At 44.4% G+C, this 134,140-nt stretch overlaps 2 protein-coding genes and 1 long non-coding RNA gene across 5 annotated transcripts in view; 1 reads left to right on the top strand and 2 right to left on the bottom strand.

Annotated features, from left to right (window-relative positions):
* On the top strand, positions 2,525 to 21,838 carry LOC110408293. The gene is made up of 4 exons (XR_002444283.1): positions 2,525 to 2,589; positions 3,021 to 3,177; positions 6,886 to 6,980; positions 21,698 to 21,838. It is a non-coding gene; the product is annotated as an uncharacterized LOC110408293 (long non-coding RNA).
* NTSR1 (neurotensin receptor 1) lies at positions 45,890 to 96,587 on the bottom strand. The gene is made up of 4 exons (XM_021416876.1): positions 95,621 to 96,587; positions 63,412 to 63,613; positions 53,886 to 53,976; positions 45,890 to 51,533 (listed from the first exon to the last, which is right to left on the bottom strand). The coding sequence occupies exons 1-4, from the start codon at positions 96,560 to 96,562 to the stop codon at positions 51,284 to 51,286; spliced, it is 1,485 nt and encodes a 494-aa protein (XP_021272551.1). The 5' UTR covers positions 96,563 to 96,587; the 3' UTR covers positions 45,890 to 51,283.
* The window catches only part of SLCO4A1 (solute carrier organic anion transporter family member 4A1), a 26,156-nt gene continuing 11,902 nt past the window's right edge, over positions 119,887 to 134,140 (bottom strand). For all 3 annotated transcript variants that reach the window (XM_021416834.1, XM_021416833.1, XM_021416835.1), the window contains 11 exons: positions 132,640 to 133,512; positions 131,735 to 131,825; positions 130,808 to 130,929; positions 130,473 to 130,584; positions 126,065 to 126,219; positions 125,223 to 125,418; positions 124,506 to 124,671; positions 123,683 to 123,855; positions 123,302 to 123,366; positions 122,629 to 122,777; positions 119,887 to 121,786 (listed from right to left, as the gene is read on the bottom strand). In XM_021416834.1, the coding sequence (XP_021272509.1) occupies positions 121,637 to 121,786; positions 122,629 to 122,777; positions 123,302 to 123,366; positions 123,683 to 123,855; positions 124,506 to 124,671; positions 125,223 to 125,418; positions 126,065 to 126,219; positions 130,473 to 130,584; positions 130,808 to 130,929; positions 131,735 to 131,825; positions 132,640 to 133,402 (2,142 nt within the window). In that variant the 5' untranslated portion in view covers positions 133,403 to 133,512 and the 3' untranslated portion in view covers positions 119,887 to 121,636. The remainder of the gene's footprint in view (positions 121,787 to 122,628; positions 122,778 to 123,301; positions 123,367 to 123,682; positions 123,856 to 124,505; positions 124,672 to 125,222; positions 125,419 to 126,064; positions 126,220 to 130,472; positions 130,585 to 130,807; positions 130,930 to 131,734; positions 131,826 to 132,639; positions 133,513 to 134,140) is intronic.

Here is a 134,140-nt window from a genome sequence, read left to right as displayed (position 1 = left end):
CCCCCGCGCCGCCCCCCGCAGCGGCTCCTGGCGGCCGGAGGGGCGGGCTGGGCGCGGAGCGCCGCTACGGGCCCGGTGCTGAAGCAGAGGCAGTTCTGAGGGGGTTTAACTTCAGGTTTTCGCTCGAGCCGCTGCCAAAAGGGAGATTTCACGTGGGGAAGGCACTGCGCGCCTCAGTCCCCCCAACTGCTCGTCACCGTCGCGGCGCTGTCATTTTTTTTGGAGCCGCTGGTGCACAATAGGTAACTACACCTCATGTGTTGAAGAAGTGCAGAACTCACATCCTTCACTCGTCATTTAAGGCATGAAGGTGTTTCATTTGGGAAGAAAGAGAACACAGCAATTCCTCTGAGGTGTGGATTGTGTTTTTTTTTGGTTTGTTGGCCGTTATCACCACACAAGCACACATCAGGGCTTCTGCCACTCAGGGGATCAGATTTTCCAGTTGCTCACTTGAGATGTTAATCCTTCTGGTGACATAAAAATCAGTTCAATAACAAATGGCATATATGTAAAGGACAACCGCTCTGAGTCAGTAATAAAACAGTGTGGGCAGAAACTCACGAGCAAAAAGACATCTTCATGCAAATTGTCCGATTAATAATTAGGAAGGTGAAAATGCAACTTTCAGAAATGGGAATTTTCTGCACATTTGATACTCAATTAACAAACTCATGTATACCATGCTCGTACCTCAAGCAGATTAACGTTCAGGAAACATTTGAAATGAGTGAAACCCAAAACATGTGAGCCTTGGGAAGTTTGGAGGTAAGGATGGGGTTGGAAATGGGTGATTGTTGAGGCCCCTTCAACCCAAGCCATTCTCTGATTCCATGATTCTATGATGCTGGATATGAATGCCTCGATACCAATTCCGATTTCTACCTGGGTTCAGGTAGAAAATGGAGAGGAATCTCTCACTCAGTCTGGTTTAGATGCTGTTGAAATTTTCCAGGAATCACTGTTTCTGTGACAGCCTGAATCACAGTGACAGAGATCTTCTTAGGAATGGCTTTTCCACATCAAGACGCCAGGATTCTCCAGAAATACCTTTTCTGTCTGCTGTTGGCTCTGTACCCACATCCTGGCTGTGGCAAACCTGCTTTCACATGGTTTTGTCTTCACAATAGTTTCCTCATTTTGAGCCATAATTAATTATACATCAGCTAGAAGTTGCTGGTCGTCAGTAGAAATCCACATACTTTCCTGTTGAATCCAGCCCTAAATCCAATAAAGCTCTCAGACCTGTTTAATCTTCCAAAGTTTATTTGATCTATGCTGCTACCTAGTCTTAATCTGCTATCAAGAGAGGGTTATGATTTCCCGTGTTGACTGCACAGCAGGAGTAAATGAGTTCCTGAACAACTAAATTCCTGCTTTCATACACATGTTTCTAGGCACAGAAAAATGAAAGACGAAAGAAAAGAAAGTAAATTACAGAGTAGAAAAATTGTCCCCCAAAAGAGCAGTTTTCAAAGTTATACAGGAATAATTTTTTTTTTTTAAGTCTGCGTGAAATGCTTAGCTTCAACACTCTCATCTGTCAAATTATGCTTCTACTTAAATGCTATCATCAAGAGGGAATAACTGTATCAACTCAGATAGCAATTTTTATGTCATTGAATTCTCATGCTTAAAAAAAGTAGAATGTGAAAAACATATGGCTACCTCTGAAAGTACAATAGGACATGAAAATAATTTAATTCGGTAGAATAACGTTAATTCAACAGGAAGAGCATATACATAAATTGGTTGCTATTTTGTTTCAATCACAAATAATTACATTTCCCTGTGTCTAAATTTCCTTGTTTCTTCAAATGCTTCTAGGAAACATATGGGAGCATGTAATTATGCCACATACAGCAACTGCATGGATTAGGACCAGAGTTAATTTTTTCTCTTTTTATATTCTAGATGTTTATTTTTTCCCCTCACTGAACATGTTTTTCGGATTCTGACAGTTTTACCCTTTGCTTGTTCAGGTTTAAATCTTACTTGCAGTTTTAAGTAGGCCTCAGCAATATAATAAGACATGCGAAATTTAGATTTTCTCCTTCTCTTCCCACATTTTAGGCTATTCTCGTTCTTAGAAATACAGCTGACTATTATACCAACTGAGGGTGCTCAGCCCTTTGCTCTGCCCCAAGAGAGACATGGTATGTCATAAGGCATTGAAGTCTGAACAGCCGAGAATTGTGCATAGCGTTTGCCATTCTCTCTAAAAGAATCAGATTTCTGGGATAAGCAATATGGCTACAACTATTTCTGTCATTATTTTTGAACACCATGTGTTAGTGCTTGTAATAAAATAAAAACTTCACTCTGAATACCCGTTAACTTTATGTATGTCACATGGACATTTGTAAAAGGAATAACATTTGAATACTCTTGTATTAAAATTGGTTAGTTAACATTTTCTAATTGATTTTAGTGCATCTTTGGAATAGAATCTAAAATATTTTTTCTAATGTAAGTAAATGAAAACTCTTGAGAGCCTTAATGACCATCACCAGCTTTATTCTACAGATACTGAGAAGAAGCACTGCATTTTGTTCAAGACTCTGGACAGGTTTTACTGCCAAAGCTGAGGTGTGTGCTCAGAAATTGCTGCTTAATGTCGAACGGGTGTCAATGGCCATAGCTGTTCTTCAGTTTTGACAGAGTGGGTGATTATCTACAAAGTTATGACAATTTTCATTATATACATAGATTTTTACGTGCAGAAATGCATGCGTTTGGGGCCTAGTCCTGCACCAAATCACTCAGGGGCCAGTAAACCCTCAAACAAGAAGAGTAATCTCAGTGCCTTGACATCTTTCAATATTTCCCAATAAAATATTCTTTCTGATAAGGACCTCCTGAAGAGTTCTGATCTGATCTGATCTGTAAGCTTTTCCTGTACTTTCAAAATCTGTTATTTCAGTGTGAAATGTGTGGGAAGTTTTGCTTTAGCAGAGCTGGATAGGGAGTTGGAACTATCAGTGGTGGTAGTTTGAAATAGATCTGCTTTTCTCCCATAGGACCTGTCAAGAAGGAAGAATCAAAAAGATGAGAAGCCTATGTGTTGTTAGAGCCCTTTCACACAGAGCTCTTTAGAGAAGCACTGCTTCTTCCAGCCAAGAGGCAAGAAGATGCTCCCCAGGTTTCTTCCAATTACCCAAGTTCTCAGCAAAAAAGGTGTGTTTGATTGTTTCAAACTGGAATATTGAACAGGGAGTGCACTCTTAGGCTTGGCCTAGCGATCTTCTCACAGGGGAAAAAATACGGCAGTTGGTTCGAAATAAGGTGGTGGGGGGAAGCAGTATAAAGAAGAGAAGCAGCTGTCAAACAGAGGATACATTCTGTTTGATGAGACATATGTTCTTCAGTTGAACTTCTCCCTTGTGATCTGTTGTGCTCATTCTCCCAGCAGAGAGTGGCGACATATTAGATGGGCATCAGATGGCAAGCCTTAGAAAAATAGATTGAAAACAGCTCAAATAATTATCTCGAAGCACTCACAGAGGCATTCATTATTGCTGCTGTTATGCTTCGAAACATCACAGTGCAGAGTGAGGAGTGGGAAAAGAAAAGCCGTCTTACTCATTTTTCAGTTTAAAACATACATCATGTCCCAGGCTGACAAAGAAGCATAAAAAAAGAACCAGTGAATTTTGCATGAACCAATTCCAGGTGAGCACAAGAATCAGTTCATGAATGCCCGGATGTCCCAAGCCAACATCAGAAGACTTCACAGCACAATTTTCTGAAGGTGATTTTTACTGATAGTGCCTAAATTGCCTGCCAAGATAAACTCACACTGTCCAGTCTGGTCAGTATACATTTCAGGACATTTGTTTCCTTAACAGTTACAGTGTCACAATTGGGATTGTTCTAATAACCATTTTCTTCTTTGAGGCATTATTTCTTATCCACATTTCCAAATAAAATTACTACTTTAAAATAAATAAATAAATAAAAACCTTGCATAAACATAAAAAAATATCTTCAGAAATACAACAGACAAGTACTAAACCTGACCAGTGGACAATAAAACAACAACAGCACTTCATACTCAGCCTTACGCTGTGCTGAAGGGTGGCAGCAGTTTTTCACAAAGTAGATGTGCTCCTATAGGCACATGCAGGCCTTTATGGGAAGGGAAAGGGAAGTCAGGGATTTAGGGGATAATGTTAAGGCCTTTTTTTTTTTTTTTGCGTTTCAACTTTGAATACCTGAGGACATTCACAGCTGCCCTTCAGCAGCATCTGTTAGGAAACAACATCTGGATGATATACATTGCTAAGGTTGCTTCCTGAAATGGATCCTATGCATTGGCAAACTATGATGTGTTAGGAACAGGTTCCAGCTGCAGCAGGCCAGGCAATGCTGTTACAGAAATCTGTGGAAACTGCAGGAATTGAAAATTGAAATTTGGCTTGCACTGACGATGTCTGTAGCACCATGCAGGACTAACATGAGTGGATTTGTCTCAATTAATCCTCACATGTGAAGGACATAACTACTCACAGAAGTGAATACTTGATAAATCAGTATATTTGATAATGGGACTTGACCTGTTGAAGCAAATTCCTCACTGTGTATGAAGTAAAGTTTGTCACATGGAGAATGAATTGGATTCCAAGAAATCATCAATTTATCTATAGTGGCTCTGTTGGTAGGAGATGCTCTTAACATAGGTCAGAGGTTGCTTTCAAGCAGACAGATGCTATTGTCTTGGATCAGGACCAGCTTCAGTTGGAGTTGCCTAAAGTCTGTGAGTTTTGGCCTTCATTATTACCAATGAATCCACTGTCTTTAATGAATGCTAAAACCAACTGCAATAGATATGCTTAAATCTAAGGGGAACAAAAATCCACTGGTATCAATGGAGGTGGAATTTCATATAGGCTATGTTCTTGTCTCTACTTATTCAGCAGTTAAGGGGACATCAGTAAGGAGAGACAGGAGACAGTTGGTTATTATATTCCAGGCCTGCAGCTCTTACTTTTTTGTTGTTGTAATTTACAGCACATATTTCAAAGCCAGTTATTCCTTCTAAAACAGCACAGAAACACCAGAGAAATCATAGCAGTAATTTAAGTATTTGGATTAGATTTGAAGCATGGAAGTGTTTTCATTTTTTCAGCCAATGAAATGTCATTTTGCACCATGTGCATGCCTAGGGCATCTCAGGAAGGAAAAACCCTCGAATAAATAAACAGGTTTAAAGAAAAGCTGCAGTCAACACTGTCATGACTGATATCACTGTATGAAAATATTACTTAAATACAAGGAGTTCGTTCTTAAATCCCATCTTTCAAAGCAAAGATAGTCTGTCATCCAATGTGTTCTCCTGCTGTCATTCATAGAACAATTCAGAAGCTATTACAGGCAGTACCTGCCTGTGGCTCCTCAGGACCTTCTATGGCTAGAAGACCTTGGGTGAGCAGCACCCATGACACGGGGGATTTATTTGTATCAGGGAAGACTACAATGTTATTCCTGTTGGTTATAGCTGTACTTAGCAAGGTTACTAGATGGTAAAATGCAGACTTACTTCTGCCCTGTTTCTAGCCCTCTCTGCCAGTATGCATAAATTTTGGTAGAGGGAGAACTGGAAGATAACTTGTCTTTTGCAGTGCCCTCACTAAAAGATCATGACTTTTGTTTGTTTGTTTGTCTTCTGATTCAGCAGGCAGAACTTTATTCCAGTGTTTTGCTGCTTGTATATGAAATCAGTGATTTTATAAATTATACAGAGACGATACAAGCTGATGTAAAAGTCAATGGTGCCATAAGCTATTGCTTAAGAAGTCTGGCAAATTCTGTGTTACCTTTGTGAGAGACTTAATTGCATAAGCCTCTCACTGGATCAGTATCTTTTTACTTCCCTCCCAAAATTTCAATTATCACCTTCTGCACTGCAAGAAGTACTGCATAATTAAACCCTATCCTTGGTCTTGGAAGAACATATAGTGGATTGATACACACTGACTTGGTCATAGTGCTGTACTGCTTTCCTATGATCACTGTTTATCTTCAAATTACTGGTCCTGCTTTACCAATTATTAATTTTCTCAGCATTCCCTACCCCAAAATTACTATTTAAAGATAGCAGCAATTAGTATTAACTCCAACTTCCATCTCAGATTCCTACCAAATGCATTATTTGCAGGGCCAGGTCTGTAAGAAGTTTTACCTACATATCGTAATTCCCATGTGAACACATACGTTGAGTATTCAGAGACCAGCTGTAATTTACAGACCTCTTCTTTAGAGTAGCCTCAGTTTTCTTCTGGAATGAAAGTAACTGAAAACCTGCACATTTAAATACATTTTATCTTTTTGCATTTTTGGAATAATCTTACTCCCTTTGCATAATGGATAGCAGCTTTAACACATCCTGTTCCTTCAACTGCATCAGTTGCTTAGAATAAGGATCTCATTTTCACACAAATTCTATGGCAGGGCAACCTGACGGACCTAAATTCAATGAAAATTACATAAAATTGAAAGAGAGCAGATGCCATTGTAAGTGATGACAGGGTAGCACTCTTACTATCATCTACTTTGCATAATCACGTTAGCAACAAAGCCAGTTAGCACATTTGACAGCTTTTCCCAGCAAGCTGTGACTGTAAGCTTTTTGGAAGGAAACAGAACTTCTCCTATTTAGGATTTCTCAATAGCCTCAGCCATTCACACTGGTTTTGTGTTCCTTGACACAATATCAGAGGTAAAGTATCACATTTAAGCAATTTTCTAAATTATAGGAAGGCCCCAGTTTCCTTCATGATCTGTAACTTTATCATTTAGCTGTGTGGTAAATTTACAAAAAATATCTATTTGATTTTATCTTGTGAGTGTAGGGCATACGTCTAAAAGCTCGGTTATTCTTTGTAGATTGGAGCAATGATGTGAGACATGGAAGACTAAGCTTAGGCTGAATTAGATCCCACCTACACATCCTGGTGCTACTGACTCATCCTGCAGTTCAGGTAAGAGTAATCAAATACCTCTTTCTCTTACCTCATTCATAAAACTTACACTTTTCTTACATTCCAACTAGAAAAAGACCTCCTGTCCAAAAGAAACGCTGATACAGAATGTGCTGATGTCTGTGGGTGTCGTTCTCCTGGCTTCAGGAGACTTTAGATCAGCCCTTAGGAAGCCATTAGGAATGGGAGATAAAGAAGTAGTGTTTGCTACATATTGTCCTCTTACAGTTGGAGGAGAGAAGTAATTTAAGAATTTCCTAGGCAACATCAAGCTTTGTGATTCCCTCAGCCACTTTGTATTTATCTGTAAATCTTAGGCCCTGGAGGTCATTTAGCATACAAGAGAAAGTACTGCATGGGCAAAGAATTAGAGAGGATAAAGATCTCCTTTTTTTCTCATCTTCCTTCACTGGCTAGTTTTCTTATTGGCCAAGGTCCCTCTGTCTGTCTGGATGAGATAATGGCAAAGCTGGCCCTTCTTCCACACAACGCCAGTGCATTCATTAACTACTCACGTCATCCTGGTTGGGGGATGTTTTGTGAAGTCACATGCCTCACATCAGGTATCTGTGCATTTGTATTTTAAAGACTGTATATCTGTGAAGGAAAATGTGATGTCTTTAATATACATTCATGAAATTTACACCCAGAGCTAACTCCAAGTATTTCAGAACACAGCTCTTTTCTCAGCTCTCTTTGCTGCTAAGAGAGATTAAAACCGAAAAGAAACAGTTGTTTTCTGGGGTTGTTTTTTTTTTTTTCCAACAACTTCAGAGGAACTAAGTTAGGCCCTAGGTTTACTAGCGCTCCCAAAATGGGAATTATTTAATCAATTTCTGACTTCCAAAAATTTTCCTTTTCTTATTCACTATTAGAAGCAAATGAAAGTTCATTTGGAATCTCTACACATCTTGCGATATAATAGAGTACAGCATACTTTAAGAAAATAATAAGAATAAAAAATTTTGCTATAACAGTAGGGAATTTGGGGCTCAGGTGTACTATAATGGCTCCTATTAACACTGCACAACAGAATTCTGAATTTCTCCTGTACTGATGATAAATATTTTCAAGACGAAAAGAAAGGCTTTATTCCCAGTGTTTTATTTATCCTCTTTGGAAGCCATTACCTGAAGTGCTTTCTACTTTTGGTGGTGTTAAGCATAATCACTACAATTTTTCAATCCAATGACTAAGCCTTCACTAGAAAATATTTACAACTGTGGTAATTTTAGAACAGAACTTATATCTGCTAGCAATTTTTGATACTTTTAATAGCGTTTTTTGATACTGTGTGACCTTAGAAGAATCGCCTGACATTGGTCAGAGGGTGAAGTCATCCAGCTCTGCTGAGTACAAGAGCCTTCCACCAAACCTGCTTATCAGCTGAATTTCTCTGAAATTCCCTTTTTATGCTGTCATTTCTTCCCCTGTATCTGGCTCTGCAGTTGTTCGTTTTATTTCTTAATTTAAAGGCCAAATGCTCAACAGCCAAAAAGGAGAAAGATCTAAAATGAGGAGCTGAAAAAGTAAGGTTTGCGGCAAATTTAAAATGCTGGGTCATTTACTGCCTTTGTTAAAGGATCCCCTACAAACTGCTCTCATAATTGGCATTTTTTTATGGGAAGGATTTTCCTCAATGTTAGAACATGACTGTAGAGTTAGCTGTGGGACTAACATGACTGCTGTCCTTTTACAGCTGCCTTACTTTCATCCTCAGAGGATTTTGATGTTATTCTCATTTCAGAAGTTCTAGTCTTGTACGGAACATTTAATCTGCTGCTGCCTTTCTGACAGTGTCCAGCTGTGGTGATCTGTGGTGGCTTTCCAACAAGGGCACAGCACAGAAGTGGTAGTTTCTCCCCATTTTGTGTACAGGACTTTCTGAAATTGTTTTAAAGATTCTTTCTGCTGCATTCATTTAACTTATTTCCATTTAAAGGGAGTCTGATTCCATCTGAATATTCTCCATGATCAAAGGTGGGCTGGTAGGGGCATCTTTCCACCCTTCGTAAAAGGTGTTCAGGTGTTTCTGTACCTACGTATGGAAATGTCCTTCAACACGGGGAGTGCTGATGATCTTTCCTCTACATCTACAGTCAGAACCCAGGACCAGAATAAGGTGCATTCACCACTTCAAATTTTTTTAAGTTATTCTTCTGTGGGTCATCTTAGCAGAGTTGTTAAGAAAACTAATCCTCTTTTGTTTTCTGTTTTACCTTTTATTGCTGCTATTCACTTTAGTATATTAACTTATTTCTATGTCTTGATGGGATTATTTCTGAATTGTTCAAATTCGGAACAGTTTCTGTTTGCTCTCACCATGACCAAGGCAGACATATGCAAAATTGCGCTCTTCTAATCAGTTTTGTTGCATAGAATTGCTGATTAGTTGGCTTTGTCCCTGTTTTCCTGACTAATATATAAAACTAATTCTAACAACAGCTATATGAAACTTCTGACTCCAACACAAATAAAATTCAGGTTCGTAATAGAAATTTCAATGAAGTTTCAAACAACTTTCCAGAAAATAAATGTAAAAATCACAATCTTACTGGAACAATCAATACAATATATATGCCTCTCCGTTTATTCTTTTGTTAAAAACATACAGCACTTCAATCAACAGACAAATGAACATGATGATGATCTTTTGTTTTATGACACTGGACAAAATACAGTAAATTCAGTGACTGGAATTTCTCCTAATTCATGCTAGTGCAATCAGAAAGAGACACTTTGTCTATGTGGCAGTACAGTTCATACCATATAACTATTTATTTTATACAATGCTTTCTTTTGTCTTCAGTTTAGAATAAAAATTGCTATTTACATTGCAAAAAAACCACTGATCATTTAAGGTAATGTAATTGTAAAATGATGCGACCTATTATAACTAGAGGGCAGCTGAGGGAAAAAGCTTTTCATTATGACTTTTATTGCATTGTGAGTCTGAATTTTTTCCTCAATTTACTGTTGAATTGAGTCTTCTGCCAAGAGATACTATATTGTACTCATTTGTTTCTTCAGAACATTAATGGAAGTTTATAACTAAGGTAATTGAGATCAAGCATCAGATACCAAATGTATGTTGCTCGATGTAAGAGATGTCTTTTTGCTGCTTTATAAGCTCTCTTGATGTCAACAACTGAAAACCTAAATGTTCTTCAGAATAATCATTTCAAGCATTTTTGTGCATTTGCATTCAGCCTCGGAATGTAAACACTCTGTAATCCACATGGCTTGACCCAGTGTTTGCATGGATTTCAGAGTTCACATGGCTTACAAATTCAGGTCCTCTTAGGAAATGAGGGCAACGAAAGCTTAATGCAAACTGATTACTTGTCTTCTTTTTACTCCCTGACAATTTCTTCCTTCTTTCAAAATTCAAAATTTTGATTTTGTGAGTAATTAAACGTAGCTCTGACTTCATAATGTAACAGTGGCTTTCTTTTAAGAATGCTACAGCTGCTAAGATGATAATGGGTGCTGGATACCTGCACACCTGAAATTCAGTGCATTTTAAAGTTCTTGCAGCATCTCTTTCCTTCTCTGACACTATTTCTCCCTGGCTGAGGCATTAGCACTAGCAGCACCAACTGCATAGATTTACATTTATTTGTACTTGTTCTTTCTGTGGTTTTGTTGTATATGATAGAGCAGAGGAGTAATATTTTCTAGTCTGAATGTTTTAGTTCTCTAATCTTTTCACAGGTGACCACTGGCTCACTCTGAGGACATAAATTGTTAAATCAATCCATTTTTTTTTTAGTATACAGTTTTACACATCTTCAGTTTCCATCCACTCTGGCTTACACACACATATATGATTGTTAACTGATTTTAAGGGACGAGATTGAAGTGCAAAAGGTAATGGGGGTAGAAATCACCCTGGGGATATTGGGAGCTTAATTTACTGGAGTTATGCTCAGGTTTATATTCTTATTAGAATAGATTTTAGTAATGCGGGCTGAATTTGGACTCCAATTTCTTCAACATCAGGAAGTGCCATTATTGGCTATAATCATAACTGGAAAATATTTGGCTTCACAGTGTTTAATTGGAACTGCCTGCGACTGCTGTTTTACAAACAAAACACTTATTTTTAGTGTCCTTTATTGCATTAGCAATCATTTGGAAACAGCCTTAGAGGTGTAATTGCTTCCGTAGCAGCAGGCTTTGCAGTATTGAGTGTTACCTGCCTCTGAGCTGGCTCCTCACACTTTGTCCTGGCTGATGGATTCAGCTGGGACTTCTGCAAACTTGGAGGTGACAGCTGCTCCCTCCTTCTGCATACTGGATGTGATACCTTATAAAAAAGGGCGTTAGAGCTTTTTTTTGGAAGGAGCAGGATCTGGATTCTGGGTTGCGTTACTTCTTACAATCTTCTTTCAATTTCGTACTCTGCAACAGCAATGGATGGTATTCCTGGTCCTGCTGGACTGTTACTGGGAAGAAATCCCATCTAAGACAGCTTCGCCAGTTTTTACCACAAATAAGTTGTAGATGACAAAACTTCCTTACAGGATTTTAAAATAAATTGTAGTAATTAAAAATTCACAACAACAGAATAACAGAGGAGCTTCAAATGCTTCACAGATAAGAACATCTCAGTACTGTATAATTGTGCAATCAGAAGAAAACACTTAACTGCCTTTTTAGTACCACACCAAGTATTCAAGTGAGACAGGATTCAGGTATTCCCACAACCCCCATTTTCATTCTTGCATCTCCTCCAGTTCTTTGCTGAGAACACAGTGTTTCTGTTTCAGTTATAAATCCCTCACAGACACTGATCTTGCATTCTCTGTTCCTATGGCTAACAAACCATATACTGGAATCCGTGAGAGTCAGACAGACACATAGTGCTGAGTAACAAGTTCAGTATGCAGAAGGAAATGATAAAATGCAGTGTCTAGATGTGTTGTGAAAATAGCAGGCTTTAATGACAGCAACTTTTCGCCGGAAGCTCGGGAGGCAAATCTAAAACCCTGGTATGGCAACAGCCATCCTGCATTTGCCTTCCCACATCCGAATGGCTGGTACTGAGTGGAATCAGTGACAGCAGCTCTGTGGGTGATGGAGGGATCCTGGTGGGCAGCAGAAAGGTGAATGATAAAAGTGTTTCGAGTTCAGGTGCCTGGAGATGAACACCCAAAGGAAGCTTTGCTAAGGCCGGGCACCTGGGCTCTGACAACAGTTGCTGACTTTGCTTAAAATGATGGTTTTGGCAGGCAACTCCTAAAAATCATCCAATCCAAATCTGCTTTATTATTCCCTTAATGATGAGCAAGATAAGTGCTGCTCATCAGGCTAAGTAGGCAGTTAACATCACTTGTTTTTATTGTGTTGTCTGACACTGGTGATTTGTATCTACATTTGCACTGCCATCAGGGCTGGAACAGAAATGCTGGTGACGCTTTGTAATGTTAGGCAGCCAGCGCTGGTATGAGAACAACATGCCAAATTTCAGAAGGGGCCACATCACATCCAAGTTTGGGATCAAAACCTCAGTAAAACTTGATCAGGCTGTTTACAAGGAAGGTGTCTGAAGATTAGGTGGTACCAGCCAGATGGCAGGGGGCATTTCTGTGTATGTTTCTCAAAGCAGGCACAGTATGATACCTGCTAATTTGGGCACTTCCCTTCAGAAAGTCCTCTAATTCCAGTCCTAATAGTTCCTGTGATGGATTAGTGATGTGGCACTGAGCAGGAGGAACCCATGCTAATTTAGAGAGGAAAATTCGTTACTTGGTCATTTCCTTTTTTTGAGCCCTCTGGGTAGAGGAGAAAACAAGGCCTGAGAGGGCAAGATACTTTAAGCACTCAGGTCCCCTGAAGCCAAATAATTTGAAAGCAGTCTGAAGGTTACCTGGAACCTGGCTGGTACTTACCTGAGTGAGCCAGCAGCCTATGGAGAGACAACCATTGATGGAGAGATTTTCTGCTTTTCAAAAAAGAAATCAAAACCTGTAAACGAGGCAGTAGCCTCCCTAATATCTTCAGGAGTTACACTTATTAATTTAATCTTCAAGTTTGGATGTTTTGCAAAGCAAATGTTTATTAGGGCATTAGAGGCGTAGATGCAAATTTTTTGAGCTGTAAAACTTGGCAAGAACTATAATTTCAGAAGAAAAAAAGCAAGAAAACACTGCTAGTCATTGTTCCTGTTCTGCTTTTATATTTAGTCTGATCCTATGTTTCATTCCATATTCACATGGGTGCTTGAATCATTGTATTGAGTACAGGAATAAGAAATTAATCACACTGCCAATTAATTTGCAAAGAAACTTATTCAAAGTGTTGCTAAGTGCAATAAGTTTTTAAATCTAACACAGAAGCTCACCAGGTGTCCATTATTCAAATCTGAAGGACTCTTGTGAAATCTGGTAGGTTGATTCTGTAGTGAAGTTTCTGTGCTGAATTTCAAGGCCTGGGGCAATCAGGAAAGCTATAATATTTTGTTTCATTAGACTACTGAAGTAGGATATATTTGCAAAACTGAATTAAACAGACCAAAGAGCTCTAGTCAAATGCCCTGTCAGGAACTAGAAAACTGGCTATTATTATACATGTGTATGTATCTATAATTCTGCTTTTCCAACAGCAGCATGACTCACTGCATCTGCCTGTGATACGTAGGAGACAGAGCTTCCTGTGTGCATTGAATACTGTCTCTGTCAGCTCTCCTACAGCTTTCCTTATTCTTTTTTGTCCTGGGTCCTTCTAACTGTGCTCATCTGCCTTACAAACTGGGGTTCTGGGGTGGTGCTCTGGATTACTTGCATCTTTTTCCCATCTGCATAACATAACCCTGGAAATATCCTTGTTCTGTCTGTTAGTGATGAGATTTATCCTGCCCTCAGTCCCTGCAGATGCAATCAGCTTTACAAAACAATATTTCTACTCAATAAATCCCTTTTAATCAGGCAATATTAAATAAAGAAACAGAAACATCTAGAAATAAAATTAAAATTGAACTTTTTCCTTCTCCACCCCCTGCCCCCAGCAAAGGAGTGAAACAACTCTTAGGAAAGCTGTCTCACAGCCCTGGAAAACCCAGCCATTTTTATTAGGGCAGAAAACCCACAGGAAGGATAGGAACATTCAGATAATAAGGCAGATGGCATTTTCCCAGATCGGAGGGTCTCTGCCCAGCCTGCCGTACTCAAGGCATTTCAAGGCATTTTTTTCACTTTCTTCCAAAGCAGCTGGTACTGCCACTGCTGGTGAAAGGGAGTGGAGTAAATGGACCTTGGGGGTGATCCAACCTGGCAGTTTTCACGTTTTTGAGAGATACGATTACAAAACCAGAGCACAGGTGTCAGAGAGAGGGCTGTGTGGCTCTACCTACATCTTTAAAATATACACAGTCTTGGCAGGGTTTCCTGCATCCAGAGGGCCAGACAGGGGTGGGTACTACACATGGCCAACAAAAGAGCAGATGATGTGTGGTGTGAACTCCATGGAAACCCATCATTCTTGGAAAAAGCATACAGCTGCATCCTCTATGTCACTGTCATCTCCAGATTTTGAGGCTTTAGAATATGTCCCTCTACTTCCCCCTCCTCTGCAAGAGACAGAAAAAATGCTTCTTTGCATTTATTTCTCACTGTGCCAAGATCCTAAAGTGTCTGGTGTGCTAAAAACACTTAATAGCGCAGAGCAGAGCCGGCTGCCTTCCATTCTTTCAATGTGCTGACAGCTCACTTCTGAAAGTTTTAACTGTAGAAATGAAGCAGTTTGTCTGCAGCCTGTGATTATTATTTTTATTATTTAGCTTTAGAGAGGGATTCAGAGTAAAAAGTGGTTCAGAGCTTGAGGCTTGGGAGAAAACAGGTATTTTCTGTGAACTTAGAAAAGCGTATGTGTCTTTTGTTGAGTTAATGTCATTGCTCCGCTGACCCTGCTTGGATGGCTGATCTCAGGGCGCAGCACAATAGCAACCTGCTTGCACTCTGTGCCAGAGAATCAGCAACGAAGTTACAGGTATTTTTGGACTATTTGAGATAGCTTCCTCTCCCATTCCCACCCACGTGCCTACACTGTTTTCGAGCAGTTGGTTGTACAGAGGGAAGTTCTTTTCATGCAGTTCAGTTTGTCATAAAAGTCGTGTCAGAAGGAGGTTGGCTTTTTATTTTTTTAACCAGGCATACTTCAAGGGTAACTTTCAAGGGGTCAATCCAAGGAATGGTATCTGCCAATGAACCGAGGATGTTCAGCTGACTGCCAACCCTTCTGAGGGGGGAGTAACATTTCTGAGTGAATGTACTGCTCCTAATCAGAGACTGTCAGCTACCAGGATACTTGATACAAATTTGGGTGAAGTTTTTAAGTGAACTGGCTCACGCCCCTGCCTGTCTGGAAACTGACCCATCTTTGGCTTTTTTTTTTTTTTTTTTTAAATTATTATTTAACATTATTTTCAGTCTAGCAATAATCTACCCCTCTCTTTTCTGTGTATCACAGCGAAACCAAGGGGCAGTCTGCATTGCAACGGTAGTGCAGAGTAACACCTGAACGGAGTGGCAGTTGTGAGAATGTGGCTGTACTTCATCTGTCAGGCCTGACTGCTGCCCCATCCTAAGGAATAAGAATAATCCTCTAGAATAAGCTGAAATAACCTGGCACACCCCTCTCTGGGACTGAGCACTCCTTCCTGGGTTTCAAGCTATTATAAACTACAGATTATACATTTTTTCTACTTCTACAGAGTTTCACTTTTTCAGCAAAAGTTTCGTATTTATCTCAGTATCTGATTCCTGTGCTTGTGAGAGACTTTCTATGTTGTGTGACAAATTCAATCATTGTGATGCTTTTTTTCCAGCAACTGCACTTCTTTGTCTCTGTCTTCTGCTGTAGCACTCTTGATATTTGGGGTAGATTTTACAGAAGGCTAAAATGCCCTCTTCTCCATTTATTTTTCATCTTTCTGCTTTTGCCAGCTCCACAAAATACCCTGATGATGTTTCTGCCTTCTTTTTTACCATTAACAGCTATATTTTGTGACAGGAGCTATAGCTGAACTCAGCATGCAAAATTTTGCTGTTATTTTAAATAACCATCTGCTCTCCCCACAGTCTGCTACCTCATCCTTAATTTCTTTATTTTTTGGATGTTTATTTTGATTAGCCTTGTCACATGGTGCTATAAGGAAATCTTGCTTCGCTTCACACGCTGCTGCCATCTTGCTACAGAAATCTGGCTTACGATCAAAATCGTGTTATTTTGTTCCATCTTTCTCTCTCCCTCCTCTTTAAAACAAACAAAAAAAAGTTTTACATAACAAAGTGTTGTGTAAGGAGGAGAACAGCAGGGAGTGCATCAGGACTTATGGATTTTCTTTTCATCTGTGTCACAAATCCACTGTGACACACTGGGCAAGTCAGTACAGTCCAGATCTTCTTACTAAGGTCAATGTGATAGTTACTGAAGTTGCCTAAGTAGATCCATAGTCACACCTGCGTATTCAAGATTGAAGTCTAAATTAGATAAAAAATAAAATCTTGCAAGAACCATCTATTATCAGGGAAGAGGACATGCACTAAAGTAGGTTGCCTTTGTTTTCATTAAAATTACTGGTACAGGCAGATTCTGAATTTCATACCAACCTGCATACTTGTATGTAAGTTTACATGTTTAAGATATTATACATGTTTAAGGTAATATATATGCTATACATACTGTGATACACCTTTCTGAATGAATAATTTGTGTATCAGATGGAAATGTGACACACCATGAGAAATTTGTCTTGGAAGAGCAAAAAATAGTGACTAAATGGGCACTCATTTTGCAAATACCAATTCAACTAGTCTGGGTTAAATGAAGAAATATGATTTGGCTTCCTGTGAGATACATTTTCTGGCTAAATATGGTCCCACTGAGTGCTTTGCCCGTATACTTTACAGTTTCTGTGCATCTGTGGGGAACACACTGAACATAGCTGTACTAATACTACCCTTGCGCTTCTCAGTTGTACTGTACGTTTCCTTTGGACTCATCTTGAAGTTGGCGCTGGTGGTATATAGCAAACGTAGCTCTGCTGCCCTTGGCTATGCTGGTCTAGATGCAGAGAGAAGTGAGATTGGGATCAGGCCTCTATTAACAAACCACCCTCAACTCAGTAAGGCCTGGTCAATGTTAGCGTGTCACCTGGGATGGTTGATTCTCATATCTTTCGTCAGTATAAATTGAGAGTATTTTACTAGTAAAGGTGGAAGGAGAACAAGGTCTTTTGGTTTCATCAGGGATTTCAGAAGTTCGCTTAAGTTGTAATTTTTATGCTATGAAACACAAAGTATTCCTTCAGAAGCTTTAAAAAGATAACTTATACAGTTTTAACACCACACAGTGCTTTCACTGGTGTATGTCAAGAGCAACTCTACTGAAATTAAAACGGTTCTTAAAGTCCTTGCTGAATTAATGATATCCTGATCTCATTACAAAGTATTTTTTTGAGATAAATTTGAATACATTTATCTTGCTTTCTCCTGGGCTAGGCTAACTCATATTATTACAAAATTTCTGCAAAATGAACACCGGCAGAGGTAGTTAACAAGAATATTCCCTGTATATCTGAGCCTAGGACTGTGATATTAACATGTTTCTTCAGGAGCTGGAGTGTCCTTAGGATGTATGTTTGTTTTTTCATCCCTTCACTTATCCTAAACTCCATTCTGTGTGGGTTTTAGACAGTGTTTATTCTGCCTGCCCTTTCTGATGGGTCTTTCTGGAAAAAAAGCCAAAAAACCCCAGCGGTTCTTCAGTGATGTACTGGCACTTACTAACACACTGGCCTGGAGAAAGGAAAATCTTCATTCCTTTTGACAGCTAAATAAGAGATACTTACATTATCTACACAGTGCAGCCATGGATTCAACACGAGAATTGTCCCTTTCTATACAGTAGCCCCTTTTCTAGGCTGCTGTTGACTATCCATGAATCCCTATGGGAATTCATTGAGTTTATCTAGTGAATTAACACACGAAGGACTAGAAAGCACATTATTTCTTACAGCACTAGGATACGCACTTGCTGCTGCTCATATTACTCAGTGAAAAGCAGTGATGAATGATCAAAAGAGGCTTACCTGTCCAAGGCAAGTGAAAGCCACATAAATCTTGTTACTGCAGAGCCACAGAAGGTGAGGCTGAAAACTCTGGTTTGCAAAGGGTGGGTTGAGAGGTGTCCTGGGGAAAGTCATTTGCAGAATGCTCTATTCTGATTATTTCTGACCTGAGGTAATATCAGGCAATTCTCAAGCAACTAGAAAAAGAGAAGCTTTACAGAATCTTTAAGTGATTTTATTATTTTAAAGCAGTGGTGGTGGTGAAGGAAGCCATAACTGCCCTGCGGGACATGCAATCCTTCTGAGTTCCAGAGTCAGAAAGAATGGGTGTCTTTCAGTGGATCTGAGATAGTTTGTTTCCCCAACAGTCAGTTTTGGTTACACTTGAGATGACAGGAAAAGTTCCTGAAGAAGTGAGCCTGACAAATCTCACAGCAGAAGGTAGCTAGCAAAGAGGATGGACTTTATTAGCGCTCTTAATAAAGGGACAGCAGTGGTATGAGCACAGCTGACAATGGAGAAGATTCACAAGGGTGATGATAAATATTGAAATCTTTGTGGAAGTCTTCAAATTGAAAATATATCTTAATAAATGTAGAGAATTCAGCATGAAACACCAGTTTGTAGGGATTCATTTCTCACAGAGCAATGTGTTTATGAGTATCCTAGGAGCATCCAGTTTTCTCCTCCCTAGCTGTCATCACACACCTTGACCCATTAGAGGCTTGATTTTGTAAGTGAGCTCCTCATGGCAGAGGTGTTAGGTGGGGGAAGAGGAGAGCAGGCTGAGTCAAACAACTTTCCTGCCTGAATGCAGGCTTCCCAGCTGAGCCTGGAAGGCAAAACCTTCTGCATCTTTATAGACTGCTATAAAATCCACAGTGCAATATTACTTGCTGTGAAAGTCTTTAATTATGAAGCATGTATCTTACTGAACATGGGAACACGGCATAGCTTTGTCATCTTCAGCTTGCTGGCTGTGATTATTCTGCCCAGTGAACAGCAATAGAAACTTTCACTTTTTCCCCGCTCCTCCAGGATCTCCCACAAGGCTCTGTAACCTGGGAATCTCCCCCCAGCTGTACTCCATGGCCCCAGTTTCTGACTTTTTCCCAGAATTCATGTCTTACAGGCTTGGGATGGCTGGTCCAAGCCAAATTCCAAACCTCTCAGCATCACTCCTGAGTCAGACAAGTGGAAGGCTGTTAAGTGATGTGAGTTAACCCCTCTAGCCATTTTGGATAGTGCTGGGCACGTATCTTGGCATCTTCAGCCCCAGAGAGAAGAGCACAAGAGTCATCAATCAAGGCAAAGCTGCTTGCAGAGCAGTGCAGGCAACTGTCCAAAGGCAGAGCACTGCAATGGCAGGAAGGCTGCAGCAAATAGAAAAGCCTGGGGCAGTGCAATTTATTTCAGTACTTCATCTCCTTTTCTATCTTTAGATGGCATCTACCAACCAGGATTCCTCTCCAGAACAGAAATATATAAAGATAGCCTTAAGAACCTATGAATTTAGTTAGCTATAGCAGAACTGGCAAGACTCAAAAGGTAAACACGGGATGAACTGGAGTGTGAAATTTCAATGCACTGCAGAGATGAATGCATGATGGAGAGAAAACAGTTAATTGTGAAGGAGAGATTAAAGGACTGACTGACATTAACTGCCCTCCTCTTGTTCAAAATGGTTTTAACTGATACCTATGTTTAAATCATATCTACCAGCTGTCATCTTTTCCTAATTATGCCTAATTATATTTAGACTATGAAAATTCTTGGGTTATACAGTTCTAACCAGATTACTTTTTAACTAGCTAAATCAGGAGTAATTGGAGGCATTGCCCAAATATATAATTTACTTGACAGCTCAAATACTTACTTAACGTCCACAGGGAGATTTTCCAGCCCTCAGTGAGCTCCATAGTACTCATGGTACTTGAGTGTTTTAATGACAATCAAGCCTTTAGACAGCACCAATGGTATTGACCCTCAGTGCCACCGCTCCCCTATGTCCATCTGTCTGTCTGCAGATGGATCTACCTCTTTATCCCCTGTGTTTGAAGGTTCAGAGTATTGCTTGGAATCAAGGAATTCTGATTCTGATCAAGCAGTTCTGTAATTCTGATTATGAGAATACCTACAGATGACTGTGTGCTTCTTGGGGCTGCAACTGAAGTGGTAGCACTCAGGCTTTTCACTTACATTTTAATCAAACTCCTACCAAGTTCACAACTGCCCAAATCTTGGCAGAGCAAAGGAGACACCTATTTTTTTTGTCAGAAGAACAGCATGAAACTCCTATCTAATCAATGATCACATTTGCTTATTCATGAGATTGAAATGTAGGCACCTGCAATATAAGAGAATTTGTAAGGGAAAAATGGCAGCTCTCTTCATTGGAATTCTCACACGCAGTAGTAAAGAGTGGCCCAACTTTCTGGCTGTAGTGGTCATACTGCAAAAACTGCATGGGACTGGGAGTCAAAAAGCCCATAGGACATGACACATTCAAACAGAGAGCATCAATCTCAGTTTGCAGTCACAGCAGCTCTGAAGAGCCCTGTTCCTCTAAGTTTGGCATCTAGTCAATTATTTTTTATTCGCATCTCCAGCTTTTAGTTGTTGCTCTCCTATCACATTCAGAGATCTTTTAATTCTGGATAGAGAATATTTAAAATAAAGGCATATATGTTGTAGCTGGAAAAGCCCTCTTACCCTAACAGCTTGCTACTTTATTTGCTGTCGTCATTTCTGATTACATAATTGTAACATTTCATAATCTTAATCCTAAACTGGGGGCTGAACTTGATCACAGTGTAAGAAGTTTAAAAACACTCTGATTTGAGGCAGACCTCGAATCTACACTGCTTTCCAGCCCAGTGACAAAAAGTTTCACACAGCACACAATTTGTTGCCAGGTTTAGAAGACTTCTTTGTTTCTGCTGAAACAGATCCCAGCACTGATCTTTTGTACAAGGTAAAGGATGAGGTTGTAAACTGCAACAGAATATAAGTATTTCCAAATCCAGCTCTCTTTCTTTTTTAATATATTTACTTCCTGCAGTATGCAGCTTTGATGACTTCAGTATTTATGATTTTATTCTGCTTCTGTATTCAGGAAGACTGAAGATCCATGTGTCTGTGTGCTTGGTCATCCTAAATGGCCAGAGTTTTTTATGATAAAGTTTGGAACAATAGCTTCAAGTAATTAAATGCAAGAGTGAAAATGAGTAACCAGTGTCTGCAGGAACCAACTCCTGATGATTCTAATTTTTTTTCCTATTATTTTATCCTAATTTCTCCAAACAATAATTTCTCAACATCATTCAGAAAAAAAAAAACAGCAGTGTATTAATAATTTAATGAGGCAGTGCCTCCCTAATAGCAACATTATGTCTCTTCATCTCCTTGTCAGTCCCCAATACTCTAACTGTTGAAGGAGATCTGAGCCTGAGACAGCACAGGCAGGATGACTGCTTTGTACCTTTTGCCAAATGGGGAGGCTTTAGGACATGTTTGTTCTCTTTATGTACCTATAAACAGCGTTTCAGTCAGAAGATCAACCCTAAATCCCCCATATACTCAGCTGAGAGAGTAATTTGAGCTAGTGCAATTTGGGTTAAACCTAACAGTTAGACTTTCCCTACAGCTTGCCCTCTGGAGACATTTAGCTCTTCCCACCGACCGAGAGCCCTGCAGAAGGGAGCCAATTGCTGGAGGTGCTTGAGACAAGCAGTCAGGTCTGCCCCATCTATGTATTTTCTTGGTGAGTAGTACACGGCAGTGATGAAGTCTCTGCAGAGTTGATACAGGACATTGCACTCAAGAAATATAACTTACAGTACTTCGGGGATAATATTGATAGTGAAATTTTAAGCTCATTTTTGTGATGGTCTTTAATAACCTATTTAAATGATGCAACAATTTTCCTGTTCTAGCAAGCTGAATGTACGTGGCAAAATTAAAGAACACTCAGAGATCTTGCCCTGCATTACCACTGGTTAACTGTTTTGTTGTTGATATTTCATTTGTTTTGTGCTATTTATTGGGTTGCTGACCAAGCTGCGCAGGGAAATTGTCATTAATTATTAAGAAATTGTGTCTAACCCACCAGGACATCAGTACTGCTATAATGTTTCCACTGAGGAGACAAAAAGAGCCTTGAGTAAGGAGCTGGAGGTGTTCCAGTGAGAACATGCAGCACCAAAAAAAACAGTCTTTCTTCTCAAGTTTGTTAATTGAAATTTCCATATGTTTCCTTCCTTCTCTTCACTGGATGCCAGAAATGTACAGCAGTTACTTTTCAGAAGATGAAATTTATTTTCTGGGAAAGAAAAGTTCCTGAACAGGAGCTCACAGGGAACGTCCCTGGAACCAAATTCCTCTCTCAAAGCAAATGCACCATGTCCTTTGGGCACTGCCATGGTATTACATTAGAAGCTCTGGCCCAGGACTACTTTATATCATAGGACAACAGTGCGGTTCTACTGAGTTTAAAGCCAAAGACTGGAGTAGTTGGGGCATTTTTGGGTGCTCTGCATCTGATTGACTAATAGAGCTGCGGAGCTTTTTCTCTTGCGTGGCCATTATTGTGGGTATTCTGGCTTCTCTAAACATGTTTAGGACATGTTTGTGAGTACAGCTGATCAGAATTTGTTTTGTTGGAAAATGCAGGGGTTTTTTTGGTAAAAGAATGCAGGAAAACAAACAAGCAAACTTTTAAACTTTTCTTGAATGAAACTTTTACCAGAGATTTTTTCTAGGGCTCTAAAAAATTAATTTTTTTGTTAAAATGAAAGAGCATCTGTCCCTTCATGACTTTCAGAGCAGGGATGGTATTTGTCACCTTCAGGGTTTAATGTATACCCCTGACTTTCAGAAAAGTATTGCTTCTGTTCATCATGGCATCAGCATTTGGTGAATACATTTTCAGATCTTACAGTAATCCTTGTCTGTGTTAGAGACTCTACTAAACTAGGGTGAGGAGTTTGAACATGGCAAATAATATTACCCTGGCAGAGGAAAAGAGCTTTCCAGGGAAGATGATTTCTGAAGGGGTTTTGACTGTTCTGTGCTACAGTATCTGGCAAGTTTACCAATAATTAAATACACTGCAATTTAGCTACTTGTTTGATTAAGGGCAACTCTCTAGACATTATGATATGTCAGTTTTTCAGTGACACAGCTGACAGATAAGACTCAATTCTCTTTTCTAATGCTATAAATCAGGGAGTATGAATTGCTAGGAGATCTGAAGTATGGAAATGAGATACAATGAAATGCATAACCACACAGAGGCTTTGGTGTTTACATTTTATTCTAAGCAATAAAGCAAAAGAAAACAACTAAGACACAAAGAGCCTTTTTGTGCAAATTGATCTCTTACAAGCAGAAGCAAGCCTGGCACAATTTTGGCACAATTATATAAAGGCGCAGTTATGTATTACCTTATTTTTTTGAATGCGTTCAGTGAAGATACACTTTGCTTTATCAGGAGTTCATAATAAGGAAGTGATGGCAAAGGAAGGGAAGGTAAAAGAGGTTGTATGTGCAGGTGAAGGAAATGGCTGTGAACAAAACAGCAACAGCATATCAGAAGGAACAGGCCTGCATTTCATCTGTTTCTGTTGTGAGAATGTTAGCACGGATCTCTCATGCAGAAAAGTGATTCATACAAACAGAAATGACTGCTACCATTTTATTAAGTCATTTATTCTGAAGGCATAAACCATGTCAGTGGAAGCTGATTATCATTGTGTTATTTTGCAAAGTACCATTCAGATTTCATGAGTCTGAGACCAGCCTGGGAATTGTCCCTTTGTGAAGAGGTCACTCAGTGGGAAGGGACTATGTTCCCTCTGTCGGGTATTTCATTATATCTCTGCTTTTCTGAGTACAGATACATAGTCCATGTTTTATTTTTATTTTTTTAAATAAAAACAGTAAAACAACTGCTTTCAAGAACTGTTCCCATTTTCTACAGGAAGTTTGACACTGCCTTTGTTTAAAACCTTGGTCTTGTTGTGTTTCCCCCAAGCTGTCCCCTTTCTCCACTAAAGCCTGCCCAGTAGCTCTGATCCACTTCTTTTCATGGATGTCAATGCCTTTGCCAGTGCCTCGATGGCTTTCAGTTCTTGGAATTTCACTGTTTCTATTGTCCAACATCTGAAGTAGTTTAGATGCAGATCTGCTCTTTAGAGAGAACTGGAGCATCAGTCAAGTGGATTACAGCGAGGCTGGCAGGTTCCAAAAGCTCTGTGAAAAAGGCACTCCTCTTTGGTAGGCAAATAGCCCCTTGAAAAGAGAGTTCCATCAAAGCCAAACTTGTCTGGATCTGAGTTAGTGGAAACCATGAGTACTTCTTTTTCCCCACAACATAGACACATGTGATGAGACGAAATTATTTCTCTTTGCCATTATTTAGTGTACCATAAACTAGGAAAGAGCTCAAAATAAAATGAGAGTCCATTATCACTTATTATTCCAAAACCTTTCCATTCAGACACAGCCTTTGAAAAACTAATTAAGGAACTAGTGGTGGCTAATGCATGCACTTCAAATAGTGCGCATTCATAGCCCACTTTCAGCAAGAGCAGCCAAGGTTCATTAACATTACACGCAAACAAATGAATTCAGTTTGGGTTAATGCCACCCGATTAAACTTTCCACAGCCCACTTAACTGGAGCTTTGGTGTGTGTTTGACAGACACTTTAAACTCTCTGGAGATCCCGTGTTTTCCTGTTTTAATTCCATCTCCTTCTAAAGGCCAGATTTTGTCTCTGCTCTCTAGTTGATTAGTGACTTGCTCTTTGCATAGAGCTCTCTGAGTCTGAATGAGATGGTATACAGAGTTAAATTATATCCTGTATCAGGAAAGTTAATAGAACAGGATCCAAAATGATGAAGTTAACAAAACAGTAGTGCTGCAACTGCCAGCAAGTGTTTAGAAATATAACCAGCTTTAGGGGCTGCCATACACCAATGCTGTGCAGGATAGATGTCCCTCAGTACATTGTGTGGGTTTCATTGATTCAAAAATTCAGAGATTCAAATGAGGGCTTTGTATCTTGTATATGGCAGATCTACACAAACTTAAAAAAGGAAGTCTCAATAAATGCACACCCAAGGATTGCCTTTATCATGCGTTTTGATTTTATCATAGTGTTTTGCAGTGTTTCTTCAAAAGTGAAGAAACTAATACTATGATAATAATGGGTTAGCTAATAGAGTTGCTGCCAATTTCACTTGTGTGACCAGCTAATAATCACAGCTTTTTAGAGTTCTTTCCATTAAGATGGGAAGTGTTTGATGCCTGACTGGTGTGTACTTTAACATTGATTTAGTAACAATGAACACAAAATTCCAGTGAATATAACAGAAACACCGAGTGGACAGTTCCCTTGATGAGAAACACCGTTTCTGCTCTTTCTGCGTGTGCTCTCTCCAGTGAGATCTGCCTTTCTGTGTACTATTTAGAAACCACAGAAAACCAAGCAGTTGGAGAAAGCCCTGCTTTGTACAGTAGCCCTGTACAATGTGAGAACTATGTGTGAAGTGGAAGCAGCAAGAGGTTCTTCAAGACACAGTCTTGCTAAGAGCAAGCACAAGGTGCTACTTCTGTCAAAACATTATTATCACATTTTAAATTGGAGAAGCCCCTCGAGCCCCTTAGACCATCTCCAATTCACCATGTGCCCTGGGGAATCTGCTCATTGCTTGAAGCCATTGAGTACCTGAATGGCCTTCATTGCAGCACTCATGAAGCCTCACGGTGCAGGAGCACAGGGCCTATCCATTCTCTTCATGCTCATACAGAAAACAATCAGCAATCATCAACAATTCCAAATATAGCATGAAAAATTACCATAAGAATAGAAAAAGGCGTGTGGGGAAGCAGGGTCTGTTGAGTGAATGCCTTCTATTATTCCACTTTTTCTTAAAATTTCAAACGTGTACTTTTTAATCCAATCACTTTGATATAGTACTCAGTTTTCTCTTCAGGCTGATTTTGTTTGGATGTGCACCAACACACAAACACACACACAAACCCAAACATCTGCATATGTGTATGTCAGTGTTCATATCTAACTTTACATGCACGTGCATGTGTATAAGCAAAAACGAATAAAATTGCTTTTTCAGTGCCCACAGCTGGAGCCACACTTTCACTTTGGAGGTGTGTGATGGGGTTACCTGGGTTTTGAGATGCCCTCTTTTACCTGCCAGTTAAGCACATTTCCCAACATGGAGGTAATGTGCCCAGTGTCGTCAGCTGAGCGTGTATGTATGTGACAGTGAATTAATTTGGACTGAGACAGCTCAGATGGCAAAAATCCTTGACTTATCTGCCAGGAAAACTGAAAATGTGCTTCAGATGAGATCTGTCACCATGAGAGGAGCAGAGGGTTGCCCAGTCAGGCAGAAGATGAATTTATGCTTGTTCTGTCAACTGTTGGAGATTGGAATATCAATATAGAACCTGATTAACTTCTACTTTCTAAAGAATTAGCTGCTCTGAGATCACGTTTAATAGCAATTTGGTTTACCTGAGGTCATGCAGTCATCTGCAGCATTGTCTCCAGGCTGGTAGTGTTGCCAACACACTGGCTTATCAGGTCTATTTAGGTGCATGATCCACTCAAATTAAATTTTCAGCCTCTGGTGGTTTCTCTTCTCATGTGAAGTACAAAATAAAGGAGATAAATAAAGACAAAAGCTAAGGACTAGAGACTGAGAAATTAATATGTTTCACTGGATTGCTTCAGAGAAACTGAAGCAGGGGGTGGGTACTGAGATCCCACAAACAAATGTCCTCAGCAGAAGGGTAAGGCAAACTTGAGGGAGTCCTGCCAAAGGGTTGATAAGATATTGGTAAATATTCAGACTCTTAAATGACTAGAATCTGAAAGCTTGAGATCGGTGAAAGGGCATGAATACATCCTGTATAGTGCAGAAAACTGTTTCCCATGTCAGTCACTCAGCTGGTGGAACATGTGGGGCTTGCAAAACTGTTCGAGGAGTAGGCAAGGAAGTGCAGATGAATGTCTGGGTAGCAAAATGCATCTCAATGCTCTCGTCTCCAAAGTTTCACAAAGTTCGGTGGGATACACAATGTTCAAAGAAAATATTGAATGCAGTAATGTCTTTGCTTTCTTTTTGTCTCAACCGGATTAATTAAAGATGTCATTGATCCTGATAGGTGCCTTGGGGTAGCATGGCTGATGCTGAGCTTGCGACAAATGTATGGTGATGGGAGCAGATGCAGTGATCTTTTTGTGCTGTATTATTCCATTTGAGTCTGCTTGAGTTCCTTTTAAACAATGTTTCTGTCTACACTATTATGTTCTTCCATTTATTGACAATGTATGGCAACTTACTCCATTCCACTGGAAATGAAATTGGTTGTTGGATTTTCATTTGAATATTCTTTAGATGCAAAGCAGTAATTTAGATAGAATTACAGAGAAGACAAGAGACACTTCCCACCCTGCTACACTGATAACTGAGCACTGCTGAATTAGAATAGTGCTCTTCTTGCAGCTATTACAGACCAGTTTCTTATATATGTATTATCAAAACTGAGATTCAGTTGTCAAATGCTGGCAGTTTGGGGCTTGAAAAGATGAGGAAGGATATTAAATATAAAATAAATGTATTTGTGGAGAGTCTGGGTGATAGAGGTGAAAGCACATGACAAATCCATATCTCCCACAGCCTCACCATTTATTGTGCAGCTGTCACTTTCATCTATAGGGTAGAAATTAACTTGGTGCCCTGTAGGTGAGTGGTGGGCTGAAGCATGAAGCATCTGTCTTCGTTTTAATATGGCTGCAGTCATGGCATTAGTTCAGCGCCTTAGAGGCAGGAAGGCATTTATTATTATAGTACCCTTTGCAGATCAGGAAATAATATTAAGGTTTTTCTTATTTTATTTATTCTGGAGACAACAGAAGAATAAATGAGATGTTAAAGGTCAAAAGGAGCATTTGTTGCAGAGCGAGGATCTAGCTCATAGACAAATATCTTGACCTCAAGACTCACTTGTCAGGTAGCATACTAAAAGCCTGTTCTATTCTCTCCATTCCTTCAGGTTTTTCTGAATATATGCAAGCCAAAAATTTATCTGCAGAAAATGTAGATCAACAGGTTTTTCACTGCTTCTCTGAGTGAGATCACTTTAAAATCAGCTGTGCCCTGTTTTCAGAATTATAAATTATCTTGAAAAAAATTCAGTTGTACATTCGCTATTACTCCATGTCCATTTATACTTGATATCTCTCTAAATCAGCATTTGCTAAATTACAGGTGACTCATAGTCAGTGATTGAACATTAAATCAAGTTCTGTTCATCTGATGAGAAACCTAAAAGACACAGGAGAAATAAGATGGTTGAAATTTAAGAACTTTACCAAGAAACACCATGTTCTTCCTATAAACCCAGTAAATGCTTTTTTTGTTAGCAGGGACAGAGCTTCTCAATGAGACAGTTTCCAAAAAGCATCTCGATGAATAGTTATTTACTTGATGGCATGTGATTTCAGGAAAACAAAGTAGGACCCTTCCTAACTTAAAAAGAAGAAAACCTGTCTCAAATTCTGTAGCAATTCCTTCATTCCACCATTCTAAATTCCAAAAATTGATCCTTTCTTGCTGTGATCAGTCTGTACATGCCACTCTCTAAGCCCCGGACGACCTATGACAAGAGCTAAGAATTGTAATTATTCCCTCTCTCTCTGTTTTCATTATGTCTGCATTAATAGCCTTCCGCTTTCAAACAACCTTTGCTAACAGCAAACCATTACCATATGATGCACTAAGTACAAACTCAAGTTAATACACAGTCATGCTGTGTAATACACTGTCCTGCAGCTGAGCTTAATCTAATACAATGTGATGTAGGAGGCACCGTGACACAACTCAGTATTTAATACCAGGATAAATTATCCTGGAAAATTTTGCAAAGGGCTTATTTAAAAGCTCTCGTTCTCCACCAAAATATCTTAGGGTGATATCTAGAGGCTGTCTATTGCCTGCAGGACAAATTTAGGTGCCTGATGGTATCAGCTGGGTAACTGCTTTCTTCTGTGCCACCATCTTGACCATCTATCAGGAGAGCACAAAGGGAAGAAGGGCTATCCGAAGAGATTGCCTCAGATGCCACCATCCCAGCCCCTTGCCAGTGAGGTCAGTAAACTTCTCTGTTTGCTTCTTTTCAATGGAAATGGATTACTTGGGTAGGAGGTCGTGGAGGATGCCAGGGAGAAAGGGGAGATTCTCTGGCTGAATGGAGCCGAACAAACAAGATTAAATTAGAGGTGTGAGCACAGAGTCTGCATGGATCCTGCCAAGAAGTTTAATTAAAGCCACTTGCTATTGCAGAGTGACCCAGTTTCATTCCTAGCTATCACATCAGATGTAATGTTTTATGAGATGATCTACAACAGCAGAACAGCATTTCTATCTTTTTTTTTTCTCTTGTTCTCCTCTTGCAGTGGAAATAACAAACTTGTATTGCAGGCAACGATGTGCTTTTTGTGTTGGAGGCCTGGTAGAAAACACTGACATACCATGCGGTTCCTCTGGATTTCAAGCTCTGTCGGTAGCTCCTTTAATTCCATATTCTCTTTTCCTTAAAACATAAAGTTTAAGTGAGGCACAACTGTACCTGGAAAATTTGGTTCCTCTATCTTCCATTATGACATGCTCCGTTGTATTTAGAATTACAGGGTCTTGATTACTCATTAATTCACAGTCCCCATATCGTATCTCTATCTGGGACAGAACTGCATTACCCCTGGCTCTTCAGGGTGGTCATAGTAAAAGATCTCTTGATTTTGGTGGCTTTCTGCAGACCTCTGCAAGTCATTTTCATCTATGGCACCATTATACCCTTCTCCAGTGGGGGATTTTTTCCCCTTTTGCTTTGTTGTTCCAACAGAGGAGGCAATGAAATGTGATTCACTACATTTGTTTAACTGTTCCAAGCAACCTCCTAGAGCCATACAGACCATCATCTTTCATCCTGTTCTTCCTCACAAGAATAAGGAGAGAAAAAGAGTCATAAGAAATAGCAAGGTGGAAATAGTTTGGCTGGTAATTTTTGGATTGTAACAGGGGATTTTTTTTTGGCTTACAATAAGTTTGTATCCTCTTGCCAGTGCAGTTACAGTTGTTTAATTCATTGGACATCAGCGTAGCTCCATTTCGCATAGTGGTCTGAGACTCAGATCTACCATCTGCAAATCAGCAGCAAACCTCTCTCTGCTTTTCACAGAAATACAGATTTATGACAGATGCTGCAATCTCTTCATTTTTATAGCAAACTGTTAATTTAGATTTTTCATTCAATTCAAATCCAGAGAAGATGCCAGTGTGCACAGCAGCACTGACAATCATTCCTTTTCTAGAAACAACAACTGAACAATAGAATCTGTACTGTGAAGTCTCAGTAAAAGTTACGCTGACTCTTGAGATGAAAATTGACTTTTCTTCAGACCATGGAAGAAAACTGGTCTGCCTGTCACAGTGACAAGCACAAAACGAAACTTTTAATCTGATGCTCCTGTGTCTCTAGGTCTCGGGGACAAGGAAATCCAGATGTTCCAAATGTAGGCAAGGGACTGTCCATCTTAGAACAACAACAAACCCAGAGGCACTCTGGCTTTGCAGTTATCTCCAGATGCTATTGTAATCTAAATAATATTGGCATGGAATAACTCCTACCAGCAGATAGGTGTCCATAGCACGAGAGTTCTTTCAGTTCTTCTTATTAACTAGGTGTGGCAGGAAGGATGCATCAAATTTCCACAGCTTATATGCATTCCAAAGATAACAGCAGTGCTTTCATGTATGATTGAGATGCCAGTTTTACACAGAACGGAGCCAATACAAAACCCGTGAAACAGGCTACTACCAGAAAAACACCCTCATCAAGAGTGGGGAAGGAGAAACAGTGCCAGAAGACCCAGCCATTTAGCCAAAAAACTCAAGCACAGATGCTGAAAGAAGATACAAACACCCAGAGAGATTTCATTCCCTCTAAAGGAGAAAAAATAAAAAGAAAAAATAAAATACTACTTCCAGCTACCTCTACACAACTGCTTAAGTTTAAATGGCTTCATCATTGTATTATGAAATTGATCGTTAATTGCTTCTCTGTCCTGAACCTTCCGCCAGGTTTGTCTGATGCAACCAATTCATATCAGAAGAAGAAAGTGAATGGCAGAAAGCTCAAGGGTTCTGCAGCTCTTGCTGCGGATGTCACTATAAATCTGGCAGAGGCAAGAGCAGAGGAAGACAGGTCTAATAGATGATAGAAATTGCAAAGGGCAGCCCATTGCCCTAATGCAATCTGGCCACTACAGATCAACCTGTATCTTTATAATTACATACAACTATCTTTGTGAAATGGAGGAAGTCTTTCATTGTATTCAGCAATTAATTCTTTTTGCTTTGTGCCTGTACTGTTTAATCAATATAATTAGAGCTGAAGATGTTGCAGGTGTGATTGATGTAATAATAGTTGATAACTACATAGCTAGCATTAGTATATATAATTTGCTGTAAATATCTATGCATATTAACATGAACTTGACATTTTGCTCTCATGTTTGAAACCTGGTCTATGGGACCAGATTCAAGAGGAGAACTGCTTTCACAGGCTCTTGAAACAGGCTTTGGTATGTCTGTGAGCTCTGCTTGCATTGTTCCACATGAGAGATTAATAACAGTAAGAGGGGTTTTATCACAGCCAGATTATCAACAAGACATGACAGAAACTATTTGTGTCACTGAGAATGAAAAGGTTGTGAAAGCTGAAGATAGTCATGAAACAGAGTAAATAGTAGGGACAGCCTTTTCTAGCTAATATCCTGAAGTTTTAATGCATCAAGTTTGTTGTGCCATATTGACCCAAACTGGACACATGGGAACGACACAAAGCTTCACCAAGGAATGTTCAGGCTAGATGTCAGGAATAATTTCTGTATCAGTGATGGTAGTTAAACACTGGAACAGGCTTCCTTGAGATTGTTGATGCCCTATGCCTGCCAGTGTTCAAGAGGCATTAGGATAATGCCCTTAATAATATGCTTTAACTTTTGGTTAGCACTGAAGTTGTCAGGCGACAGGACTTGATGATCTTTGTAGGCCTCTTCCAATCAAACAATTCCTTTGTATGCCCCTTCCAATTGAACTAATTCTTATTATTTAAGTGCCAGATGCCTGATTTAAGGCAAATTGGGCCTGATCCCAAAGCCTGCTGGCGATGATAGGAAATCATTCTTGAGTTCAGCTGGCTCAGTCTCAAAATTGCAAGCTGGTCTCTCACAATGTTTATACTACATTCAGTGTCACTGACCAACAGTTGTTATTTATTACTAGTCCTCTCCTTATATTTTGGATTCAAAACTTAGGCTATGCTTCCTAACACTTACGGAAACTTGTAAAGACTCCTTGTGCATTTGGCCTCAGTTTTCAGTATGAACTTGTGGCAGTAGTGCTATTTTGAGGCTTCCACTTCTGAATGAACATGCTTGAAATGAAATGGTGTGGGGAAAGAAGCTCATTATGTAATTGTGTGTTACAAAATCATGTTGTCACTCACATTTGGTTCCAGCCCATGATGAGAACTTCAAAAAGTGGATTGTAAGGCCACAGAGAAAGAGAGTGGAAAAATCACAAAACAGTTGAATAGGCAGCAAAACATGGAAGCTTAGGAAATACGTAATGGAGCTGACTTTGATAAATAGGCAAAGATATAGAAAATCTGTAGACAATAGTGGGTACACAAAACAGGTGATCATTTCCTCAGAATGACTTCTCAGAAGAAAATTCTTCTCACATTTCTTTAAATCCTTATTGTACTACATCCTGATGTTAGACCATGTTCTTGCAACCGCAACATCTTATTTAATATAGCTACAACATAGTATTTTTTAACTGGATGTATGTTTTTTGTCCAGCTTCACTTAAGCAGCCTGCTGGCATCTCAGCAACCATTGATGCTTCCCTGAAAACTGGTGCTTTCTAAAGAATAGCCAAAATAGCAGGGGAAGGGTGATGTGTATTCTTATGTGTGCATCTGGGGTCTGATGAGGAGAATGAACAGAGACGGTAAAAGGCGTTTGCAGTTAAATCCAGGACACCTGATAAAATCACGTGAAACATAGGTCTTTCCCCTGAAGCTTTAAGTCTTATTAGCAAAGAAAAGAGAGCATTAATACAGTTCCACATCTCTTTCACTGTGGTTTACTATTGCCAAATATGCAGAATGATGTCACAAGGAGAAAACATCAAGCTCATCTGAGAACAAGGTGAAATTCCAACGTCTCAAGCAAAGAATGTCAAACTGGGCAGCGCAAATAGGCCAAAGTTTTGGCATGGGCTGTGAGTCAGAAAGCCAATTTGCCATCTGCATTTCCAATCCTCCATGCGCATTTATTGAACAATGCATGAAACCTGTACCATGATGTCACAAAATGCCTGCCTGTATGCATAGACAGTGTGTGCATATGTACAAGTGTCGAATGGTCTCCTTAGAGCTTAGAGTACCACAGGCTGCAGGAATGATTTCTGTGTTCCCTTTACAATTGTAATTCTTCATTCAAGGCATTTTGGCTGCACTAAGCCAGGGAATTGAATCTGAGGACTGGCTATAAGCCCATTAGCCATTTCTTGCTTCCAAATGACAGCAGCACACTCCCTATATCAGTTTCCAAGAATGTATTCAGAATGTGCAGCAAATTAAAGGATAATAGCATAAAATTCATTACTGTTGGGTGAAAAAAATATGACTGGAGCAAACTGAGAGTCACTGGAGAATGGTGAGGATGAAAAGAAGAAATGAAGTACGTGAGCATTCTTTTAGGATACTGATAGCTCCACACCAATGGTTTTATGTAAGAGGGAGAGCTCATGAGTGATATTGCTTCCTGGTCTGGCTTTAATTGTCACCAAACTACCTGACTTTCTTTCTTATAACAAATTTTGCAGCAGTTTATTGTGTGCTTGTAGCATGAATTGCAGATATTCCCAGGAGCTGCTGTGTAGCTAAGTGTCTGATCAACACACACAACTGTGGTAACTGGAACACAGCTCAAGTGCAAATGGAACCAGCTCCTCATTTCTCAAGCTTTCCAAGTTCCAACCTGCTACATCTCCTGCCCTTTTGATACCCTGCTGGTGAGTGATGCTCATCTCAGGGAGGCAGATGTTGTAGGCAGAAGACTTCTCTTCAGCTTTGGATGACTTTTCAGCAACTGATTTCTTGGAGTCTCAAGAATGAAGGCAGGCTTTTGGAAAATTTTGGCCATGGAGAGAAAATCCCTTGTTGGTATTATCCATTAGTTAATAGCCCATTCCCAGGAGTAAATTAGAATAAAAAGGTAAAGCAAGCCATTTTCCTCATTCTCCATCTTTGCAGGATGTTCCCCAGGAAGGATATGCACTCCAGTGTTTTTTTGCTGCTATCCTATTTTCTCCTTTGTTGCCCATAAGGGGACTAATTGAATCATAAGATAATTTGGATGTCTCTGCTAACCTCCTGAGCCATCCATTTTGTGTGGGACATAGTGAGTGTCAGTAGACTTGCTGACATTATAGCTGTGACTCAGGAGGACATCTCTTTGCTCATCAGTGAGCTTGAGATTGCTGCATTATATAGTTTTCATGATGGAAAAGAATAAGCAATTATTATAAGGTGCTGTTATCTTCTGTCACGTTTAATAAAGTCAGTTTAGCATTCTGAAAGCCCTGTGAGGAAGGCGACAGTATAAAAATTCATGAGTGCAGATGAAGAGACATTAGTGAATAAGACCTTCTGTCCGTCATTACTCTGCAGATTGTTTTTAGGGATGGAATGAGTAAGCTGGGGCTAGGGGACCTTGCTGTGTGATTTGCCAGGCATTTCAAAATGTCAACCCTACATGTAATGGCCAGAGATGAATGCAAGTTGTATTAATGAGCTTTGTACTGCGGCAAGGTGGGAGTATAACAACGAAGTAGCTCTGCCCAAGATGATGGATGTTGATCACCAGGCCACAGTGGCTCCTTGCAGAGAAGTGGCTCTCATTAAGGGGGAAATCTTTCAAAAGGTTTCACGGCATGAGGTTTCTCATCGAGCCTTGTGTGAGCAAGGACGAGTGAGCAGCAGCCTCAGAGGCCCTGTTGAGCGTCCCTGAACAAACACTAAGTAAAAAGAGCTGGCAGTTCTATAGGAGGGAGATAAAACGCCTCCTGTACTTGAATCTGGACTACATCACTGAGGTAAGATCTCTTTGGGCTGAGGAAAGTCAGTGACTTCTTTCCGTTGTTGCTATTGACAGTGATAACATTTTCTTGAGGAGGAGCAACTCATAGTATCATTCCTGCTGAAATGGCTTATATTCTTCTCAGACACTTCATTAGCATCCCATGGGAAAATGGGAACAAGAGACTGCAACCAAACTTTGTGCTACCTTATTCCAGCAACTGGACAGCAGCATTATTGATATGTGTCCCCTCAAGCTGTGGTAGCAGAGGGACTCTGGCCATGCTACCCATGAGCTGACAACTACCTCAGCACAATCCTCGTTTAAGCAAGAAGCCTGTGACACCAGGGAGCAAAGCTGCTTAACTCACTTGCCGTGTGTGAGCACCCAGCTGTTACTACAAACGGGTGGAGAGAACTGCTGAACTTCACTGAAGAAGCTGGCACCTGCAAGCAGAAGAGTTTTTTTTAATTGGTTTCCATCTGTCAGACTTGTCAGTGGTGAAACTGAATGTTTGCACAGAGAAAAAAAATCCTTCCCCCTCATCCACCCCCAACACCTCCTCCCTTCCTGCTGGTTTGTCTCCAGACTCCAATGTGGTACGTGAGCAAGTTTATTTCAGCATCCGCTGTCAGCAGGAGTGGAGGAGTTGTAAGAAGAGGCATCCCACAGCCCTGATTACTAGCGGATATTTTGTGCCTGATCTGTGCTTGGGTATCATTTCCTTTGGATGCTGTTGAGAGTCTGTAATGATGCTCTAAGCCTTTAGGTTCAAGTAGCTTCTGGGATGTGCAGGTGCTTTAATGACTTTGTACATCTAAGAAGATAGGATGGGACGATCAGGATGATCTGTCCTTCTTCAGAAAGTCCTAGGTACCACAGTATTAGTTTGTGCATGATAGTTGCCAGACTGAAAAGAGAACAAACCGAAGTGCTTACTACAATAATGGATAAAAGGGAAGCTGAGAGACTTCATATAATAATGATGCTGTTCTCAGAAGTGAAGATCATGAGGCAGCAGTTGTAACACAGAGAGTTTATGTCTCTTCTCCCTTGTACTCCAAAAACAAGTGTATGCTCATCTGTACGGGTAAGTGGGATTAACAAGAAAAGGTGTCAATAGAGAGGTCTGAAAATGAAGAGGATTCTCTTTTCTCTACATGTTTTTCTTTTAATGAGGGAAGATGCATTTAACTGAAGCTCCACAGTTAGTCCATGAAGATAAACAAGATGCTGAGATGGATCCGTATAGATGGATAAGGCAAAGGAGTTGTTTGCTGAAGATACACAGTAGCCAGTAACACCCAACATCTGTAATTTCTAGCTTTCCTTCAGAGGGACCCATCTCAAGAGCTTCAAGTGTTTGAACATGGACCCTACAGCAATGCTTCATTTCTTGGGGAGTTTGAAGATAGCAGTATGTAAACCTCAATGAGTTCAGCACTGCAACCCACAGCATCAGTGTTAACAACCATCTCTTTTAACTGTGTCTCTCTCTCTAGAGGAAGAACATAGCACAGACAAGTGGGAAAAATTTCAAAGCAGGTAAAGTCAAATCAAATGAGAGGAAGACACAGGGGAGGAAGAGTTGAGCCTCCCTGTCCCTGAGGGGTCCTGTCTTTGAGGTCATGCAGCTTTGGAGGCTTGCTCAGGCTCTTGAGAGTTCTTGTATGTACTTTTTGGACCCCAAAAGCATGGAGCGCAGGTAGCTGTGGCTGGACTACAGCTTATGTCCAAAGGGACCACCTGGCAGGATCTGTCTGAGAACATCCAGAAATTTAGACTGTGACTTCCTGCAAAGGAAAGCATGTTATTGGTACAGACTCTGTTTCTTCTCATGGGAAGAGGCAGATGGAATCCAAGCACCAATGGGCATGTTCCCAGCTGAGAGTCAGGTATAATTAAGGAAGAAAGGAAACAATTTTTTTTCAGTTAGCAGTAGAAGACAGAAGCAGATGAGTGACCAGCTCAACCACAGCCTATTAGCTCTACTCCTACGTCCTCTCTGCAGATGACTTCCCCTCTCATACCTTTTCCTTTACAGTAGCTGTAATAGAAGAAAGACTTGAAAAAAGTTGAAAGAAATAGAGTTGAAACTAAAATAAATGGGAATCATAACTTCAAGTTATGGGGAAAGTGCCACTTCCTTATTTTATAACAAAAAGCAAAAAAAAAAAAAGGAAAGAAATTCCCCTTGTATACTATTGTCACCTGATAGAGACCTGCTTCCATGGAATTGCCTCAAGTAGTGAGACAGAATGTATTGGTCCAGCTTTGTGCCAACAGACGACAGAGATGACAACATTATTAGTGTTCTCAGGTAAAACCTGTCATGTTGAATTAACAGTTTGTAAGGGACAAGAGGGACTGTTCCCTCATGTAAACCAGAACTGAGACATCACCTACAGAAATAATTGTATTAGCTTTGAATCAACAATGAAAATAAAGGATAGTAGGATAAGGATATTATCTACTTAAGATCTTCATTGTTTTTGGTAACATCATTGTGCAGACTAACTGAATTACCTTTGTCTTCCCATTTGTCAGAAGGTTTATGAGACACTCGTTCTTCCTTTTCCCCTCCTCTTGTAGTTGTGAACACGAACACAACAAATAGCCTCTGTCTCTAGATCTAAAGTGTGAGCATTGGTTGAAGGTATCTTTGTCCCAAGCTACTTTATTCCTGGGGATGGTAAGCTTCTGGCTAAGGGAATGGGAGCAGAGAGGGGAAAACATAAGGTTTGTGCACCGATATCCTAAATCACCTCTTGGATTTTGATGAGACTGTCCTACAGAGCTAGACCAGGCCTTTTCTAGTTGTTTTTCCATCACTCAGGCTTCACACAGACAGTAGCTGGCTTGGCACACCTGCTTGGCATAACACCTCCAATCCTCAGCCTCTGTGTCAGCAAGCCAGCAGGATGGAGCAAGGATGCTGCAGCAATGTGTTAGCTTGTGCTGCCTTTGGCCTTAGACAGCTCAGGCAGTAAGAGTTCGTGGTTTCCACTTGTAGCAGTCTGGTGCAGTCTTTGGTGCATTGCCAAAAACCTGGCTGTTTGCACTTCATCCCTATTTCTGCAAAGAAGCTACTAATGGTTACATGCAAAACTGGCCCTTGAAGAGATGTAAGTTCATTGGCAGCAGTGAAACTCTTCTGTCACAATACATCTGGACTGCTTACATATGGTGCCTGCCACAGTCAGCTCTTGCATGAAACTGGGACTGGAGGCTAGCTGGGATGTTAGAGAAGGCAACATTTTCTCCCGAAGTGTGAGCTCCTTTTCCAAAATCATCCTTAAAGGGAAGCTGAACCCTGCTTACCATACTGCTGTCCTTTGGATGAAATGCAAAAGTTAGATCCACACTTCGCTGCTCATGATCCCCAAGATTGGGCTAGACTATCTGGCTGCAAATCTGTGTCTTCACCTAATCCTGACTGTATATTCCCAGTTTTGCTTGCCTTGGATTTGCTTTCTATGTACCCATGCAAATTTCATGCATTAACTCATAGTATATAGCATTGCTTCCTCCACAGTTCATGATTTATTTGAAATGAAATCCACTTTTCTGCATCACAGTTTTTCTGTGTACATCTAGTTATGATGAGCTCTCATTTGCTAGCAGCACAGAACAGTTTAAGGGAAAATAAGGACTTTTAGCTATGAATATTTATGGTTAGAGTTGAATTGTATTTCAGACTGCTGTTCATTACTGCTGGTAGAATAGTGGATAGAAACTAATATTTAATTTAATTGATATATTTTCTCTTTTGCACCTCGATCAGTGAACAAATTTATCTGAAATCCATTTACTGTTTGTCTCAGTATTTAAGTCTTTTTAAAGCAACAATCTTATTAAAGGAAATGAAGGTAGGAATAAATCTATAAGGCCAATAAGCCAGAAGTATTTCTGCTCACAAAGAAAAAACATAGAGAATTGACTCAAGCCATTTTATAGAACAGATACTTTACTATGAAGAGGAAAACAAATTATCAACAGTATAAATGTCCGTGGCATGTAACAACAGCTGCTCAAGTGAAACTTCTACTTGATCACCCAAAATAGAAGGAGCTGGCTGGAAAGAAGTGAATATTTGCAAGGGGGGTGAAATAAACCAAAATAAGCACACTGATTTTAAGTGCCTGAGGCACACAGTTTTTTTCCAAATGTTACATAGGGATGACTGAAAATACCTGTGATTGAAAAGTTAGATGTGAAGAGGAGGGCACTGGACTGAGCTAGACAAGCTCTGGAGCTTTCTTTGGCAGCACGTTAACAGGATTGTACCCACGTCCTGCCTTCATCCCAGTGCACTGGGTGCAGCTTAGCCCTCTTTCCCTCCAGTTCATTTTGATTATTCTCCTCTTCTTCTTTCTTTGTCTTTGCACAAATAAATGGCCTCCTGAGAAATTCCATTTTATCCCTCACAAGAAATAGGCTCCATATCAAACAAACATGCAGTGTCCTCAGGTTTATCATTTGTCACCCCAACAAAACATCTTTCCCATCCTATCTGATTCCGTATTTCATTTAAGTCCTGTAGCTCCTAATTCTCCATTACCGTGGTGCCAGCTGCTAAGAAAGTTTATTGGGCTCATCAGAGTCTTGCTGTGACTCACAGCCCCTTCTTACATAAAACAGCCTTTTCATGTTGATCAAGACAACCGATCTTCAAACCCTACGGTGCCTCCTGGAGAGATGGATATAAAAAATGGACAGACCCTGAGCCCTGAGGCAATCCGTGAGGAAAATGAACAGCACAGAGGGATGAATTGTCATAAACAAGAGGAAGTGAAACCGTGGTTGAAGAAATAGCTTTTGACTGATTTGTGAATATGTGAAAATCAGACATGAGAAGAATGCGGGTTTTGTTTTCTTTCTTTTTCTTTTCCAGTGTTTTTCACTACACGATGGTGTTGCTAACACAACTGTCTTCTCTCTGGAAAATGTCTGCAAATCCTTTTGATGACATGATGCATATCGGGACACTGAAAGCAAATAGAATTATCACTGTACATTTGTTTCTCCCACGCTTCCTGGTGACAGTTGGAATTCATTGAACCTTTTATCCTACACATTAAGTTGATAGAGCACAACATTCCTTAAAGCTGAGCACTGAAAAGTCGTCAGCTTTGGAGCTGGCATGCATTTCAGCAGGGGCCAAATCAATATCTCCCTGCAGAGAACTTTTGTGGCTCTGTCTCCATGTACAGAGGTTCATTAATTTTGCATCTGCCTTTCAGAATGATGGGTGGAGCAAAGATAGTGTTCCATAATTTCAGTTTTGGTGTTCATCTGTGGGCAGCTTTGCCTTTCCTGCTCACCACAGCTGTGAAGTTCCCACTAACAGTAAGCCAAAATCTTTCTCAAGCTGGCTGATGAAATGTTTTCCCAGCAGAAGCCAGCACTACTTCTACAGGAATTGGATTATAACAAAGGAAATCAGAGAGGGCTGATGTCCGAAAGTCATACTGGCACTGGAACAAGAGGTAAAATCACTGCTCGTAAAATGAGATGCTGACCCAGAGATCAGCAGAGAGACCATGGAGAACGAAGTGCAGGACTGACCTTCAGTGCAACACAGTGTATTTGCTAGGCTGGATCTGCATAGTGCTGTAGCAGTCACAGCAGCCACTGGAAGAATTGATGGTGCACCATTACATGCGGTTTTCTTTCAGAGAACTGACTCTTGCCTGTTCAGCCGAGGACATTGCTCTCACTTTGATGAAGAGCTGGTTTTGACTGCACATGAATGCAGCGAGAGTGGCAGCACAGGAACAAGAAGTATTTTTCTCCGTCTCCCAAAGTCCATAAAAATTTATTAAGATACAAAGTGAAATCTGCAAGGGTGCTCTGTGAATGCCAGTGAGCTCCTTATGATAAACAGTATATTAAAAAGCACTGAAGCATGCTGTGATAAATGATCTCCTTCCTTGCAGTTGTAATATATACAATAAGCAAGAGATATCATCCTGTATTCAATCAAAATGAGGACCAGAGTCTTTGTTCCTTCCACACGTCAGCTACAAAATGTGATTTTTGTTTTAATCTGATCAGCGCCTCCGGCGTTTAAGATTGGCTGTGGAGCTGCTAACATAATGAACTGCTTTATTTTTCCCCTGCTAAATGTTATTTTAAAAAAAGAAAGCTGCAGGAATGAGAAACAAAGATAGACTGGGTCACTTATGAACAGAAACTGCTTTTCTTTTCAGGTCCAAGCTGATTTATACCACTTGTGCACATGGGCCTTCATCTGGGTTTACAAATGCTCCCCAAATTTGTATTTGATTTTGTATCAAAAGTGTGTAGGTTTGTGTTTACATGTCTTGCTAGATCGCCATCCCCAGGAAGGACAGCCATTGTCTGGACAAGAATATTGGCTACCTCGCTGTGGTGTCATCAGTGACCAACTTCAATATCCTTCTACCTTTGCTTGTCCCAATCCAGATCAAGCTCAGACGAAGCAGAAGGGTAAAAAGTTCTGAGTCAGGAAACACCACTGGCTACCTAAGATGTTTTTCTGGAATGGTCCTGAAAAATCTAATTTCATGCTTGTGACAATGGTAAAGAATGCATAAATCTTATCCCAATTGCTGATCTGAAGGAAGACCAAAAAATGATCTGTTGCAGTAGTGTGGAACATTGTAAGAATGCATAATCTGTGTGAGAGCAGTACTGAGAATGCTGCTGGCAACTGTAGATGCTTTTCAAGTGGAGGGAAGAGGTAGAACTCTGGAAATGTCAGATGTCACAGATTCTTTTATAGTTCTTCATGGCACTGCTGAGGCCATTCCCATTTAACAGAGTTCGTTCCTGTCTGGATATTTTTGTGATTTAGAATACTGTGCTTCACCTGTTGCAGGGTGTATATTTTCTGTAAGGAAGCAGACATCAAGCATAGCAGCAGTATTCCGGCAAGAGTACTTTGAAAGCTGTCAAGTGCTATGCCAAAGTTGTTGCTGTTGATGACAGCCACAGGAGTTGCTTTTAAATGGTTGAACGTTGGCATGTTCGGCTGACATACCTCTAGAATGGAGGCTAAATATGGCTCTAAGACTACGTTTGTGCTGAATGAAGGAAAAGATGAATCAGAGCTGACTGGGACGGAAACACTGGGGTTTGAATCCCAAGCCTGCAGGAAGATCTCATTAGAGACCTTGAGTGAATCTATTTTGTTCTCTGTTCCTGAAATCCATATCTATAACATAAGAGCACCCTTGCAGCAGCGAAGAGATGGAGTTTGCTAGGGTGTTAGCATTGTGCTAACACCGTTAAAACTTGCTAATGGCTGCCATTACATCTCAGTTATGTTCCTGAATTGTTAGGGTGTTGGCAAGCCCACAAGTGACTGTGGACTGCACGCAGGTACAGGATAGCAAAATCCATGGAGTGTTTGCTCTCAGCTGAGCCCAGCAGTCTATTCCTCTGCAACAATGGTTATGAGGGGCTAGTCTTACACTGCGCAGTCTGTACTCCAGTTATTAAGAGTACCTATGATAACACCAACTTGGCTGTGTAGTATCTTTCCCTTCACACAGTTATTGAAAAAAAAAATAGCTTCACAAACCTCCCTTGTAGCTCTGACTCTGGGACTCTTCCTTTGGATATTTTTCTTTGGCAAGGAGACAAACCATGGGCCTGAGTGACCTAGTGCAAATACCTACTCAGTCCTGAGACTTTTATAGGAAGAAAATGGTATGTGGATGCTTTCACTGGAATTTATGTAGTTAAGTAACAGTGATGAGTTGCAGTGGGCTCAGACCTGATTAATTATGATGTGTTTGAGTGCCTGAGGCTGAAAGCTGCATTGTATACATGTTGAACATACCCTTCCTAACAAATAGCTTCCAAAGACAGAGGAAAGAACAAGGAGAAGAAAGGAACAAATACATTCTGGTCCAACTGGTTCAGCCTTTTATGTGACTGAAGCTGATGCAATGGCAAAATATAGAGTGTCCGTCCTTTCAACATCATGCTGCATTTTACTGGGACTAAGGAGGATGAAACAGTGTATCCAAGATAATGATGTCATTCACAAGTGAGGAGTTGATTATTTTTTCTGTGCCTTTGGAGATCGTGAAACAGATCATCTGTGCCATGTGTTTGTAATCATTCCTTTTTGTACTTCAGTTTACAGTGAAGCTGAGATTCTACACTACCCATGTCAGCTGTGTACAGCAGAACAGCAGCAGTGTGAAAGGAGAAAAAGTGGACTATTCCTGCTTTACAAGATGGTTTTACATTTTTGTGTTAAAAGAGTGGAAGATATTGCTTCTTGTTTCTTCAAGATTTTGTAAAGAAGCAGCCAAGTGTAATGAAATGTCATGTCACTGGTAACACAAACCAGTTGAGCCATGCAGTGCTTTCAAGTAAGATGAAGAGGTCTGCAATGGAAAGACTGAAAATTGGTGAGTGTATGCTTGGACAAGTGGTATTCACACCTGTGATGGTATTCTGGCCATCTCCGAGACAAATGTCAGTTTTTTGGACTCTCTCCTTCTCTCTTTTCCAACCACAGCCCCCAGTGGGCTTAGATGTCCCATCCTAAGCTTGCTGACTCCAACTTTTCTCCGCAGCATGGAACTGAGTGAGCCCAGCACCAGGCTGCCCAGCAGCGACCAGTGAGTGCTCACCCTGCAGGGCTGCCCCCACACTGAACCCCAGCATTTTGCTGGGTGCAGCCACCATCAGCACTCGGGGCTGTATCTGTGCTCATGCATTGCAGGAAGGATTTTGCATGTGAGTGCCCACAGTCTCTTCACACTTTGCTTCAGACTTCACAACCGACATGGGACTTACAATGATAACCAGGATGCTCTGCCTTACTGCTTAAATACCCTCATGAATATACTCCAACCTGATCTACAGTTCAAATGAATTCAATAAGGCAGAGGAGGATTTAAAGACATTTTAAATAAATTAACTTCTGGATGGATGTTTATTAAGTTTTATGAAGCCATTTACTCAACTGCAATGTTTGTTTCAAAAAGCATCTGAAATTTTCCCCCTGTGAACTATGGAAATTACCTTTATAATTGAAATGAGAAATATGGGCCAAACTGAAAGCATTCCTCCTTGCTTGAAGCACAGCCCTTTTCCCTTTCTAAAACAGGAGGAAATCACTGACTATCCACAGTGTTTTGCTCTCCTTTGCATTGGCGGGGCATGCTGTGATGCCTGATTGCATGAGACTGGGAGGGAAGGTTTCACTGGTAGAGCACAGCTCACTGGCTTCTGGGAGTTTTGCTTTTTCAAGGAATTGGTTCTGAACGAGGGAATTCATGAGTAGAGGGCAACATTTTTCACCTCAGTTTGAACCAGGCCTGAGTATTCTGCATGAGCAATGGAGACTCCGCTGGGAGCATCCTGCTCTGCACGAAAATCTCATGCAGAAAAAAGGACATTGCTGCACAGCGTGGATTTTCACTGCTGAAGAGTTTAACTCCAGCTCTGTGGGCAGCTGACTGAAAAGACACCTTTTAGCAGAGCAGGGCTGAAGACCAAATAAAAGGATCCATCAAATAAATGACTGGATTCTTCAATAATTGATGATGTAAGGACAATAGAAATCCTGCTTTTCTCATGTGGGAGCAGCACCAAAATGCTTTTGGAGAGGCAGCCCATCTCAAAGAGGTTTTAAAAGATGAATTTTGTATCCACGGATGACTTCAAGTACTTAAATGTTATTCTGATGTTGCTTTCCAAGCAACCTTTTTTGCTGCAAGAAATCAGAACAATCATGTGAAATGGCTAAAAAGTGTGAAGACGTTGTGGGTTTTCCTGTTACTCAGCTGAGCTACTTTATGACAGAGCTTTAATGGGGAGCTGCAGGGAGAATGGAGGTGCCTCATTTTTGCTCATGAAGTGTGAAGATGCTTTAATACAGTGGGCAATACCTAAGCATCCTGTTCCTACAAAGTTACACTTGTGTTAGAAAAATCAGTGCCAGGAGGAAGTGGGTCACACAAATGAAGGAAGATAACAGGAGGGGAGATTTCAGAGTCGAGGCCCAGGAACCTGCTTTGTCTTTCAGCAGCACGTTCTCTGGGGTGAAAGCCGTCTCCTTCACTGTGTACACTCACCTCCTCGTGCAACAAAGCCCCGATCTGTTCAGTGTTCTAGGCAGAGCTGCTGTAGAAATAATGGCTGAGATGCAATGTTTTTAGTGCTTTTCCTAGCAGGGGAAAACAAGCAGGAAAGAGAAACAGAGGAGTTCAGAAAACAGCAGGACTCTTGCAGTGCCAGCGGGATCTCAGCACAGCAGCTGTCTCGCTGCAGCGCAGGTCTGTCTTGAAGGCTGGAAGATCTCCACTCCCATCCCTCAGGCTTGTCACACTCTCAGAGACCTGGGGTTCAGCTGGAGGGAGCTGGCTGTTCTCTGTTGCTGCTCCTAACACCGCAGCAGGGTGAGCTGTGAACCGGCATAGACTCTCTTTGCTTTTACCAGATCTCAGGAGATTTCACAGGGCTGGAGCACAGCCAGCAGCCTGTTCTGGTGAGCAGGGTGTGTGACCCAGGCACGGCCACCACCAGATGGAAGAAAATCAACCCAAGCCTTAAATTTGGATATTTATTTCTTAGGTTCAATTAATGACAAAATAAAATAAAATAAAATACCATACAGTACAAAGGCTAATATCAGGAAGTAACCACTTCATTACAGTTTGATCAGTAAACACAGTTATCAATAATAGCATGTTGCATCAAAAGAGTGTTTCCCATTGCTGTACAAAAGGATTTCACACCCTTTTCCTTCCCTTTGTCACAGAAAATCTTACAAAGGAGACGCTGACACACTTTGAACATTCATTTTTTTTTCCCATTGCACAACAGGCCACAGAAAATAAAGCACATCAACATTTTGTAGTTCAGAAAAAAAAAAAAGGTGCACTTTAAGAAATGTTTGCCATAAATACAGTATGTGCAGGACTACCAGGTGGCACAGCTGGGGAAGGACTCTTGATCACAAAGCCAGGACACAGCACCATGAATTTTGGCAACTTCTGTTTCCCTACTCATTGAGTACGAACCGAAAGCAGAAGTCATTCATCTGCAATTTAAAGAATCAGACAGAGCTCCAGCAGATAAAGCTTTGTTTAAACAGCTACCGAACAACACAACCAGGAAGATATCAGACTAACACTCAACGCGTTGCACAGGAAAACTCCAGCACTTCAGCCCCCACTGAGGGCATGCACAAATGGTAGCTGCACAGATGCTCAGCTCAAGTCCACAACACAAGCTGTCCGCAGCAATAGCAGACTTTTATTTCACTGAATGTTTGATGCTGTAAATGCAAAGATCCTGTGATTGTTGTGTTTCTAGCACGTGTCCTGCTAACCCTCCTCACCAGTTTTTCCATTTTAGTTTTCTTCTTTACGGGCGCAATCACTGAAGCGAGATTTCATGCGCTTTACAAAAAGACAAGCTCAGCAGAGCGTTCAGACACCGCTGCGTGTGGGGCCTGCGGTGAGAAAGTCCTGTCTGGGGGAAATTTCTGAACAGCATAATGACTTTGGAAATCTCATTTCACACACTGCCAAATAGACGGCCCTGACATGAAGACTGTGAAGGTAAACGAAACCTCAACAGTATATTTGAAGAGGTCACTTGATGAACTCTCCTCAGATGGGGATCACTCTGAATCCATCTGGCAGCGCTTCACATCTGTGGGTTCAACAGATTTTTTTTTAGTCGAAACAAACAGTTTGAAACACTTACAGGAAATTTGCATAGATTAACAGCACGCTGCATGAATGCTCACCCCTCTGCCCCAACAGAGAATTCAGACAAGACGGGAATAAAAAGACGTGAGGAAGCATTTTGTTTAATGGCAAAAGCCAATTATGCTCCACTAGGTTTAAAGCTAAACCCTGCTGGGTTAGCAGTTCAATCATTGTTGAGAGGCATGAAAGAAAACCATGCCCTAGGTAAATACTTGGCATTTAGTACCTTTTTCTTCACAAGAATACCATGCTTTTCTTTACAAAACCACAGGGTCTTATAGGGACTTATCCTCACTTCTTTGAGCTCAGGGAAACTAAAACTCTATTTTGAGTACGGCAAAACTAGGCGAAGAGGGGAAAGAGGATGAAATCAGCTGTAACTTCCACTTCTCAACTCAGGTAATCAGATTTGCCCAATGGAAGAGGTAGCTTTGAGCTGCAATCCCAAGTTAAGGCCATAGACTCTGGCCTGCTCCCACTCTGTTCTGCAGGAACAGAGCTTTAGAAGCTGGCAAACTGCTCGGATAAATCTCCCATTGCAGGCAGCTCTTCAGGACTTGAGCAGTCCAACAAACGCTGCAGAAAAACTTTATGATAATTCATTTTCGCTCTAGCTTGTTACCATTTTCATGTCAAATCAAAAATAAACCCACCACCTTCACAGAGCCGTGATCAAAAGTTCCGTGAGCTGCCCGTGTATCTCAGCGATAAAAATCAAAGCCAAACATCTTATGTGAGACTATTTTTGTACAGTGTTTCCTAAGATAACCAAGCACATTTCAGCAGGTTGGTGTTAATAACATTAAACATTTCAAAAGTGAATATTGAAAAGCAACTGAGATACATAGGATGTTAAATCCTAATGAAAGTCAAAGCAACACACAGTTACAGCTTCCATGGGAGGTTTCAGAAACCACCTCAGAGCTGTAGACTCTATTTAGAAGTGCAGTTAAAAGTTGGGTCCTCTCCGGAACTATTTAAAGGTTGTCTTGCCTGGAACGCCAACACTAAGTGTGTGGCATTAAGAGTCTCTGCCTCTGCTCATCATACCTGGACTTTGCTAGTGCAGGAGGAGTGAGAGCAGTGGAGATGATTGGCTTCATAAGGTCTGCTATGGACGTTGTCCATGAGTTATTTATTTTGTTTGCAGCTCACCTTCTTCAGTCAGCTGGAAGCTGTCAGGCTGCCACAAGTGCTGCGTCCCTGCTGTGCCTGTGCAAATCTGCATCTCCTTAGGACTGCTGCTCTCAGCTACAGTCCCCTACAAACGTCATAAAAGTTTGACTGAGCTGTAATGGACAGGTGTTAGATGAAGGTAGCAATGGTGAATAAACCAAGAATATACAGGTTTCTACATGGTTCTGCTATTCTTATGTGTTTTACATAGCCCATGATGCAGGATGTACTGATCCTCTATAGCTTCTTCTTCCAATCTGCTTCTTCTTCCCATCTCCAAGTTATTTCTAACACACACACAGTGATAACATTTGCTGGTTCCTCACAAATTTCCTTGCAAAGAGAAGCCAGTCTCCTCTGTCCTCTTCCTTTTTCTGTGTGTGTGTCCCTTTACCATTTTTCCTTGTCAAAGAGGAATCAACTGCACATGAGCAACAAAAGTGCTTTGTCAGTTGTAAACTCTGCCCTCAGTTTTCTACAACCAGGGCGAGAAATCAAGAGAAGGCATGACAGGACAGAGCCTGTAGTTTGGCGGAATCAGAAGGAACTACAGCCCAACCGATTTCTGTTTTGAGCCCTTTCCTTTGGAGTAGTTCTGTAGTAGGCATTGAAATAGTCTCCTATCCCTGCTAGGTGTGGTTGGAGGCCATGGCTGGCGGCAGGCAGATGTACTGTGCAGCTAGCTCTATACAACTGCCAGTTATAAATGCCTCAGGAGCAGAGAGCTGTCACTCACAACGAACAGCAAAAGCCCCAGAGGTGTTTTCTCTATATGTCCTGAGCCCAGCAGGGCCTAACTCATGAGATGCTGCTGGTACTGGACATATCAGGAACTGATCTGCATTGCTGAGGACACTGTGGAGATCTGCAGGCTCACACAGCTGCCCATGGCAGCAGAACCACATGTCCAGCATTGAGACTAGTCCTATGTTCTGTGAGTGCTCAGTAGTTGCAGAGTGGCAGGGGATAGGCAAAGCTGGAAAGCTGAATGGAGCCAAGGGTCACTTCTAGTTTGTCATCATAAAGAAGCAAGCCCCCTCTGCTAATGACACATGCAAGTGTGCAGGGATTTGCAAAGAGCCTCCTTTCACCAGAGCTCCCCCTAGAACTCTCTTTACACAGAATCTCTTCGTTTCTGTGCTTTTGAACAGGAACCATCCGCCTTTCCTTTCCCACAGCCATTCTGAGCAGCAGACATGAACAGCAATGTCTGTCACCAACAGAGAATAACCCTTCTCACAGCAACTGTGGATAAGACTAAAACCTAACCTTATCACCAACGCTCTCCAGTCTGCCCCTTGCCCCGACGTGCCTCGCCTCTATTTTACAGTATGTTTGAATTCCTGCTAATGGTTTGTGACTGCATCACTTTGTAAAGGCCAGACCTTTAACAAAATGCATGGTTTCCCTGATAGGATGTGTTTGGCTCACCTTTGTGTGAGCATAATTGGCTGTTGAGGAATGCCTCTGGCAAGGAGAATGTGAGCAGGGACAGCTTTGATTTACTTTCTGCCTTGGTGTGAAGGGGGACATAAGGTCACTAACAGCAAAATCACAGCACAGGTTGCACAAGATGATGGGTTGGTTCCCAGGTTCATGCAGGTCACCATCTGGTGCTGTGACAGCAGGGAAAGCCCTTTAGCTTGTCCCAGAGGCCCTTGATTTCTGGTGCCAAAGGCTCTTGGGCAATTTGTTACATCTCATAGCTGGCTGTTAGAGGTGGAACAATATAAGAAAAATCATCATGCTACTTATCCCGGCCATCTGAGAAATTTCAAATTCAAAGCAATAATCAAGGGGAAAAATAGGGGGAAAAGAACATACATGTTATGTCCTCTTACTTTGATCCTGATTTTTGTTCAGAACACGCTCATAGTCAGGATTCAGCATAACCTTGACTGAGCCAAACTGTCTGATTTGCTGTAAATATGTCTCAGCCCTGTTCCTCTGACTTGTTAAAAGAAAGTTGTTTTAGAGCTAAGACTCCCCAGCTTAGACCTTGTGTTCTTCATTTGCATTATCTATTTGAAGATTTGTATGTACAGATCAGTTGCCAACAGTTTTGGTATCAAAAATAAATGAAAGCTAGAAAAAGAGGCCCCACTGCCTACAGCCAGTAGCCTATGAGATGTCAGCTCGTGAAAATAATGGGAAAAATCTGAAAGTCCTACAGAACTGGGCTGGTTGCTCTTGTATCAGCAGGCTGGAGCCCTCAGCAGCCTGCTGTTTTCTCACCTCTTTAATGCAGGCCAGCTAACTGCTTTCCCTGGCAAAAGAAACAGAATTCGGCTGTGTGGCGTAAGTAAGATTTTCCATTTCTGTTCTTTTTCAACACTCCAGCTGGGCACAGTTTCTACATTCTTGACTTTGCCAGAGACTCTGTTACTTACAGGTGTTGCAATACCAATACCAGAGAGTGGGGCTCCCTGTGCCAGGCACTACGCATGTCCTAAAGTGAAAGATGATCCCAGTTCCCCCAGGCTATCCTCACCCTATTCTAAGTAAGGCATCATCTGTTGGTATTTAAGTTCAAGGAGCCATCATGGCTCTCTTGAGCACCCAGGTCATATTCGTAAGAATTCAGAAGTAATTTTAAAACAACCATCTGACTCCCTGAGTTTTCACTCCTTGCTCAGTGAGTATCCCATAGATGAGCATGTCCATTTGCCAAAAACAACCCTTTCATTTTGAAACTGCTTTCTCCTCCTTAGACTCTGCTCAGTGCCACCAATAGGCATGATCTCAAACCTTCGGATGTGAACATGGCGTCTCTGCATTGAGAGAAGGATGAAATACAGTATGAAGTAGCCTAAATTTAACATATATTGGCATCCCAGTTAACACTGTACCTGGATTTACGCCAGACTGAACTTACAAATCGTGTAGACATCACTCACAGGAGGCAAGGCCAATGCTTTAAAATAACCTCAAAGTTACTGGCAGAATGAAGCCTATTTCTCCAACAAAAATGACTTTGCTAAACACGCTTTGTGTTACATGAATTCGGAGACCATGCATGAAAGTCACAGAGGCCTCTCTCAAGTTTAGACTCCACGAAATGCATTTCTCTTCCTCCTTTGGCTTCAGTATGTAGTTTCCCTTGTGACCTGGCTGGAAAAAGTGTGGTTGCTGGAGATGCTGTTGGATTTCCTGGTGAAGGCAAGTCGTCTTTTCTTCTTCCTCCATGGCAGGCACACAAGCGTGAGCGTAGAAAGGAAGATCTGTCGGAAATTTGCTGACACCAGGTTGTATAGGATGGGGTTGATTGCCGAACTGACGTAGAAGAGCACATTTGTCAGCATGTAGAAGTAGTGGTAGAAGTTGAAAAGGAAACTGGAAGAACAGATGAAAGATAGAATTCTAAGTAGAGTGTGGAGAATTGAAATAATTCAAAGTCACAAGTGTGAGGAACACATGAGTTTTTCTTGTTGCTAACCTTTCTCTGTTAAGGATGTGATCTTGCCAGTGAGAGTCAGTGCAGGCACCCTTTGGAATCAGCTGAGACCGGGCAAGTGTAGGTCAAATGCCTTTACAAAGGTCTTGCCCCAGTCACTACCCGTTAGAAACTCATTTATGCTCTGGGACTGGATGGGATTTTTGCCTTGTGTTCATTTTTTCTTCGAAAATAGACTTGCTTGAAATTGAGAAACCAGATGGAAATTTGCTTCTGTGTAATGCATATACATTAGTTTGACTTTTCTGGCTGCAGTTCTGGTATACAGAGCCTGCAGGAGAGCCAAGATCATGTAACAGATGCAGATATCTCCTCCCCTGGGTAGTGAGAGCTGCATCAACTCATTCAGTGGGTCCCTGGGTTGGGATTTGCCTGTACTCTGGGATGGTGTTTTCAACTCTGGGGGCAAGCTGGTAATAGTATGCTTTTGGAACGTATCCTTGCCATCACAAGATGATGTTTTCAACTAGAATGTTTAGCTTTATTTTTTTTTCCTTTTGGAAATATCTTTCCTTGGGAAAACTGAGATCATCAGCTCTGGGCTGGTAAAGGGTTTATAAACAACGTAGATCTCATTTTCAGGAAGATGTTCCCCAGGTTCATTAATCTCAGTGGAAACCGCAGACCTTTTTGTTAGTCTGAGCACTGTCTAACAAAAGATAAATAGACGAGTGCTGGAGTACATCACTAGCTCCCCACGGCCCCCTCAGTGATGCCAAGTACCGTGTGGCCCATCCAGCTCTTACAAGCTGAGTTTCTCAATGTAGTTGTGAAAAAATTAGCTTAGCAAAGATTTCTTCAGGGGCAGACACATGCATTTATAAACAATTATGTTGAGCTGCTGCAAGCTCTTGATTAGCTTCCATATAGATCGTTCACCATTCATAATATGCCTGTGAATTCAACATTTTCCTAAAGTCACTCACAGCTTTTAAAAGAACAAGAAGAACAAAAAAAGTGAATGCAACCAGAATGCATAAATTCACACTAACTGCTAGCAGAATTCTCTACCTCTTTGGCTCAAAGCAAAAACAGTCACTACATAATTGATTGCTGCTTTAAGTGCTTTACATATAGGAAAGCAAATAAGAAACAACAGTTTGCCCCATCGTGTGCCTAGAGCTCTGTTTTCATGACCAAAGATTTTGGCTGTCACTATGGATGGATGTACAATTCCATTCAGCAAACTGCTGTATGATAAATTACTATTATTTATGCTTGGAGTTTATGAAATTTTCTTGTCTCGTTGTTGCTCTGCCTTTTTGGTATCGTAGATTTTTTTCTTTTCCTGTTCATTGCAGTAAGCAGACCAAGACCCAGAGAGAACGGGGGCATAATGCTGTGGGAGGAGAGAGACATCGTACACCAAGAGCCTCTTACATTATCGCGCTCTCTCAGGTTACCTGGGTTTAGATCCCTAGGCAGTGTTAGCTCTATGCATATTTAAAATGAATAATCAGTTCTGTAGCTGCCTTGCCAAGGAACCGGGCCTGACGCAGCAGAGAAGCTGCAAGTAGCTGTTTGTGAGCCTTTGCCCATCTGTGAATACCAGAGCTGTGCTCAGCGTAGGTGTGCAACTGCGTGTAGGTATGCATCCCTACACTGTCTGTGAGTCTGGACATCTTCTAATCAGTGAAAACTGCTACTGGTTAATTTTGTTGCACTCCTTGTAAAACCCAGTGAATATTCTACCCCAGACTCTGAGCATCCCAGTTATTTTCCTGTTTGCGAAATCTCTCCTGTCACTAAGGAAATGTGGCACTGTGCAACTAAATTGGGTGTTGACAGGAGCTGCTCCATCTCAGGGCTGGTGATCGATATCTCCACCATAGAGACAGCAATCCCCTTTGGATGCATGAACCCCTCTGCCAAATATCGTTTCATCAAGAGCTGTCAGAGGTGAATATCCACTGCCGTTGTCAACAGAGATGATGCTGTGGCTGTAGCCACAGACAGAAGGGCTGCTGATGCATTCTGGTTCAAACTAAGGCTTCCTTCAGCTACACCTGGGGGAGTTAGATCACAAAGCAACGGCTCTTAATTTGGCTGATAATCACGATAAGAAATCCAGAAGGAAAAACAACACAACAATTAGGAGGTGGAGGCCTTACCTCCTTTTCTCTCCACTCCCCACCTCTATCCCCAGTCTGCTGGTGCCCAGCGCTGAGCTCCAGCCTGGCCCTGTGCCCCATCCCAGCATAGGGAGATCTGCTCCCCAGATCACGACTCACTCTGTCCAGTGGTTGGAGGGGACGTAGCAAAACATGAGGCGCCGGATGTGGTAAGGGAGCCAACAGACCACGAAGGCAATCACCACCGCACCTGCAAGGCATGAAAGAAGCCCGTTACTTTTTGTGAGAAGTTCTTCCTCAAGGTGAAAAGGGACCTGTCTATGTGGGTGTTTATCACTGTAAACTTCTTTCTTAAAGGCCCACTTTGTTCACATCTTGCTGCCGTGGAAGATATTAATAGCCCTGAGGGACAAACAGCCAGAAAATTTCTATAAAAACAAGAATAACAGAAATAATAGAAAAAATAGCTATAAGCTAGGGACAGAGAAATTAGGAACAAAAGAAGATGTAACAGTGATAAGGGACAGCTGATGCCTGCATCAGATGGAAAAATGAAATCAGACTGTATTTGCACCTACCCTTGCATTTTATGCCCTTATGGCACTGGGAGTTCTGTCTACAATACTCACAGAGGTAGTTAGTGTGCATTTTTCATCCAGGTAGACAGGGAAGCAGGGACAAAGTAATCTCATTAGTTTGTTACGTGGAGCCACTGGCCGCAGTCCCCACAGTGCTGGGGATCATTAAACGGCCTCGGGAGCTGTTTTCTGGTGGCAGAGCTTGTCCTTTTATTCTACATTTCTGCAATACCTGAGACCATGATTACAAGATGTGTGGGTCTGGACATTTCCATAATAAAAATCATAAGTTAAAAAGAGGAGGACGATGTATATATTTTCCTTTCAAGATTCTAGCCAAGGAATGTCAAACAATGAAAAACAATGTGAAAAAGAGAATGTAACAACTCTGAAGGATAAAAGCTCTGCTGGTGCTGAGCAATCATCAGTCGAAATTAAAGAGCAGATATATCAGGCAATCAAGAGAAAGATTTGTTTCCTTTTGTAATATGTATTTCAACCTCTGTATGAAATGACAACGTTCTGGCAGAATCCCAGCAGGAAATAAAGAAATCTCAGTTAAAACATAACATAATAAAAGCCAAGAAGAAAATTAAGACTAAATAAAATAATTATGTTAATTTTTTTTTATCCCAAATTTGCTCTACAGACAGTAAGGGCCTCATCACTCTTGTCCTTTACGTGACCTGTAAGGACTAGGAAGCAGCAATGCTCTCTCGCCAAGCTATGTACCACCAGTGCAATGTGGATTTGGAGGCTGCTTTTCCTTCAGCCTTCAGATTGAAAATATTTAGACAGCTATGCCCCAAATTCAACTGCTCTCATCCCACAGGGTGAGAGGAGAGATGCAGATGACGAGCATCTCTCGAAAAACAGAGTCCATGGGGAGCAAGGCCGGCTGCAGCTGCACCTCCCCATCACTGTCATGCAGCTCAGAGGCACAGTGGAGGCTCTGGTAAATTGACCCCCTCAATGGGGCAAGAAATTTGGTAATTCCTGGTGTCCAGATCTGTACTCACAGCTTTATTTCAATCGCATGGGTTATCTCATTTATTACGCACATCGTTATCAACGGAGATGGCTAAATTATTTTGGAATCGGTCTGTGTGATGTACGAAAGCAGGAACGCAGCAGAAGTCATTTATTCAGTAAAATTTTAAACATCTGAAAGAATATGTTTTGGAAAGGAGGCAAGAGGGGCTGGTTTTATTCTCTCATCTAACTGAATTCATTATTTCATTCTGAGTATTTTTTGGCTGCTATATGGTCATTGTGATCCCAGATGAAATTCAACTCTATGGGGTCTGCAACTCTTCAGCAGTCTAAAAGACACCACCAAGTGGATGAAATTGACCTGCATCATATCCAAATATTTTGCAGAAACCTACATGCATTGACAGGTCCCAGGTGTTGCCTCAGCGTGCAGCTCCTCAGGCCCTGCAGGGCCTGGATTCTTTCTAAAGCCAACTGTAATGGTCCTGCACATCTGCCCATTAAATCTCCCAACATGTTAATTGAAAGTGTTTTCCTCCTTGTAAAGGAGCTCTGTTTCTGTGGCTCAGACAGTGCTGTGCCACATAGCACAGAGGCAGGGGTCTATACCAACAAAAACACACGCTCAGAGAAATAACCACCTGACCTTAGCAAACAGTTAGTCAATTAAATAATCTGTGGTAATTCTGTAATATCTCAAGCAGTCATTCTGCAATTAGAACTGTATTAAACACATGGCTAAGTGCAACGGAGGCACTTAAGGGCTGATTTTGAAATCCTGTCTGGGCAGTGTGCTGTGAGGCTCTGTGCAGCACGGGTTAGGAGGCCCTGACCTGCATTTGTCACCCTTAACCCTGATGTATCAAGGGCAGTGTTGCTGCCAAAACGATTTTTTATTACTGGTATAGGCTCCTAGAGCCTATTCTCCATCATCTGAGGCTTCACACGGATTTCTTTGGTGTTGGAAAATGGGGCAGGACAGCTTGGTGAAGCTGATAACCACATGGGGAAGGATTCAAAACAAGCCACAGTGAGCCTTCCTTTACCTTCTAAATCAAACTCGTAATTTAAAAATGTAAACCTGAATTGCTGCATCCTGTGATTTTCTATTTTGTCTTGTGGCTCAATTCCCTGCCTGTTTAAACAGCATCCCAAGAAGGGCAGGAGGAGCAAGCCCATGTATCACACAGCAAGTCCTCAGAGGGAAACAAAAATCATGAGCGACATCTTCTTCATGGTGCAAGAGAAGATTAAACTGTGCCAATCTTGATTTTCAGACTAAACTGGATGTGGAAGCAAGCCAGGAAGCTCAATTTTATTAGATTGCACTGAGTATTTTATTCCACCATGTGTATATTCTGTGGTTGTGGCTGGGAGGTGGCTATCTTCCAGGGCCAATGTCTCAATAATTTGCCAATGTGCATGTAGTACATTACCTGCACATGGGCCCTGGCAGTGCCAGGTGGACAGAGAGAAGAGAGACTCTGCTCAGAGAAGCTTAAATCCAGCTTTCCTCAATAGCTTTGTTCAGACAATTTTGGCCAATTTGTTTCTTTTTCTTTGTGTTCAAAAGGGAGCTGAAAAACAGACAGCATGTCATGAGTTTGGAGCAAAGACAGGAGCTGTCTGGGTCTGGGCGGACTAAGCAGAGCAAAACCTCTCATCCTTTTCTGAGTTTCAGCATATCAACAGCTGTTCATCTCCAGTGCTGCTCACGGAATGCACGCTCCGGCCGGTATTGAATAAAGTATAAAGCAGGGTAATGGAGCTCATTAATTTGCATTAATGTTGGTTTCTAGAGAAGCAGTCCCTGCGTATTCAAAGCCCTGGGGGCATTATATGCTTATTTAGCTGATGTCATTACAACAGAATCTATCACAACGGGGAACAAGTGTCACCGTGCACTTTGATATGAGAGATGGAGGAAGTTGGGCCAAGTGTAGATGCAGCTGGCAGTGCCTGGCTAAACCTCGAGGCACTGTTTATGCAAAATGATGCAGTACCTGACAGGTTGTCGGCAATATTTACACCAGAAGGCCCCAAACTAGGGGTTGTGGCACTTACAATGTGAGTAGGAGCCTAGTAAAAGTAAAACTGCGTGTGCTGGTATTTGGGTCACAAGGCTGTAGAAGAAAGCATTTCCATAAAAGTCGATGACTATCAGCAGAGTGTGGAGACCACCAGTATGCACCAGTAGTTCCCAGGAGAGTAAAACATGGAGAAACTGGAAACAGAAGGGGCCTGGGGAGCCCTCAGCTCCTTCAGAAACTGCTGAAGACACATAGCATTTGCTGGGTGCAATCCTCCTGTTCTCTTGTACATGTTACAGAGCAGCGTAGTCATAAGTTTTGACTACTTAATTTCCATTCTCAGAAGCCAGAGATCTGCTTTTATTTTCCTGTATTATTTGCAGACAGCAGAGTGAATAGAAAAACCTTTTCAGCACAAAAAACCCCCAAAGTGTTGCACTCTGCCTGTATTCTCCAGACTTGATTTTCAGCGGATTCAGCTGACAGATTTGAAAATGAATGTGAATTCCCGGCCCTGCTCACACTGGGCAGCATGATTAAAACATCCGCTGGCACCAGCGAGACCTGGTTTCATCCAAAAGGAGCAAGGCAGAATATGAAGGTTAAAAGCCAACCAAAGAACGGGGCTCAGCAAGCAGCACATCCCTGCCAACACACTGCAAACCAGGGGCTCTTCCCAAGTTCCCTTTTAAGATAATTAGTCTTTGTGAAATGAAAGATGTTGCTAGATTCAATCTAAGCTTCATTTGTGTCATTCCCCCCAGGGATGTCAGGGTGTTTGGAGGAGAAGCAAGAAGAAAAAGAAATTCTCCCCTTTGACGGATAGATGAGGTCTCTAGTCTTCTCCTCGCCTCATTTAATACTCTTTCTACTCACTACAATCAGGTATAACCCAAGGTGACATCCTTTGCAGCCCCCTTCTTCACTGTCTGTCCTCCTGAGTCTTACATGTCCTTTATTCCTCCCTGAGCAGTTTCTGCTTGCTGGGGGATCCTGGCACTGCATTTGCTGCATGCTTCTGAAGTCACAGAGGCCTGGCCAGATTTCATGTCTAATAAATGCATCAGTTAGCTTTTTAAACACTCATACAGAGAGGACCCAATACCTGGAAAATCTGCTTGCCGAGCTTGGCCAGAGCTAGGGTTGTTTTCAGAGATGCAGCCGTGGGAGCCTGAATTCCCATAGCCCAGGAGCCCAAATCCCTGCAGACATGCCCAGCAGCTGCAGAACTGGCTGACAGATCTTCCTCTCCCAACAGGCGCAGCTGGGCTGCATCTCTGCCCCTCAGAGGCTGTTTACAGAGTGCTCTGTACAACTCTCTTTATGTCACTTGGCAGGCTCTAAAGTAAACCTCGACGTACAAACACCTCCAAGAAACATATACAGCTGTTACGTGGCTCATCTATCCTCCTGAATTTCAGTGTGACACTTCAGCTGTTAAGCACAACTTCTATCCGTGCTTAACGTCAATGGAGTCTTGCTGAACTCCACTTGCAGCCACTCTGATTTTTGTTAGGGATACAAACTGTCATGAACTTAGTTCCTTTCTTGCAAGCGAAGCGATTCATGGACAAATCTGATTTCCTTAGAGCAAGGGAATTAGGAAAGACAAGTCTTAAAGGAGCAGACTTTCAGACTGTGGTTCTTCTGTAGACCTCTGTGGCTGAAAAGTATTTGCGATTTGTTCCTCCTGTTTGTGGGACAGTTACACTACATCTCATAGCATTATTCTCCTCACACTGGTAGCTCAAACTTGGAACATCTGAAAAGAGAAATGGACAAACTCTTCAGCACTTTTATTCCAGAGGGAGATTATTCACACACAAAGTAATGAAAGACGTAGGATGCAAGGATGCTTCATTAATACTTGGCATTTGCCTGGCATTACTTGAAGAAATGTAGAGGCTCCAGAACCATAATTTTAGCATTCTCAGACTTTCAGTAAAAAAATATGGTGTGACTTCATCTCCTAAAAACTATCATACTGAGGCATCAACCAGCCAAATGTGGGAGGCCGAAGGATATTCTTTCAGTTCTTTAAACCTCTCTAAATTCTTCATAATTGCTTCAGTTAAGCAGCTTCTGTAACAGAGCAAATGCTACCTGTTCACGTTTTAATGAGCTTAGAGCCAGCATCCGCCCAGGGATGCACGATGCCTGCCCTTGATGTCCATCACTTTGCTTTGGCGTTGTTGTCATTACTTGGCTGTGCCCTTCACTAACTCCTCCTTCCCATTCCCTGGATGTGGCAGTTGTGGAGGCAGGGAGGGCTGCTCCGAGAACAGGGACTGCTCTCTGCAGTTACTGGTTGGGCTGCAGGCTGTTGCTTTGATGGAGGGAATCAGTCCGTGTCACAGAACTGTCCCCTTTCAAGAAGAGATGTTGGCCAAAAAGTGCTTCCAGACTGAGCCAAGTTCAAATATATCACTAGAAAGACTTATATTGGATGCGGTATGCAATAGTCTGGGCAGCATGTACAAGGTCTTATCTGCTGAAAGCTGCTTATAATGAAGGGTGTGTATCTGCATGTGTTTTTGAGAATTAGTGTATAGTTCAGGTTTATTTAGGCAGCTTCCTTCCTTATCAAATGACTGGTGTGTCGGGATATGTAAGTGGCAGGCTCACCCTTCCATGCAGCACCACGTAGTGCCTAAGGGACTTGGCTGCACAGCACTGCTACAGTGCAAGCGAGGAATAACAATAACCACACAAGTAAAAAACAAAAAAACCAACAAAGAAATCATACAAAAAATGGAGGTGGCTTATTTTGGAGGCACGGAAGAAATACTGGATAGCTAAAGGAGGGCAAAAAATCTCTTTATGGAGGTATTTTTAGCAGCAGCACTGGTCAGACGTGACCCAGTTATCCTCACAAAGGACCTGGAAAGCCACCAGTTCCTGCAGCTCTCGGAGTGTGGATCCTCACACCTACAGAAAGCTGACAGCAGAGAGGGAATTACAATCAGAAATCAGATGCTTAATGAATTAATGAACTGGCTCACAGGAAGCAGGGCTGACATGTTCCTCGATCCTGATCTCCCTAATTGTTTTGTACATGACCGGAGTCAGACAGAGCCAAGAAAAAACATGCAACTAGCAAAGAGGAGGAAAGTGATGCTGTGGACTTTGAATGAAGCTGCTGGCCTGACAATTTCAGATCCTATTTTAATGTAAATAAGTACAAACTTGGTAGACCTGGAAGAAGGAAGGAAAGTGTTTGCTACTCTGATCTCATCAAACTCTGCACACCATTAACTGCAAAAATGTGTTTTCATAAGCACTAGTTTTATGTGTTCTGAAACATTTCACCCTTAAAACATAACCAGGCTTTCCGTATTTCATGCCAAAGTTTACCTTTGGAAATGGAAAATACTTTGATCCTCATAAAGTCTGATTTTGTGCCAACAGCTTTATTAGTGTGGACAAGTGCCATTTTTCTTTTCCCACTGTCTTCCATCAGGCTGGGTAGATGATTCTGGCTGCCATGGGGCCCAGCACAAATCATACGTATCCTTGTAGAAAGAAGGGCTGCCATCAGTGCCTAGGAGTTAACCCGGACCCATTGGTGAGGGATGCTCTTCCACTGTAGGGAGTGGGATTTATGGTGGGTTCTCTAGGGCCTGGATTTCCTTCCCTGTGCAAAAGGTGGCCTTGGCCAAAGCACTGCAGCCACCAAGAGCCTTGCCATGAAAAGCAGCAGCTGGAAGGCTTCCAGCTAACCAGCTCTCACCACCTCATGTGCATGAGGGTCCTCACAGTGTAAGACCAGAACTGACATATTTTAATGGATTTTTTTTTAGGGCGCTCTTTTCTGAACTGCTTTTGCTTTATCATCTGTCAGTTTAAGCTACCAGATTCTTCGGTTTTTCCTCAGATTGCTTAATTAAGGCATCCAGAATTTCACAGCACCGCTCGGTTCCTGGGTGCAGGATCTTTTATTTTACCTTTGTCTGAACCAAAGCTCTGAGAAAAAAAAAAAAGGAAGGGAATAAAGCCACATATTTGAGGCTTAAGTTGCTGCTGATGGAGTCATTAAAATGCTGAGCCAGTTTTGCTTTTGAACTCATTCAAAAGCTCTTCCTCAGAGAGCCTGTGTGTGAGAGCAGGTCTATTCTTTAGCTTTACATATCGGCAAGCAAAGGCAAAAGAAAAGGATTATTTGTTACCAGTCTAATTGTGGTTGTTTGGAAGAAGAATAAAATATTGAGTCTCTTTCTGTCTTCATCCAGGGAGATCACAATTCTGCCTCATTTCTCTGTGATGTTAATTCTCATCCATCAGTTGATAAACGGCCATTTGTGCTCGCAGCTATAAATGTTGTTTGAGAGACCGCAGTAATTATGAGTACAAAGGTGAACCCCTTATTGCATGTGAAATACGGATAGAGGCATTTTCAATAACTGGGCTTAGGAATTCATCCAAAACATGTTTGCAGCCACTTTGAGGCCCGCAAAATTTAATAAAAATCCTCTGTGAAGCTTTTTTTTTTTTTAATTTCTACTGCACTCTAATACTCTAATTTGGCTGGGGACAGACTGCAATGTCTTTGGTGTGATACCATGAATAGCTCGGCCAAAGTTTGCAAAACACGAGATGCAAAATCTGGCAGGAAGCAGACAAAATGCAACTCATGGAGAGGTGCACACGTGTCCCTTGGGAACCCTGCTGAGGTGACAGTGGGACCTTGGCCCCCAGGAAAGCATATAAATGAGACTCACCTTCCCCCAGAGCTGCACATTTGACTCTGGGAGATGCAGGGACCTCTCCCAGAAGAACCAGCAGTCAATGGGGCTTCATATTTAGCCCTGTTTGATATAATTTTCAGAATAGTGTGTTCATATAGCACTCTATATGTTGGTTCAGGGGAAAGATGATGCGTCATCTGCTGCTGTAATAAGCAGAGCACCAGGGAAGATTTGCCTGACCCTGGCTGTGTGCAGCACAGGAACGAGGAATGCTCTCTCCACAGACGATACAGTGGTTGCCCATCACTGCCTCACTGCCTTGCTTCAGGCTTGGATTAAGTGAAAAATGTTTGGCCATCTCATCAACAGAAATAGTGACATTTTAACACTGCTTCGTAATTGAAATTGGAAGTCAGAGTTTTGAAGAGGAAAAACAGTCTGATTTGATTGTCTTTTTTTTTTTTTTTAAATCTCAGCTACTTGATTTTTTCTTCTGTGAAAAAAAGGGAAAATTGGAATCTGAATCAAAGCTGTGACTGTCTGCAAGAAACTAATTTCTGTGTGCCATTGGGGGAAAACCAGTTTTCCACGCTGCTATGGTGAAGCAGAGATCACCAGAGCAGCCCCTACTTTTGCCTGCAGAGAAGGAGTAGGAGACCAGTGCCTTGCTTCTAGCAGCAGGGAGGGATCTGCACGCCTACGTGGCCGTGAGCAGTGTGCCCAGAAGTGACCTGTGCAAGGTGCCCACTCGGGATGATCTCTTCAAACCCAACCCCACCAAATACCTTTGGTTTTAAAACCACATCAGTTCCCTCATCACACACAGAGCCCAAAGCCAGCACCAGCTGGAAGAGAGCTGTTTGAGTTGGAGGTGGCCAGGGTCAGAAAACGGAGCAGAAGAGCTTCATATTAGCAAGTTCTTTCTGTCTCAGAGAATATATCTTTTTTCCTTAAATTTGGGATTTTCATTTCTCAAATTCTCCTCCACTGAGAACAATGAATTAAATAATGCTTGAATCTCTCTCTAGCTTCCTTTCTCTATAATGAATTTGTTTTTATCCTTTAAGGGAAGATTAAGAAAAGTGTCTCTGGGAGAAAAAGAAAATAAATGATAAAATTCCCTAGGAAACTCTTGTTGTCTCAGCAAGAAAAAGAAGAAGGAAAGCGACGAAGAGAAGAAACAAATTCATCTTCCAAAATGTGGGGCTTTGAGTTGAGAACTGGACAACAACGGCAAATTTCAAAGCATTTCTCAGGGGTAATCTGGATTTTAAAAAAGTGTTACTTATCATTTCAGATGTTTTGAATGAAAACATTCACCAATTTCAACCTAGCCCTTCAAATCCTATTTACGTAGACACTTCCAGCCTGTTCCATGTCAAAACATGTCACTACTCACGCAGGACCCTGACGCCGTGCTTCAGGGCTTGCACGCGGCCGGGCTCCATGGACATGCTGAGCATCGTCTGCTGCCCACCGATGGTGCAGACCTGGTTTTCCTGGGCAGCCTGCTTGAACATGATCATGAGCTGGTTGGCGATGATGGTGTTGAGCACAGAAATGACGACCATGGGGAACACGAAGGAGATGAACGTGTTGACCTGTAGAGGAGAAATGCGGCATGGTCAAGGCAGGGGAATGGTCGGCGAGGCAGTCCATTTCTCACAGCAAGAGTAGCAGCCTGCAGTGGAAACATTTTCCCTTCTCTTGCTCTTTGCCTTTGGTTTTGAAGGCTTACTGCACAGAGAGAAAGCTCAGACACCACTGACATGCATTCATTTAGTGGTGTCAACACTCAAAAAAGGCAAATTCACTCACACCCAATTACGATGTCTTTCCCTTTTCAGGACAGCTCATTGCCAGAAGTGTCACGGCCAAAAGATATCGTTATCTTTTTATCCTGCCAGTGGCAGGATGCTTCGTAGCTTTCATTGTGCAGAGCATGACTTCTAAATAATGGCATGTTATTATATTTTTTCTTTATTATGAGCTCTACTCGGGATATTTCAGCTCTGGCCTTCCCTTGTAGATTTAATGACAGCTTTTTGTTAGCCGGTAATCAAATTGTCCAATAAACCTAGTGGCTTAAAGGATTAAAATCGATCGGAATAAACAAGTGGAAGTTATAATGGTTTTAGTACAAATTATTTGATTACTACAGTTTTGATAAAATTAAATGGAGGATCAAATTAAGCAGTGATTGAGTCCAGTGGAAGTCACTGTTCGTGTCAACTGAAAGCACGAAGCCTTCGTGAGGGCCTCCCTCTCTGCCTTGAAACTCGCTGGAGCTGAGTTTAGCAACGCAGCCTGGGAAGATTAGCTGGGTGTTCCTGGGGCTCATCCTCCCTGCTGGGTGGCTCGGGAGGAGGCTCGGCACATCACTGACATCAGTGGGTGAAAAAGCAAAAGTCCCTTAAAGCCTTGAGCTTTTAAAATTTCAGAATATTAACAGGAATTGAACCGCGCGCTGCAAATCACTGTGGAAGCAATTTCATTAAAAGCAATAGGACAGCCACAACAGCAAAAGGATAAAACACAAAAAGCAATAGGGACCCTGTCCTACTGTCAGTGCCTATCAGACAGTGTCTACTAAGGCACTGTGTCTTGCAAGTCAGTGCCTTAAAATGCAGAAGTGACCCCACACCCTGAGCCAAACACACGTTCCTCTGCAGACCAAAGGCCAGGAAACCTCATCTACCAATGAGTGCTTCATCTGCCTGGATGGAGACATCCCTTCTCCAACGCAGCAAGATCACCGTGCTGTCCAGGTTTCTGTTCTATCCCCAACATCTAGCTCAGATATATGTTCTTCTTGCTCTGGAAGGATTCAGAAATACAGAGATAAATGGAAAAATGAAGAAAGAATCCCCAGACCCCCATAATGCAACACGGGATGCATAAAACAAAGAATTAAGAAGAACATAAGCGTATGGGTAGCAGGTGCACTGACAATCAGAAGCACTTACGTTTCTATGCTGATAAATTTAAGCAAGATGCAACTCCTCTTTTGGTGAAGACAGGCAGTACTGTTGTTGCCAAAGTTTTCTTTTCAGATCAAGTCTCTGTAACAGCTTTGTCCTCCAGAGCTTGATGCATTTAGCAAAAGTACCAGCTGGGTTTCATCTCCAGCAGTCCACATTGTGACAGCATTGTCTCTCGGTTTATGCTTGTAATAATAATAGAGCTACACCATGGACAATTTCCGGAGGAAATTCCTGGATATACTCCCCCACTGCAAGCTGTTAATGGTCTCTGTTGTTAAATATGTAGAAGTTTTCTAAGCTCCCCTTGTCTTCTAAAAGATAGCACATCTCACAGCCTTCTGCATATAAAGAAGAGTTATCTTTCGGAGTTGCTTCAAGGTGTTAAGAAGGATCATTAAGTGGCAGGCAGCACGTTCTCAGCTGGCACAAAATAACACATTTTCACAGTGAGAGCAATCTGTGCTTGTAAAGAACCTGCTTTATTTAACCTTCACAATGCAGCTGCACTGAGCTAGCACACACAGAGGTGAAAAGCCTTCCTCAGGCTTACCCAGCCCGATGGAAACAAGTCCTGCAGTCCCACACGGCTATTTGTGCTGCTTTAGCTGCTGAATGTCCTCTGCCACTGAGCAGCGTTTGCAAACGAGCAAAAGGAAGCGCTTCACTCTGCCACCTAAGATTCAGAGTTTATTGAATTTCACTCAATAGCTTTGCCCAAGCTAAAAATTAGTCTTGCCTAATAGAATTACACAGAAACCAAAAAGCCTATTCTGAGCTTTCTTTAAAGTTTTGATTCATTCCCTAACAGTACTGTGAAGTTTTTAAAGAGCTTGAGAAACTGTCAAGAATAGCATTGACTTTTATGAATTGCTACGGTAGAAGTGCAAAAAATTGCATACATTCTATGAAAGGCTCCATTTAAAGATTTCTATCTGGTCCTGATTTGCACCAGAACCCTGCAATAGTTAACAAAACTCAAAGAGATGGAAAGTTCTAATCTGTGGAAAAAATTATTTTCAAACACAAACACTTGAAGACAATAAAAGCCAGAGAAGCAGATCTGCCCCCAGCAGAGCCCCTGTGCTCAGTGCTCTCCTTGGGCATGGCAGCACTGCTGGTTTTCCTCCATCAGCGCTTTGAAGCCAGCAGAAGTTACCCTTCTGCATCAGGAGGAGCCAATCTGGGATCCCAGGACCATATACGGAACAGTCTTCAGGAGAAGAAGGACTTGTATGGGTGTTTAACAAGATTTTCATTCGTGCTGACACTCTTCATATCAGTGGAACTACAGCTCAGGGAACACATACAGCTGTTCATTCCTTTGGCTTCTTGCATACCTTTACAGACCAGGCTACCCCTGGGAAGGACGATTTAGATGGTATCCAGCTTCATTTTTGATCTAAAAATCTTAGGCTGTATGCTGGCTTACCGTGGAAATGACAGCTTGTATAATACCACATCCAAAGTGCTGTATTCAGAGTTGGTGGAACGCAAAAGCAGAGTGCTCTGGCCTCATCTCAGCTGCCACCAAGAGTGCAGGCTGTTTCTCCTCCCCATTAAAACTCATATATATATTTTTTTTTTAAAAAAGAAAATCCAATACTACAATGTTTGCCACTGGCAGAGTTGAATGAGACAGAGAGCCACTTCCATGTTGCTGCCTCCCCTGAGACCAGTGAGGGCCTAAAAGCCACTCAAGCACCAGGCTGGCAGCACTTCTGGGATGGGATCATTCCTCGGGACCGAGTCATCATACAAAGCCTTCATCTCATACAGAGCCATGGACCTTCCTCCCAGCAGCACTGAGCAGCACTGCTCGGGATCAGCTGGATGTGTTTCTCCAGGGCGCCCGGAGCACGAAGCATTACAACCAGGCAGCATTTTGCAGGACTCTGAAGACAGAACAGTTCTGAGGATGCGGCTCCATGGGCTCATGAGAAGACAAACAGAAATTTATGGAAATTAAATCACACATCCGGAGGAGAAAAATGCAGTTATCGGTCCAGTTATCCAGCCAGCTCAACTAAAATCGGACTTCGTGTTGTTAACTGAGCAGGACACTGGGGAATTCAGCAGGGTGTGAGTTTTCTTGTCCCTTCCAACCAAGAGGTGGGAGAGACACAGGGGAAGGGATCAGCAACATCAAGTGAAAGAGAAGAAGAACGCAGTGCTGGGGTTTGTGGCTCTTTCTAAATCTGTTGTATGGAACAGGGCTCCCCTGGCTCTGCGGAGCTTCACGCTGACATGGTTTGCTTCTGCCGAGCCGTCCCTCGCATCGCGGCTGCCATGGTTTCCCCGGGTTACCGCAGGAAGCAGGCATGGCTCGCTGCGCTGATGGGGAAGGTGGGCACAGAATTTGGCCTCGCAGGTTCCCAGAGGGCTGAAAGGAGGGATGTGAATCAGACGTTTTGTGAGCGTTGTGCTGCAAGGGTGACTGCTGGAAGAACACGGACCCCAAGGCCCCTTTGGAAGGAGTTTTTGCCTCCTACTTATCAAGCCAAAGAAACCCAAAAGGAAGGCTCTGTTCCAGCTGCAGCAGATCACCTCTGCTGCCAGCAAAATCCAATTGTCCGAGCCCTGCAATACCAGCTATTGGCTGCTTCTGTGGTCCAGCACTGCTTTGATGCTGTTAACAAGTATTAGAAGATGTTTGACGAGGTCTTGGACCACTCAAGTGATTACATGTTAAAAATCATGGTAGTGAATAAAACACCTCCACTGCAAATATTTTGACAAAAGAAAGCCAGGAACCAGAACGGTTCATCATATTTCCATTGAAAGAGTTTTTATCTGAAAAAGCACCTTCAAAGAGACTAAAAGACAGATGTTTTTTGAACTTGCCTTTCATTTTTTTGCACAGGTGGGCTTTTTCTCTAAAAAAAACACAAAGCAAACAAAGCTTGAAATGCAGGCAGCAGTGAGGGGTCCCAAGGAACAGAGCCAGGGCCTGCACCAGCACAAACCAGACCCCAGCGCAGAGCAGATGAAGGGGCAGCTGAGATTTAGGGCAGCTTTTGCCGTTGGAGATGACAACTGTTTCATGGCAGAGAGCTGAGATGCTCCCTTGCTGCCTGGATTTCTCAATGCAGAGACCTTCACCTGCCCCAGAGACCCCTGGAACCCTGCGGACACACCAGGAAAATGGCTGTGAGATCCCAGAGGAGCTGGCAAGCATTTCAGATTTGCCTTGCTGGTTTCCTGGCAGTGACAATGGAGAGGCTGAGGATGCGGGGTGTCATGCTTTGGAGCACATCAATTAAACATCGCTGGGATTTAACAATCTACTACATTCTGGTTCACCTCATTTCTAATGGAAATGAAGAGTAAATTCTCCTCCTCCTGGCTGTGGAGGCTGTATTGTTAGCATATGTCAATCAGAAAAGCACATCCTTCAACATTCCGCTGCCAAACAATCCTATGTGACTACATGCACTTGAAAAATTACTAGTTTTCTCACTTGGTGGCTGGAATTAGCATTTTTTAACCACTCAGTGGATAACTTCAGCCACTAATAAGCACACTGCCCCATTTATGGGTGCAGAAACCTGTGGAATACAAAGCAGGACCAGGAGGTGTGCATGATGCTGGCACACCAAAAGAAGCATTTGGCTTTGGCAATCGTGTTGTGTTTGATGTTCACAGCACATACCTGATCAAATAATCCCATATTTTTCTCCCCTCATAAGTAAGTTCCTTTCTTGTTAAACCCTGTCTTTGCACAGCTCTCCAAACATCCACACCAAGTGTTCAGCAGTTAGCAGCTCCGTGCCATTCCTTAGATACAATGGGGCAGGAGAGACTGTGCCTGTGAGTGGTGACAGAGAGCAACAACTGTTTTCACAGCCACTACCTGCGACAAGAAGGAATGTGAAAGCTGGAAAACAGCCTAGAAAGGGAGTTCAGCTCTTCCGAAAAATTTGGAGGCATTTTAGTAATTTCAGCGTGGCTTGGTTCAGAGCCTACTATTTAGCATTAGATTTTAGTACCAAGTATGTCCAGTCTCTCTTCTCTTGGATCACTGATTCAACAAATATCTAAATTAAATCTGCGGACTAAAGGCGAAGCCTAAAAGAGTATGAAATTGAGAGAACAAAAGAAGGATCCGGAGCTGCTGGAGCAGGTACCTAACACTCAGGAATGTTCAGTGCAGCACGGGGCTGCCAGTCCTTATCCCACGTAGAGCATCCTGGCACGGAAACACAAATGACAGGTAAATGGAGCAGGGCTAGGTGCTGAATGCTGTGTAGGTTTGGAGCTCTAACAGGGCACTAAAGCAGGAGCTTGATCTTTGCACATTTCTCTTTTAACTCACGCAGGCTTGCCTGTCACGTTTTATTTCTGGTGCCGCAATGTGAAACAGCCCTGACAGCGTGATGCAGCGTGACACCATCGTCACCTGCCGGGACCTCATCAGCCATGTGAAATGAGCCCCCCCCGATGCCTCGTGACCAGAATGAACATGTAAAAATCTGATGTCGACCTGGGTGGTGGGACATTTTATCCCATCATCACCATAGCAGACGGCCAAAGACAAGACGCTAGATTCCTGCTGCTATTTTCTCCCTAAAACATTCTGAGAAATGGCCACAGAAACCTCTGGTTAATATCACACCTTAAGCTCTGTACTTCTATTCAGCTATAGGGGGGTATGGACTCCACATCTCCTACCCAAGGTGACTGTGTGATTGTGTGATTTGCTCTAATCTCATCTCAAACTGCTCGACTGTTCACTTTTGGGGACCGTAGGTGTGGAAGCCTTCAAATGTGCCCTTCGGGGGAAGAGACAACAGAGAAAAACCTCAAATACAGATGCGTCCTGCTCAATCCACTTCTCATTAAATAACTCAGTGGGTTTTGCTGAGCTCGGCTGGCATCAGCTGCAGGAGCTCAAATTGGCCAAACCTCTCTTTTTTAGAGCTCTGCAGGAGTCTCTTTCTTCTTGTCTGCTTTCTTCTTGTTTTGGATAGGGTCTGGAAATAGGAGGCTGCAGGTACTGGTGCTTAGGTGAAGAAAAAGTGCACGCAAGCCTGAATACAGACTGTCAGATGGATCTGATTGATCTGATTGATGCTCCCAAGTGACCAGACCGGGTCTTGTCCCCATGATGCTACTGCTCTGCACTCATTCATGTCAATGAGACTGAATTAATCGTGTGGCAAGCACATATGAACTTCAGTTACTGATACATCCACTCACTGGCCTTATTCTATCCACAAAAGTAAAACCACTCCAGGGCAGCTCAGAGGGTGATACAAAAGACCTGTGCGTGAGCTGTGTCTGCTTGCTCCTAGTAAGAAATTTTAGCTTTTGTATGGGTAGATATTTGGATCAGAATAAAATGCACATTACCACATGGCTAACAGTGATAGCATGCACTGTTTTCAGTCTATGCTGTATCTCAATACACCTAAAATCTGTTATCATTAGCATTTTGTGCTTGCTCCAGAGCAGTGGTAAGGTAACATGCCTTCTCTCTTTGGATCCAGGGACACCACAAGATAATGACTGGTCAGTGTGGAACAGAACATTAAAAATAATCAGCGTGTAAGATTTTCAAGCCTGTGTGGGATCCTGCACTGATGAACTATAACGGGAATGCAGAGCAGCTAATGATCTTGAGAAGTGAACTTAATCACACACTCTGCAGGAGTTAATCAGATACAGAACAGATGGAAATAAATTGCACACTGACAAAAAATCCATCATATCTCTATGGCAAAAACATTGCTTTCCCATTCATAAATCTCCCTCCATGGAGAAATCACTTGTTCATAAAGAACAACATCTGATGCAGAACAACTTAAATGTGTCTCTTGCTTATGATGAGGTGGCAAAGATGTCACAGCACTGAGTAATGGTGGCATTCCTGAGCTTGACTGGATACCTGATAAGATCATTTAACCTCATTTCTATGCATAGCTATAATCCTGTGACCTAAGGTATTTTCAGACTTATCATAAGTAATAGCTGAAAAGTATGATTCACACATAAGTGTTTGATATAAGGCTTATTATTCCTAATTGTACACGAGGGTAATATCCAAGTATGAAAGCCCCTGGGGACCTCAGAGCTCCTCATTACCTTGCTAGATGTCAGAAAACCTTCACTATAAATATTCATAAGAGCAAATTTCCTCCTCTCCTAATCTTTAGGACACCACTCTCAAATCTGAATGGCTCTTGTGGTTCTGGCTCCCAAAGGTAGCGAAAAGCTGTGAAATTCAGGAAATCCTAGAAATAATGTGCCAAGCGTGATGCAGGGTGCCTTGCTGTACTGTTCACCTCTCCATAAAACTGAAGGACAGAAGAACATTTCTTTAGGACAACGAAAAAATAAAACAATTACCAAAAAAAAAAAAACCAAAAAAACCCAAAAAAAACCCTCAACCAACGAAAACGACCTTCCTAGGGTGACACTTGATGAAGATGGTGAGGATAGGTTTGGGGCCTCATTCAATCTAGAGACTTACTGCCACTGACTTGAGGGGTGTGTGCAAGGTAAAATGTCGAGGTTTTGGCCCAGGATGGCTGCTCCTCCCTGTTCCTGCTGAGGAGGAAAGAAGTGAAATGGCAGCACTGCCAGTCCTCCGTCATGCCATCATTAACCTGAAAGATTCAAATCTTGTGCCCTTCCTCCTTCAGGCCTTCTTATTTTCCTGCCATTGCGTGCACTGAGCTACAAGGTAAATTAATTAAATTTACTCAGTTTGCTTGCAACAATAATAAAGTCAATTTGTCTGCTGTCAGAATGCTTACTGGCCTCAGCTTTGCTTCTTGGATCTAGTTACCCATTACACTATTTAGGGCAATATTTTTGGTTGAACAAAAGCTCAGTGGATAATGTTCACGATTTTCCCTTTGAATGTGCAGGTCGCTGTTTCTCCTTCCCTCTCACCCCCCTCACCAGCTTTATCCTACTGAAGGGGAAGTAATACTTCAGCTTCAAATGACAGGTTGCAAATATGCTTTAAATAATTTACCAGTGCATTTGGATTTTGGTTCTCGCTATCTGCTGGTATTTGGGTTCCTACTTGCTTTCACCAAAGGGATATTGCCCTATAGCACCTATCACAAGATAGCTCTTTTCCTCCAGCCCTGCTGCTTGTCAGCCCTCTAAATATTTCAATAAATGTTCGTGTAGTGCCTCATGCTTCTGACATCTGAGTCACAGTAATCCAGATTTTGGCGTTATTTTCTGTCCATCTTCTTGCATAACTTTTCTACAGAGCAGTGCACACCAGTGGTGCTCACGTGGTGGATGTTCATCCACAGGAAGTGGCTTCCCAGCATGGTGCTCCCTGTTGGGGATGTCTAATGAAGACCTTGTCAAAACCAAGAAAATCGTCCCCTTTCCCATGCTGTTAGCCATGAGTGCAAGCACTCAGTATATCCAGTGCTCCTGCTCCTGTGGTGTAGGTTTTGCAGCTGGGACAGGAGCAGGAACAGCTGCTGCAGACTTAATGAGGGTGCAGGCTACGCCTATGTCTTGCTGGTGCATCGCCATGTAAGTAAATCACAGCAGCTGTTTTTGCAAGCCTTGCTTCCCTAATGTCTGCTTGCTATTCTGTACTTCTTCAGTTCACGCTTGGGATAGTCATTGTAATGAATGAGACTATTATGCTTGGATACTGTCTCACACAGAGCATGTCAAAAAATAATCAAACCATGGCGACAGTCAATTATTCCCCAACTTTTCTTGTTCTGTCATTTGGTAATATTGAGTCATTCCAGGCCTGATAATCAAAATGGATGGCTTTAGCCTCTGTGTATAGTGAATCAATTAAAGGGACCGGGCCAGCTTGGGAATTTCTAGCCAGAGTTTTGGAAGTAAGCAAAAGGCACGAGCATGGCAGCATGTGTAAGAGGCAAAGATTTCTAGCTGTAAAATCAGTGAGGAGTTCGATCAAGTGGTGGTTTCTTTCTCTCTTCCCGCACTCTCGTGGCAATGTAAGGCAGATGGATTATGCTAGGGAAACATGTGGGACTGTTCTGCTCCCACAGTGGCCCAGCACATGGTGTGGGTGCTGAACAGCAGGGTCTCGCTCTGTGCAGGAGGGGTGGGGGCACCTCTGCTGCTGGAGGCAAGGTGGGGAAGTGGGGATGCAGCCCACAGCAAATGGATGCAGCCCAAGGTGAAACAAGGCAGGCGACAGGCAGGCACGAGCTCAGAGTGAGAGTGCAGGGCAATTAATAAATCAGCTCCAGCCTGGAGATGATCCTGAACATTTGAGGCAGAGGCTTTGCTATAAACCACGCCAACCACTGTGCCCTTCTGCCTGATGCATGAGGCACACAGGCCGCAGAGGGATTCGAAGGAGAGTTAATTTAGAATCAAATGGAAAGAACAAACCATTCTCCTCCTGAAACACATGGGACCTGATCCTGCTTTTACAATCTCCGCCAGGTGAGATGGAGGTAGAAGGGGGTAAGAGATATTATAGATGTCTGAGAGACAAGTGAGGTCACGGCAAAGAATGCTTTGTCTGTTGATTTATGTTTCGTGAACAAAATTTCTGAAGCTGTTTGTAATATTTCATATGTGCTGAAAAGTCACATTTAATATAGCTGGGAAAATAACAGCTTGTCTTCTTAAAATAATTAGTAGTTGACAAATGGGTTGAATTTTAAATCCACGAGGAGCTTTGGTTAGCACTAATAAATGTTGATTAAGGTAGCAATTAAAATCTAACAATCTCTCTGGGGGTCTGAACTTTAAAAGTTTGGAACATTCCTCAGTTTACTAAGAAAATGTGGCAGTTCCTCCCCACATTGCAATATTAAGCTGTGGCAGCAAAGACAATTTCTTTTTTCCAGCTTACACAAATTAATTGCAGTCGGAAGCAGTGCCAACTGACAGGGGCACAAACCAACGCCTGATCCACACAAAACCAGACCTTGGTAGGGTGATGACATTTGGCAGTGTGGGTTTTTAGCATTATTGTAATGGCAGGACTTTGCTATGAGGCCTTTCCAGAAGGCTGGGTCTCTGCTCTGAAGAAATTAAATCTTTTCTGGAATACGGATGGGAAAAGGTGATTGGGAAAGGCTGTGATTTGAATCATTACATCCCGCAAAGCACTGGGCTCTCTCTTGAGTAAGTCAGTGCTGTTAACACCCACTCAAAGTCCCTATTTCCATGGCAGTCCTTCCCAGGAGGCAGTACTCCTCCCTCTTCTCATCAGGCTTTGAAGTGGGATGGAGAGATCTCCACCTCTCCTTTAAGATGTGCTGCTGCCTCAGAAATGTGGCTGACCTCTCCAAACTAAGCAAGGTCAAGAAGCACTGAGTGTGCGCAGCTCTCCCGCATCTCCCTGCTGCTCCGAGAGACACAGCCATGCAGCTCTTAATCAGGGTGATTGGATGAGCTACCAGGAAAATGTGTCGACCAGGTAGTATCTTGAGGAAGACTGAAATTATCTCCCTCTGCTGTGCTTGAACTGCACGACCAAGGCAAATCAAGGAGCACATTTTTTTGGTAGGCTTAATTCCCTGATTTGTGATCACAGGACTATTCAAGAAGCTCTCGGGGCTTTTATGATCTTGCTAGACCTGAGAAAGTTTCAGTTGTTTCTCTGCAGTTTCTATTTCTGAAGGAGGAAAGCGCATTTGTATTTCGTGGAACACCACTTTCGTGCTGGCCAAATACTTTTTTTTCCCCACTCTTATTATTGGGAAAAGCCTAAATAGAATACACAACAGGATTTGTCTTCCTTTGCCACACACTGTGTCCTCCATTAATTACATTTCCTCCCCCAGATCACAAGCTGAATGCCAACGGGACAAGAATAGGAATATAGCGTCAATTGGGAGCGACTTTGTCCTCCCATGTTCCCAGTGTGAACAGGAGTGCATTGGCACATCTGCCTTTGTCAGGCAGCCTGAATGACCAGCTATGTCACTTTGTTGTTATATTATAGCCAATTTTTGGTAGGTCTGTTCCTGCTAGTTTGGGAGCAGCTGAGATAAGGTGTCCTTCCTCCAGAGTACACACAGTGGCCACTGTTGAACAAACAGACCAGCATGGAATTTGTGTGCATTGCAGTCACAGCGCTCAAATCCAGGGGCTGTTCCTGGGGAAGCAAGGGACCAGGACCTTGTCTCCTTCATTCAGTGGGGCTGGTGGCCCTGGCTCATTCCTCCTGCCCTAGCAGAGGAGACCATGTCTGAATGGGGAAAAGCAGCCTCAATCCTGGACAGCTTCTCATTCTTTAATGACCTGCATAATTTGCAGGTATTTTCTCAGCCCAGCTTGTGCGATCTGAACACAGATGTCATTTTTTTCTACAGCACTGTGTGTTCCTCAGCACATTTGCAGGGTCCATCCACTGCTAAATACAATTTACAGCAAGAGAGAGCTGAGGATGTGAAGTGCTGGAGGAGAAAGGAAAAGAAATCTGTCCAGAAAGAGAAAAATCCCATTCACTCTCTATCAATGTGTGTATCACCTTCTTTTTTTTTCTTTGCTTGTGTGAGGATAACACACAAACAGCTCAGATAAAGGCAGAAAGGGACAAAAATGAAAGAAAGATAAACAGAGATGCTCAGAGCTGTTTTTCTCAAGGGAACTTTGAGAACTGGGAACAACTGTGCATTCACATTTGAGTGAGCAGGTTCCATGCCTGGAGGTTTGAGCCAGGTCACTCCCTGTGTAAGACAGACACAAGGGCTGACCTGGCCGGGAACTGCAGCCACAGCCAGGCACAAGAGATCACTGGGCACTGCAAATGGAGGGATTTTCTGGAAAAGAGCAGCTGCAAGAGGTTCCCAGGTGGACTTGGTCATCTTGGATGACTCCACCCCAAGCCAATCCCTCCAGGAGCATTAAATCCAGCTGAGAGGGATGCTTGTGCTGCAGTGAGGGCATGGGGCTACTGTAGCATTGTCACTTTAGGTTTTGAAAAGTGGGAAACTATGAACTTCCCAAAGAAAGGTGGGGTGACTATTCATGCACAGGCTTACAGGCTACTTGAAAGGGGCCTATTTGAAATTTTTACAGTAATACTGTGTGCTCTGCTGCTCTTACTGTAGAATTACATGCCTCGTGCTGAGGAGGGAGGGGCACATTTTGCCATTTTGTGGGAGAGATTAAGCAAATGGAGGAGCTGTAGGAAACCTGACATCTCCACGGATCTCAGGGGATCTGCCACCTCAGAAACAGTGGAGATAAATAAGCATAGGGAATGAAAGCACATGATGGCTTGAGGGGATCAAGGGAAGGTGGGAGCAAAGAGGGCAACTGCAAACCTAACGTGGCTGGAGAGGAGAGCAGATGCAGGAGCCTTCCATTTCTGGTACCAGTGTCTCTGTTGGCAAATTAAAATCCCCGGTACTAAGCAGGTCAGGCCCTGGTGTGCTCCAGCTGGCTTCAGAGCTGCAGGTCCCAAGCCTCAGTGGGGATCTGCAAGGCCGCCAGAACTCCCAAATCCACACAGCTCTTCAGGAAATGATCCCAGAACAACGTGTACCAAGAAGGCCATGGCGCTCTGCTGCAAACCATAGCAAAGCCAACTCCCAATTGCGCATCCATTTCTCAGAATTGATTTTTTTTTTTTTAAATATTATTTAAAGTGCAGAATGAACATGTGGAACTAAATGCTACAGGATAAGACTGCAAATGAGACTAATAGGGCAAATGTCAGATTCGTTTCTGGTGCAGCTGCTGAGGAGTCATTACTGAATACAGACTTTACGTAACCTCTGCTTTGAGGCTTAATCCAGCCACCAGATGAGCGGTGGGAGGCAGATATTCTGCCAGTGGGTTGGTTTCTTTGCTGTTCTTAATTTCTTTGAACCTTATCCCAAAGCAGCTGGCTGTAGCCAGCTTTGGAGATTGGCTGCAAGTCTGATGGATGAGGCCAGCGTGAGTTGCTGGGTCATTTAACTCCTTGGGGTCTGTATGGGGCTCGGCTGCCTGCAAAGATATAAACTGCTCTTCCTTACATTCAGATTCTGATTGCAGGTTCAGAAAAACCTCCATTTCCATGTGGCAGCTCAGCCTCCTGAATAGCAATCTGCAGCCTGCTAACGGCTGGGGTGTTTTTCAGATTTGCCTTTCTCAAAACCAAAAGGGTCTGTGGAGAGATGGAAAAATATGCTGACCTAGAAGCTGGAGCAGAAACCAGCTCCTGACACTCCGACTTCTTCAGTGCAGGAATCAGGAGTGGAATCCCTGCAGATGCCCAGCAGCTCCTGGTCCTGCTCAGGGAGTGTGGCTGCGGAGGATGACAGCAGCCACTTTCTCTGCTTGCAGGGACACTACCATGGACACTGCTTGTGCTGGTCTTTCCTATGCACTGACTAAAATAATTTCCTTTTTCAATATAAATAATTAGTTGCAAAAATCACTGTATTTATCCCTAAGGTAAGTTTCTCAGATACAAGGAGACTCAGTCTCAAATAGAAACCTTTCTTCCTCAAACAGCTATGGAGGCAGAGCCTTTGCAGGAGAGGAGCTGATTTAGCTAGATGGAATAATTACGGTGTCATGAATGCAACCAGGATTTCCCTGTTAATTACCTAACAGTTTAATTAAAGGGTGATTTTTTTATTAAAATTAATTCTCATCTTTGTGAAGTACATGTCTCATAAAGGGGATAGCACAGAAGTGTTTATCGCTGCTGCCCTAAGATGCTAATTTCCTTATGTTATGACTTGTAATCAAGATAAATTTTCTCTGACTTATCCACCAAAGGTAAGACTTTACACTGGTTTTGACATTTAAATTACCTTAAATTTGCAAGTCCAACATTCTCATAAATATTCATGGCCAACAATTGAGTATTTAGTCCTTAATTTTTTTCTAATTTTTAATTCACTCCTTAGAAACTGGTTTCAGAACAAGCATGAAGAAATGGAGCACCTGGCTCTGCTGCCATCAAGCAGGTTGACACACCGCGTTTCTGTCTGACGCTGCTATGTAACAGCCCACATGACAAAGGTTTGATGGTGAAAACACCCTTTGATTCTTTTCCTTACGTTTATTTGCAAAAAGCTACTTATACTCAGAAGTTTTTGGACAGCACTTCCATAATCCTAGCGTGTGCCATGTCCATCACTGCAGGAGGTGATGAAAGGTGGGTGCCAGCTGCACTATGGACCACCTCCACTTCACCCCCACCCCAAGGTCTCTGTGAGCCTCTCCTGCTGCCAAGGGCCCACAGTGTAAGCACCCCTCCCTTCCTGAGTCAGCACTTTGCACCACAGGGGCCATGCTGACTCGCGCTTGCTGACCTGTTAACGGGCAAGTTACATTCACGCTGCTCTCCTGATGTGGAACTGAGGTGTCTGCTCTACATGAAATAGAAGAACAACCTGCTAGCCCAGATTTGTGTTTGCTTGCTTGTTGTTCAGTTCGCTGTTCTCACAAAAGGTGTTTTCTCTGCATCCAAAATCCTGCCTTAAAATAGATTACAGAAGATTACTTCTAATATTATTTTCCCCTTCCAGCTGGAAGGAAATTGTGTCTTCAAGTTTTGAAGATGGGAGAAGGGGCATAAAAGATCTGAGATTTCAATTTCAAAAATACAGAGAAATGTAATTATCTGGTAGGACTGCATTCCCTGTGGTCAGCACCTGGGACCAAATTCAATGTCAGGGGAATAATTGAGTCTTCCCGGGTTCACCCTCTGTGAAGGACCCTCCAGTTGGTCATGGGAAGGATGAGCACAGAACATGTGAGGATGAATCTCCAGAGCTCTGAGCTGTTTTGAGAGGCTCCACCTGAGCCACAGTGGATAAAGAAGATGCCAGAAATTCTACACTCTGTTTTCTCAAACAATTCATTGCAGTATAGGAAGAGATGCTTCTGTGTCAAGCCGGTAGGAAAAAAAAAATGACAACAGCCTCAAACTTCTTGATTTCTGATTCAGTAAAAACCGAGAGTCTTTTAAGTGACAAGTTCTCATAAATAATTCCATCTAATGGAAGGCAGTTTGGTAATTGCGATACTTTAATTTATCTCTTTAAGTGCAGAGAATTCTCATTAGCTCTCAGAATTCGGGTACTGCGATGAATTTTCATGGAGGGAATAGAATAGCATATATAGTGCTGAACTGGTGGAAATAAGTTGAATTTATTCAGCATTTTATGGACAAAACCATTATGCTGTTCATTAATTAAAACTGTCCATTCCCTTTTGGGTCCAAGAAAGATTTTACTATTCCTGTTTTTCAAGTTAATAAACTGAGGCAGAAAACAATGAGATCTGACCTAAACCTCCTCTTCACAAGCGTTCTCACAATGAATTTCTCTGTTTTGTAGCAAAGTTTATTTTAAAATAAAGCCTTAAATTGACCTGAGAAGTCTGACTTTCCGTTCTTCACTCTAGCTCCTATGTAATATTGCTTTGACAAAAGGCAATAAAAATATGCACAGGGGAGCTAAAATGCCAGAGTAGCAGACTGAATACATGGATATTATAAATGAATAAAGCAATATATAGGCTTCAGGAAAAGAAACACACCACTTCACCAAGACAGGGAGAAATTGGCCTGCCTGCAATGCCTGTTGTTTAAATGAATTCTTGGAAACTTGGAAGAGTGACTCTCCTACTTGTCTTATGTTACGTGCTCTGAAACCAAGTTGTGGGAATTTAACATCTGCATCCTTGATTATTCCACTGGCACTGAAGGTGCTGATGGAGGAGCAGGGATGTTGGAGCAGAGTGTGCAAGGAGGAAGGCGGATGTTTGTTGCACACCAAAGTCTGATCTCATGCAGTAATGAGCTGTAGCATAACAGCCAAGCAAGGTTCAGCCAAGGGCATCGTGAGCAAAGGAACAAGAGTGAAAGCACACTGCCCTTCTGGTACTCTTTTGCTGTCTACATGGCTTCAAAAAAAGGTGTAACCAAGGATGTGAATGTTGCATCCTTCACGTTTGATGCACTTAAATGGAGCTGGCAAAGATAAAGCTCTGCAGGTAAAACTTGTGGCGATGGGAAACACTCTTATGAGTCATCCCTTCTGTTTGGCTTGTATGGAATTTCCAGCTCAGGGAAGCATTACTTGATTTTGAGATAGAAATTAAACGTTTGCAAGGCTCAACTCCCTGCTGGGAGATGTTTGCAATCAACATGTGAGCGATCGCCAGCAAGGAGGACAATCGCCAAAGCAGAGCCAGACTTCAGCCAGCCCAGGGAATTTGCCCAGCATTACTTTATCACAGCTGCAAGTGTTTTTCTTTGGAGATTTCTCAGGCACGCTGCTGCCTCCTTGCTTGCACAGACAAAACATTGCAGCTGGGCACCTGCTCAGCTCCCCACCATGGCATGCTTCTCCTGCCTTCTATCGCTGTCTTCCTTGATTATCTGCATCTTACAGTGTTGGCTGTTGGTTACCTTAATTTCACTCTAATCAGCTCTACTTAATGGTATTTCTTTAATTTGTTGTTTATTTGTCGAATAGCCACCTTCCTTCAGCAGCACTCAGCCTATTTTTGAAAACACCTCTTCTCCTGTACTTACAGCTCTCATTCATCTGAACTTCTACTTCCTGCGCTGCTTAATTTGGAAAAGCATAGCCCCAGTGACAGCGTTATGCCACCCAACTGGTGCCTCAAAGCATTTCACAGGTGAGGACCTGTCTGGAGCTGGTTGTAAAGCGTGCCAAGTTGTGCCCTGCTGCACAGCTGCTGGTGAGGCAGGGATTGCACCGATGGAAAAGGGGATTTCTGGTGTTTAATGGTACAGAGTCCTGGCACAACCTTGGAACAAGAAGAAAAAGCCCAAAACAAATGTAAAATGGGAGAGGTACCACCATTTGGTTGCTATTTGGTTTATTATCTTTAGAGCCTATTAGAAAGCTGATTAAATACTCTTCCTCCAGCATCTCCCTGGTATATACCTGGCACAAACAAGGGAACACATCTGATCTTTAGCAAGCTAAAACACGAGCATGCTAGAGGAGAGATACTTGAAACAAAATGCGTCAGGAGAGAATGCCAAGAAGACAGCATCTAACTTTTAGGGGACAATCTACGCCTTTGTTTACATATCTATTATGCATTAATGGAAATGCTTAAAAGAAGTGGAACCTGGCACAGTGTCAGATGAAGCCAGACCAGAAATGCTTCGACTCAGCACAGTGAGACCGTGAAAGCTGTACGAAAAATATAACCAGGAAGATCTGTTTGTATAATTTGAAAGCTTCGTGCATTGGAGGGTATATATTGTCTTAAGGCAATGAATGGACCAAGAAAATGGGGGAAATGTTGAACTGGGCCAGTGTTTTTTAAACATAAACTTTTTTTTTGGAAAAGCTAACAGATTTCTTTTCAACATATTAAATAAAAAAGCCACGCTGACCTTCTGTCTGCTTTCAGAATTGTCCTGAGCTAAAAAAAAAAAAGAAGATGGTTATAAGCTGAAAGGGAAACAAAGGGTTTCACCTCACTCAAGCTCAATGCTGTAAATAAAGGTTCACAGAGTGCTGCAGGTCAACCCAAAACTAATTGCTTTGTTTATCTCATCCCTAATAAATTCCTCACCTCTTTTTTTCTCATTTTGGCCCAAACACATTTTTTTTTTCCTTTGAAAGTGAACTATTTCACTACGAAACCACAAACCCCATTGTTCTGCCGAGTGGAGAAGGAACATCTCCAGTGGAAAAGAGAGGACGGAGGAGAAGTCATGACTGTGGCCACCGGGAGCAGACGCATCTCAGCAGCCTCTGACTGCAGCTTGCCTGTGACAAGCTCTAAGGAATGAGCAAGAGCAATGCTGAGGATTGGGCTCTGCCGCCGCAGCCCCAAGACACCAGAGCAGCATCTGGGGAGCACCGGGATGGAGCTGTTCTACCCTTGCTGCACCCCAGGGCGATTTCTGTATTCTGCAGCAACGCTCTGCTGGGTCATCTCATTGGAATTAGGCAGAGACATTTCCAGAAGCACATCTTTGCAAATGACAGCTGACTCCTTGGTAATGACAGCTTCGGAGACAATTATGACAGACAATTGTTTAATAAGAACTGGCATTTTTCATGAAAATAATTACATCGACGAAGCACGAGGACATTTCAGCTTGGGATCCCCGTTGTTTCGCTCAAGCCCTTCTTGCTGGTCGTCAGCCCCATCTGCATTACCCTGAGTAACTCATTCTGGACTGTTCATACTCGGGGCAGGCGTCGTTTGATGCACCGCCAATATCTAATCCATGAGATCGATCTGGCATCCCCAGAAACACAAATCCCCAAATCTCCACTTCAGGCAGAAAATTCGCATCAGAGTTCAGAATGACACTGGACATTGCAGGTGGGCACTGCAAACCTTCACGGCCTTCTACATTTGCTTCCCCGCAGCTCTTCATGTCTTCTTTCTATGCAGTGTGCCACTGAGAGGCATCCACCTGCTCTTCTGCTGCAGGGAGCATTAAATATCTTCATTCTCCAGGTATGAGATTAGTCGTTCTCAATGTGGGCATTTTCCAGCTAACAGATTAAGCCTCTCCTACTGGGCACAAAGCATCGGGATGTTGTCTTTCGAGATTTAATGAACAGTTTGATGTTTGCTGTGCACTCAGGCTCCTCTCCTCCTGCCAGGAAGTGCAGCTAAGGGGGATGGAAGGGAAGGGGAGATGCTGCCCTCCCACCAGCCCTCCTTCTGAGATGGAAGGTGGAGCAACATCCACACCAGGAGGAAATCAGTGAAAGCCAGCACTGCGTGAACACCCAAAGGCTTGTGTAGCCACTGGGAACTGTCGCAGCCACTGGTTTATCCAGCAGGCTTCACGCTTTGAAAAATAATTTCCTCTCCCTCCTTTTGGCCAGCGCAGTGATTTGCTGCCCGATGGTTTAGACAGTGAAAAGAGTGGAATTTTTTGGAAAGAGTGAAAAATATAATAAACTGGGAACATGTCCACTTCCCTCAAATCCTGCTTAGCCTGATTTAAGGTTTTATTATGAAGGCAAAAATGTTGACAGTAAAATTATTGTTCTGTGCTGGGAGTGGTAAAGCAGATTTTTAGGCACAGAGAGAAGACTGCTCTCATAAATAAGTCAATGTGTTACTCCTGCTAGACTTGAAGTGGAATGACAGCTCTTCCACATGCTGATGCTCTATTTCTCTGAGACCTGCACTAAACTGAAGCGTGCTAAAAATATCCTGCAACAATCCCTTGCAAAGCACATGCTTCAGGGCAGGGGAAACACCTGGAGCAGGGCAGATGTGGGACGGTCAGCTTGCAGCTCCCTGCCCCCAAAACCCAGCCGTGCTCCCCATTGCACCACTACTCCCATTTCATGTGCTCAACTCGCCATCAATTTCCAAAGCAGAGCACTGTTTGGAGATGAAAGTTTCCTCATTCCTCAAAATGCCCAGGGCATGTCACCATCCCTCTGGGAGACCCAATGGAGGAAGCCAACCAGGCACCACCGACACCCAGGCTTTTTCTCCCCTTTATCTTTGGTTTAATGCCAGAGATGCATAAGGAAAGACAAAGCATGAGCCTGACATGGTGATTCATACTTACCTTCACCCATGCAGAGAACAAGTTACCAATCAGACGCTCTCTGTCCCTATCTCCTTATTTAAAATGCAAATTGACATAGAATCACAGATTCGTGAAGGTTGGTAAGGACCTCTACGATCCCCAGGTCCAACCCCAGCCCACCACACCGTGCACACTGTCCCTCAGTGCCACATCTCCACAGCTGCTGAACACCTCCAGGGACGGTGACACCACCACTCCCTGGGCAGCCTGTGCCATTGCCTCACCACTAATGCTTTAAGTAAATGAAAACAGAAAAGCTAGAGGACGATACTGTTGTGGCAGTCTGAGGTTCCTGAGACACATGTAATTGCTTGGGTGGATGAGGCCCTAAAGGGAGAGCTGAGCAGCAGTTTCCAGGGTACTTTATGCACCGCTCTGTGTCTCTTCTCACTTACAGTGATATAACCCAGGAACAACTCCTTTGGGAAATGACTTTCCTAGCAGCGCAGCAAGGAGAGCCCTCTGGGCAGGGACCCACGCTCCTGCCTTCCTGCTGCATCACCTGCCTTGTATTAAAATGGAAAGAAAGGAAAAAAAAATAAAAAAAAAAGCCCTACAGTTCCAAACTGCTTTAATTAAAACAATAAAAATAAAAAAAAAAAAAGATCATGATGTCAGTTAGCCCTGATGCTAACTTGCACCTGACATCCCCGCGAGGCGCCGGGCGGTGTGTGCGCGCTGCAGGGCCCGGCTCCTTGCAGCCGCTTTCCCCAGGGCCACCCCAGCTGCACGCACAGGTTCTGGGGAGGCACGGCCTGGATCTCACGGTGCACAGAGGCCCTGGAGACGTGGAACTCTGCCAGCACAGAATGTGTCGCTGCGAAGGGCTTGGCTTCCAAGTACAACGCTGTTCCCTCAATCACGGCAAAAAGCACAAACGTTCTGCTCTGAAAAAGGAAATTCACTGACTCCTTCTTGAGCCAAAATGAGGGGAAAAGGCTGTGTAATTCGTTTATTTGAATAATAAGCATTTCAACGTAATCTAAACAGCACTAAAACCAGGGAAATCTCTGTTTATTTTATCAGTCCGTCTTTGCCATAGGATTGATGCTGGTGCTCCAGGCAGACTTGTCTCCTTCAACTCCAAGCAATTTAAACACAAGACTTTGGCCAGCAGCTGGGAGAGGCTGGGGGCTGGGGGGCTGCCTGAACAGCACCGGCTCTGCTGGATGCTGTAAGCGGGAGAAACTGGAAGTGTCTGGTGGTTATGCCTTGGAGCAAACTGTTGTTTTACGGGTGACCAATGCACATTTCATCACTGAGTCCCCCCCTTTTCCATCTCTAAGTCTCTGCTGGAGCCAGATTTGTGACAAGCTACAGCTAGAACTGTTAATGAGGAAGCCATGCGTATTTTCAGCTGAATTTCTTCTCCCCCTGGCTAACTACTCTGCTTTCTTCAGCAGTCTTTACAACCCCTTTTTTTTTTGTGACAGGACACAAAAGCCTGTTTGCTACGGGACCACTTCTTTCCAACAAAACCTTACAAGAATACTGAGTAAGGTATGAGAACTCCATCGAAACAACCCCTGTCCTGGGCTGCAGTCATTTTCCAAGGCTTGATGTTTGCTGCCAGCAACTTCCAGGAGGCTCTCTCCCTGCAAAGGGGTTTTCTCCCCATCAGCAGCCCATCTCCCTGGGGTGCAGCTCCTTGATTCGTGCCAACAAGTGAAGTGGTGCAACACGGTGCCGGTACGACTGGCTCCATTTGGGGTCAATGGAAGCAATGGGCTCATGCAGACACCCAGCTTTGCCTGGCCACAACACCAGCCCCATGCTGTTGATAAGCGGAGGATAACCAGGCAGAACGACCCATTCTCCACCTGAGTGCTTTCCTGCTGACCTGAAATGCCCCAGCTCCATTCGGCAGAAGGGCAGCACAGCTTCTTAAGGGGATGCTGCATCTGGAGAGCAAGGACCAGCAAGTAGAGTCATGGCTCTGTGTGATGCAGCCAAATGTGCTTGCAAAGCCTTACATCCTGACATCAGGGTGAGTTTCCCTGGAGCTTTCTGCAACTGTTGACCAAAGGCTGGACATGGAATCAAGGAATCATAGAATTGGTCGAGGCAGAAGGGAGCTTTAAACGTTATCTAGTCCAAGCCCCCTGCAATGAAAAGGGACACATACAGCATCCCTGCACCCCATGGTGCTCACGGCAGAGCCTCAAACAGCTCCTGAGTGACACTCAGGGAGGGAGAGATTTTAGGAGGGAAATAGAGAGGCACAGCTTGCCGCAGACACCAACATACGCCCTCACTGTAAGGCACGGAGCTGAGGATCAGCCTCCCAGAGAGCAAAGGCAATGCACTGCTGAAAAGGAGCTAGTGCCTGGCAAATCTGCAGCTGGGCTTCAATGCTTTATCAACAGTACCCACGGGGCACAAGGCGAAATCATCTCTCCACATCGATCCACGTGTCCTTAAAGCAAGCTGCCCCCCGCCGCCGTGAGGACTGCTTGGGGTTAGCCCCCTGCATGGCAAAACAGGGCTGTCCTGGCCAGGCACTGCCACCTGCCCCACAGCGAGGGCTGCTGCTGTCCCACCCCATAGCACTGGGAAGAGGACAAGCCCTGGCTGCAGGCTGTGGTCTCTGTGCCGTGCTACAGCCAACAGCTGCCCTCAGAGCCAGCTTTGTTCTGCAGGCAGAAAGGGCTCTTCTATCACTGCCCAGCAGGGCATATAAAGCTGTCACTTCTTGCCATGTTTCTGCCCTTGTCTCTACTTTTTTTTTTTTTTCAGACAGTCAGTGTTTTCCTTATTGCTTTAATTTTTTTTTTAATTGAAACAGAGTAAATTACCTTTTTTTTTTCATGTAAGCATTTGATGAGTTTAACAAAAGTTTTCATTATTACATGGAGGAGAAACCAGCAACTTTCACATCAGGAAACAGAGATGTTGCTCCGACTGTCCTCTGTGCCAGAGCAGGAGGCAGACTTTCACAGCACGGGGGGCAGCCCCCAAGAGCCCCCAGAGCAATTTTTGCCTGGGTAACACTTAAAGGATGGAATTTAACACAGCAATATAGGATATGAGAAAACCTCTAGAGTGTGCCTGGTAATTTTCCCTTTCCTAACCAGAACTGTTTCGAAGTAATGAAGGCAGACGGCAGCTTCTTCTCTGCTGTAACATCACTGAGTGTGAGCGACCTTTCCTGAGAAGACTCAACCGATAAAAGGGGCGGAAGGAAGAAGGGAAGGGAAGCACTGATGAAAGTGGAAGACCTCCTGCATGGTCTCCTTGTGACACAGCCATCCCCTGGGGAAAACATCTTTCCAACCAGAGGAGCTCAGAGCACACAGGCAGTGATGAGGGGAGACCTTCTTTGCTGACAGAGACGCCGAGACCAGAGCCAGCATCCTGCAAGAGCCCCTTTGCATTATTCAGCACCGTGGAGCCCGCAGCAGCTTCTCTGCAGAGCTGGAGCACCAGCCTGATCCACAGCAGAAAGCAAAGAAAGGATCCCTGTCCTGGCAGCTCTCAGGGGTTTGGCCACCATCTCCTCTGTGACACGTGCACATGCACAGGAGAATGGGACAAGAATTTGGGAGAAGAAGTAATCTGATTATGAAGGGTGGGAAGGAGACAGAAGGACTCAGACAGAAGAGCAGACAAAAAACCTATTAATAAAGTTCCTAAGGAGGTGCTGAGCCTACAGCGTTACACCTGACAAATTCATCACATGCATACATAAAGGAATAAAACAGCTCCAGATAATTGCAGGGCACGAGAACATGTTCAGTGTCGTCTGAAGCTTGGCGAAATTAATTTTCCTGACAGCTTGTTTAAAATGGAAACAGGCTGTGCAATTAAAATAAGGAAAACCCACGCAGATGGCATGCTGCGTGGTCGGTGGGGTTCACCTTTACCTTTCTGGGGGCAGCTGGGGAGGTGAGAATGCGGGGCTGTCCCCTGGCTGAAGGCTGCAGAACGTGACACTCCTTCACTGCAAGTTTGTGCAATGCCCATCTGCTTTCCTCGTGCTGTACCTTGCAGGTCCCAGCCCTCTTTTTCTCCTCCTTTTCTGGATGTCAGCATTTCCCAGAGGTCGTTATGCCCTGGGCCCTTTCCTCTGTCACCGAGTGCAGGATGTCAGGCACTGATTTTCAAGAATGGCAGCTTTAAGTTCAGCTTCCCTCATTTAACCATCATTAGCACTTGTCTGTGAAGCACCAGGCACAAATCAGCACTGTATTAATCGGAGCAACAGAAAAGCCAGGCTGTTAATCTTCACCATGTGCCTCTCAGAGGGGATTTCACTTGAATGTTGTTTGCATTAAATATGATACCAACTGCTGGATATGCAGTTATAAATAAATTAAAGGCCACAGTTAAGTCAAATACTGTCCCACTGCTGAGTGCAGACTCCAGTGTGAGCTCTGTTTACAACAACGAGCACAGATTCGGTGCTGGAGGAAACGGGAGCAGCAAGTTCTGCCCTCAGTGCTCTGGGAAACTCATTCTGGGGACAATTAACCTCTCCTGCAGAAGTCTGTACCCTTCCAAGGGGTCTTCCAGTTCTTCAGGCAGCACCATGGGTTGGTGACTGCAGTCAGGTATCTCGGCATTGGTATGAACCCTTCCTCCCACAGTGCTTTATCACACACTTGGAGGTGGAGGATGAGGAAGCGTGACAGTGTCCTAAGGCCGTAACTGACAGTGATGAAAAGAACGAAGTGTGGGCTGCGGGGAGGGACATTTCTGTGAGTTTCTCTTGTGAATGAAACGAGTAAATTAAACGTATAAATTGTCCTCTTGAGGATAAAATGTAAGAAGGAATCAATAGAATGATGCAGGCAATGAGCTAAACTTTCCCAGTGGCTGTGTGCGTTGCATTTTAATGAGACGATTTAGAAAAAATCACAGAAGAGGGGCGAAAAGCAAATTAATATTAAATTGGTATTGAACATGCTCAGATACTTGTGGGCTTAGAAAACCCACTCTCTGGGAGAGCAGGGTGCTGCAGTCCTACCACCGACTGAGACCGCATTCATGCGGTTCAGCTCCACGGACCTGCATTGCTCTTGATTATGTTGCAATGACTGGGATGTGGCATCGCAACAACCCCATTAATTAGCTGCTTGGAGCCCTGATCCAAACCAGGGCTCTGCTGAGCTAAACGTTGCCCTGCATCAAAGCGCTCCCAGCTGCCGTGCAGCAGGTCTGTGCTGCAGAGATGTGCTTGGAGAAGAGGAGTTGGTAGAGCAGACCCTGCTCCTCCGTGCTGAAGGAGGAAGGCAGTGAGATGGTAGAGGGACAAGAAGCAGAAGCGAGCCCAGCAGGTGAGCATTGCTCAGGGCAGGAGAGGAGCCACCACCCCGTGGTGGGAATGGAGCCAATGCGGGCATCGAGTTGCTCCAAGTGGCTGCAGTGAAGGCCCACAGAGGGTTCCAGGGCCCTCAGCTCCTTCCTTTCAAAGCAGCTTCCACAGTAGAAGAGCTCCCTGAAGGAGGAACCGACCTCCAGGAGCAAGATAATAGGTTTGCTTCCAGGACCACAAGTTGGCTCTAACAGCGGCGGCCTTAAATTTATTCTTTATTACCTAGAGGGAGTAGTAGTTGGCAGGAAGTACCAGAGGGTATTTGCAAAGAGAAGGGAACACGTTGCTGAAATCAGATTATATCCCCAGCCCTGTCTAGGCTGCCTGTTCCTCTTCTATATATTTAGAAATCCGCTTGGCAAAGAGACAACTTTATAAAGGGAGATTTACAGCACAGGGTGCGGTATCTGGGGAGACGTAAACCTGCAGGCTGGCTGCAATCTGTGGGCGAGAAGCATGGGCTGAGGGCGGGTGCTGCTGGGTGGTGCTGCTGCCCCCAGGGCACGGCCACAGCCCAGCGGCTGCTCTGAACCCCCAAATTACAGAGATCCAAAGGGCTTTCTGCTACATGTGGCTTCACAATTTAGAGGTGCCTCCGGGTGCCATTTGTGAGCGCTTATTATAGAAGAGATGCTTTTCTTCCCTCCCGTTCAGATATGGAAGACTTTGTGAAAAGTTATCTTTTAAAAATTTCGACTAGAAAATCTCCTCATCTGTCTTCAAGCTGACAACCATCGCCAGCCCCTGAGAAATTAACAGCTTCAAAGAAACTGATCTTTCTCTCTCAAACAAAAGTTCAGTTAAAAAGACCTTGCTCACTGTTATTTTATTTCCTCAGCAGAGATGAGCTGCCATGGAGCCGTGCCCAGCAGCGCACTTTCTGCTCTGACAAATGTTGAAGTGGGAAAGCCACAGGAGATGAGAAGCAAACAACGCAGCCATGTCCAGCCCTGTCCTGCAGCATCCTCTGCCCCATAGGAGCGGGAGGGACAGGTTTGCGGTGGCCCAGAGTGGAGGAGGCCGATGGACACAGTGCGCTCACAGGGATGGAGCACAGGATACCAAAGTGTCTCACTGCTGCTGCCCTCCCACCCATAGAAAATTTAACAGCTGACACTTTCAATGCAGGGAAATGCTGGGAATGAACCGGGTGGCTCAGAAATTTCTTCTTCCCAGAGAGGCCTGGTACTCCATCGCCACCACCTACTTGTTCAAAGCCAACCCCTGGTCCTTGTTTCTTGAATAACTCATCAGCTTGACTGATTTATTGTCGGTGAAGGTAGAAAAATGGCTGGGGAAGCTCAGAGCTCATAATCTGCTTTTCTCTGCCACACCAGACTGAACAGTGAGAGGGATGTGGGGTATGGAGATAAGGGAGCGCGGGTGTTGGAAGCACCTCCAACTTCACATGGCGTGAGTGCTCTACACTGGAGAGCAACCAGGCAGATTGGGAGTGTAATAACAGAGCTTCATCTGCTTTGTGCAATGAAAGGAGGGATGGCAGCACCGGGGCTTGCTGTGCTGGCATCTAGCAATGCCTGCTTTAGGGCTCAATGGCCACAATGCTCAGAACTCATCAGCTCAGGGTCCCACCATGCTCCGAACCTCTCTGGACACTTTGCTCAAATGCTGGCCCTTCCTTACAACAGCACTCGCCTTGCCATGTCCCTTAGCAAGCTGTGTCCCTTAGCAAGCTGTGAAATGTGATGGTGACACCATTGGTGCCCCTGCCCAGGGTCCCATGGTGGACGCAGCCATCAGCTGCACTGGGCAGGACACAGGAAGCACAGGTGCCATCTGCACATCTCCAGCAGATGCTGCGCAGAGACGATAGAAAAAGCCTTCAAGGGGAAGGAGGGGGAAGCAGGGAGAAGACAATTAAATAGCTGCTTTAAATGATCTGGAAGGAGATTAAAGGCAGCTGCATTTTTTTTTTCTCTCTGGGAAGAGGAGCCACTAGAATACCTTCATCTCTTCTGCTTTTACAAAGTGCCGTTAAGAGGAAAATGCAAGAGCTGAATTGATCGGCCACATTTCCTCACTTTTGATTCCCTCCAGCTGACATCTTGAGAAGGGGGCTGGAGAGGGAAAAAATATCAAGTGAATTAAAATCAATTGGGGGGGGGGGAAGAGAAGAAATTATGTAAGAACTGGCAGAACACAGCAGGCCAAGTGGTTATGTAAAGCAACAAACACAGGAGCTTACTGAAGTCAGATCCAGCTGTACGATGGACCGCGTGTAAATGGCCTGGGACTGGGTGGGCTGTGTTTGCTGAACTCAGGTCCCATGGACCTGTGCAGTCTGTGGGAAGAGGCAGGTTTTTAGAGTCTTGCATCGGACACAGTCCTGCCACAAAGGAGCTGACCCACGCTGCTGCTGAACGGGATCACCTGGTGGGCAGAGACCCTGTGCCTCTATCCAAAATAGCTTCATCAGCCGGGCTCCAGGGGTAGGATTATCACTGTGCGAGTGACTGAAAACAGCCCTGCTACTAAAAGCCATAGCAGGAGTTTGGCTGTGATGTAAGGAAAAGAGACCAGCCTCAGTTCCTCTAGCCAACGTTAGTATAAACGCAGAATTCCTGAACTGAAGCCATCGACTAATCCTGGATACAATATGGAAGAAAACATGGAGAGAATTCAGCCCTTTGGTTTTACTCACTGCTGTTTTTTATGTGCTATGGAGAGACCCTTGCCAGGTTTATTTGCACGGCCCATGGACCTGCCAGGCATCCTGCCACATGTCCTCACTGCATAAGGTGTAAGGGAATGCTTGCAACATCGCATGGGATGCTGGGCCCCTTGGATAAATGGGGGTTGAATAGATGAACATGGAAACGTGCTTAGGACCATGGAAACGTTCAGGCCAGCTGCCTTGTGCGAGGGATCTTGCGCACAAGAAAGAGCTCCTCCATCCCAGCCCCAGTGTCTGCTCCCTCCTTCACATCCCATCAGATCTGAAGCCCTTCAGCACATTCCTTCAATGCAAGAGGAAATAAAGCAGAGTGCCTACTCGGGCAAAAGGTTGTTTCATGTGCAGTGTTATTTACTCTACCATTAGCAGAGTTCATAAAACAACAAATAACAGACCTGCAGGGTGAGAGAGCTGCAGCCACACAAGAGTGGGATGACGCACAGAAGAACTGCATGGAAAAAGTCCACCCAAAACCAGCGAGAGACACACAGCTCCCAGTGTGCTTCCCCTAGCAAGTAATCAACTTGGAGCCCATGGAGCTGTGATGGTTTATGGAGGTTCAGGGCCTGCTGCCATGTGTTTTAATAAATGGGTTCACACCAACTGTCTGTGTCAATAAACGACCAGAGTGTGTCAGATGCCCTACACAGGCATACAAACAGCAAGCCTTCAGAAAGGGGTAACGTGAACTGCCCTACTGAGACCAAGAGGCTGCAAGTGGCCCAGACTGAGTCTGGGGGACGTTCTGCAGCAGGGCCACCACACCTGGGTTGTGCCACACCGTGGCACTAAAGGAAAACGGTGTTTGCACTGCCACCTGGACATTAAAATGTAGATCTTTCTGGAACAGGGTGGAAAGTGCATGCTGCTGGATGTGGGGCAGTCACTGAGCAGTCCCCTGCTTTGAGAGCAAAACCACGAGCAGCCAAACAAGCACAAGTGCTGACCCGCAGGGGAACAGAGCGCACATGTCGCTCTGCCTCGCTGCTCTTGTATCTGGTGGTGCCACAACGAGCAGCTGTTATAACCTCCTCCAGCTGAAGTGGCACGAAAACATTAATTTACTTGTATGGAAATGGCTTTGAGAGGTGCTTAATTTGTATGGGAAAAAAAAAAACCAACACATAAAATTGGCTGCAGTGTGTGCTAGAGGATGTGTGCCAGTTAAAGTGTTAACTAGATCTAAATGATGTACTATAATGGACTTATTCCTGCGACCAGATCCCAAAACGATGCCAACATCCAAACCAGACGCCCCTAACAGACAGAAGGAAAAGGCGAGCTTGGCACTGAGGAGAACATAATAAACCAGGTTCACAGCCTGCCTTCAGCAGCTGCGGGGCTGCTGATAAACAAAGCTGGGAAGCAGTGCTGCTGTAAGGAATTAAATGCCAGAGGTCGTGCGGAGCTCACACCGTGATGGCACGAGGCGGGATGCTCAGCGCCCCGCGGTGCTGATGGGTGACACCCCGCAGAACGCTCATGTGTTGCTCTGCCTGCTTAGCAGCGTGTGCTGCACTGAGCGATCTGTAATCACTAGAGGAATGCCACGAATTACTTCTTAGAGTTGCGCGGTTTGAGTGGCACACGTTAAGTAATACGAGCAAAAATCGAGCGTGTGGCGTGTTGTTTGAGTGGTTAACTCTTCTTCTCTTTCTGTATGGAAACCTGGTTGCTCACACAGTGCAGTTTCCTTTGGGAATGTCCATCAGAACTTCAAGACACCGAGCAAAGAGTGAGGAACTTTGTCAAAACGAGCCTTCAGTGAGAGCACCCAACACTCACCCTGGGAAGGAGAGCATCCTCCCGGGCTCCGCAGGGCGCACACTGGGCTTTGAGTCTATAAATGGTTACATTTGCTCTGTTTAGGGCCTGGCTTGCAATTAGTCACCAAATAAAACCTCTTGGAGAACGGATGGTTTCAACAAATAAATAAATAAATAAATAAATAAAATAAAATCCCAATTTACTTCAGGCAGTTGGCCAAACAGGAAGAGTGAAATATGTCGAGTGATTTAACTCAAGAGATTTGCCAGCTTGAGCAAATGTATCACTGCTCTGATTAATTTAAAAGCAGAAAATGAACGAAAGAGATGGAGAGACCTGCTCTGAAGCAGCCTCAGTCCTCTGCAGAACTCAAGGCTCCGGATTTCTGAACTGCGGGACCTTTGCACATCACTCTCCCGCATTACCATTGCCCTTTCTTTCACAGGTCTTCCATTACTCGTTTTTTTTTTCTTGAACCCCTGCACAGCTTACAACGTAAGAATGCTCGATCACACGCTGTGCAATGGTTTCCCTTAATGCACTTCAAACCCGACTTGCAGCTGCTTTGCTTACTCACTCTGCAGCCCTTCCTGACCCAGGGCCCTGCTTCACGTTGGGTGCTGCCTTCTTGTCTGGAGGAATGAGCCCCAAGCCATGAAATTAGCTCCTATCTTAGCAAATTTACATTTGTAGCCAGGTCCCCCGAGAAGGAAAGGTATGCTGCTCCCCTGCTGCCCCCACAGCTGCCTCCTTCCTTTTACTTTTCAGTACAACCACAAGTGAAATGATAATTAAAAATGTAAGGAAGAGGCCACAGGCAAACTTCATACACAATGCATTAATGTCTGCCTGTCTTTTACTTGGATAACAGGATAAGGTAGATGCTGAATAACAGCAAGACTGTAAAATACATTGAGAATTGTTCAATCTCTGTAGACACGGCTAGGAAATAATCCGCTCTCCTTAGCCCTATCGTGTTAACACAAAGCACCGGTTTAATCCTTAAGGGAAGATGAGTGGAAATAATGCATTCCAGCCACATTGTTCTTAAATCAGATGGCTCACGCCTCCTTAGAGAATAGAGAATTTGGGTTAAGCTCACTGGGCTGCCACTAAGAAAAGCTACAAAGCTACAGGAGGAACAGCCTCCATGATCCGAAAGTGAAAGTTAGGTGCGGAGAGAAAATTCGGGGCAAATTCAGTGCTTCTGTGGGGGCTGGATTTTGGTCACTGGAACAGCAGTGCAGTGGGAAACTCTGAGAGACATCCCATAACATCTGAAGGCTCTGAGCTTATTCCTGGCTGTACCCTCGCCCACTTTTAGTGGGAGGAATCCTGTTTCCATTTAAGTTCTTTTCCTTTAACCGCAGGAACATTTTGAAGGCTTTAGTACACTTGCAGTTTTAAACCCTAACTGGCTATAGATTAGACCCACCTGAAATTCATGTTCCAAATAGAAGATTGAGAAGCTATCACACGTAAGCCTGGCAAAGGAGCTATGGAGATTGGTGTCTTGCTCTTTCTGCCTTTCCTTCCACTTCTCTTACATTTTTCAAGCCTAATGCTCCAGTGAACAAATGCCTCAACCCCTCAGAGCGCTGGAGCACTGTGAGTGGTGATGCTCAAATCCTTTCCACGCATGGGAGTGTTATGTTAAGCAGTGCATGGAGACCAGCAAAGCCTTTCTGAAGTCAGGAAGGGGGCCGCTACCTAAACCAGCTATGGTTTTCCCCAGACAGCCAAAACAGCAGCCGCTAGCTTTGCAGCTGCTGTTCCTCTCGGCTGCCTATGCTGCCCAAAACTTTCGGAAATCTGTCTGTTACTTCACAGACAAAATGAGCTCTGGGTCATCCAAAGAAGCTGGGAGGGAGAGGAGAGCAGAAAGATGGGTTTATTCACCCCGATGCTGCTGGTCCCTTTCCAGCCGAAGGGGAGGAGGTGCAAAGACAGGCTGAGGATCTCTGTAGGGAGGAGACACCGGGGTGCGGGACACAGGGCCCCGCTCCGGGACAGGGCGGGCTGCGGGCAGCTCCGGGGCGGCTGCTCCGGGGGGGCTGCGCCATCCGGGGACCGGACTTACCCCGCAGCGGGATTCACACCGGTGCGGGCTCTCAGCCCGGCGCTGGGGGGCAGGAGGAGCATGGGGCACAGCAAACAGAGCCGACACCCCCCTAACCCCGAGACCCCGCCGTCTGCCCGCACCCCGGGCCGTCCCGTCCCGTCGGGGCTGCTCCGCTCCCCCGCTTCCCAAAGCAGGTTCCCCCGCCTCGTCTCCCCCATCCACTCCTCCCGTCTCTCGGCAAAGTTTGGGCTTTCCCAGCTCAGGGAAGGCGCGGCTGCCCGGTCCCGGCTGCTCGGGGTCCTCACCTGGATGACCGTCTTCAGCGTGGTGGTGTTCACGATGGCGGTGCAGATGATGGAATCCGGATCCTGATCCTTAGCATAAATCTCCCCCATGGTGAAGATCATGGGGATGGCGAGGAGGAAGGAGGCAATCCAGATGCAGCTGATGAACTTCTTGGTGCGGCTGCGGGACATGATGCTCTTGGCTTTGAAGGGGTGGCAGATGGCCATGTAGCGCTCCACGCTGAGGCTGGCGATGTTGAGCGCCGTAGCGTAGGTGCAGGCGTCCCGGAGGAAGTAGTAGCCCTTGCAGACAGCTCCCCCGAAAGCCCAGGGGTGATGGACCCAGATGAAGTTGTAGAGCTCGATGGGCATGCAGAGGAGGAAGATGAGGAGGTCGGAGAAGGCGAGGCTAGCCAGGTGGTAGTGCACCGTGCTCTGCAGGTTCTGCAGCGACTTCTTGCGCACCAGCGTGTACGCCGTGATGGAGTTCCCCACGGTGCCCACCAAAAAGAGAGCCAGGTAGATGACGGTCACCATGACTTTGGAGTAGATATCGGTGTTGACGTCCAGATCCTCCTCGTCGGGTCCTTTGGAGAGCAGGTCGGAGCGGTTGGAGGCGTTGGGGTGGAGGTGCTGGGAGCTGCCGGGCACGGCCGGGGCCGTGGCGTTGGGGTGCATCTCGCGGCCGGGCCGCCCCGCCGGGGCTGCAGCTCGGAGCCGCCGCCCGCCCCGACGTGCCGCTGCCCCCAGCGAGGAAACTTGGCTCGTTTTAATGCGGCGGGGAGGAGGCGCTTGCCGCTGCCGGGCTGCTGTGTGTGTGTGTGAGTGTGTGACACACAGACACACACACCGGAGCAGCCTCGCCGCGCTTTGTGCAGCCCGCAGCTCTGGAATCTCCTCCCTGCAGCTCCCCGGAGCCCAGATGTGCCCGGGCACGGCAGGAGCCTCCCTGCACACGCACATACACACACGCACACACACACGCACACCGCCGCCAGCCTCGCACAGCCGCGCCAGCAGACGCCGCACCGCCGCCCCCCGCGCTGCCTTCCCCCGGCCCCGGGGACGCCCCCTCCGCTCGGCTCCCCCTGCCCCAGCCCCGTCGCCAAGCGGCTTCGGCAGCCCCAGCCCGGTGCTCGAACTGGAGCCGATGGGGAGGAGCGGTTGGGCTGGGGAGAGGAGGCTGCGGAGCCCCGGGAGCTGGGACAAGACCCCCCTCCTCCCGTTGGAACCCCCCTTCTCCATCCCATGTAAAGTCAGGCACAGAGGCAGGGCTGTAAGGTGAGGGCTGGCAGGGGGCTGGGAAGGGGCACGAGCCCTATTACCCCCCCCACCTCGTTCCCCCAGTCATGAGAGGCACCAGCAATGCACCCCTGGACATCCCCATGCCCTGCCAGCCTCCAAATACCCACACACTCTGCTGCTTCTAGGAGAAAAGCATTTAAAATGCATTTAATGCATTTAAAACACATAAAAATATGTACCTCTGCCCTGAGACTTCTCAGCCCTACAACACAGCGGCATCAGCAGTGAGCTGCTTTGCTTTGATCCCCATATGTCACTTTTCCCTTATCTCCACATCCTCCAATCTGGAGACGAGTGGTCCTCTCTGAGCCGCTCTGTTGCAGGGGCTGCGAGGATGCCATGGTGATGCTGAGGGTGATAAGTGGATCCCCCACAGCAAAGGGCCCCCCAGGATGGGGGCTATTATTTTCTCAGGCTCGGGGTGCTGAGCTGGCTGCTGCCTTGTAAAACCTCAGTGAGCTGTTCACTCAGTTGTCTTTACGATAAAGCTCTTTACTACTGCACAGAGATCTAGGAAATCCCATCCAGGGATTTCCCATGCACTGATTTGGCCAAGGCAACCGTAACTTGTCTGAATTTATTTGCTGACAGATGTTGTATTTCCAAACACCGGTGGGCTCTGAGTGCACTGATGTCCTGCACACCACTTATCTATTTGATGCAAGAAGATGTCTAATCCCGCAGTCAATCAAATAATCTCTGCATGCACATAGTGGACTTTACACAGCCAGCCATCAATGGCCAACATTCCCCCAAATTTCTCTTAAATCCAGCTGACAGGATCACCACGGAAGGCTGACCAAAATCAGATTTATTTAGTCTTATGTAGTCATACAAACACGGAGAGAAATGTTTTCTAGCATTCATCCCACACTGGTTTGCAGAATGACTAATAATCTCTTAGCACCACCGATCCTTTTATCTACAAGTTTTTGTTATGAGGTCTCCATCAGCAGAGAGGAGTTTGCCAGGGCTGGGTCCCCAGCTGCTCTCACTCCTTGTTCCTGCTCTTTGGGCTGCTGTCGGAAGTATGTCTGCAGCTGGGAATCTGCTCTTTTCCCAGATTCCCAGTGTTCCTATTCCTTATCTCCCCCATTTGCAGGATCTTATGGCCCTGCGATCCAAGCCCAAACCCATGCTTCTGCACTAAAGCACATCTCCCCGAGGCAGTGAAAGAGTTCCTTTGGGATCCTTGTCCATAATAAAGAGTTATTGTCCCTTCCTGGCCCTGTAACTTCATTTTGGCCTTGTGGAAAGCAATTGCTATCCCCATAAACTAGATACCCATCTGCTGGTCTAATTTTACAGTGTGTATGTGCACGTTTATATCAATAGCTGTCTCTAGAAATGCTCTGTTTTGGATTCTGTTGCCTCGTGTTTCTGCACACAGACAATGCAGGCACGGCTGCTGACAAGGAAGATAGTGCATCTCCTCACTCTGTCCCAGCAGCTGTTCCTGAGTGCTCCAGGTACCACCTCCTCCACTTTAACCTCTGTGCCAAGTGTTGGCAGAGAATACTCCAAGATACAGTTAAAAGAGAATTCTAATTACACTCGGAAATATCAGCTACCTGGAGTCAATGTAGCTGTTGATTTACAACCAGCACTTCAACAGGCTGGTGCAGTTAGTGTCAACTGCCAAATCTCTGCTTTCATAAAAGTGCATTGGAGGGGCACCTCGTTCTCAGCTCTTCCTAGCAGATGAGGCTCAATAGGAAGGACGTCAACGCATTGCTCCTCTATCAACACAACTAGCTAGCTTGCACTTCTTGTACAGTCATCAGAGAGCATGAGTGCATGACTAGATGTGAAATCACAAAGTGGCTCTCCAGTGTACATCGGTGCTGGCAAATTTACCACCAATTTATCCTAGCTGAGCCTGAGTGTGCTGGCTTCCCAGAGTCAGCCTGCTGACATGCAGCCTTGCCATTCCCCATTGCAGAAGCACGGGTCACCTTGTGAAGAAAAAAATAAAAGAAAGCCTTGGCATATCACCAGATGGAAAAGGGTCAACCTCTCTCATATCTTTATAGGAAGATTTTTGTTCTACCTTCGGTCCTCATATCACTGTTACAGGGCTGGATACCTGCCTGTGCTCCAGAGCTGACCCCTGAAAGCCCTTCCTTTGGAATGGGCAGAGCTGTAGTGCCAAATGAAGACACCAGCCCATGGACAACGTTGCCCAACACACCGTTAGCATCCCTAATTGTTTGTGCACGACCTGAAGGAGACGTGCAGTCCCCTTCCTTGTGTGGGATATTGAAATTAATGCTAAACTATCTCTTCTTGCCTTCACCTCTGCACCCTGCAGGGATGTAATCCATATTCTCCTTCAAGCAAAAGCAGAGCCGGAGGTGCATTGTTCTCTTCTTGTGCGCTAAAGCTTCCTGCCTAAATCCCTGCTGTTTGTTTCTGAACTAGCCGACCTTTTAGCTAAGCTGGGCTCTTTTTAATATATTTTGTATGTGTATGCCTGTGGCTTAGAAAGGAAAAGAATCATGGAAACCAACAGGCTCCTGATCTCAAATGTTACAGCAAGGCATTTACTTAAAATCTTGCAGGAAAATATCACCTAAAGACCTTGCCTATTAAAACTTCCTGGACAGTGAGCTGAGGGTCCCACAGTGAGCAGGATACAAGGTCCCCAGGTTGCCTCACTCCCTTTTATGTTGACCCAAGTGTTTTTCTTCTTTGCTATTCCCGTTGCAGCTGGGACCTCTAGGAATTTTTCATGTTAACCCTATTGCAGGCTGATTTCTCTAGGTGAGATTTTTCTGAAGGACAAAGAAAGCAGCGAAGAGAAACCTCTGCAAAAAGCAGATGCTAAAAGACAGAGTCAGCCTTTTCCTTTTGCTGAGATCACAGCTCCCCATCCTAAATATCTGTTAGAGGAGGTTCCTGATTCAAACCTATAAAGTCAGATCCCACTGAAATCAGTGGGATAGGTACTCTCTAAAAGACATCCCTAAAAGACAGGGGTGTGTAAGGTGGGTTAGTAAGATACAATCCTGGGGATGTACAAGGAAGATTTGTTCAAAAACAAGAAAGTGAGGAAGAAATAAGTGATAGAAACGTGGGCACATATCAGCTTTGTTGATTATAATATTGGCTGCATCATTACTTACAAGCATTGCATCACTCAACATATTGCAAAATAAAGTATTGCTGGTTTTATTGCTAGCAATAAAAGATTCCCAACTGCTGCATGTTATTTACTGTATTTGGCTGAAGTGATTTCAGGAGAATATTTTAAGTGGAAACTGTTGATACATGGGATATTGATTGCCTCTGATCTTCATAGCAGGAAACTGCTGAGACCCCTCAGTGTGAGCACAGTGGTGTGTGCGTTGGCAAAGCAGAGGGACCATACCCAGCACAGACCAGTGATCACATACCCCAGTGTTGTGTCCCTGGACAAATCTAAAAGAAAATAGGGAAGTGGACAACAGAGCACACTGGGGTGTGTATGATGATGTTGGTAAGAATATTTCCCTGAAGAAGGATCAATCTCTGGGAAAGGACAGCTGGGAAATGAGGTGTCCAGATTCTTCGTACAAGCCTTATCTTCTGTGTGCTGGGTGTTCACATTCATCCCTTTACTTCAGCAAAATTCCTTTAAAATTAGCAGATTTTTTGGCTGATAGACGTTGTAATATTTATCTCAGACAGAGCCAGATGTGTTAACTGGACACACACAGAAGATACCAGCTGCTTTAGTTCAGAGATAAAAGCAGATTTTGGATCCCCTGAGTTGTTATTGCAACAAGCCCAAATCAGATTCCTTGTGGCAACAAACACACTTTGTTTTCATATACGATATAAATGTCCAACATGCAATGAGTTCTGCTCGTGCATTTCCACGCAGCTTCCCTTTGAAAATCCTGTTTTAACCCAGGAAAAAATACAATGAAAAGAGTCAGAGGAATGCAAGCGGAGAGTTTGCACTTGCTGCAGCCCCTGAGGCTTTGGCCCGGCTCTGGCACCCGCAGTGCAGGCAGGCAGCCCCCTGCCTCTCAGGGATGCCATCTGCCTTCCCAGCCCTGGAGCTTCCAACAGCTCAGCTCAGCAGTGCACTGTGAGGCACAGAGCTAAATCTTCTTTAAGACACAGATGTATTTGCACTGCCTGTAGGCCCCCAGCCCGCACACCTCGAGGGCAAGCTGTGTGAGGAGGGGCTGATGTCGCTGGGTTTGCTGGTTGCGGAGCAGGCTGAGGGTAGGCCTCATGGCGGCCTGCAGCTCCTCACAGGGGGAGGAGGGGCAGCCCTGAGCTCTGCTCTCTTCTTATTACATCCCACGCTGGTGGGGCCTTCTCCTGGGTGATCAGTCACTGAACGCCGTAACGCTTTTCCTCTCTCTGGTTGTGTGCCTGCTGTGAGACAGACAGGACCTCAGGCCTCCAGCATGTGGTGGGGGCACCCATGGGGTCCAAGATGGCAGGGACTGGGTGTCTGGTGCCCATCCCTGCTCGGGTCCCTCACACCCGTCTGCCATGGAGGCTGGGGCTGCAGGATACACCAGGGCTGTCTCCAGAGCAGTTCCCAGTAGAAATTTTCCTGGGACAGCCTACAATGGCTTTGAGTCACTCTGTGCCACTTCAGCAGACACAGAAATCTGGCAGTTTGTGCCTTCCAAAGCACACTGTGACCTGCTGCGAGCATGTTTAGTTTGTACTGTGCAATCTGCCTTGTTCCTGCTATTCTTCCCTCTAAGAGCCCACATCCTCCCATTTTTTTGCAGAGTGATGGATTTGCCCGAGTCTGAGCTCCTTGCAAGCCAGTGCTGGCATCCCTCTCACCACACAAGCAGAGGATGCAGAGAGGATGTGATGTGCAGAGGAGGTGTGCACCTTCCATGAATGGTGAGATGCTCCATCCTGGTTGTTACCAGGAATGAGAGGCTGCAGAGGGCATTGCTCCCTGAGGTCCATCCCTGCCATTACAGGCAATGCCATTGTGCAGTACCTAGTACCTAGGGTGCAGAAAAGTCCCATTTCTGTCCTGCTGCACCACCTGTAACAGTGCTGCAGGAGCAGGACCTGCTGCTCTGTTGGTGAGTGTGAGCCTGAGAAAAAAAGGTTTATTCCCATACCTGCAGGCCAGCAGACTGTTGAGAACAATTCTCTGTGGACTTCCTGGGGTCATTTCACCCCAGACCATAACACAGAGCAGCGCTCTGACTGCTCTAAACTAAACTGAAGGAGAACAGCCAGAGGAGGCAGGCAGGAAGCTGAAAAGAGAAAAACAGCAAACAAATGGCCAGGAAGGCTAATCAGCTCAGCCTGAGTTAGACAGGGAGCTCATTCAGCGCCTTTCAATGTGATACTGGGGCTTAACTGGGGCTGCATTCACTGCCTGAGAGTTTTTGAAAATCTGATCACAGCTGTTCAGAAAACTGCAGGTACAGAAGAAGTTTGGAAAAAAAAAAAAGCAACAACTTACATGAAATAAATCTTTGGTTGATTTGGCAAGATGCTTACTGAGCACAGGAGCTCTCTGGACTATAGCTATTTTTTTAAACCTTCTCATAAATCACAAACTGTTCTGACTCCAAGGGCAAATATTTCCAACTGTTTCGTTGTTAAAAAATACATGTGTTTTTGCACCATACAAAAAACAACGTCTGCTCTTGCAGCGTGTTCTCCTTTTTGTTTCTAGAGGGTTCCCTCTTCTGATGTTTGCCCTGCCTACACCACAAGTATCTTGTCAAATCCTAATACAAAAACAAACAGGTGATTCTATGGTATCTTTCCTAGAATTGTTCTAGTGCTGTTATATCTGAGAGATGAAGGAAGGTTTCTCACCTGGAGGACCCTAGTAGCACTACAAAGAAAATGCAGGGCAAGATTGTTCTCAGGTTCTTCTTGAATAACATTTAAAGAAGAAAATCTGCCTCTCATGTAGAAATAAGGACCTCTTCTTGTGTGCAAAGAACATTTAAAATAACAGCTTGTTTCTAGCTCAGATTTCACAGCATCTAAAGATGCTGAAACCAAAATCAGTTCTCTTTCAGTGCAGTACAAGTCTCTCTGGCAGTGCTCAAAATAGCAAAAGCTGCACACCCAGCTTTGAATCCAGGGCTGAGTGCTGGAGGAAAAAGTCTAGAAAATGATTTGGGTAGAAGGGTGCATTCATACAAGAAATTGCTAAACATCAGCAGAGCCAGGCTAATGACAGGGGATGAGAAATAGGTTAGAAAAATTAGATGGAGTCCTTCTCACTCAGTAATGGCCATTTCGTGAAAGAAAGTCATATTTCACTACGTGGTAAACATAGAAGTAACAATGAAGATAACTGCCACTAAAGTAGCTGTGAGATGAACCAGCAGACAGTGGAACAGAGTTCAATTAACAGAAAGATTTCTTGAAATGATTTGATTCTTCAGAAGTTGCTCTGATTCTTCAGCTAATCCTTCAACAAATTTTGCAGCCACTAGTCAGCCTGGCACAGGTGTTGTATAGGGTAATGGTGCAGAGAAACAGTCACAGCCTTTGCTTTCCCTGGAGCTACATGGACAAGAGGAATGGTTTAACCTCAGAGCATGGATAAGTTCTCCTCTGCCATCCAGGAACAAGGAGAAACAGAATCTCCACAAATCAAGAATTAAAAACCAAAAGCCACTCTGAACTCGGTGCGGCAGAATCTGTCCCCCGTTTTGCTTGTGTGTGTTTTAGTTTTAGAATCCAGGAGTACACAGGCCCATTTGCTTCTATCCATACCACGATGGAGATCTTCACTTTCCAGGAGCCCCTCCAAGGAGCTTAGAAATATGTCAGTGCCCTCAGGTTATCTGCTTTCTTTGATATGAATGCAAACATTTTTTGCAATGAGCCTAATATGCCAGATAGAATAAGAAATGGGTAGATCTGAGAATATACTTGATAAAGGGCAGACGTGAGAAATAAAATACACATCCTATTGCAATATATTGGAATTACTGGAATAAAAGGGCATTTGTAGATATTGAGTTAAATGCGTGGCATGTCTCAGGCTGATCTCCAAGTAGTGTAGAAAGAAACATTTTTATCCAAAGCATTCTTACTTCAAGATTTAAAAGGGATCATGTTTGCATATTTAACAAAATCTGGTTTCGACCAGAAATTTTTATGGCAGATAAAGGCAGCAAACGTGTGACTCCCAGCCTCACTAACCCAACTGCAGGGGTCCTGCCACAGAGCTTCTCCTGCTGCCCATGATGAGAACGAAGGCAGGATATTTAGCTGCTTTAGCCTCTGCAATGGCAGCTTATCTTGGCTTTCCCAACCTCAAAGCTTAAAGAAGAGAGCTGAAGACAAGGAATCCAAGTAGTCACTTTTTGCTTCAGGGATGAATCCTATTCCTGCTCTGTGGCTTCTGAATTTAATAATGGAGGATTTGGGAGAAAGTGATGCTCCTAGTGTGGAAGAAGTGCAATGGTCTCTTGCTCACTTACTGAAGGGCTGAGTTTCTTCTAGTGCTAAAAGTCTATCAGGGAAATTGAAGGAAAACTTCTGTATAGATTCTTCTTTTGTTAATTGCTGACTTCCCCACAAGCACTATGCTCACAGAAGACTCAAAAATCAAGAAGCTGTTTTCAGCCTTCATTTAACTCATCAAAGGTATTAGCAACAGAGAAGTTGTGGCTAGCGCTGCGAATTCTCCTGTAAAAGTTACACAGTGAATCACTCTTCACTGTTGAGGCCTGCCCACCCTCTGACCGGCCCCGCCGTGTGATAGCCTCCTATTACAGCTCCTCCAGGGACTGCTTATTTAGCAGAGCCAACCCTGTTCTTCCTCTCCAATCTGACAGGGAGCTGCTCTGCTCTGCTCCATGGCAAACAGGAGCTGCTGGTGGATATGTCTCCTCCAGCCCTTGACATCCTCACAGACGTGGCTTCACCTGTCCCCACATCAGAGAGCCATCGTGGATGTGCCTGCTGGCTACAAGGACAAGTTGGAGACAAAGAAATGTGCTCCCAGATTCCTGGAGCACCACTTTCTCAGACCCACAGAGGAGATATGAAACAGTGGGCCTGGATTATGTGAGACAAAGTTTTCCCACAAGGTGTGAGTCCCCTTTGCTTTAAGCAGCTCCAGCTGGATCAGGAGGGCAGCCCCCTGAAGTGAGGACATCTCTGAGCAACTGTGCAGGGTTGGGTGGTTCCTCATAGCATCCATGGCTGCCCTGTCTGGGAGAGACTTCACAAAGAGAAAGCAGGAGCAGATCCAGACCTACTGCAGCCCCTTGTCCCTCCATCCTGCCGGCTTCACCGGCACAGCTACAGTTGTCCAAAAGAAATAGTATTGATCGTCATTAGATTGTGCTGAAGAGAACCTACAAATGATGACAATAATCGCCATCATTCTCATTTGATCGCACAGACAAAGCCCAAAATGAGCCAATAATTTCAGAACTCCCCTTTAAGCGTATTTGATTTTCTCCACAGGAAATCACAAGTTTTGCTGTTGTTCTTGAAAGGTGTTACATAAAACTCAGTACAAAGCAGATTAAGTTTCTTTATTGACTTTTTGTGGAAGGTAGATGGAAACAGCTTTATTGGGCATCTTGTCTGTGTTCTATCCCAGACTGGTGGCTGGGCGAGCCCCATCCTGCCTCCCTGACCTCCCAGACTCACTCCAGAAACAAGGAATTTCTGATTTTTGCCTCCTCTCAGCTAACTCTGGGAGCTAACCAGCAGGCTGGATTCACATCGTATCACTAACATGTTTCAGCCTTCCCATGACACCACCTAGATCAAATTGAGTGGAGAGTGGAGAAACAGCAGGGCCAAAATCAATGCCCTTCCTCTAACTCAGTATGCACATATCTTGGTATTTTGAGCTAATCATTCCAGCTTGTGTTTATGTGGTGTCTTTTTTTGTTTTGCTTGTTTGTTGGCTTTTTTTTTTTTTTTTTTTTTTGGCAACCTAGAAAATAGCAGCAGATCCTCGCGCTTGGTTTTGGCTTTGAGCTTGGTATGGCCAGCAAACACCTCAAGCACAACCTCCCTTACACTGCCTTCTGGTTCCAGCAGCTCGTGGGTCTGCTGGCAGCGTTGCAGTGCCTGGTCCTACATGGCTTAGATGGAGTGAAGTGATTTTGTGATTACTTACATGAGGCTCAGACAGCAACCATCATCCCAGAACGTTATCGCTACACTGGCACAGATGAGTGAAGCAAATGTTACGTGATCAAATGCGAAGAAATGCTCTTGCGTTGGAATAAAGCAAATATTGCAGCTCAGTTTGCAATAACACTCCAGGTAACTTGCTATTACTGCTCAGAGCTGCTGTTGTTGGAATTTGGCTCAGCCCCAGCAGTGCAATAATGTGCATAATTACCTGTCTCTGTGCCCATTCTCGGGTCACAGCCCCCCTGACTGCAGCTGATCTGGGCAGCACATCCAGCCTGCACTGCACTGCCTTGATATTTTGAAGGTAATAATTGAGTCCTCTTGTACATGAAGTTAGACTTATTTCAACAGGCTGAAAATATGATGTGCACAGTATCTGTAAATACTGTACATATTAAGGTATATAGTATGGTATAAATGAATTTTGGTCCATGAGAGAAATCGTAGCCTAAACTTTCTCTTCCCAGTTCTGCCCACTGAAGATTTTTTTTTTCTGCAGAAAGAAGATATAACTCCCCACATCAATAATCTATTCTGAGCATGGGGTGAGAGGATGTTAAATGCTAAACCTCTAAATTAAACACAGCAATGTCTGCTTTTCAGGCAGGAACTCCCTCCCTTGAGATGCTCTTTTGCAGGTCTGTCCAGTGGAACCATGGTTGGATCAGCCAACAGCTGGGTCCACCCAGCATGACCGCAGAGCTGCAGCCCCACACATGGTAGCACACAGGTTTTCTTTTGGGGAGCCAGCTCTGCCTGTGCTGAGGTGATCTCTGTGTGTTCCCAGATGCTCCAAGGCAGCTTCGTGGTTTAGGAATTAAAATTTTCTGAAGGACATTGCTGTAATTACAAATTAAATGCTTGAATAATTCCAGAAATTGGTTTGAACTAGAAAATACTTCACCTAAAAGAATAATTTGCTCAAAAATGGGGGAAAAAAGGAGCTCAAGGAAGAGCAACCAGTTTGAGCATAGCGAGTGCTCAGAAAGAGGGAATGAGTGTGAATATTTATCATCAATAATTTACCTTTATGTTACCCTCACAGAAGGGAGAATTCTGAAAATAAAATCCATGAACCTATTGGGGTAAATATTAAGCTTGAATTTATGTTCATACTTAAACACATTAAGTAAGATTTAGTGATGCCCCTGTGGTACACAAATGCATCAAAATGGAGGTATCTGTGCCTTAGGGACGTGAGTCCTACGTAGTTTCCATAGCAAATTCGGTGCCTGTGGTAGAATAACAAATTAAAATAAAGATGGGAAAAGAGTTGCTGAAAAAGGCTCTGATGTCAGAGCCATTGAGAGGTGTAACATTTTGTTCAAGACTTTGGTCAATGCTGTGTTCATGGAGCAGAACCCATCCTGGATCACAGCTTGGCACTTCGCAGTTGTTAGCTGGGGACTGACTTATCCACCACCTCCCTCCTACTCAGAATTCTAGCATGTACTGTCAAATTTGATTGAAATTGGTGAACATATTGGCTATTATGCGTACATACACAGCTTAGTAAGTTTTGCATCCAACCTGAAAAAGCAAAGCAATCTTAAGCAGCAGACTGGAAATGGAATCCATACAATCTTCTCACATTTGTTCTGGAAGTTGGAGCAAAAAAGAGGAACCTCGGGTCCAAGGAAGGAAATGATGACGGGAGCAAATCTGTGGATGTGTAAAGAATTGTTTGGTTTTTGAATAAAGAGTGTGAAAGTCTAAGATAGGAGTTACAGCCTTGAAATGAGGAGGTACAACCTTCAGCTATGGGTGCACAGATCTGGTGTAAATTAAAACAGAGATGGGAATCCAAAATGCTTCTCTTCAACTTGACAACATGTCCTGTAACATCCCCACTTCTCTGTGGCTTGTGCCTGTTGGTTTATACTCATTGCCTTCCCAATAATGACTGAACCATCGATTCACTGAAATAAACTCTCCCTTCGTGCATCTCAGATACATAACCACAAAGTTGGGAAGAAAAATAGCACCTCCCGCTCAACAGGTCACTGCAACTTACTGCAAACAGCCTAGGGAGATGCGGATAATGCAATGGCCCCCCTGCTTAGATGCATCTGATGTTATTAGGTCTTTTTTATAAACCTGATGAACAGTAGCATGGCAGATTCATCGGACTGTCCATGCTACAAAGACAGAAACAATTGGTAGAAAGGGAAAAGAAATCTGCACAGCAGATGGTGCCTCTCTTCTTCTATTCATAAATCAGTAGAAATACCCCCAGGCTCACAAAATCTCTTACTTTGCTGCCGACTGACACTTATTTGAAGCAAACATGAAGATTTTGTAATCAGCCTTGAACGGGAGAAGAGAGAGAATGACTGAGTGAGCGGAGGGGACGGCTTGCCAAATACCTGCAGAACACCTCATTCCTCCCCTTTCTGGAACCTGACAGACAGGTAGAGCCAGATCCAGAGCCCAGAATGTATGGAGTCATCCTTTGGTTCTGCAGGTGGCTGAGGGAGCCTCTGGAATGTGTTAGCACATGTGGTGTGGTGGGATCAGGCACTGCTGGAAATACAGCCTGGCGCGTGGGTCCTGTCCAGCTATGCTCCGGGATTTGTTCTGGTGTTCTTGGCTCTGCTGCCATCTCAGCTGCCCCTCGGGACTGGGAATCAGCTCCTGTGCATAGAGAAAAGATGACAGCCAGCTTCTGAAGCAGGGGCTGACTTTGCTGCGTGATGATGAGAAGCTATGTGGAGAAGACAGAGAGTATAACCTGCGATGAAGCAGTGATGGGAGTACTTCACCTTTCCCAGCAGGTGAGCCGTATCTTCCTTGCACAAGATGGGAGATGAGGAGCCCAGGATCAGCCAGGCTGTTTCTATCCAGCCAAAGTCCCGGCTTCAACCTGACACATTTCTGTGTTGTTTTATTTGAGGAAATCAAGTGTGACCAGGCAGGGCTGGAGGCACAGCAGCTGCTAAAAGGCTTGTGGTGTTGAGAGCTGCCCACCAGGGTGTCCTGAAAGGACATGGAGGTCCAAGGGCAGGAGCTGGCACCATCCCCAGCCTGGGGCACGCATGCACAACAACTCCACAAAAGCAAAGGTATGTTTGCACTTGGTTTTCAGCATTTCTGCCTCTCCAACAGCCCCCACTGCTAACAGCCTCTGTGCCGTGGTGGCAGCACCAGCAGCCAGCCCAGGGACTTGGCCCATCTGAACGCTCACCCTGTGCAGGAGGAGTGCATCAGCTGGAGATGGTGCAGGAAAGCAGGGACTGTTTGGAGCCACAGACTGTTCTTCATCCAGAACAAGATTGAGATGAATTTAACCCATCTGCGACATTGCTCCGTAGAAGGGGGTCACACTGTGCTGTGTGCTCGGATGGGTTCAACACAGCTTAGGGGAACATGCACATCTACCAAGGCTTGGTCCTCCATTTCTGGAGATAGGAAGCTGTGACAGCATCATTCTTGATCAGTATGTTGAGAGGTTTATTGCTATTTAATTTTCAGATCTGCAAAAGTGGTTACAAACGTGAAACTTTGTTTTACTCGTGACTAAAAGCAACATATGATTAGTATAACATTTGGACAAAAGCATCAGTAAAAAAGAAAAGCAGCATATGAGGCAACATATGGTAAATATGTATTTAGAAGCACAGAAAGTAGGCAAACTCATTTGGGTCAAGATTTAATCAGATAATGTTTGGTTTAGATTCAGCACTAATGCTACTTAGGAAGCACATTACATTGGAATCAGAATTTAAAACTCGGTTAATAGCAAATGAAAATAAAAAGCAAGATAAAAAAGAAAGAAAGAAAGAATTGGATGATTTATGGCATGGCAAATTTCCATTTCTTTGACAACCAGAAGATCGAGTCTAATTAAACTGTACACATCAGCTTTCTCCACTTCACTTGCACAAGGCCGGCCAGGGATCGTGTGCATGTGTAATGTGGTTAATAACTAATATCCTTTTGGTTTATTATACTCTATTCATTAGTTTCCAGATTTCAATGAGCTATCATCTTAGACTGTGAAGATGCCCATGAAATGGAGAAGAGGAAGGCCGTGACAATGCTGGAACTCCTTCCATGTGCGAATGGAAGCCCTTATGGTTAAAATGGGTTGGCAGCTCCTGCAGGCTTTTAAGAACATCTCGGTACCAGAGCTGCAATGCAAGAGCATTGCATGTGTGCTTTCTATCACCTCCTGCTTGATGGAGTACATACGCTGTGACTTTTCATGATTCCTCCATTTGACCTCAGCTAGAAAGTGATAAAATATTCACAGAATATCTCCCCTATTTGATTCTGAACCCATCTTGCAGTGGTAGGTATGACTTCATCCATTTGGTGCAAGCCCAAGTGAGAGCTTAAGGTCATGATACAGATCATGGGAGAGGGCACAGAGCGCACAGTAGTAATGGCACGAGACATGGGATTGTTAAGCAGGAATTTCTTTCCTTGGGGATCAGATTTAATTTAGGATCAGGCACCCGATGCCTCTCCCTCTCTTCTGGGGTTAGTGTTTGGTGCAGGGTCTCTAAATTTCCTGCATATTCAAGATCCTACACGTGAAAATCTTGTCATTTTTTATCCCTGGAAATGAAATGAGAGTAGTTTGAGGTTTACTGATTTTTTTCACAGAGGCACCAGGTGGCTGGCAGCGCAGCCGTAGTGCCCAATTAGCAGCAAGCAGAGCAGAAGGCTGCGTGTGAAGGAGCGAGCACAGCACAGCGCTCGCTGAAGGAAGCCAAGCAGATGAAGCTGTGGGATGGAGCCCCTCCAAGTGCAAATCAGAGAAAGAAAGAGGGGCCAAGGTGCTGAGGAAACCCTGGCACCTCTTCCAGGCAGTCACAGGGACCTTACACACCTCTGGTTACTCATCCCTTGCCAGGACACATGCTTTGCCTCAGCCTCTGTGTTGTCTTTCCTAATGAGGGCTGTTGTCCACAGGAGAATGACTGCAGTAACCCCTCGGGAACCGTAACCCATTAAAACATATGGCACCGCTTCTCCGCATCTGCTCAGCTGTGGGAGCATCAGTTCTCACACACAATCCTCGGCGAAGTTGGAGCCGGCAGTACGAGCTCGGGGGACCTATGGATTTTGGGGAATATATTCTGCTCTCCTGGTTTTTGGACCATCTCTTTTAATTCCATCAGATTATGGTGTTAGCGAGAGTAAGGAGGCTTTAAGCTAATGCATTTCCCTTCAGGCTCTGGGGGATTTTCTGCTCTCCTTCTCCTTATAACGCAGAGATGCGATGCAGTTTGGCATGGATACTGAGAATCAGCCTCGCATTTGTGTGCAGGGAGCTTCTCTCAAGTTCTGGGAAGAATTAATATGTCCATCCATTTTTAAAAGAGAAATGAATACAGCAGACTCCAGAAGGGCTTGGGACCTCTGTTGTGATAGTCACCAACAGGTATTAAAAAATCTATGGCTCTACTGCCTGCCCAGGTGATCAGGCAAATGAGAAGGGAATATGTCCAATTTTAACCAAACAGAACAGAGGGCTCAGGTGGAGGATCACATTGCTCTCAGGCACTGCATATTGCCTCTTAGAGCATTGTCAATAGCCACAAGCCAGTAAAAGCAATTACTAGAACATTTTCCCTTTTCTTCTTGCTGGTGATTCAGACCAGTCCCTGCAACACAAGTGATTGCTTCCATTTGCATTAATAGCAACAAAGTTTGAACATGGTTCTCTGAGCATCATCTTTGCTGGTCACACCGGAGAGTACAAACTTTTCCCAGGCAGTAGCAACCCCTTCGAGCTCCGCAGGGGATCCAAAAGCTGCATTTGGCTCATGATTTCTCCTGCTGTGGGGCAGGTGCCATGCCTCCCCCCCTGCACGCTCTCGGTGCTCCCTGCTGCCAGCTTAGTGGTGATCTTCTGTTTATCCCATGCCCATACATCTGCTGTGCTCCACCATCAGAGCTGACATCTTGGATGGGGTAATCCTCTTTGGGTGATTCGAACTTTAATCAAAAGGTCACCTTCAGAATGCATGAAATTCAGCATCTCTCAGCAACGAGGGTAATTAATCAGCATTTCACTTTAAAGGACTCTCGTTCACCCATGACAGCAGGAGCGAGGCAAAGGAAAACGACTGAGGAGCTGTGACAGATGATCTCAAACACAACAGAGTTACTGACAAGCCAAAGAAGCCTTGAAAACAGGTTAGCAGGCAGCCAAATTCTGCTGCCAGCGTTAACTGGCACAATCAGAAAGAGTAAGGACTAGGAACACACTTTTTACACTATAACCCATGTAACTCTTTTTGGGCATTTGCTTTGAAAGCCGCTCTCATTTTCCATGTTCCCAAGAGATGCCTTCGTGAGTGAACACGGTGCAGCCCATGTGTCCTTCAGCAAAATGCCTTCATTTCTCCTCTCCTCCACACGTGCCACCACTCACAAGATCCCAAATGCAATGCCCCAGCCCGAGGCACAGCAATCAGCAAGGAGAGGGGGAAGTAAAGCAGAAACAAAACCAGAGTGTCAACAAATGTGGCAAAATGAGGAGTTAAAACCACGGGGACAGCTTCATAATGCCTCCGGTGATTTGCTGCTGCTCGCTGGAGTGTTCCCTCACTGCCGTTTCACAACGGCGTCGGATTAAATTTTGCTGTCTGGTATTGAGTCTAAATAATAATTAATAACTTATGAGGAGGTCTCCTAACGAAGCGCCCTGCGTTCCCGTGATTCACTCGGTGCAAGGAGCCCGGCAGCACTGGGTGAGCAGGGTGCAGGGCCTTTTGTTTTCCTTCCCTCTCACCCAGCAGAACTTCAGAGCTGGTGGGATCAGTCGGGTGATGCACAGTGCCTGCTCCTCCTCCAGGCTGCAAGGCAGCCCTCTTCCCAACTGAAGTGCCGTGTGTGTGATAAGCACGAGGAGCTGTTTAAGTATCACTTGCCAGCGCCTGCCAAACAAGACATAGATTTGCTTTCTGCATTCAAGTGAATTTTTATTTTTGTCAATCTCGCTTCTCTTGTAATATGTTCCCCTGTGAAATGTGTTGAGCAGAGATAACCAAGCATAATATAACCTGGGGGATTTGCAGTGCCAAGAAAACAATCTTGATATTCACAATGAAAAATGTCAAATAGTTTTCTGCCACTTATAGCATCAGATGATGATGTTTTTAGCATTCTGTCTGTGGAGAGTACAATTTGAAAAATACTAGACCATGAGAATTTATGTACGTGTGTTTCTATTTACCACTGATCAGATAAAAGAAAGCAATGAGAAATCACAAACAAGCCTCATCATTATCCCTGAGCACTCCAGGATTTCTCTTCTTTCTTGTGTTCTTTTCCCCTTCTAATTACAGTGATGATATTACTCAAGTCAGCAAGTGAGAACACACCTCCTAACTGTGTACACAATCCTCCAGGGAAACCTTGGAGAGCAGAGTGTGATGGTAGCAGGGGGACAGGAGGGACCAGGAGGACAAAGGGAAAGGGATCTGGGGAATCAACTCAGTTCTCTGCAGTTAAGAGATCCTCTAAATATATGTATTTTTCTGCCTTTCTTTATTCTTTCTAGACCATAGTCTGATCGTGGCTTACAAGAGCCAGTGAATAATTGGCAGGGGGTTGGAACTGGATGATCCCTTCCAACCCAACCCATCCCACAATTCTCTGATTCTGTGATTCTCTGAATAGGGAGGACACAATGGGAGGAAGCTTTACCCACTCAAGGGGACTGATTAGGAGAAGAGCAGATGATGAACAATGATGATCAATAGGAATTTAAGGGTGTGAAGGAGCAAAAACGTGACAACATCTTTCCCATCCCAGCTACTGGATTCACCATGTTATCTGGCAGCTTCTTCTGTTGGGATAGTGCTTAAAAAACCCAAACTAGTAAAATGAAGCCCATTTTCCAAATAGGTGTTACCGGCCTTGAGGAATGCCTTGCGTTAGCTGCATCTCCCTCACGCTGCCTTTCTAAGAAGACAAGTACAACTTGTCAGTCCCAGGGGTATTTCTGCAGATACTGCAATATAGATGGCATCAGAAATGGGTGTGAGCACTGAGAGTTTTAACTTAATATGCTTGGCCCTCGTGTTATATTAAGACAAAATTTAGCTTTGATCTCACTTTGATCTTTTCCAGAGTTTGGATGATGCCGACTCTGGGCCCATTCACTGTCATCACTCGGCTTTTAAACACCCATTTATCCAGGGGGAGAGCTACTGGATGATTTTAGGCTTCCAATTGCCAATGGCTGTGCTGAAACAGGGCTAAGGGCAGCATCATGAAATGCATTTACCCACAGAGATGCTAGCAAATACACTACCCAAATTTCAGGCCTTTATCTCTATAGAGAAAAGCCACCCTTCAGGCTGCGAGATGGGGAGTTCTGGAGAGCAGAGGAAGGCAAGGAGAGCCAATAATGCTCTTGCTGTCAGACCAGAGCACAGAGGAAAGGTTAACGTGAGTGATTGCTCTCTGGTGTCTTATTAATTGCTTGCTTTCAATTATAACATTCGATTGGCTGCAGGTAGGAGAGGATGTATTTTCACTTCTTCAACAGCTGTTTAGGAGTTTTAATTACATCTGGCACATTAAAAGACCCTGACCCAAATTACTTGGAGTGGGGAGTGTGTGCAAAGTTTTGCTCATTTCACACTACATATTGTGTTCAGATTTGTCTGTATAAACAGGATGTTACAGAAGCAAATGTGGTAACGCTCCGCGAGCTCTTCTGCTTAATCCCTTTTAGCATTTGCATGCTCTCAGTTGGCTTCTTCAGTAATTACATTTCCATTAGCTTTAATTCATGACTTGATCTTCCATTTGTAACTTTCATTCTTATTCTATATGTGTGCATGCACGTTCCCGCTCATGTTTCTTGCAACATACAACAAAAAGCCAAACTCTAATGCCAGAGGTAGGAAAAGTGTATTTCTGCAGTGTGAAATTTCCAGAAGAGGTTGATGCTGGGGGAAAGATTCATGTGCCTGAACTACACCATGCATTGCTTTGGACCCCATCTGCCACATGGTATCTAAAACATCCCCCAAAGGGCTGGAAGACGTGACAGAACACCCTATGGGACACCCAGAACCCCGTGAGACTGTGGCCCCAAGGCTGGCTTCATGGAGCACACTGCACATTGTTGTCATGGCAATTACTTCTGAGCAGACCCAGGGGTGATGCAAACCTCCTGTCTGTCTTCCTGAACGAGCTCTGGGGAGGTGGAGGTGAGATCTCATTGGCCCCCTTTGTGTTGTGCGTGAGAATGCTCCTTGTCCTCGGTGCTGGGGGCTGGAAGCTGCTCAGATCCATTTTTAATCTAGCTATAGGGGTTTTATACGAATTCCATAAAGCCTGGTAACCCAGTCTCTGAAAAAGTAGAGGAGCTGCTGTGAACCTGGGTAGGAGAAGCTATGGTGGTGTTGCTTTAGAAACCAAAGCTGACATAGATGCAGGCAGGAAGACCCAAATCCATGGAAGCTCTGTTTTAGGCTGAAAATACATGCAAAAAAAAAAAAAAGTGTATTTGAAAAGAATGGGGCCTTCAGGTCTGGGGTCAGTGTGTTGTAGCAGAGACATAGAATCGTGAAGGTTGGAAAAGTCCAACCATCAATCCATCACAACGATGCCCACTAAATCATGTCAAAAGGGACATAAAGGGATATTATGTGTTTGAATGATGCATGTGGTTTGCTTGGTTAGGGGGGAGGTCAAGTGTCTCCAGCAGCTGCTGACAAGGTCCCTCACAAGATACTGCTTCAAACTGCTCTGTTTCCACAGCTCTGGGTCTCGTCGTGTTCAGCTCCATCCCTTTGGAAATGAGGAAACAGAAACAAAGAGAAGAAGCCCCAGTGCACATGCAGCTCATGGGAGGGGGCAGTTTGCAGCAGGATCTCTCTGCCCTGTTGAGCCTTTGTTTCCTGTCTCCTGTGGCAATGGAAAGCAGCAAGGTGAGACTGCAAATGAAATGTCCAAAATGAAAACAAAACACACACACAAAAAACCCCACAACAATCAAACCAAACCAAAATGAGCAAACAAACAAACAAATGCCAAACGACAATAGCAGCAGTGTAGGAAATGGATCCATTGAGCAGTTTAACTGTGAGTCAGGGCGCAGTGCACCGAGGCCCAGTGCCTTTCCCACCGCCTCCCTTTAGAGGCAAGGGATGCCAAAAGAATTCCTAAAGCTAATTATTTTTTTTCGCCCTTCAATGAAACAGAAACAAAATTCAACTAGGTTGCTCCAAAAGTAACGCCTCCTATTTATTTCCATGGAATACCTTTCTAAGATTCACATTATTTTGCTGTGGAGAAGGGAAAATCTTTATCATTGTTATGGGGTAGGAGGAAAATCTTCCTTCATTTTACAGCTAATGATACACAAAAAGCAGCAAACCCTCACTTTACAAGAATCTCTGCTTGTTCCATGCTTATGACTCTTCTCATAGCTCTTCACCACTAAAAGCCATGTAAAAAAAAAAATGCCAAGCATTTCATAAAGACAGAGATGAGATGCGCCTTCTAGATAACACAACATACTTGTAACTTCAGGCAAAGAAGCATTCACGGATACGAAGCCCTGCTAATGAGAACAACCCCATGCTTAGTGGGAATGTTAATCAATTAGACACGCAGAGCATTAATGATGTTTTCTTGCCTAATTAGATTAACAAAACATGAGCACAGATGCCTTTTTCCCCTTGCAGCCGTACCAAGGAGCACCACCCATCTGGCCCCGGGATGCTCCGTGGGGAGATGTTTCTCTGGGCACCCCTAGGGCTGGAGGAGGCTCTTCCTACAGTGAGGACATCCCACAGCACCCTGGGGCTGGGATCCATGAGTTAGGTTAATCTCAGGGAGGACGTCTTGCTCAGTTAGCAGGATCTCCAGGCAGAGCTACTGAGAACTCTAAGACAGCGATAATAACAGGGCTATGAAAAAGAGAGGAGGCTTATCTCTAAGAGAGGAGCATCATTTGATTCAGAGCGAGACAAGAAGCAGATAAGAAGCCGGAAACACTCACAAGTCCAGAATAACAGTGACCTACAAAGCATGGGATTCCTGACAAACACTGATAAACTGCCCTGAGCCCTCATCAGCTTTCCTCCTGGTTATCTGATTTACACAAATGCAGGTAGCACATGCTCAGTGCCCGGCTCCCCAGAGGAGAGAAGAAACGAAGGAAATCTGCTGCGCTGTTTTAGCGAGGGAAAAGTCTCAGAGCAGATCCAAGCACAGTGTTAAAAGGATTGCACAAAACCAAATGACCTCAACAGCTGCTGGTAGGGAATTGTGGATTACCATTTAAAAAAAAAAGGAAATGACGTTTTAATATGTGGTTAAATAAAGATTAATCATCCATCATCAAGCCCCAGGTTGGCTTTCTTTAGTGACTGGCTGCAGGGGGAGCTGGAGGTATCCAGAAACCCCTAAATTTACCCCAACCGATGTAAAAAGGGGCAAGCTTAACTGCGCCAATGATCTTTTGCTAAGTCTGAATGCTCTGGTGTCATGCTCTGCTTTTCCAGGTAATGACAGCTATCAGCTGGCCATGCAAAGAGGTCGGCCCGCCTGCCTGCTGCTCTCAGCATGTCGTGCAACCACAGAGCACCCACAGCCCTTACTTTGGTTGCCACAAACTCGTTGCTCAGTGAACTAAGTTAATTGCCATTAACTGCGAGACCACAGAAGGTCAGGGACTCTATAGCAAAGATGACAGCACAAATACACTCTTTTCAGTGCATGCATCAAGATCTGCCCCATTGACTTTTTTTTCTATCTTTTTCCCCAAAGCAAACACAAAATTTACCCTGAATTTCCCGTGTTCCCGGGCAGATCCATCACATCCCCAGAGCACACCAAGCCACGCTGCAGAGCTCTCATGTGCACGCAGAGCTGGCCAGCTCCAACTCCTCTTACATGGTCAGTCCATGGGGAACATTCTGAATTCCCTTTGCTGCATCACGTCAGCTCTAGATGTTGTAGGACAATTACAGTGATCTACATCAGCTGAGAATCTGTCCGGTACTCACCAGCAGCAAAGAGTCACAAATTTGCTTCCATCCTTAGGAATGGAGGCATGCAATGATACAGGTAGCTTAGTTTTCCTGTGGAAATTGTTTTTCATAGCTGTTGCTTGTATGACCAGAAGATTTTATCTATAATGCCTGAAGGTCTGAGACAGCTCGTGGTATGTAATTCTTACTTCTTCCGGGGTGGAAGGCTTTATCTGTGCTTTCATAGGTTTTCAAAACTTTGCTCTGCTCAGAACAGATTTTGTACTCCTAAGCTAGGTGCAACGTTGAGTAAGAGACCGCATTATTTTGGCATTTATTCTGCTCCAAATGAAATGATTTTAGCTGAAGGAAATGTCAGCACATGTTGCTCCTTTAGCTGCCCTCGCTCTTGGGATGAAGCACAGGACCCCATACTGAGGTTTAGGATTTTTCCAGGCGATTTCTGCCTGTCTTCATCTTACAGTGAGCTGAAGGGCTCGCACTAAAAACGATCAAATCTGGGGGAAGGAGAGAATCAAGTACAGAAAATATCAAGAAAGAGACTGCCTTTTGATTGACACTTCAGAGCTCTCCATCCCTGCCTGGGAAGGGAAGGCTTCGAATACAAATTAATCAACTTCCATAAAGATAATGCAGCTGCTCTGTTTGGACCCCCATGTGTTGCATCACTTCCTGATTACAAACGATATTTGTTTTTCAAATCTTTTAAAATATATTTACAATTTTGGTGGTGCCAATCTGAAATGCAGTGCACTGATTTGCTCCCTTGGAGCAGCCAGCCTTCGCTGTTACAGCACAGGGATGCAGGCAGCTCCGGGGATGCTGAAGCCAACTCCACAGTGCTGCCGTCTCCATTGCCATCTAGCGGCACACAGAGCTTGCTTTCTTCTGCTGAAACAAAAAAATGTCCATCAGGTGAGTGCTCCACTGTCACCTCGTTAAAAAGTACATGCTAACTCTTTGCTGCTCCCATTCAGGTGGTGATGGAGCCGTGGGTGGTACCGCGAGGTATAGGATTTGCCTGGCCCCTCTGCACGCACTGGAATGGGACAAACCAGGGCAGGAAGCCCTGCAAACCATCTTTGAACCACACGTACAGCTTTATTTGCTGCTGTTTTAAAATCTCCAGGAAGTTTGCAAACAAATTCTTTGCTGGAGAAGAATGGCTCATTGACGGCCTGGGTTGTTGCCTACAACAAATAGCGTGCGGCTCTTCCTGCCCGGAGCCCCTTGCGTGCTCTCATTTGTTTTACCTCCCTGTGGTGTTTTCTCAATACCAACTACTGTTTGTTTGTATTCTTGAACAGAGTGAATCATCCCTTCAGCAAATGACAGCCTACACAGGACTTTGCCCTCATTTACGTAGCGTGGGTCTGGGAGACGTAGTGCGGCTTTAAAGGGTCACTGCAGGTACGGATGTGGGCAGCAGAGGCCTTACCCTCTTAGTCCTTCCTCAGCAACCAGTTAACTTCTTTTGCCTTCAGAAGCCATTATCCTCCCTAGAAGGAGGGGTACATCACCACGAGACACCAACCCGCAGGGTCTCACTGTCACCTGCTGTCCCACCAGTTGGATGGACCCTGTTAGAATGATGGAAACACGCACACAAGCACCTGTGAAGTACCTATCATATTTCTAGGCCTTTTATAGCAATGCAATACTTCATATGGGACCAGGAAACATACTCTCAAATATTTTGTTCTAAGTTACCTGTACACAAACCTAACCTGTTACTGAGATGGGAGTGCCCTGTTACTACTTCCTGAAATCTATTGCTCATCAGTGCCACAGCATCAGTATAACACCCCCCTCCCCCCCCCAGTGTTTTCTTCTGCTCTGGAAACTACACGTTCAGATAAGGCTCATTTAATAAACACAAGGATTGCACTGTGATATCTGTATATATATTTATATATTAAAAAAATTTTCTACCTTTCATAAATACATCGTACATAAAACATGTTCCCAAAATACATTCATGCGTTTTCCCCTTTTGACATCCCTGCTTGTACCCAAAACATCTGTAAATTGGGAAGGGGAAAGAAGGGAGACAAGCTCATGTCTGCAGGTGCCTCCAAAACCAGGCCAGGCTGTGAAGAAACCTTTGGTGTCTGGGTGATGCTGAGGTCAATTCCTGCATCCACGTGTCCAAGCCTGCCCCTCTGGGACAGCGGGGCTCTCCTGCACTCCATACTCATTGTGCCCTTGGTCACCATGTTGCACCAGCTGACAATGTTTGAGCAGCCAAAGGAAAAAAATGCCCACTACGTGTCTGCTTACAAAAGCATAAATATACAAAATATACAAAACAACCATAAAGCAACTCCAAGCAGAACCTGGCACAGAGCAGTGCCAGCACTGCAGCTCAGAAACGTATGTCCTGTTCCTGTGAACAGATGTGAACAGACAATTCAGTGTAGGACCTCCAGGGCTGCCCACAGCCCTCCTCAGCCTTCACCTCCCCAGAGCTGTACCTGGACCTTGAGGCTGTGTAGACACAGGCAGACAGAGCCTCTCACCCAGTGGGGGCTGGGGGGAAGCCAGGCGAATGCCTGCTGGATGCTGAAATTCCCCCCTTTGCCCCTGGTCAGTATTGCAGGTACACACTCAAAGGCCATTTTGGGAACCCTGCCCTCTCTACTTGAAGCACCACACTGGGCATAGGTCAGCATCCCCTTTCCACAAAGCAGTCTGTTGTTATGGTGAGCTCTCCCTTAAGCAAGCAGTCGAGAGAAAAAATATATCCATTCTGACATTTTGCATGTATCCAAAAGCAACATCGTACAGAGCACCAAAGAGAAGCATCTCATATATTCATAACTCACATCCTCCTGCAGCTGACAAACAGCAAGAAACATGATCAAGTTTTGCACAGGACATTACAAAAGGCATCACCTTTCAACAACACAACAGAAAAAATGAAGTGTCACCACGGTGTAAACCCTGCAGGAAACGAGGCAGCGAAGTACAGTGCTCAGCAGCTCCCAGGGATCGCTGCCTGTAGTGTACTGATGGATTTGCTGGACAAACCTCACCCCAAACCTATCTCCCATTGGACAGGAATACCAGCCTGCATAACTAGATGTTCTGCTTCTAAACGAAAAGGTTGGAGGATGCTAGCACGAACTGATGTGATGCTGTGTGTTGTGGGAAGACAGCGCTGGCTGGGCTGTCTGCTTTGCATCCAGGAGTTTAAGGGTCAGTTGTCTTTGCAATGCAGACTGCAGGACAGCAGGTGTCTTTTCAGGCAAGGAAGTCTCATCAGAAGTTTTGCTACAGTTGGCTTTACAACTGAGATATTAGGGACCGGATCCTCTAGTGGCTTCAACCCCACTCACTCCATTGGAGTTACTGGTGTCTATTTTCACTCATGGAGATCATGGTCCTTGCTTGTCACAGACAGAGAATAAAGCTATGGTAGCCCTTTCTTTAAATAAAATTAAATAACTGCATATTGCATCAGCACACAACTTTAAATGTGCTTCTGCTGTTAAGAAAATAGCAAGCACACCAGTGACTAATTAAATTATTTCTCTTGAAGTAAAAAAAGTAATAATATTACTAATAATTAAAAAAAAACCCTCGGGGCTGCGTAATGTCTTTTTGTCGTATTTTTGAGACTGAGAAAGTCACTGGCATGCCCGCAGCTTTATATATCCTCTTCAGCCGGGAGTGAAGGTTTGGTTTCCTGGAGGTCCCCATTGCCATTTTCTGATGTGTCTGAGCTGCCGGGGGCTGATTCTGTTGGCGGCGGTTTGTACAGCACGCAGGCGATGGTGAAGAAGGTTGTCCCAAGCACCTGCAGCCACCAAGATCACAGAATCATCGAATCACAGAATCGTGGAACCATTAAGGTTAGAAAAGACCACTGAGATCATCAAGTCCAGCCATCAGCCCATCCCCACCATGCCCACTGAGCCACGTCACTCAGTGCCACATCTGCCATTTCTGGAACACCTCCAGGGACGGTGACTCCTCCACCTCCCTGGGCAGCCCGTGCCAATGCTTGACCGCTCTTTCTGAGAAGAAATCTTTCCTAATATCCCGTTACTCCCTGTTCTCCCCAAAAACAGATGCCCAGCCCTCAGTGGGTGCAAACTAGCAAAGCAGCGCTTTAGTGTGCAAAGGACTTTGAAAGCCACTTTATCACAATAACTGCTAAACACTGCTCTCTACATCAAGTGCCTACTTGGGAGCAGTTGAAATGATGGTTTTCAGCTAATAAATAGGAATCACACAGCTATGGTCTCGTATTTTCTAGCAGTGATCGGGAAACGGTTATTTACAGCATGCCCACAATGGCATCATTCACTCCCTAATACAGCAGTTACATATTTTACTCCATTTTTAGCAAAAATCATTCAGTAACTGTTTGGAGAAGAAGAGATTTTTCTTATGGTACAACAGAAGCTGTAAGCCTGGAATGTAATGGGAATTTAAAGGAACAACAGTGCCTGGAGCACCCCTACCTGCTGAGGAGCAAGAGAAGCTTTTGCCCTCCCTGAGGGTATTTCTTGTCTTAAGGTCTAATTTGGCTTTGGAAGGGGACAGAAGGGAGCACAGTTCTGTAAGACTGTCCCCCAGCATGAGATGCTGCCTCCTAAACACATGCTTGATCAGAGAGTGAAACACCAACATCACCTTGTAGACCAGCCCAGTGACCAGGGTGTAGCGGCTCATGGCTGAGTTCTGGTACACGTAGCAGGAGCCTTGCTCACCGCACTGGTCCTGCCAGAGCAGACAGGACTTGTCGATCATCGAGCCAAAGGCAATGGGGCCAGGGATGCCTCCTGTGGGAAGACAGAACCAATCCTCAGTTTGGGCAGGACCTGAGCACCAGCCTTGCAAGACACAAGGAGCTTGCAAAAATGCACCAGCCATTGTGGCTACTACGATGCAGCAAATTCATCTTGTAGACATCCAGAGCTGTGCCCAAAGCATGCTGAATTTCAAGAACTGAGAGTGCAGTCGGTTGACTTCCGAGCCTGGCCTACTACTTGTGGGTAGTAGTGCTAGATAGGGTCTTCAATGCCTCTGCTCCTTTTTTCTTAAAATAATGACACACTGCCAGGACATTCTCCTTTGCCCCATCTGTGCTGCGTATGGAACCCTTCATTCACTTTACAAACTCTACGCAAACAGAGTTAAGTTTTTTCCTGAAGGACAGCAAACAAGGGAAAACATCCTCCTTTCGACATCCCGTGTCCTGCCCCCTTTGCTTCCAACCCCACCTCTTCTGATCGTGTAACAGCATGGGGCACGCTCCGCAAAGCCAACAGACCACACAGATGCACTGTGCTGCTTTGTACTGTACCTAGTGTTCGGACCACGATCCACTGGATCCCAAGTGCAAATGATCTTTGCCTGTCGGAGACGCACCTGGGGAAGAAGAGGGCAGGTCAGCAGCACCGCCAGGCTGCACGGCACCAACTCTCCCTGCACCCAGCTCCCTTGCCCTGCACACCGAGGTTTGTCCCAGGGCAACATAACCCCCATGCCACTGCAAACTAGGTGACTGATGTCAGAGGAAAGAGCCACCAGTGCTAAAATTTGCTTTCCCAGCTAGGGAGTGAACGGAATTAACCCTTCTCTTTCCAAGCTGGTGGTTCCATCATGCCCTCCCCAGGGCTTGTGCCAATGGGGTAAAATGGAGATGGGGATATCTGAGGCGTCTTGCAGAAGATCCTGGGCTTACCGCAGGGTTGCGGTCAGGGCGGGAATGCTGCTCAAGAAGGTGAAGAGGATCACCACGAACATGAAGAAAAGCAGCAGGGTCCTTCTCGCACAAGGGGAGGTGCATTTCCCTGCTTCTGCCTCACCAGGGCCGAGAAGGAGAGTTTTCTCAATGCAGCTACACTCACGGTAGACCTGGGAAAGAAAGGCTGGTGAACGGATTGCTGGAGAGAGCATGGCAATAGTCAGGAGTGGGCTTTAAAAAGAAATAAATTCAGAGAGGGCAGAAAGCAGCTGGTTTTGATCCTGGTGTGGAGTAAAAAAGAAATCAGGCTGTGTTCTTGACACATCTATTTCAAAACAGATTGTTAAATAACAGAAATCAGCTTTGCCAGGCAGCACTTCAACACTGAATGCCATCATTACCTATCTTGAGCCTTTGTCTGTGTCTATAAGCTGTATGCTGAAGGTACGTGGAGGTGCATCATGTGCACTGAATATCCAAAACAAGCCCCATAAGCACTGGCACAGGAATTAGGTGCTCACCAAGCTCCTCTCCCGCTTCCCTGGGTGATATCCCATGGATCTCAGCACAGTTTGACCCAGAGTGGGGCAAAATCAAAGTTGGGCACATTGAGGGAAGTGAAGCAGGATGACCTCCAGGAACCTTCTACCTTCCTTCCAGGTGGTGCCTGAGAGCATCCTCCATCTGCTCTGGGCTGTCTCTGCCTTTTACACTGACTTGCAACGAAGTCCAAACATGAGGATGCTTTTTCAGAGCCAGCCAAAACATTCCAAAGATGACGTGCCGCTGCCTTGTCAATACATGGTGCTGTGGGACATACCTTCTTGCCATTCCTGAGGTTTTCGGACACTTTTCTGCACCCAGCATGACAAGGAGAGTAATACATAACATCATCACTTCCACAGACAGGGCTGTAGGTCTCCTGCAGGCAGCCGCAGTCGGCGTTGCACACTGCAGTCAGGTTCAGCTGGCTGCCAGGCAAAGTGCTGAAGGAAACACGGGAACAGTCAGTGAGGAGACCCAGAATGGTTCTCCAGGAGGAAAAGGGTAGAGAATGAGAAGGAGAAGAGGGGAATAGGAGATGCGAAAGAACTCTGGAGAATGTAACACCAGGCCTGGGAAGGGTTTCATCTCACCTACTTGTAAGCATGAAACAGGAACTGTGCCCTGTATCTACAAAGGATGCTTTAGTGACCAGATCAAAAGGAGATATCTAATTTTGGACAGGAGATCCCACTTTTAGTCTATATCAGTAACAAACATTACTTGTGCGGAGGGAGATCTTGGGAAGACAACTGAAGAGTAGAGAGACTGAGATGTTGCTGGTACTGACCCCCTTGCTGGCTTACAGCCCCAGTTAAATGCAAAAGTTTGGACACATGTATTCTGGGGACATGGTTCTCACCCTCAATATCTGTCTGTAAGACTGGCTGGACATTATCTTCCATCTCCAACCCTAACAAATGGCCAACATCAATACCATGTTTTTGGTGGTATAATCCGACTATGGCCTCACACTACAAGACATGGTTATTACCTTCCGTTGTACATCTGGGTTACTCCTGCCATTGGCATGTTAGGGCAGTGAATGAAAAAAATGAAAATAGCTAGCAGACTTGACACTGTGCAAAGTAAACACAATTTGATGATTCCTGAGCAGCGGAGTTTAAATTTATTCACAAGGAATCCTCCCAGGAATGTGCCTCCGCCTCCAGCCGGCACAACCAGATAACCTGAAAAGGGGAAATTTGGAAATATCAGTGAACAGTTTCTCATTTATCTTACATGCTGTGTGTCTGCATGAGAATAACCCTTTGGTTGCTGTGATGCTTTTTGGTGGGAGTTCAGGAAAGTTTGCTACACTAAGTGGACCTCTATAGTTCCTAGGGTAATGTGGCTTGAGCCTGGTAAGCAACTTCTTTTCCCTGTAGATCTCAAAAGAGACAGTTTAAGGAGCACATCATGAATACTGGTACTTGCTGGAACCCATGGAACTCAGATTAAACTTTCATGATCTGGAATGCAAGAGCTAATTGAAGATCTTCCCATTTTCTGGTAAAGTATTCTTGCTATAGGCAGTTGTTAATGTTGCCTGGTTATGCCCAAGAAGGAACTGGCTACAGTTATTTCACCTTTCCCTAGGGAGTGACAGACGGCTACAGAAGTGATGCATTTCTTACTGATGTCAGTAGATAGAGCTCTGAAAACACACTTGGTACAGACATGTTGATAGGAAATGGTCCTCGCTGCCTAATAGTGGAAGACGATTACCTTTCTGTAAACGAATGGCAAAGCGTGTTTGTCTCATTCTACATGAGCTACGGTGCTCTCGTGTTTGTAGGAAAAACTGATAAACATAGCAAAACCAGGTTTCCTTACCAAAAAGAGTAGCAGCTTCAGAGGCACTTAAACTAAACTGAGACTCCAAGAACTTGGGTCCAAATGTGGACATCCCAGCAATGAGAGTGGCTTCCGTCGCTCCCGCTAAGCAGAGGAAGATGAAGGTGGGATTCTTCAGGAGCAGCAATACTGATCTGAGAAGGACAAATATACTGGAAATGAATCACTGTGGCACATTTTGATTTCAAGTGTCTTCCCTCCACATGTAAGACAGGGCAGCATCCTACCACACTGCATCCCCTGCAAAGAAAAGTCTCAGTAGGAGCCTTTAAAAGAACAGTGATCTTCTCCACTTCAAGTTACTGAGTTCTACCAGCCAAGGAAGGATGCTGAGGATACTCTGACTTCTCCCCATCCAACTGCATGGTGAGAATCAAGTTTGCCCTTAAACTCTGCCTTATTATAGAATGCCTCTCATGTGCCTACTGCTCTTGTTACTACTGGGCAGTCAGACCCGGTGTGGCCTTAACTGTCTTCAGGCACAAGCTTACATTGGCCAGCTTTCATAGCCCCACTAACAGCTGGATCCAAGGGAATCAGAGCAATGTCAGCCAAATACCTAAAAATGGAGGGAACTATATGGGATTTTTCTCTGCGGACTTCATGAAGGCACCAGATGGGTCTACATTCATGGGATGTGGATGAGCAAATAAAAGCACTGTGTGTGATGGGATTTGCACTAACGATGCCCACATGGCTGCCACTTCTGTTTGGGTCTTTTCAGTGGTAATTTTTAAACATTCAGGTCCAGGATGCAAAGTGTGTAATAACTTCCACTCCTAAATGGGATAATTGTGGAGGGACTTTGACACCAAATCCCAATCATTCCAAGGTTGTAGCAGTCCCTAAAGGCAGTTATACTGGGACTCCTGAGTCAAACATTTATAAGCTGGGTACAAAGTTGTGTTATATAGCTATGTACATGCATTTCTCAAGTGCACACATGTCCTCATGAGAATAACAATCACTCATAACCATGGCTGTTTTGCAGCTTGTGCAAAATACCAAGCAATTCTTTCTGTATGGAGGAAGCACCTCTAAAACACCTTATATCTCACAAGAAAACAGACAGCAATATTTCTCCCACAATCTAAGCATAGTTTTATGTGAAGATTAACATCTAAGTTGAAACAATACATTTTGTTTTTGACGTTCTGGGATTTAGTAGAGACCCAGAGATATTCATGAAAAATTGCCATACGTCATTTATATGCAGAAAGATGATCCAGCAATAATTCCATCTCTGAGACACAGAAACACCCTCAGGCACATGGAATGGTCTCAATTATTTCCCACTATCTCGGATATTGGACTAAGAGAGCTGCTTCGGAGGGAGCATTTTGTAACAAGCTTGAAATTCTGCCACATAACTTGCCCCAAGTTTAGCCCAGACCAGTACAGCAAATTGCCTTGTTTTGGGGTATGGCACAGCCTCATCATACTGCAGCAGCAGCAACTGGGACCCAGGGGGATGCTCGCTGAATTGAAGGGCACTGTCAATTGACAGCTATTGCTTGGGAAGAAATGTGAAATGGGAGAAAATCTGCCGCAGTCCCACCGAGTGTGAGCGTGGTACTCAGCATCAGATATGCTGGGAGTTTAGGGATTTACCTGATTTTACCCAAATGAAGTGGACAATTCCATTATATCAATAGAACAAAGAGCCTGAAAGACAGATATATGATACATTCTTACGCCTTGATTTCAGAGGGCTTTATAAGAACCATTGTCTAGTAGTTGGAATTATCTTAATTTACTAAGTTATTTAACTGGGATGGTCTTTTCAACCATGCTTCTTTCAGAAGAAAAAAGCCTATTCTCTTGGCTAGAAAACACTCCTTGTGGGCCGCATGACTACTGTAGAAAACATACAATGCCTTCACCATTTACAGTTCAAGAGAAAGAGGACAGTGGTTCCCTGGCAAAAGCATTACTTTGTGCCTGCTGGACAAAGGTTGCAGGTAGGAAAATTAAGAGGAACAACTTTCAGCAGTGGGTAGAGAATTGCATCACTTCTTGTTTGCAGACAGAAGATCTATTTGTGAGGAAATAATGCATATACAACCTCAACAAGGTCAACACAACTTTTCATCATTAGCAACAGGATTTCAGTCACACCCAGAAACCACGTAATATTCAAGAAGCCTTGGCTGTCCTTGTTTTTTTCAGCCAAAGTGATTTCAGGGAGTTCAGCACTACCAGAATAATCCTACTATGTATAAAAGCCTCATCCTAAAAATCTTTACTCGTACAAGAACATGTGGGCACCCTTTCCTCTTGTAATGGTCCTGTTAATTGAATGGGGAATGCATCTGAGGAGCAGAGCGTGCCCAGGACAGCAGGCTGCCAGACTGTAACACCACAAAGCCACGTGCTAGCAGTCAACAGTGATAGATGAGTATTTGCACAAGCTTACAACATGTGAACAGGGGTTTTTCCAGCACACAGAAATGACACCTGCTGTCACCACCATCACCACCAAAAGAATCAAGGGCAGCATTGATGTCCCAGAGGAATGTAAAACATCCTCTCCTTACCATACCGATGCTGTAGTAAGGCTATGACACACACCAAAATGCTGTCCTGCCTAGTAGCCCAAGGGAGACAAGTGAAATGTTGGCCATAGCTTTCTGCCCTGAAGAAATGGGCTTGTCAAACCAACGAGTGATCTCTTGATGAGCTCTGCCTTACTTGCTAGTAAGGAGCAAGTCTTCTATCCTGCCTTGGTGTGGCCTTATGTGTCTTCTTGAACTCCCCTCCACTGACATCAGGCGATGCTTCATGTGTGTAATCATATGGAAGCAGAAGAAGGAAAATGCTCTTTTATCAGGCCTTTTCAACCCGAAATCTAAGACAGAGGGCAGAAGCTTAAGCTGTCTGGGCTTTGTTCCTGTACAATCCTGCTTTTAGGGAGCACCGTGAATACAGCAACGTATTAAACTCTCCTAGAAAAAACCTGATGGTGTGGAATAGTATTCTATCTCATCCGTGTTTCTTCTTATCTTTGGAGACTCTTACTGTCCGTACTATGAGAAAATATGTAGCAGCCAATCTGTCACCTAAACAAAAGCAACAGTGTCCTTTGGCCTTGCTCTGTGCGTGGGGCCACACGTACCCACGAGCTGCATGCAGATGTGGTCTCCTCTTTAATGGAAGTTTCCAGAACAGCAAGCCTTTAAGGCACTTCCCTTTTATTAATCAAAACCAGGGAACACGAACGTCTGCTGTTTTTTTGTATTCAAAAGAGAAGAAATTTCTGAGGCTTTAAAACAAGAAAAAAGCACATTAAGATATGGATTGATCTGAATGGTGTGATACGAGCCAAGCTGCCTTCAGTGCTCATTCTTAGGGCACGAGGTGTGAAGGAAGACGTTCCCAGGACACCTCTGACCACTGCTAGGACAATCCTCACTGGGAATAGGAGGAGCTTTGTTCAAGGTAAGCAAGCAAAACATAAAACACTGAATTCATCCCTCCCTGCTGCCCAGTTTGTGTTGGTTTCAGTCATAACCTTGTCATCATTTAAATGCAGGTTTTGAATTTAATTTCCGTGTGGACAGTAAGTCATGACCTTGGAAAATGGCACCGAGTCAAGAATGCCATTTAATAACAGTATTGAAATCTATTCCATGTAATATTCTTCATGAAACTGCCTTAACCCCTCGTCAACTTCCCACGAGGTCTCCAGGATTTTTAACTACCCCTCACTATGTGAGTACCTGCGTTACACAATGCGGACGGAGTGCTGCTGACAGCTCCTGCGCTGAGCACCTGTTCCAGCCCTCCTCTGCCTGCACAAAGTTCTGAAATAACAGCAGGCAGCAGCATGGGCTCTGGCAACATGTCAGCCATCACATGCAGATGCAAACTCCTCCCTAAGAACGGTCCTGGGAGAAATGCAAAAACGAAAAACCCCTTTATTGATGGCAAGCTCGCCATCCAAAATGAAGTGATGCCCAAGTCTCTCTGCAACACCCACAGCTCCGTGCTCAGCTGAAGCCAAGCCATGTAAACAAAGAAGCATCTCCATTTCAATACAACTCAAAACAGCAACCATAGAAAATTGTAAATGAATTCAAAGATCCAAGACTTGATGTCATTTTGGCCTCTTACTTGTTTTTTACCCAGTGTTCCAGGATTCCTTTAAACCATTTCCGACTAAACCTGTGTAAGTGTGCTTGCCCTCACAACATGCCCTGGGATTTCACATGCTGCTGGATCACTGCTTTGCAGGAGAGCTAAGAGGTAGTAACACATAAATGGGATCAGAAGATACACAGGCAAAACAGACAAAAAAATACTCCTCAAAGAGACAGTGAAGGAGGTGACTGCCTCTGCCAAAATGAGTCAGCTCCCTGCACATCACCCTCTGGGGCAGCTTTCTCACCGAGGTAGGTCTTTAACTGTTTTCCCAAAGTCTGGATCTGATGCTTTTTTGTGGCTCCCATCCTTCAGCTGATGAGCCTCTGACACCCTCATAACAATATACCGCTGGGACCCTGCAAACGAGAGGCAAACAGGAACAAGGAGCGGGTGAGACATGAGACATGGATGTTACCAAAGGGGTGGATTTGCAGCAGAAAAACAGGCAGCTGGAGAGCCGAGGGGTGAAAATAATGTATTAATTACAATTTGAACACGAGAAGCTCGTCCTCCACATCTGTCCCTGTATCCCCAGGTACAGGATGCGGCAGACACATCCCCACCCCGTGGGCTGCCTACCTGGGAGGCGCTGGGGGTAGCCCAGGATGGGGATGGAGATGAGGAGAGAGGCTGCTCCAGCCCCCAGGAAGCCGATCCACCACGCCCCCACCCACAGCGTGTTCTCTGGGGAGATGTCAGTCCTGCAAGAGACAAACCCAAAAGGACACAAGGGAGAGAGGCGGTGGTTTGAAATGGGGAGGGAGGAAGCTGGATGCTGCCCTCACTAAAGCTGGCCAGGGATGGGGGATCTGGGGGGGACATCAGTGAAGGAAACTGCCTCTCCTGGAGAGTTCTGCCATGCCACCATCTGTCCTGCCTGACTGGAGAGCGCAGCACTTAGTGAGCCTAAGAAATTACATCATTTATTTCTCTTTTCATCTCTAGCTTGCATGTTTCACCTCTTCCCATTTCATTTCTGCTTTGGGGGTTGCAGTGAACCTTGTTCCCAGAGCTACCCTTTTGACAAGACAGCTGGTGGAAATAACCCATCCCTTCCCCAAAAACCCACTCCACCATTTAGGCCCATTCATCTGCCAAAGAGCCCGTAGGCTAAGAGGTGATATAAAATAAATTAGGAACAATAAATAGCAAAGAGGGACCGAGCATCATGGCCAGATAACCAGGAGGAAAAGCAGCACTGCTGGCAGCCTGGCCTGATGGGGAACTCATTCAAAAAATTCACCTGCTGCTCCCAGCCTCGTTAGAGCAGGCAGTGCAGCATAAGGAAGGATTTAGGCTGACAGGTTTGTGAGCAATTTCCTTCCAGTGACAGCGTTAATGCAAGCAACCATTCCAGCCTCAGCCCCCCCACAGAAATGCCACTGAACACAGTGGGCATTTTCCACCCGGCCACTGGGTTGTTTTCCTGGATTTTTTTTTTTTTTAACCCCAAAGGAAACATACAGCGTAAAGGAAAAGGAACAAGATTATTTTTTAGCGACTTACTCTCTGCCAATTTCAGTATAAATATTTAGAAACATTCCTCCTACCAGATAACCCGCTGCAGGCCCAAGGATTGCAGCAGTGTAGAAAACAGCTGAAAGGGAAAACAAGCAGTGTTAGAGAACCTGCAATGCTGCAGCGGATACACTGCTGACAGGGAGTGCTGATGCCCACAACACAACCAGCAATGCAGTGCTAAGGAATGAACAGCCTGGAGAAGAGAAGGCTCCAGGGAGACCTCATAGTGACCTTTCAGTATCTAAAGAGGGGCTATAAGAAAGAAGGGGACAGACTCTTCAGTTGGGTCTGTTGTGGAACAGGTTGCCCAGGGAGGTGGTGGTTGCTCTGTCCCTGGAGACGTTTAAGGTCAGGATGGACCAGGTTCTGAGCACCCTGCTGTAGATGTCCCTGTTCATTGCAGGAGGGTCGGACCAGATCGCCTTTAAAGGTCCCTTCCAACTCAAATGATTCTACCAGTCTACGAATGGAGCATCCTTTCTTGGTGAAGCTGCACTGTACGTTGCACCAGCAGCATCTGAGCAAACATTCCTCCCATGCTCTGGCACAAATGGGGTGATGCCTTGCATGGACATGGTTGTTGGCCAGAGAAGGTAATGCCATACAAACAGGAGAGACTGTCTCCAGCTGACGGCTGTACCAGAAGCACTGGCACCTCCTGCTCTGCGGGACTGCAGGAGCAAAAATGCCCAGCTGCACTCACAGTGCCTGCCTGCCAATAACTGGAAGGGGGAAAAAATAATGAAAACCTCCCAAACAGCTGCTTCTCTCTACTTATCACTGTGTCTGTCATCAGGAACAAAAGACTTGGAGCACCTCTTGTGAAAGCGCTCGGGGCTGCCAAGGCAGATGGAGCACGCCTCCCCCCAGCCCCTTCTGCAGCCACTCACCAATGTACACAGGGGAGTAGTTGGTCTTGACGTTTTCATCTAAATAGGTGACGCCAAGCGTGTAGAGCGGCGTGGCTCCCATCCCGTGCAGGAACTGCCCCAGCATGAAGACGAACCTGTAGCTGGAGAGGCCGGAGGTGGCCGCAGCACAGGGCAGGCTCTGGTTGGAGGCACAGATGCCCACTTCAGCTGAGGAGCGCACCTCGTAGCGGCCCGTGGTGAAGTGGGGCAAGGCGAAGAGCAGGGAGCCCAGGCCCATCACCAGCACGCCCCAGCCCAGCCAGCGTGGCTTGTGGCCGTTCCCCCCAAAATAGCTGACGAAGGTGAGGCAGAGGCAGGCCGCGATGTCGTAGGAGCTGGCGATCAGCCCGCTCTGGTAGCTGCGCAGGTCAAAGCGGCGCTCGATGGAGGTGATGACCGTGTTGATGAAGCCGTTCACCGTCATGCCTTGCAGGAAGGAAGCCACGCAGAGGAAGAACAAAACGCCCTTGGAGGTGTTGAAGAGCTGCAAGCAGCCGGGTGTGAACCCTCCCCAGCCGCACGCCAGCTCCTCCTGCTCAGCTGAGATGTATTTAATGCCTTTGGCTTCGCAGAGGGGCAGCCCGCAGGACTCGGCGCGGCTGGGAGTGCCATTGCTCAGCGGTGTGCCGCTTGCCGAATCGAAGGCCGAGCTGTCCTCGCCCACAGGGGACGGGCTGGGGAAGACGAGCGGCTGGGAGAAGTGGAAGCCATTCTCTCCCGTTAAGTGATGGGGCTTTGCCATGAACAGCACAGCAGAGCGGATCCAGCGTTGTTGAGGGTGTGCCTACTGCAGGGCTGCGATTTTTGGCACGTGCATTAGATGGTGGAGGACTGAGCCAGGACCATTGCTATCTGTGAATAGAGAAGTTTTACATATACTTTTATATAAAATCCTACTAAAACCTGGAATTGTTTTTCTCTTTCTGGAATACTTTTTCTCAGTAAGTACCAGCGTTTCGCTGTGCAGTTTGGCTGTGTGTGTGCCTTCCACCACAGGAACCTACTAGCTCAGGTACTGGGGTTCCATTACAGAACCAGTACAGAAGAGAAAATTATACTTATAGAATCATAGAATCATGAAGGTTGGAAAAGAGCTCTGAGATCCCCAAGTCCAACCCCAGCCCACTCCAATGTACCCACTGACCACGTCCCTCAGTGCCACATCTCCATGGTTCACCAGTGACGGTCACCCCCCCCACCTCTGTGGGCAGCCTGCGTCACTGCATCACCACTCTTTGGAGAATAAATGCTTTGTAATATCCAACCTGAACCTCCCCGGGCGCAACTTAAGGCCATCACCTCTTATCCTAAAAATGAGCATTAAAAAAACTACGCTGAAGACCATCTCCCTGCCTGCTGAAGCCCCTCATTAGTTCTCCCTAAGGGTGATCCCAGCTTGATGCTGGACCTTTCCCCTGCTAGGCACAGCCTCCTTCCCTTCCCTTCCCTTCCCTTCCCTTCCCTTCCCTTCCCTTCCCTT

Source organism: Numida meleagris, chromosome 19, assembly GCF_002078875.1.
Source record: "Numida meleagris isolate 19003 breed g44 Domestic line chromosome 19, NumMel1.0, whole genome shotgun sequence".
Lineage (NCBI taxonomy): Eukaryota > Metazoa > Chordata > Aves > Galliformes > Numididae > Numida > Numida meleagris.
This window is presented reverse-complemented; position numbering and strand designations above follow the sequence as displayed.

Coding starts and splice junctions, on each gene's coding strand:
- NTSR1 (XM_021416876.1), bottom strand. CDS start 96,562: ATGTGCGTGTGCAGGGAGGCTCCTGCCGTGCCCGGGCACATCTGGGCT. Junction 63,614..95,620: donor CGCTGAAGACGGTCATCCAG/GTGAGGACCCCG, acceptor TCTCCTCTACAG/GTCAACACGTTCATCTCCTT. Junction 51,534..53,885: donor CCCTCCAACCACTGGACAGA/GTGAGTCGTGAT, acceptor CTGTTCTTCCAG/TTTCCTTTTCAACTTCTACC.